Source organism: Ochotona curzoniae, unplaced genomic scaffold (genome assembly GCF_017591425.1).
Source record: "Ochotona curzoniae isolate NIBS_2020 unplaced genomic scaffold, NIBS_Ocur_1.0 contig_430, whole genome shotgun sequence".
Taxonomy (NCBI): domain Eukaryota; kingdom Metazoa; phylum Chordata; class Mammalia; order Lagomorpha; family Ochotonidae; genus Ochotona; species Ochotona curzoniae.
Window position 1 is genome coordinate 29,377,445 of NW_024466219.1, and position 128,650 is coordinate 29,506,094.

Consider the following 128,650-nt stretch of genomic DNA (forward strand, 5'->3'; position numbering starts at 1 on the left):
CACGCGGGTGCAGGTTCCCAAAGCTTTGGGCCGTCCTTGACTCCCTTCCCGGGCCACAGGCAGGGAGCTGGATGGAAAGAGGGACTGCCGGGATTAGAACCGGCACCCATATGGGATCCCGGGCGTGCAAGGCGAGGAGCTTAACCACTGCATCATGCCACCGGGCCCTCAATTGTATTTTTTTAATAACATACAAATCACTTTTATTTTATATAAAGATTTTTTTTTTTTATTGGAAAAGCAGATATACAGAGAGGAGGAAAGACAGGAAGATCTTCCATCCACTGGTTCACTGCCCCAAGTAGCCATAACGACCGGAGCTGAGCCAATCCGAAGCCAGGAGCTTCTTCCAGGTCTCCCACACAGGTGCAGGGTTCCAAGGCTTTGGGCCGTCATCGAGTGCTTTTCTAGGCCATAGGCAGGGAGCTGGATGGGAAGTGGGACTGCTGGGATATGAGCTGGTGCCCATATCGGCTCATAGACGTGCAAGGTGAGGACTTTAGCTATTAGGCTATGATGCTAGGCCCTTTAATTGTATTTTGGAACATTTGGAAATACCTTATTTAACAGGTATATTGAGACACAATTCACAACTTACCTGCTTCAAGTGTACATTTTGATGGTTTTTTTACTACCTTCACAGTTATGCAACTATAATTACCAGTTAATTTTAGAACATTTCATTGTCCCAGAAAAGATACCCTGTACCCATTAGTGAGTGGGGTCATGTCGCCTCCTGTCACCCTTGTTCTAGACAACCACTGACGAACTTCCTGTCTACAGAGGTTTGCCCATTCCTGACATCTGATGGGTGAAGTCCTATAATGTGTTTTTTTTTTTAAACTGGCTGCTTTTGCTTTAAGAGTCGCCCATGCTGTGGTGTGTATCAGTACCTCCTTCCTGTTGGTGGCCGCAGACACCACCATTTTATGTATTCATCAGTTGATAAGCACTTGGGAGTTTCCTGTTTTTATCTCTTGTGAGTAATGCTGCTGGGAGCATTCGGCTGCAAATACCGTGTTTTCACTTCCCTTGAGTGGACGCCTTGGAGTAGGACTGCAAGGGGGAGCTCCCGACTGTTTCCTGAAGCTGCTGCACCATTTCACATTTCCAACAGTGACGGATGAAGGCTCCAGTTTCTCAACATCTTATGGGTGTCATAGTTTTCTTCTGTGTAAGGCAGCGATCCATTTAGCGTTAATTTTTGTGTATGCTGTAAGGAGAGGACGCAGTTTCATTGCTTTGCATGTTGATAATCAGTCTCAGTGCCATTTTGCCTAATCTGGACATTTGATATGCATATAATTATATAATATGTTGACACTGGCTTCTTTGCCTTTAAGGTTCTTCCGTGTTGTGTGTTGTAGCGTATGTTAGCACCTCCCTCCTTTGAGCGGCTGGATACACTCAGTGTTCCTCCTTTGATTATGTTACCACCTGTGTAATACTGATTTTTACAGATTAGAACAACTTTGCCTAAGTTTGGTACAGAATTACTCGAAGCAGATTGACTTGTCTGAAGAGCTGTGAATATAAGTTTCATGATTTTCGTATACCTCCAAAATGTAACGATGCTGGACCTTCATTTAATTAAGCATGGAAATAACGTTTGAATTCAATACAATGTGGAATTCATAGATTTTGAAGTTGAGTTTTTCCTGCATAAATTCTCAAATTGCTTGACAGTTGTATTTCATGATTGTACTAGCAGAATAAACTCCTGCGTTAGATATTTAATAAAGTTTTAGGTAGCGGGAATTTAAATTTTAAAACTATTGAATTCTGATGTGCTTTTCTCAGTTGCTGATACTTGGTTGTTGTCTTGTCACAGCAAAGTATCCAGAGATAAAATCCTTGATGAAGCCGGATCACAACCTGATATGGATTGTAATCATGATGCTTCTCACCCAGCTGCTGTCGTTTTACTTAGTGAAGGACTTGGACTGGAAGTGGGTCATATTTTGGGCCTACGTCTTCGGCAGCTGTGTTAACCACTCAATGACTCTGGCTATTCACGAGATTTCCCACAATATCGCCTTTGGCAACTACAAAGCCTTGCGGAACCGCTGGTTTGGAATGCTTGCTAACCTGCCCATTGGAGTCCCGTACTCTGTCTCCTTTAAGAGGTACCACATGGACCATCATCGCTACCTGGGAGCCGACGGCATCGATGTGGACATCCCCACTGACTTTGAGGGCTGGTTCTTCTGTACCACTTTGAGGAAATTGTTCTGGGTTATTCTTCAGCCCCTCTTTTATGCTTTCCGGCCCCTCTTCATCAATCCCAAACCAATTTCATATCTGGAAATCATCAATACTGTCGTCCAGATCACTTTTGACATTCTGATTTACTACTTTTTGGGAATTAAGTCACTAGTGTACATGTTGGCAGCGTCCCTACTCGGCCTGGGTTTACACCCAATTTCTGGACATTTTATAGCTGAACATTACATGTTCTTAAAGGGATATGAAACTTACTCGTATTACGGGCCTCTGAATTTACTTACCTTCAACGTGGGTTATCATAACGAGCATCATGACTTCCCCAACATCCCTGGAAAAAATCTTCCACTGGTAAGTAAAGTTTTTGATACCTATTTTTAATCTCTGTTGGTAGGCAGTCAGCATCAGTCTTGACCTCATTTTGAAAGGAATCTAGTGTCTGTCGTCAGGCTGTGTGGCTCATCAATAACAAAGGTGGGGGGGAACTGATAGTCTTAAGCTGCAGCAACAGGTTAAGCTGGACTGCTTGCTCCAGTCCTGGCTGCTCCACTTCCGAGCCAGCTTCCTGCTAAAGTGCCTGGGAAAACAGCTGAACAGCCAAGTGCTGAAGCTGCTACCACCTGTGTGGGAGACCAGGATGAAGTCCCTGCTCCTGGTTTGGACCTGGCTTCAGCCCCGGATGTTGTGGATGTTTGAAGAGTAAGCCAGTAGATTCAAGTTGTGTGTCTTTCCTCTCCCTCTCTCACCTTCCCTTCCTTGTTGTTCTGCCTTTCAAGTAAATTAAAACTTTTAAAAAAAAGAAGCAAGAATTTACTGCTTTGACCAGCCTAATTTTACACACAGAGTTCATGCTCTTGGATTCGTAAGCTTAGTAGTTACACTTAAGGTTTAACAGTGGCTAAGTCATAAAGTAATTCAGGAGTGGAAAACTAAATTTCTCTTTGAAGTAAGCAACACAATCGCTTCTCGGCCTTTTGGCTAAGATCAAGTGAAGTAAGCAACAGCTCCTGTAACTTTCATCTCTGATAAACGGAATGGACTTGGCCAAAATTTGTAGCATTGGTTTATTATCAATTATAGATGCCCTATATAACTGATCTGCAGAGTAAGTGAACCTCAGTTTCTAGTACCACAAAAGTTCTCAAGGGGTGGTGTTGTGGTGTCACAATTTAAGCCACCGTCTGCAACTCTAGCATCTTTTTTTTTTTTAAAGATTTATTTTTATTACAAAGTCAGATATACAGAGAGGAGGAGAGACAGAGAGGAAGATCTTCCGTCCAATCATTCACTCCCCAAGTGAGTGCAACGGCTGATGCTGTGCTGATCCAAAGCCAGGATCCAGGAACTTCTTCTGGGTCTCCTACACGCAGGTGCGGGGTCCCAAAGCTTTTGGGCTGTCCTCAACTGCTTTCCCAGGCCACAAGCAGGGAGCTGGATGGGAAGTGGAGCTGCCGGGATCAGAACTGGCGCCCATATGGGATCCTGGCATGTTCAAGGTGAGGACTTTGGCTGCTAGGCCACCGCGCCAGGCCCTCTCTCAACCTTTCAAGTGAAGAAAAAAAATCCCTTCTTAAAAGGAATCTACAAAAACTTGATGTAGGGCTCGGTGCAGTGGCCTAATGGCTAAAGTCCTCATCTTGAAAACACTGGGATCCCATATGGGTGCCATTTCTAATCCTGGCAGCTCCACTTCCCATCCAGCTCCCTGCTTGTGGCCTGGGAAAGCAGTCGAGGACGGCCCCAAAGCCTTGGGACCTTATACCCACATGGGGGACCCAAAAGAAGCTCCTGACTCCTGGCTTCAGATTTGCTCAACTCCAGCCGTTGTACTCACTTAGTGAGTGGATCATCGGCAGAAGATCTTCCTCTCTGTCTATGCTCTTCTCTGTATATCTTACATTGCAGTAAAAAACTATGTATAGATTTCAAATAAGTGTGCACCAAAAGTAAGAGATTAATTTTTTAAGAAGGTATTTACTTGAGGGACACTTGTTCATGACAGCCAGAGCTGGGCCAGGTCAAAGCTGGGAACTGAAATTCAGGCTGGGTGTCCCAAGGTGGATGGCAGGAACCCAATAACTTGAGTCAACATTGCTCCTCCCAGTCTACATTAGCTGGAAACTGGAACTGAGGGCCACAGGTGGATAGCAAATGCACACACAGGGTGTGGGCATCTCAACCAGGGTCTTAGCCACAACTTAGGAATTCTGTGGGAGGTATGTGTGTACATTAGAAAGTGTATTGGATTCTTGCTAATTTGTGAAACAGGAAATGGGCATATGAGTTCATTCTATTATGTTTTTGACTTTGGCATATTTGACATTTTGCAGAGTAAAATATTTGGAGGAAAAGACATACAGCTGTCCAGAGACACTTGGAAAGCATTGTGTAATGCAGTGCAAGCACATAGCTGCTTGGCACCTCTTGTCTTTCTGCCCAGTCGCTGGCCTGAATAGAGTCTGCAGACTTTGCTTTTTCTGTAACAAGGGACATTCACTTTTATTTGCTCAAGGGTTTATGGTTTAAGGTGAAAGCCAGTCTCCATTTAAGAAATTTTCCTGGGCCCAGCACAATAGTGTAGTGGCTTGCCTTGCATCCCCCGGGATCCTATATGGTACCAGTTTGTATCCCAGCTGTTCCACTTCCCATCCAGCTCCCTGCTTGTGGCCTGGGAGGGCAGTCGAGGACAGCCCAAGGCTTTGGGACCCTGCACTCGCGTGGGAGACCTGGAAGAGGCTCCTGGCTTCAGGCTTTGGATTGGCTCAGGTCCGGCCATTGCAGTTGCTTGGAAAGTAAACCAGCGGGTAGAATCTGCCTTTCCAATAAAAAAGAAAAAATTCCCAACATAAATCATATAATTATATTTGTAATTTGCTTCAACAATTCCAGAACTAAAACACTCATTCAGTTTAGACTTAAGAGACCCATAGTATGTCAGTGACAATTCATGTCCCACTCTATTCCCTATCTTCTTGTACTGCAACTGAATTAATGTCTATCCCGATGTTTGATACAGTGGGATGCCCACACCCAGTTATCAGAGTGCTGGGGTTCAAGTCCCAGCTCAATTCCTGATTCCAACTCCCTGCTAATGCACATCCTGGGAGAGAGCAGGTGATGGGTCACGTCCTGGGGTCCCAGTCACCAAAGTGGGAAACCTTGGTTGAGTTCTGAGCTCTTGGCTCTGGCCTACCCTAGTTGCTGCTAACATGCATCTGGGAAATAAACTAGTGGATAGGGATTCTGTGTCTGTCTGCATTCCTAAATAAAAAGAAAATTTTTTTAAAGATTTATTTTTTATTGGAAAGGCAGATCTACAAAGAAAAGGAGAGACAAAGATCTTCCACCTGCTGGTTCACTCCCCAAGTAGCTGCAATGATCAGAGCTGCGCCCATCTGAGGCCAGGAGTGCCTTCCGGGTCTCTCCTATGGGTGCAGGGTCCCAAGGCTTTGGGCTGTTCTTTACTGCTTTCCCAGGCCACCAGCAGGGAGTCAAATGGAAGTGTAGCTGCCGAGATTAGAACCAGTGCCCCTATGGGATCCTGGAACGTTCAAGGTGAGGATTTGAGCTGCTAGGCCACCATGCCTGGCCCCCGCTCTCCACTTTCAATCCAGCTTCCTTGCAAAGCACTTGGGAAGGCCAGTGAGGAAGGACCCAATTGGGTCCTGCCACCCCCATAGGAGACTCAGAGGGAATCCTGGGCTCCTGGTTTGGCCTGGCCCAACCATGGGTCTTGTGGCCATTTGGGGAGTGAACTGTAGATGAAAGACCATTGTGGTTCTGTATCTCTGCATTTCAAATAAATAAATCTAAAAATAATACAGTACCAATGGTTTTTGTATAACCAGAGTTGTCCAGCCATTACTATTCAATTTTGGAACTTTTTTTAAAATACACATTATCGGTTTTAATATCTTTTAAATGAAAAGTTAAAACTTATGGGTCCAGGGCCCAGCAGTGTGGCCTAGTGGCTAAAATCCTCGCCTTGCGCGGTGGCGCAAGTGGTTAAGGTCCTCGCCTTGCACGCCCCGGGATCCCATATGGGCGCCGGTTCTAATCCCGGCAGCCCCACTTCCCTTCCAGCTCCCTGCCTGTGGCCTGGGAAAGCAGTCGAGTACGGCCCAAAGCCTTGGGACCCTCCACCTGTGTGGGATTCCCGGAAGAAGTTCCTGAATCCTGGCTTCAGATCGGCGCAGCACCGGCCGTTGCGCTCACTTGGGGAGTGAATGATCGGACGGAAGATATTCCTCTCTGTCTCTCCTCTCAGTATATCCGCCTTTCCAATAAAAAAATAAATAAATAAAGAGAGGATATACAGAGAGGAGAGACAATTGGAAAGGCAGATATACAGAGAGGAGAGACAGAGAGGAAGATCCTCCATCCGATGATTCACTCCCCAAGTGAGTGCAAGGGCCGATGCTATGCCGATCCGAAGCCAGGAGCCTCTTCCTAAAGCCTTGGGCCATCCTCAACTGCTTTCCCGTGCCACAGGCAGGGAGCTGGATGGGAAGAGGGGCTGCTGGGTAGAGAACCAGTGGCCATATGGCATCCCAGGCATGCAAGGCGAGGACCTCAACCACTGCGCTACCACGCTGGGTCCGAAAAATAGAAATTTACAACGCCATGAAGTTAAATAACATGTTACTAGATATGATAATCTCCATTATACAGCTACTATAACTATACATCCCCTTAAATGAAAAGCCACAAAACAAAATCAACATCAGGAAGATAAAAGAAATTAACACCATGAAGTTAAATAACATGCTACTAAGTGCCTAACGTGTAGCTGAACATGTGAAAATCCAGAACCTTCTTGCAGAAAATGATGCTACTGTATAATCTGAGTCAGTGAAGAATTTAATCAGAAGAAACTGTTTTGAAGAGATAGAATTAACAGAAAACAGCAAAATCCATGCGATATAGTTTCTGCTGATTTTTTAATCCAGTCCACTAATCTATGACGTTTGATTGAGTTTAAGCCATTTACATTCAGGGTTAATATGTATGGGTGGGTTTTTGGTTCTGTCATTTTAGGAATGGGTTGTTCATGGGTTTAGTCCTCTGTTGTCATTTCACATTTGCCTTTGGTTTTGGTAGGTGCTATTTCTCTTCTCTGTCAAGAGAACATCTTGAAGTATCATTTGTAGGGCAGGTTTGGAAGAGGCAAATTCTTTTAACTTTTCTTTACTATGGAAGAATTTTACTTTAAATATATTTGTAAAATCATTTTCTCTTTCTGCACCTTTTGGGACTCCCATAACTCTTATATTAAGCCTCTTAATAGTGTCTTTCAATTCTTGAGTACTTTCTTTTGGCCTGATCCAGCTCTGCTTCCAGCTTTTTGTTTGCTTCTCCCTGATGACAGAAAATATCTTCCAATTTTGAGATTTTTTTTCTTCTGCTTGCTTCATTCTATTTTGGAGACTCTCCACTATACTTTTAATTTGTTCTACTGTGTTTTTCATTTCTGATATATCAGCCTTGATTTGCTTTATTGCTGCTATTGCTTGTGTAAAACATTCCTTAAATTCTTTGAATTCTTGTATGTGCTTTTCATTGTTGATCAGAAGCTTTAAAGTGAGTTTTCTGAATTCTATGTCCCCCATATTCTCGATGTCTTCCTCAGTTAACTCTGAGGTTGGCATAGTGTTTTGCTCCTTTGCAGGGAAGTTTTCAGTAATATTCATTGTGCCTTTGTCTATTCTTTTGCTCTTGGTCATTGCACTTCTGGTTAGCAGAGTCTTCTTGGAGCAGGTTTCTAAGCTGTGTCACCACAAGTCTACAGTTTGATTTTACTTATTGCAGTTGGTACACAACTCTGCTTGCAGCCAATTGTGCCACTCCCTCCAGCGAGTTCCAGGTCTGGGTTCTTACGTTAGATTTCCACAAAGAACTCTGTAGCCCCAACTCCTGGCTCACCAATCTCCACCTCCTGTGATACCGTGCTGAGGCTGCACCGTTGTCTGTACAACCTTTCTCCCACTTCCAGTTGGAGCAGGTCCCAGGATTAGGGAGACACCAGGTGTCCTGTATAGCTAGGTTGTTGCTGGTGCTGCTCTTGCCAAAACCTGTTGGACATTAGGCTTTGGGTGTCGCACAGACCTATTTTGACCTGTATGATGCCACAGTCGGTATTATTTTCCTGCAGGACCTGTGCAGTCCACGGACCTCAGTGAGTTCTCAGGAGCTCAGCACATGCACAGTTCACTGTTGTCCTCTGCAGTCGTAAAGCTTTTGCCACAGTGTGCAAAATGGTTCCTGACGTGCCACTACTAGAGTTTTTGATCTGTTGGCCGTCAGGGCTGAGGGCTGCACAGACCTGTCTTGGGTGGAACCTGTAGAATGCCACATTGCTGCAGGTCACTGAGTCAGAAATGAGTTCAGTCCCAGCTCAGTGTGTGCTCAGTCCTTCCCCTTGCCTTTGCCTCCTTAGGCAAAATGGCGCACAATTCAGCACTAGGTAGCTGACTGGGCTATGAAATCCACGCTGTTCTCGCAAGCCCATCTGGGATCTGCTGCTCTGTCTCTGCCCCTGGTCAGATCAAACGGACCAGTAGGACGGACAGTTCTTTGTCTGGGTTCACCTCCCAAGCTCCCAGTCAAAGTCCCTTCCCACCTGGTTGCTGGTGGAGTTCAGATCGCTGTTTGCTGAATGCTGCTGGAGTATCAGTCACTGCAACACCACACTGCTGTGCCCGCTGCTTTCCTGTGTCAGTCTCCAGGTACCCCTCTGCTGTTGTTCTGTCCTTTCCTATTTCCTGGAATGTGTCTTCTCTGCTTCATCCTGATAAATGTTTCTCCGTCCGTTTAAACGTGTCCTATTCCACCATCATGATTCTCGTGATAATGTATTTTTAGTCTTGAAGGTCCAACTTAAAATTGGGTACTTACTCAGGATCTGAACTTTTATTTTTCTTGCTGTTTATTTTTTGCCATTTTTGTTTTTTGGCACTCACAAGAATTGTTTTTAAAGCACATTTCTGATCAGGCCAGAGCTGTTACTGTTACTCAGCACTAACTACTTTTGCTTTTTAGTAAAACCAACAGTAGTCATTTTTTTAAAATGCTTTCAAATTGAGATAGCAGTACTGTATGCTTGACAAATGCTTAAATTCTCTCTAATCACCATGCCGTAATAATTTACTAGTATTTGTAAGGTTTTTAGTGGAAGAGATCAGGTGATAGCTTTACATCCCACAATGGCATGTGTGCAGTATGTACTTTAATAAGGTCAAGATAATTGAATTTAGTCCGTCAGCGCTTGATGGGTATTAATGACCCTAAGGGTCAAGTGTATTCAACTTTTGAAATACAGCTGGTTTTTCTGGGCTTCTTTAATTGCTGGTGGGGGAGGTAGTGGTGGGAGTTGGTGGGTGGGTGGGTGGGTGGGTGTGTTTGTGTGTGTGTGTGTGTGTGTGTGTGTGTGTTTAGGTAGGTAGGTAGGGGTGATGAGTCTAGGTTTCCCTTCTCAGCAATGGGGGTGGTGGGTGAGTGATTGTGTCTCTGGGGGTTTTGGGGGGCAGTGTGTGGAGGTAGGTAGGGATGGTGGGACTGTTGTCTAGGTTTCCCTTTTCCACAAACATTGGTCCCAGTCACACTCTGCTTTTCCCTTCTAGGTGAGGAAAATAGCAGCTGAGTACTATGACAACCTGCCCCACTACAATTCTTGGATAAAAGTACTGTATGACTTTGTAATGGATGATACAATAAGTCCCTACTCAAGAATGAAGAGACACCCAGACGGGCAGGAGAAGTTGGACTGAGGGCAGCGCAGCCAGAGCGCTTCCTCCCGGAACCTCGGGGAGGCCCGACGAATGGCATTGCACACTGCCACGCCCGGCGTGCGGGCACAGTGCAGTGGCTGAGCAGCGTCCGCGATGTGCAGAAGCTAAGCTGGCCTTCCACAGTCAGCCTTTATCTCATGCCCTCAGCTTCGCTTCCAGGAAAGCTGGCCGTTGTGTGTTGTCACTGAGGATGTTTTCACTCATGTCTGTCATTTTGTAAGCATAAGCTTATTTCTAGTATATTATTTTACTTTATTAAAACAGCTAATAAATTGAGCTATTAATCACTGTATATTAGTATTTGTTGCATTTTTGCCATCTTTACACTGTATTATATGGTAACCTGGATACTGGTTGCCAGTATAATTTTAAATTTTAATTTAAAACTTCTTCCAAAATAAAAATTTCTGAAAGACCTGAGTAAGGAAATAGGGACTTGGTGCAGCAGTTAAGTCCCCAGTCCTTTGCTTCCTGTCTGCCCTGGGAGGTGGCATCCCTGCGCTCCCATGCGAGACCTTCCTTGAGTTCCAGGCTCTGGCTTTGGCCTGGCCCCATCCTAGTTATTGCCAGCTCATAGGGCAGTAAATCAACAGATAGAAGATTCCTTTTTATCTTGTTCTTTTTCTTTCACTTTCTCTTTCTCTTCCTCCACCTTTCCCCCTTTTTCTATCTCTTGTCTTTCAAATAAAATGAAAATAAACTCTTAACATGTCCATTTTTCTGGATAGGTTGACACACAAAGCAGTTCGACTAGGAACAGGCCTTGCGGCAGGTTAAGCCACTCGAGTGACCCCTACGTCCCATATGGGCGTGCTGGGGTAGAGTCCCGCCTGTGCTCCTGAGCCAGTTTTCAGCCAATAGGCCTGGGAGGCAGTAGGTGATGGCTCAGGTACTTGAGTTCTGGCCACCAGTGTGAGAGACCTGAGTGGAATTCTTGGCTGCTGGCTCTAGCCTGGCCCAGCTTCAGCCATTACAAACACGTAGGAAATCAACCAGTGGATAGAAGGTATGTGTCTCTCCACCTTTCCAACAACAACAAAAAAAAACATACATTTTAAATATTTCCAGCAGCGGTCTTACAGCTTTTCTTTGCCGTGGCAGCTGGTGGTAGATAGTTGCTCTCACATCATGGCTGTTACACCGGCAGTCCTGGTTACCTGAACTTTGCCACTCGGGTTAATTTAGTATAATGTAATGAGGCAGTTCCATAAAATAGAAAACAACACCCTGACCACTGAGGGGACTACTAGGGTTGACCTAGTGGCACAGTAGTAGACGAAACCACTGCCTCTGATGGTGGCATCACATGTAAGTGCCTGGTTCGGGCCTGGCTGCTGCACTTCAGACCCAGCTCTCCGGAAGACAGCAGAGGATGAGCCAAGTACTTGGGCCCCTGCCGCCTATGTGGTAGACCCAGATAGAGCTCCTGGCTCCTGCCTGACCCAGTTCTGGCCACTGTAGCCATTTGGAGAGTGAACCAGTAAATTAAGATCTCTGTCTTGAAACACTGTCTTTGAAATAAATAAAACTTAGGAAAAAAAAATAAAGGAAATCCAGCAAATGGGTGTTAAGAAGGCTGAAAACAGTCCTAAGAAGTCACACAGTAGGTCCCAGTGCAATAGCGTAATGGTTAAGGTCCTCGCCTTGGGGCCCGGTGGCTTGGCCTAGCAGCTCAAGTCCTCACCTTGAATGCCCGGGATCCCATATGGCGCCAGTTCTAATCCTGGCAGCTCTACTTCACATCCAGTTCCCTGCTGTGGCCTGGGAAAACAGTCAAGGACAGCCCAAAGCCTTGGGACCCTGCACCCACCTGGGAGACCCGAAAGAGTCTCCTGGCTTCGGATTGGCACAGCACCGGCCATTGTGGCCACATGGGGAGTGAATCATTGAACGGAAGATCTTCCTCTCTCTCCTCCTTCTCTCTGTATATCTGACTTTCCAAAAAAAAAAAAAAAAAGACATCACACAGTAGCTTCCAACCTGATCTAGTTTATCCCTCAGCACTCACAGCAGCCTTGTGTGACCCATGCCAACTCCCTGGCATCAGATGCCATTGTGCACCTGCAGAGTACTTGTCCCTGGCCCTAACCATACTGTTTTATAAACAGGTAGTGTTTGTTTTCCCCTGAGGTTGTAACTTCTAGAGTCATAACAAACCTGTTTCTCCATTAAGAACTAGCAAGGTCAGCAGTACTTGAGTATGTGTTTAATAAGTGGAGAGAATACTGGAATGTGAGAAGCCTTCATCTAAGAATCAAACAATAAAAGGTATATAACATCTTGTCAAGTATGCGATCTTAAAACTAGAATTAAACAGAGGCCTTACTGGCTACTTTGTACCTAGCTTGGTACCTAGGTGGAATTTTGATTTTGTTTAAGACTTACTTCAGGACCTGGTGTGGTAGCCTAGTGCCTGAAGTCCTCGCCTTGTATATACTGGTATCCATATGGGTGCCAGTTTGTGTCCCAGCTGGCCCACTTCCCACCCAGCTCCCTGCTTGTGTCCTGGGAGATCAGTCGAAAACAGCCCAAAGCTTTGAGACCATGCACCCATGTGGGAGACCTAGAAGAAGCTCTTGGCTCCTGGCTTTGGATCAGCTTAGCTCTAGGACTGTTGTGGCCATTTGAGGAGTGAGCCAGTAGATGGAAGATCTTTCTGTCTTCATCTCTCTGAAATCTGACTTTCCAAGACAGGAAAAATAATAATAATAATAATAAAAGATTTATTTAAAAGACTGAAGGAGGGCCTGGAAATGTCAGGAGGTACACATTAAATCAGAATTCGGTGACCCAGGACTTCACCCTCCACACAGGTGCAGGCTGTGGCCAGGACCGGCGCAGGGTAACTGGGACTACCAGTGCCTAGGCAGGCCAGATGGGCAGATTCTCCTTTCATCACTGTCAATGTGAGCAGGCAGGAACTCCAGCTCCACGCTCAGCCCGGGAAGCCAGCAAAGGCCACAGGCAGCCAGCCTGGACCTCACACTGGGTGGGGGCTGGGAATCTGATGGCTCAAAGACCGTGTTTCTTTCTCTAGCTGACTTAGAAGCTCTTTGTTTGTATGAGGAAATGTGCTGTTTCCTGCTAGGAAAGTCTTCCAGGAGCTTTAGTCATTTGGAATAAAGCTCAAGCAATCTGATGACGCAGGGCTGGGAAGGAGAGAAGAAAACAAAGCAGAACTGCCATCTTCAGAAAGCCAAGAGCACCAACAGGCCCCTGGCGCGCTGTCACTGGGATGGGACCGGAGGCACCTGGCACAGAGGCTCTTGGGGATGGGGTGGGAGGAGAGGGCGGGGGAGGCCTGAAGAGGCAAAACACCCTCCAGGGCTGCGGGGCACACAGGCAGGACAGCCAGGTCAGAGCATGCAGGTACAAAGCCAGTGCCACGGCAGGGAGAAAAGGAATGTCGGGCCTCACCTGGCGAAGGGCAGGAGGGCTCTCACCAGGTTGCAGCTGAATCAGCAGACAGCCCCTGAGGGTTTCAGGTGCTGACCATGCAGGTCAGAGGTGGAGTGCTATAAAACAGGCACCTGGGAGTTAGCACCCAAGACCAAAAGCAAGCAAAAAGTCTGTAACTGTGGCTGCTCAGGCGTGCTGGGACAGAACCCTGAGGGAACAAGAAGAGAAGCCAGGGAAACAAGCAGCCTTTACAGAATGCTCAGTGGATTGTCAGGGTGTGGTGTGCTGCTGTAGCAGTTAGAGGCAGCTGCCTGTGCTGGTCTGAGTTCCAGCCACTCCACTTACGATCCAGCTGCTTGCTAAGGCATCTGGGAAAGCAGCAGAAGATGGCCCAAGTGCTTGGACTCCTGCACTCACATGGGAAGTTGAGAAGCTCTGGACTCCTGGCTTTAGTCTGGCCTAACCCCGGCTGTTGTGTACATTTGGGGAGTGAACCAGTAGATGAAAAAATGTGTGTGCGTGTCCTCTCTGCAACTGTCTTTAAAATGATCTTTTTTTTTTTAAGTGGATCTCAGTTGCCAGGTCCAGGTCTCTGTATTTATAATCCTTGGGAAAGGAATAAATGGACGCATTGTGTTGAAGGCCTGATTGAGTTCTAAATCCTCAGACATTAGCCAAGTGGCGGATCACAGGAGCGCCTCTTTAAACCTCTTCCCCTTTTAGGTTATTAAACAAGTCTGCTCTAATAGGTCACCAGGAAGGGCCTGCAAAGACTCCCAGTCCCCGTCACTTATCCAGTTAATGATTGTAGGCTCACATGACTCATTCAGTGGCTGAGTGTGGAGCCAGCACATTGGCCCAACTTGCTAATCCTCCACCTCCAAGCACCGGGATCCCACTTGAGTGCTGGTTTTTTGTCCCGGCTGCTCCACCTCCCTGCTTGTGGCCTGGGAAAGCAATAGAGATATCCCAAAGCCTTGTGACCCTGCACCCATGTGGGAGACCCAGAAGAAGCTCCTGGCTCCTGGGTTTGGATTGGCACAGTTCTAGTTGTTGTAGCCATTTGGGGAGTGAATCAGTACATCTTCATCTCTCCTTCTCTCCGTAAATATGCCTTTCCAAGAAAAATAAATCTTTATTACCTGAATCTGGGGGTGGGGTTGTTTGTTTTTGTTTTGCAGTGTCTCATTGTCCTCCTACCCTGAGCAATCAACTGCTCTTAGCCATACCCACATGTGGAGCAGGCTGGTGGCAGGCAGAAAGGGGGTTCTTGGCATTCTAAGAGGACGCCTGCTGCAGCCGACTGACCCCAGGCGCAGGTGCACAAAGTGCTGGTCTCTGCTGCCTGGCTTCATTCTGACCACACAAGTGGAGCTCTACTTGTCTGCCTCTCAGAGTGGGATCCCATACGGCATCGCCCGAGAAGTCTGCCTCACTCCCACCTGCTCATAGGGACAGTGCCTCCAGAAAGGACCCTCTGACCTCCACACGTCCTCCCCATGGAGACAGCTAGTCCAGCCGGGAGCCTGCAGAAGCTGACTCACCTTGTCCTACTCTGAGGACACTTTCAAGATTACAGAACAACTTGAAATTCTTGGCATACTTCAATTTAAAAAAAGAAAGATTTTTTTTAAATTTGATTTCATTTTGAAGGGCAAAGTCCAGCCTGCTCTGCTTCTGACCCAGTTCCTATCTGCTAATGCCCGGGGGAAGAAGCAGACTGCCATCCTTTGGAGGAAAGTCAGATGGAATTCTGGGTTCCTGGCTTGGATCTGGCCCCACCTTGACTGCTGCAGGCATTTGGGGGAGTGAAGCAATGGATGGAAGATTCCTTCTTTTGCAATAAACAAATACTTTAAAAAAAGAGATTTATTTTTTTTTATTGCAAAGTCAGATATACAGAGAGCAGGAGAGACAGAGAGGAAGATCTTCCGTCCGATGATTCACTCCGCAAGTGACCACAACGGCCAGTGCTGTGCTCATCTGAAGCCAGAAGCCAGGAATTTCTTTCTGGGTCTCCCAAGCGAATGCAGGGCCCCAAGGCTTTGGGCTGTCCTCAACTGCCTTCCTAGGCCATAAGCAGGGAGCTGGATGGGAAGTGGAGCTGCCGGGATTAGAACTGGCGCCCATATGGGATTCCAGCACATTCAAGGCGAGGACTTTAGCCACTAGGTCACTGCGCTGGGCCCAAATACTTTTTTTCTAATAAGACGCTAAGTAAAAACAAAACAAAAAATTCACCAAAAACCAAGGATAAATGATCATTTCAACAAGATCTTGACAACTGTTTCTGTTTTCTTATACATACCAGCCTCTGCAATTAAAAAATTATTTAAAATAATTCAATAATCATATTGAAACAGTTACATATAGAAATCATCTATGCTTCATTCTCAAAATAGCCATAAACAGCTGGAGCTGGGTGGGTCTGAAGCCAGGAGCTGGGAATTTCTTCCAGGCCTCCCGCATGGGTACAGGGGCCCACAGCTTTGGGCCATATTCCACTGGTTTCCCAGTCCAATAGCAGGGAGCTGGATTATAAGTGGAGCAGCCAAGACTTGAACCGGCACCATATGAGATGCTGGCACCACAGGTGGAGGCTTAACCTACTAAGACATGGCACTGACCCCAGGCTTTGCCATTTTCTATGTAAACAGTATTTTCAGAGAATCTCATTTCTCTCCAGATTCCATAGGCTTTACTCAGCACCAGCCCCAAGCCCTTAGACAAGCCTTTGAACTGGCCTGAAGCAGTCTGGAGCACTTGCTTCCACCGATTCCACCTGGGAGGAGGGGGAGAGAGGTCCTGGGGAAAGAGCAGAAGGAAAATTCCAGAACATTTAAGTGATCTGGCTTTGAACTTGTTATGCCCAGATTTTGTGATCCCCAGAAATCATCAGGAGTCTGAAGTTGATCCAAGTGCACAAGAATGGTTTATTGAAGCTCAACACATCCGAGCCTGGGTTCTTGGTTGAGAGCAGGCAGCTGGCTGACCAACCGGTCAACCGGCTGGCCGGGACCAACACCCCTTACCCAGAGTGTGGCCCCGAACAGAACATTCATAAGGTTTTTATAGGGGCAGTCCACAATAGCTTGAAAAGGGGAAAATTCACAGTAGTCTGCAAGGGGAGGGGAAATAGCACACATTCCCTTCCTATCTCAGCTGGACAGCCCCTGCCTCCAGCAACTAAGGGAAGAGCCCACTTAATTACTTGGAGCCACCAGTGAAATAACCAGACTCAGGGGGGGTCTTGATTCAGAAGAATTGGGACCCATCAGTGCTAAAGGTCACATAGGTCATTTAACCTACAAGTTCATAGTTTCTTAGTAGCAATGAGCCATGAACAAATGGTTGGGATTTTGATACCGAGGTTCTTCAAACTCCTGGACTCAGAGTCCCCAATCTTCTGACAGCATTTGACATACCACATGCAGACCAACACCCTGAGCTGACCACGTGGGCACCGAATCCATGCATCTGTTTAATGCTTGTGTTATCTTTAAGGGTCAGAGCCAAGCTTGGTTATGTACCAGAAAAATATTCACCTGACAGTGAGTGTTGGAACAGCAGATGGGTCACATTAGATTGGGCATGACACCAACCAACATGCTGGAGAACCAGGACTGGGGATAGATTCTGTGGGGGATAGGTGGGCCCAACCCTATGGAATTACAAATCCCACTAAATAGCTTAAGAGTTGGGATGGTGATGGGCTGAGCTGGGCATGACCAGGGATCCTACTGACACTCACTGGTACTGGGGCTGGGAATAAACGTGGCAGGTCCAGGTTGCAGCAGTTGCATGAGCACCCTAAAACAGGGTGTGAGGTGGACTAGGCCACCTCCAGCAACATCCAGCAAGCCATACAAAGGCCAGGATGGATGAGGCAGGCCATTCCAGGTAAGGGCCTGGCACCCGCCAGCATGCATGGGATCTGGTCTGGGAGTAGACTGAGTGGGGGAACTTGGGAAACTCCCCTAATAGGTCATGGCTCCCACTGGTGAGCACATGGTCCAGGCCTGGGTGTTCGGTAGGCTGGGCATGGTAGCTCCACCTGTTGGCAAGTGTGTGAGTTGGTTTGGGAAGGAGGCAGGCTGGGCAGGGCCAAACAAGCCATACTCCACTGGCTAGTGCAAAAACCAGAATGGAGTGCAGGTCATACCAGGCTGGGCTGTCATGCCTACCGGTTTGCATGAGCCAGGGACGGGAGCAGCACGCTGAGCAGGGCCAGGTTGTAGCCACCAATAAGAGTTGGGACTTGGGGCCAGCCAGGCCAGGCTAGGCTGTAGCATTCCACAGCAAAGGCCAAGACAAGTGAGGGGCCATGCCAAGCTGCATCAGAGCAACCACTAGCACATGTAAGATCTGTGGCTAGAAATAGGCCTGGTGGGGGAGCTAAGGGGATACCCCAACTGGGTTGTGGTTCCCACTAGCAAGCACAGGGGCTGGAGTGGGGGCTGCGGTCTGGTCTGGACATTGCCACAGTGTCCCTTGGCACAGGTGTGGACTGGGTCTGGGGCATGCTGGACTGGGCTAGACTCCAGCACCCACTGGTGCTCATGAGAAACAAGGTGGGTATAGAACAGGCCAGGCCAGGTCTCTACCCCTGCAGAGCCATGCTTGAGCTGTGTCTGGGTGTGGACTAGGCTTGTCTGGGCTGTAGCACCCAGCAGTAAGATCCGGAATGGGTGAGGGCCAGTCAATAAAGGCCACTGATACTGCTAGGTCAGGAGGGGGACTAAGTAGGGCTGGCCCATGGACCCACCTGTGTGTGTGAGATCTGGCATTGGGAGAGGTTATGATGGAGGAGCCTAGGGAATTCCTCTGTCAGGACACATTCCCTGTAGGTGAACACAATATCCAAGAAAGGGAGCAGCCCAGACCAGGTCAGGTTATGGCACCCATGTACTTACCTTTGACTCAGGTCTGGGGCAAGCCAGGCAGGACCAGTTCACATCACCCACTGGTAAATCTGAGAGCCAGAATGGTGTGTGGGTCATGCCAGGTCAGGCCGCAATGCCAGCCAATTCATATGAGGGCCGGGACTGGGGGCTGCCTGGGCTAGTTAGGCTATAATACTCACCAACATGAGCTGGAATTGGGGGTGGGCCAGGGCAGGCCAGGCTACAGCACCCACTGGCAAATACTGAGATGAGATGGACCATGCCAGACTGAGCCGTAGCAGACAACCAACACAACGGAGACCCAGGGGAGATGGTGCCTTGGGGGACAAATTCTGTCAAGCTGAACTGCAGAACCACCTGGAGAATGCAAGATCCATGAGTGGGAGTGAGCCCATGAGGGAAATATTGGAATCTCTCTAATGGGATGCAAACTGTCACTGGTGAGCATGGAAACCAGGACTAGGGGTAGGTATGGCATGATAAAGTGGTACCTACCAGAACCAGTGTAGACTGGAAAATGAGGCTGGTTGAGTGATCACTGAAATGTATGAGAGCAGAATGAGATATGGGACAGACTAAACCAGTCTGCTGTACATGCTGGCAAACACAGAAATCGAAGCAGGGAACCAGCCTGGTGGGGGTTATTGTGGGTCACTCCAACTAGGCTACATTCCCACTGATTTCCATGAGGGCCAGATGTGCAGTGGGCATGATTGGGTTGGACTGCAACACCCATCAGTTCTGGAGACAGAACTGACCCAACAATTGCAACTACCAGTGCACACATAGGTAGATTTGCAACAGAATGGTCTAGACCCTATATTGACATGCACAACACACAAGAACTAAATCTGGGATCACCTCAGATGAGGTGTCTTTGGGAATCCACCCAAATGAACCGCCGGACTCAGAACTCCAACCATAAAGAGAATTATAGGTTCCATGGTCTGACCATGGAGTGCATATGCCAGAGCTGGGCTTCCTCAATGGCTTAGACGGAGCAGTGGACAGCATATCATGGAGGATATGACAGTGCACTGGAACCTGTAGAGGACACATGGCACCATAACAGAGGACAGAACAAATCGATCAACAATCCCAGCCAAGAGCTGGCAGTAAATACCTGGGCAAATGGAGACTCTTAAGGTGGACTATGTCGGCCAATGGAGTCTGGAGAGATTTCAACATGAGAAGAGTAGTAACATCGCCAGGAATTCAAAACTGTTAAATTATCAAAATCATTCAAGCAGGATCCTGGGAGCAGGCCCCACAGCAGGGATCCAGGGATGGTTGGGAGGCTGGGTGTGGCTTCTCCCCTTGTCTCTCTCCTCCCCTCAAATACCATAACAAAATAAGAGAATGCAAAAGCAATGGTCTCCCCCACTTTCCTTTAGCCCTTGACCCTTTGCACCCTAATCAAATATGTAAAAATCATCAAAAATTAAAAAGATAAATTAAAAAAAAGAAAATGAGGGCCCGGCGCAGTGGCGCAAGTGGTTAAGGTCCTCACCTTGCACGCCCGGGATCCCATATGGGCGCTGGTTCTAATCCCGGCAGCCCCGCTTCCCTTCCAGCTCCCAGCTTGTGGCCTGGGAAAGCAGTCAAGGACGGCCCAAAGCCTTGGGGCCCCTGCACCCGCGTGGGAGACCTGGAAGAGGCTCCTGGCTTCAGATCGGCATAGCATCGGCCGTTGTGCTCACTTGGGGAGTGAACCATCGGACGGAAGATCTTCCTCTCTGTCTCTCCTCTCTGTATATCCGCCTTTCCAATAAAAAATAATAAAAATAAATCTTTAAAAAAAAAAAGAAAATGAGGAATAAAAGGGAAATTTCTTATCTCTAAAAAGAGTACCCTTAAAACAAAACAAAACAACAGCTGTGGGGTTCAGTGGCAAATGGATCACTAATTTGACAGGATGGAGACTAACACTCAAGGTCACTGGCAAACAAGATGGCGGCCAAAGGTAGAGCCCTGGGCGTGAAGGGGCTGGGGTCAAGCTGTTTCAAAGAAAGACTGATTGGTCAGGGCCATTTGGCTCACCTGCTCCTGGCCTATCGGAGGTGGCTTCCGCAGTCCTGCTGAGGACAACTGGTTCCTAGTTTCTCTCCTCCTGGAATTCCTGGCCTGAGGCTGTTTGCTACTCTAAAAAAGAACTTGTACTTCCCAAAAATACTGGAGCTGCTTAGAAGGAACCCCTGTCACATCTGTTTGTCTCCTGCGTGCCGGGAGGCTGGATGGCGGGTCGCAGGCTCACACCCTCTGGCATCAGGGTACTAGAGGAATCTGTGGAGGAGACCCCGCAAACTACAGCAATAAGTCAAACTGCTTCTGAGAACTGAAGTGTTCATTTTGCCCCTCGCAGAAGCAGTGGACACTTCCTGTTAGGCTGAAAAGAGCAGGAGGACGAGTGAAGAGGATTATCCTGGCCTCATCTCCTCAGGAATGTCTAGGTTCCCCTCAGCACCACGCAAGCCTTGTCTCAGCCCACCACCAGGGGTACCCTCTGCTACAGGTCATTCTTACAAGCTGCTACCTTCTCCCATCCCCCATGGTCATCGGAGGCAGTCCCCTATGGCGGCAGCCCCTTCTCAGGGTGACCGTTGCCTCATGCAGAGGGCAGCGGGCTGGAAAGCCAGAGGCTGCCTGCTGCAGAATGCATTACATTCCAACAACTGGCCTCCAGTCTGAGAGGTTTTCCCAGGGAGTTGATTTATATCTCTGGGGGTGGGTGGTCTTCTCCCCTTTACTTTAGGGCACTCCACCAAACGCCCAGAGGCTCTCGTCTACAATTTGTCTTTGTTTTCAAAGGCAGAGAAACAGATTTGTTTCTCATTCACTGGCTCACTTCTCAAATAGCCACAACAACCAATTTTACTTCAGCTTTTTTTTTTTTAACATGGAAGAACATTTTTTTAAAGTTACTCATTTTTATTTGAAAAGCATATGTACAGGGCCTGGCGTGATAGTGTAGTGGTAAAGTCCTCACCTTGAATACACTGGGATCCCATATGGGCGCCTGTTCTAATCCCGGCAGTCCCACTTCCCATCCAGCTTCCTGCTTGTGGCCTGGGAAAGCAGTGGAGGATGACCCAAAGCCTTGGGACCCTGCACCCGAGTGGGAGAACTGGAGGAAGTTTCTGGCTCCTGGCTTCGGATTGGCACAGCACTGGCCATTGCAGCCACTTGGGGAGTGAACCATCGGATGGAAGATCTTCCTCTCTGTATATCTGACTTTGTAATAAAAATAAATAAATCTTTTTAAAAAATGAATACATCTCATCGCTTCGCTCCATATGGGATCCCAGTGTCCCAGTGTGTTCAAGGCAAGGACTTTAGCCGCTAGGCCACCGTGCTGGGCCCAACGTATTCATTTTTATTTGAAAGGCAGATTTACAGAGAAAAGGAGAGACAGAGAGGGAAATGTCTTCCATCTGCTGCTTCACTCCCCAAATAGCCCAATGGCCAGAGCTGAGCTGACATGAAGCCAGGAGCCAGGAGCTTCTTTCTTGTCTTCCAGATGGGTGCAGGGGTGCAAACGACTTGAGGCATCCTCCACTGTTTTCCCAGCCCATAAGCAGAGAGCTGGATAGGAAGTGGAACAGCTGGGAAATGAACCATTATCTATATGGAATGCTGGCACTTGAAGGGGGAGGCTTCCTATTGTACCACGGCACCTGCCCCTAACTTTAATTTTTTAAGTCTAGCTATTTTTACAATGCTTATTTATTGGGGTGGTGGCTGGTACAATAGCTTAGTGGCTAAAGTCCTTGCCTTGCATCCACTGGGATCGGCACCAGTTCGTATCTGCAGCTGCTACGCTTCCCCTCCAGCTCCCTGTAGCCTAGGAAAAGTGTAGAGGATGGCATAAAGCCTTGGGACCCTGCACCCACATGGGAAACTCAGAAGAAGCTCCTGACTTTGAATTGGCTCAGCTCTAGACATTGTGGCCACTTGGGAAGTTAACCAGTGGTTCAAAGATCCTTCTCTGTCTTTCCTTCTCTCTGTAAATCTGGCTTTCCAATAAAAATAAGTAAATCTTTTTAAAATGTTTACTTATTTTTTAAAAATTCATTTACTTGAAATGCACAGCAAGAGAGGGAAACAGAGAGAGACTGGGAGAAAGAGATCTTCCAGCCATCCACTGGTTCACTCCCCAGTGCTCCCAACAGCAGGGCTGGGCTAAGCCAAAGCCAGGAGTCCAGACCTCCACCTGGGTCTCCAACGTGGGTAGCAGAAGCCCAAGTCCTTCAGCTGTCACCTCCTAACCCACATGACACTCAGAGTGGATGAGCTGGGACCTGTAGTCCTACTTGCATCCCAAGGAGCAGCTCAACATCCTGGGCTCCGACTTGGGCCGGATGAGTGTACTACTTTTAGGAGGGATTTTTGATGGTACACATTTTCCTCAAATTGACAACACTCTTTCTAACCAGTTTAATGATAAAACAGAAAGACACTACGTTTCTAAACAGGAGATCCCAGACAGGGTGGGAGTGTGAGCTGGGGGTTGTGCTACCCTGCCACTCCCCGCACCACCTCCTCATTCATCTTGTCAGCAAAGTGCTATGCTTAATCCAACCTTCCCAGAGCTGGCTTTGGAATACCACCATTCCACCTGACTTAGTTTGGGTCATGCCATTGTCATCCTAAGACAAAACAGGCCTGGGACCCAGCTGGAAAACAAGAAAAAAAAAAGGCGGACATCACCCAGTCATTCACTCTTGCACCTCTTGGCCAAAGATAACTGGCACTTGTTTAGTGGGTGGTCCAGCCACCTGCACATGTGGAGCCTCTGGCATTTCAGAGCAGCTGCGGGGAAGACAAACAGGCCCTAGCCAGCACAGCCTGGGTGTCTGCACTGGCCAATTAGTTCCAGAACAGCTGTTCTCCACCAGTCTGCCTCCAGGGCAATGGGAAGGGCCGGGTGGTCCAATTGGAGAGCCTTGTCTTGGTCACTGAAAGGGTTTTCACTGCTGGTTGCTGTGCCCCTGGGAGCAGCAGGTGTTGGAGCTGCTCCTTGGAGACTGCAAGAGGATGGCTCAGAACTCATCCTGACCCAGCCCTGCATGCCTCTCCGACCACACACCTGCTACAGTGACTTCCTTTTGTATTTTATTTTTTTAAAGACTTATTTATGGGCCTGTGATGGCTGAATGGCTGAATCCTCACCTTGCAACCACCAGGATCCCATATGGGCACTGGTTCACGTCCCAGCTGCTCCACTTCTCATCCAGCTCCCATGCTTGTGGCTTGGAAAAGCAGTGAAGGATGGCCCAAGGCCTTGGAACCCTGCACCCACATGGGAAACCTGGAAGAAACTCCTGGCTCTTGGCTCCAGACTTCAGATCGCTCAGTTCCAGCCATTGTGGCTACTTGGGGAGTAAATCGGCAGACAGATCTTTCTCCTTTCTGTCTGTCGATCTGCCTTTTCAGTAAAAATAAATATATATATTTTAAGATTAATTTATTTGAAAGGCAAAGTTATGGGGGAAGGGTAGAGATAGAAAGAGGGAGACAGAGAGATCTTTCACCCATTGGTTAACTCCCCAAATGTCAGCAGACATACCCTCCTGTCTGATGAAGCTAGGAGAGACAGCAGCCAGGAACCCAGAACTCTGTCCAAGTCTCCCATGAGAGCAGAGGGACTCAAACATTTGGGTAATTCTCTGCCGCTTTCTCAGGCACGTTAGTAAGGAGCTGGGTGGGAAGTAGGGCAAGCAGGACTTGAACCAGTGCTCATATGGCATGCTGGCCCTCACAGGGAGGAGCAGAAGCCACTCAGACAGGATACTGGCCTCCTGAAGGTTAAGTCATCATTTGCATCCCATCTTAGAGCACTGGTTCTGCCTCTGGCTGCTCTGCTTCAGACCCAGATCCCTATTCATGTAACTGGGAAGGCCACATGAGAGACCCAGATGGAATTCCTGACTCCTGACTGACCTGCTGTTTGTTCCTGGCTGTTGTAGTCATGTGGAGTGCAGATTAATGAATGGAAGCTCTCTGTCTCTCTGTCAACTCTCACATTCACAAGCAAATGTTATTTCAAAAATTGTGTCAGACTGTACGTAACACCCATCGCATCACTGCTTCCATTGTTCAGAGGAGTTCTGACACCCTGTTGTGCAACTCATCTGCAGAACCAACTGAAACTCCATCCCCATCCAGCAGCCAGCCCCGCCCCCCACTCCCAGCAGCCTCTGGCCAACACCCGTCAGTTTCTGCAAATCTGCCTCGCTTATTGAGGCTCCCAATCAGCCGACCTCTTCCCTGTACACACATGCAAGCGATTCTAGAGTCGGCCCTGCGGTACATGACAGCTGCAAGGACAAGTATCAGTCACAGGGGTGGAGGAGGAGTCACACCCTCCGGGGCTTGGGTCTGGGTAATTTTTGACAGCCTGATTCACTCTCCCTGGCCAGCTGGAGAGACCGGTGAGGTAGCTGCTCCTGCCCCTGAATGAGTTCCCGTCCCAGAGCTGGGTTTGGGGGCAGTGCCTGCACCTGCCATACATGGTCTGCAGCAGCTGGGCTGGACAGAGGTGGGCACTGTGGAGCTCTGCAGACCACGCCTCCCAGAGGAGCCAACAGAAGCTATCCCTGGAAGCCCCAGGTTTGTGCCTTTGCCAGTGTCGCTCAGGGGGACACACATTGAGATGATTTGGTTCTTGAATGACTTCTCCTGAATGTCTGTCTGAACTAGGCCCGGAATGGCCAACATTCAACTTGAGTTTTCATAACAGAGAAGAGAAAGAAGCCTGGCAGCCCACGTGAGGACGGCGAGGCTGTCAGCATCTGCCCCATACAGTGCCTGCTAGCGCCCAGGGTCCGGCCCTGCTCGCCTCCCCAGGGCCATCCCTCCTCACTGCCTCCTCTATGCTCACTCCCACCCAAGGCCCAAGGCTGCTGCAAGCTGGATGGGAGGGGTGTGCTCTGTGGGCGCCACACTAGTTCCAGCACAGCTGCCATTCAGCTCTCTCCAACGACCTGTCTGCCTTTCACAGCTGCTGCCTGCTTTGGGGTTTCACCAAGAACTAGGATTGAGGTTACAAGTGGCTAGTTCGAAAGGAGGTCCTAGGCGTGAGGGGAAGTGAAAGGGAAGTGGCCAGAAAAGGCAGAAGATGGTTGTGAAGTAGCAAACCACCCTGCTGGGACTGCAGGATGCTGGCCTTTGGCCACAGAGGTCTACCTTATGGTAGTTCAAAAAATGCAAATTCAAACTGTGTTTCCTGGGCCTGCACTGAGCATTCCAAGGTCTCTTTGAAAGGCACCCTGAAGAGTTGGGAAGCTGAGGTGCTAACCCCCATGTCCCTTTCTGTTGGAGGCTGCTCCTGGGGAAACTTCTGCTCTACATTGGGGAAGGGACAGCCTAGGAAATTCTGTGCACAAGGAGCATGATCTGGGATGAGCACAGAGACCAGGTCGGGCGCTGCTGGATCTGTCCTGCCACCTTTCACTGAATCCAAGGGCCTAAGCTTCATGGTGCCTCACTAGGCTGGCTCTGATTCCTGCCCTGGGGGAACTATCCTTTGCTTGCCCTTGAAGAAAGTCAGACAGACAGACAGACAGACAGACACACACACACACACACACACACACACACACACACAAAATTTCCCTTAGCGCTGTGTCCAGGTCACCTGCTTGTAATCCCAGTCTTAGCTGCTCTGCTACCCATCCAGCTTCCTACCAATGAGCCTGGGAAAACAGCAGAGGATGGTCCAAAGTACTTTGGCCCCAGCCACTCATGTGGGAAACCTGGATGGAATTCCTAGCTCCTGACTTCAGTCTGGCCCAGGCCCCAACAAGTCGCAGTCATTTGGGGGAGTGAATCAGCAGTGTGAAAGATCTCACTCTCTCTCATGCTCTCTTGCTTTTTCAAAAACATAAATAAATCTTAAAAAACAAAACAAACAAAACCCCATACATTTTCCCAAGGCTGGAGAGTGGCAGAATAGGGCGAATCTTATCCACTCAAAGTCCCTTTCTTTAAGGAAACAAAGCACGATTATGAAAAGAGTAAAGGTTTGCCACTTAAATAATGCTCCAGGTATAGTCACAGGCAAAACAGGGTGACTCATGAAAGGAGAGAGGATTTAAGCCCTCTTAAGTACTGCTTTGGGTAAGTGCAAGAAAAGAGGTGGTTCAAAAAGCAGGGGGATAGAATGACAGTCTTAGGAAGAGGTACAGCAGTTCGTCAATGCATTTGGGGGTAATTATTTACTTTATTCTGTTGCTAAAGTAATTTGCAGCAACTCACAAAAAGCTGGCAAGCCGGTTCTAATCCTGGCAGCTCCACTTCCCATCCAGCTCTCTGCTTGTGGCCTGGGAAAGCAGGTCCCAAAGCCTTGGGACCCTGCACCCGCGCGCCTTACCTGGAAGAGGTTCCCGGTTCCTGACTTTGGATCGGCGCAGCTCTGGCTGTTGCAGCCACTTGGGGAGTGAATCATCAGATGGAAGATCTTCCTCTCTATCTCTCTTTCTCTCTGACTTTGTAATAAAAATAAATAAATATAAATCTTAAAGGAAAAAAAAGCTGGCAAGAGTGTACCAGCTGGCCATCACCTCACCTCTCAAGGGAAGCCTCTGAGGAGCTGGTTAAGTACTTAACCGGTACTTAAGAGGGCTTAAATCCTCTCTCGTTCTTGAGTCACCTGGTTTTGCCTGTGACTATACCTGGAGCATTATTTAAGAGGCAAACCTTTACTCTTTTCATAATTGTGCTTTGTTTCCTTAAAGAAAGGGACCTCGAGTGGATAAGATTCACCCTATTCTGCCACTCTCCAGCCTTGGGAAAATGTATGGGTTTTTCTTGTTTTGTTTTGATCCTAGTGCTTAGGATGCACACAGGCCACATTTCCCTGCTTGAATTTGATTCCCAGCTCTCATTCCTGATTCCAGCTTCCCATTAAGGGGTGTGTGTACACACACACACATACACACACACACACACACACAGACACACACATATATATATCCGGGGAGGCGAAGGTGCTGGCTCAAGTAACTGAGTTCTTGCCATACAAGTAGGAGACTTGGATTGTCCTCCCAACTGCTGGTGTCACCTGAACCCGGCTGCAGCCATCTACAGAGGGAATGAGCCAATGGGAGCTCTGTTGTGCTGTCTTTCAAAGAATAAAATGACAAACGTGTATATACACATGCATATAGACACATACAGACACACGTGCATGCATTCAATGCTTCTTGCTCACAGGGGAGGGACTTTGGCTCACCTGGCTGCGGTTGTTAGCCAACAATCCTTGTTGAACAAATTAACGAAATCTCTCACCCACAGCACCACCCTTCCAGTTTTTCACCTGTTATAGAAAGACTGTGCCCTGTTAATTTCCATACAGTGTCCTGATGCCAATGAAAAAGTCACTGCAGTTACCCGAAATGAACTTGGCTTGACTCTGAACTACCACGCAAAAGCATTCCAGGTTCTAGGTGCAAACAGTCACCTACCCTGCTCTTGACCTCCCCCAACAAACCACTGCCACATGCTAAGCAGAGAGAAGTGGGTATTGTTCCAGAAAATCCATGCTTTCCCTGGATGGTGCTTCAGCACACAGTGCTGCCTGCCTGGGCCAGTCTGCCTTGCCTCCTGACTTTAGCAGCCTCTGTCCAGCTCTTAACGCAGGTGCCAGCTCACCACATGGCTGGCTGGACTTGCCTGCAGAGGGAAAGGCGGTGAGTGTGGTGACAACAAGCTCTGTTTAATTTATCTATTTATTATTGTCTCACAAAGCACATTTTGCATTGAGAACAAAGCAGGAGTGGCGGCAAGTCTGGATTCTGCATATGCATGTGCAGGAGGAAGGAATTTACACACCCTGGGCTTTTGTCACAGAAAATTGTCTGGATAATTCAGGACAGAGTCACTTCTACTTCAGTCGATTATATCTGCATAAAGTGCCACCCCACCCAAAGAGCCATTCTCAAGTCTTTAAAAATGTATTATGAAACACTTGATCAATATAGGAGAGTATAAAATGTCCAGATAAGTTTTTATTTTAAGATTTATTGGAAAATCAGATTTAGAGAGAGACAAAGATCTTCCATCCGCTGGTTCACTCCCCAAGTGGCTGCAATACCTGGCCAGAGCTGATCTGATCCAAAGTCAGGAGCATCTGAGTTTTCCACACAGGTACACTATCCCAAGGCTTTGAGCCATCCTCTCCTGCTTTTTTCCAGCCATAAGCAGGAAGCTGGATGGGAAACAGAGCATCCAGAACAGGAACCGGAGCCCATATGAGATTCCAGCACAAACACAGACACAACTGGGGTGTTGGGGAGACCTGGACGGAGTTGATACCACCCAGATGGCCCAATCTCAGCAACCATGGGTTTTTGGAGTGACCCAAAGATTGAAGCTCTCTCTGCCTCTTTTAATTAAAATACAACACGAGGACCCGGCACAATAGCCTAGTGCCTAAAGTCCTTGCCTTGAATATGCCAGGATCCCATATGGGCACCAGTTCTAATCCCGGCAGCCCTGCTTCCCATCCAGCTCCCTGCTTGTGGCCTGGGAAAGCATTCGAGGACGGCCCAAAGCCTTGGGACCCTGCACCCATGTGGGAGACCTGGAGGAAGCTCCTGGCTTCTGGCTTCAGACTGGCAAAGCTCCAGCTGTTGCAGTCACTTGGGCAGTGAATCATCAAAGGGAAGATCTTCCTGTCTCTTCTCATCTTTGTATATCTGCCTTTCTAATAAAAATAAATAAATCTTTAAAAAAATAAAATTCAACATGAAGGGCCTTGTTGTGGTTCAATGAATTAAGCTGCCACCTACAACTGCATCCCACGTGGGACTGGTTCAAGAACTGGCTGCTCTGTTTTCAATTCAGCTCCCTGCTAACACTCTTGAGAAATTCGTGTTTGAGTACCTGCACTCACGTGGAAGACATGGATGATACTCCTGGCTTGGGCCTAACCCAGCCTTAGACTACAGCCATTTGGGGAGTGAACCAGTGGTTGGAAGCTTGGTCACTCTCTCTCCCTCCGACTCTGTCAAGCAAATAAATCTTTTAGAAAAGACATATGTATATATATATATATATATATATATATAATATTTATATAAAACCAATATGAATACATGAACCCTAAGTGCCTACTATGAGGTAAGAAATAGCAGACCTTCAGAAGGCCCAAGGACACCCATCCGATCTCCCTCCCCAGGGCAGTTATCACTCTGACCCTGTGTTAAGGACTTCTCTCTGTGAGTCACTGAGCAAGAGACCTAGCTTTGTCAGGAAAAAGCAGCACCACGCCTACGGCATGTAAACTCACCAGAGGTAACCTGAGCAGAGGGTTGGGACACAGCTTGCCTTCAGCTTCCCCCTACTCCCAGACACTCAATCCAGGGCCCAGGTTGGGGGGACAGGGACCCAAACACTTGAGCCATCACACCTGGTGCCACTCAGGGTACACAATGGTAGGAAGCTGGACCATGGAGCAGGGGCAGGAGTTGTACTCAGGCACTCCGGTGTGGGATCAAGGTGTCTCAGTGCCAAACATTTCCTCCCCTGTTCTGGGTTTTTTGCTCTAGGATTTATCACAGCTGCAGTGAGTTGAAACAGAGGTGCCTGAAGGAATGTCAGCATGCCCTGCTGTTCTGAGAAGCAGGGATGGTGGGCTAGGCATACTGGGCACTCCATGTGAGGGCACAAGGCTGATCTGGGTTCACTGGCCTGAAATGCATCCATCCCCTTGGTCGTAGCTGACCTTTTCCTCACTCTGTGATGCCTTCCCTTCACTTAATGTGACTTCCTCAGTTTGTGGAGCACATCCTTGACCATTTCCTGAGACAGGAAGTGGCTGCTGATGCCCCCTGGGAAGATGCTACTGGCTGGGATGGTCCTCGTCTCCTGACATGTAATAGCTGAGCTCAGGCATGAACACAGGGCGACTTCCCAAGACTCGTGTACACAAGGTTCTGCAACAACCAAAGCAGGAAACTACTTCACTTTTCCACAACTTCACCACTTCTGCAAGTGTGAAGGCTTCCAGCACCCCCTTCCACTCCCTCATAAACTACACATAAGGCTGTCGGGAACGACCCTCACTCCACAGTGCAGGGAACAGAACTTGCTCGTCCTAACTGTGCCCTGGGTCAGCTGCCCAGCCTGGTCCACCCTTGAGGTCCCCAAGCCTTCCTAGCCCAAGGCATCACTATCTGCCTGCACGTGGATATTTTCAGCTTCTTCTGATTTTAGCTTCATGTTAATTTTTTTTAAAAGATTTATTTTTATTATTTTTTCTTTGGAAAGGCGGATATACAGAGAGGAGAGACAGAGAGGAAGATCTTCCGTCCGATGGTTCACTCCCCAAGTGAGCGCAACGGGCCGATGCTATGCCGATCTGAAGCCAGGAGCCTCTTCCGGGTCTCCCACGCGGGTGCAGGTTCCCAAAGCCTTGGGCTGTCCTCGACTGCTTTCCCAGGCCACAGGCAGGGAGCTGGAAGGGAAGTGGGGCTGCCGGGATTAGAACCGGCGCCCATATGGGACCCCGGGCGTGCAAGGTGAGGACCTTTAACCACTTGCGCCACCACGCCAGGCCCTAGCTTCATGTTAATTTACCTATCATGACGTGTTCCTATACCAGCCCTCAAAACAAGTTTTAACAAATTTTAATCATAGAAACAGTATCCCACGTCTTCTCTGACCACAATGCAGTAAAACGAGAAGTCAACAAAAGAAGTTTGAGGGACTGGTGTCTGCCAATGTTAATTTTTATTCATAATAAGTTCTTACATGCAGCTAATATCCTGCAGCCAAGTTCTTTCGCCAAAATGCCAGACATGACGAGGTACCTAGGAGGTTCTTCAGTCCAACAAAGTAGGAACAGGAGGGGGGTGGAGAGTGGGAGAGTGAAGAAAAAGGGAAGTCTCCTGCTACTGAGAGGAGTTAGACTGGGTAGTAGGCAGTTAGGGTATTCTGGGTCCCCAAGTCATCATTTTTTCCTCAAATATTAAGGGTTATTTTCTCTGCCATGTTTTAGATTCACCAGAGCACAAGTGCCTATTGTAACATATCAGGAACATGCTTCCCCAAGAGACAAGGGTGACAGTAACACACCAATTCCCCTCCTGAAACTCAGCCTGCTTCTGTCTCTAGCCATTGCCAAGGGGGAGGGCTCCAGACTGGCTTCTTTATCATTAGAAAGAAACCAAAGAAGTTAGCTGGTGACATCTTTCTGGCCTTTTGTCCCAAGGCCAAATACCATGGAAACCAGGAATTCTCTCTTGTTTATGGAGAAACATCTTTGAGGGGAACCTTTAAAAGGTGCTTTCCCCACCATTAATGTCGATCTTTTTTTCCTCTTTTCCTCCTGCCACTATGGCAGGAGGTAAGTAAGGGTCCTTTCTATCTCAGAGCCCCCTTCTGTCACTTGGACGGGAGCCTCTTTTCTCGGCTTTTCTAATAAATCTTGCTTTAAAACTAAAGCACAAAAATTTTGTGTCCACACGAAAATTCTTTCCTGTGAGACAAGAATTGAGGTTGCTACCGTATTCAGGGTCAAAACCCTACACAGCATGGTGGCAGGATGGGGGGGTGGCCAGGGCAGGGGAAGAGGGAAGAGATGGAGAACAGGGAGAGCCAGGTGAGCTTGGAAGATGTGGGGGAAGTGGAGAGCGGTTGGGAGGGGCTTTAGGTGGGCCTCAAGGGATTGGGGACAAACATTATCAGAGCCACTGGTGATTGGTAACTGGGCAGGGATTAGGGGAGGGACTGTGAGAGACTGGGGGTGAGGGGATCACATCTCACTGGTGGACAGCCAGAGTCAAGAATGGCTGAGGCCTTCAGGGCTGATGTTTGAGTCACTCCTTACAGCCAGAGGGTAAGATGTGAATAGAGATGCCCGCATTCCATAGGTGAAGGTCCAGTACCAGTTCCACCTCTGATTCCAAATTCCTGATAATGCACACCCCGAAAGGCAGCAGGATGGCTGAAGTGCTTGGGTCGCTGACACCCGAGTTAGAGTTCTGGGCTCCTGGCTTTAACCTGGCAGTCCAGCTGTGCATTTTTGGAAGTGACCCAGCAGATGGAAGTTCTCTTTCTCTCATTCTCTGTTTCTCTGGCTTTTAAGTAAAATGGACTATTATATAAAATAAAAAATATTGTAGGTATACACACTGGCAGCACCTACTTACGAATCTCTGGCAGTAAGAAGGCTCATGGGTGTTAGGTTCAAGGGTGACTGAGAATTAGTGAGATTTTATTAGGGGAGATTGTCTGACGGACAATCCAGAACCACTTCCACGTGGTAGAGAATGGGTGACCACGTAGGAGGAATGGCTGCCCAGAGCGCACAACACTAGGCTTTTATCCAGCTTAGGCACAGGGGATGGCAGAGGGTAGCAGTTCCTTGGTTTGAGCATGCCCCATTGACCTGCATCAGCTGGGTATTCAAGGAGGTGGGCTGAGACAAGCCTGAGTGATTCCAGAAGGGCATTCCGGACATTCTTGAGATAAGACCAGATGATTCTGCCCCATCTAACACACAGCACCAACCACAAGGAATCAATCTTTAACAAATATTGCTTTGGTGTCTGGCCCTCTGATAAAGTTGGTGAAGCTATGGCTCAGGGCATCAGCATTCCACACGGTCGCTGGTGCAAATCCCAGCTGCTCTACTTCCAATCCAGCTCCCTACTAATGAACCTGAGAAAAGCAGTGGAAGAGGGCTCTAGTGCTTTGGGACACTGCCACCTAGGAGGGAGAACAGCATGAAGTTCTAGGTTCCTGGCTTAAGCCTGGCTCAGCCCTGGTTGTTGTAGTCATTTTGGGGATTAATCAGCAGATGGAAGATCTCTCTTTCTCTCTCCCTGTTACTCTAAGTTTCAATTAACTAAATAAATCCTTTAAAAGACTTTTCTTGGAACAGGGGCAGGCATTGGACTCAGTGGCTAAGACACTGTTTTGGAAGCCTGTTAGAGAGAGTAAGCGGAGAGGGAATAGGGAGGAGAGAGAAGAGAACAAAGGAGGCCTTACACTTTTCATATTTCTGGTTCAGGTTCTCTGTTCTGACCCAGCTCCCTGCTGATACACTGAGGGAGGGAGCACCTGATGCCTGAAGCTCAGGAATGAGGGTTTCTACCATCTGTGTAGGCACAGACCGAGTGCTATACCCCAAGTTGTGCCTGGCCCAGCTTTGGCTATTGCAGGCATATGGAAAAAGAACCAATGTACAAAAGATCTCTTTCGGTCCCCGAGTATCAAATAAGATGAAAATTAAAACAAAATTAAAAGTCTTGAAGCAAATGATAAAAAAAAACATGATAACATATTAAACCTTATGTGATACGGCAAAAACTGAAGAGGAAGGATTACAATAATGTACAAAAAAAACAAAAAGAAAAATAACAAATACATGACTTGTCTCAGTGACAGAGAAAGAAAAAATCAGAAGGGGAAAAAAAAAAACCAGAGGAAGAAAAAACCAGAGCTACAATTAGTAGATGGGAGGGTGTTCTGGATGCAGCAGAAAGCAAAGTGGATGTTGTCCCACCAGATGGGAAAGATAAAGAACTGAGCCAGCAGGAACCGAGCCACCCACTGGATGTGGCCTGTTCTTGAAATGCAACATGCTTTGGCAGGCATAGGGGAGGCCACCCACTGGATGTGGCCTGTTCTTGAAATGTAATGTGCTTTGGCAGACATTGGGGAGGCACTCAGCCTGAGCCCCAGGTCTCTGAGGCAGCAGCCCTGGAGCCAGATCCTGATTTGGGCCCAGTCCTGGTAACTCTAGGTATCTGCCACCTAGAGACAGGGCAGGGAAAGAGGAGAGAAAGGTGCCATAGGCGGATGGCTGTGACCACAGAGGCTGCACATCACCAGACGCCCGCATTCAGGCCATTGACGAATGGCGTGTAGAAGTGATGAGCTTTTGGAAAGGCAAATTGGTTTCAGTGTATGAGAGATTGGAACAGGAGATTAACTAAGAGGCTATAGTTATAGTTATGAAAGGTGATGAAAGTCCTAACTAGGTCAGTGTATGGGAACAAAGGAAACAGATTTCAGAAACATTTCTAAATCGGATGATTGATGACTAATCAGTTGAGAACTGAAGATGACATCGATTTCCAGGTGACATGGGGACTAAGGAAGAACAGGTGGCAGACAAGAGATGGAATGAAGCTCTCAAACTCCCCTGGAGTTCCTCCATCTTGAGGCTTCCTGTGGTTTTGGAAGCCAGATAGGTAGGAATGGGGAGGGCTAGGGCAGTGTGCCAGCCCACATTCTAGGCTCAACAGAGCCATTGTTGAAGAACAGTTAATCCATTTCATACTCATTAAGCACTTCCTTCGTGCCAGGCCCAGGGCTCAGTGCTAAGGAGAAAAGACAGGATCTTAAGCTCTTTAGCAGGAGATCCAATCAACTAGCCACGGTAATGAACTCCCATGCCTGTGCTCCTTTTGCAGAAGCAGGTTGAAGAGGAAAATCCCTGCCCCTGGTGGCAAGCTTCAGCGTCAGGAATGAGTATGATGATAGAGTCAGTGAGAACTGGAAAGTGAGAAATGCCATTAGGAATTAAGAATACATCCAGCTCCCAGTGGTTGGTGTGAGGGCCAAGTACGTGACGAGCAGAACGGACGGACTACAACACCCATTGATTCCAGTGGAAGTCGAGGTTCAAGACAGAACCAACCCAGCAATTGCAACCACCAGCTGAATGGGGACCAAAGAAGGTTTCCCCAAGAAGCCGCTGAACTTATCTGGACAATAAGATGCTGGACTCTATGCTTAGTATATGCTTGCAATGAAGGAACCTCAACTGCACTTGAACTGTGGTAATGCAAGAAGGTGGAGAAATCCACCATGGGGGGAGGGTTAAGAAAGGGGTGGGGGAAATCCAGTACCTATAAAACTGTGTCACATAATGCAATGTAATCAATAATAATAATAATAAAAGAATGCATCCAGGAAAAGATATTTAAACCCATTCACTTCCGAGGTTCAAACAGTGAGCACCAATAAATAAATCTTTAAAAAAAAAACTTAGAAAAAAAATAAAACAAATACATTTTAAAAATTACTCAAACTGGAGCAGGTACAATGGCTCAATCAGCTTATCGTCCGTCTGAAAGTGCTAGGATCCCATGTGGGTGCGAGTTTGTATACTGCTCCACTTCCCTTCCAGCTCCCTACTTGTGGTCTGGGAAGGCAGTGGAGGACGGCCCCAAAGCCTTGGGACCCTGTACCAACGTGGCAGGCCCAGAGGAGGAAGCTCCTGGCTCCTGGTTTTGGATCAGCTCAGCTCTGGCTGTTTCTTCCACTTGGGAAGTGAACCAGCACGAGTGAAGATCTTTCTGTTTCTCGTTCTCTCTTTAAATCTGACTTTGTAATAATAAATAAATCTAAAAAAGGGGAGGGAAGGGACCCAAATCTATCTTACTTACTTTTTTTTTTTTAAAGATTTATTTATTTATTTATTTTTTATTATTTTCTCATTGGAAAGGCAGATATACAGAGAGGAGAGACAGAGAGGAAGATCTTCCGTCCGATGATTCACTCCCCAAGTGAGCCACAACGGCCGATGCTATGCCGATCCGAAGCCAGGAGCCTCTTCCGGGTCTCCCACGCGGGTGCAGGGTCCCAAAGCTTTGGGCCGTCCTCTGCTGCTTTCCCGGGCCACAGGCAGGGAGCTGGAAAGGAAGCGGGGCTGCCGGGATTAGAACCGGCGCCCATATGGGATCCCGGGCGTGCAAGGTGAGGACCTTAACCACTTGCGCCACCGTGCCGGGCCCATATCTTACTTACTTTTGCAGCCTTTTAACATTTTAATTAAATGGGACAGAATAAATGTTTAGGAAAAGCTTGATAATCAGACCCACCTATACATAGTATAGATTTATTGTAACAACATGACTTATTAAATACGACACAGATTGACCCCTTCACAAAGTGTCAGGAATTGTCAGATACAGGCCAAAGGGCCAAAACTATGACAAAGTAAATATCAAGCAAGAGTAACATTTTGAAGAAATAATTCTCACACTTTAACTTGACCATGAACAAAACATTTACTGAATTTCAAAGTACATTCCCCAAATATATATATGCATATATATTACAAAGGGAAAAGGCACAGGCATTTGGAACAGTGGCCATTGACTCATGACCTGGACACCTGCATCCCATACTGCCTAGATTTACACCTGGTTCTGTTTCTGATTCCAGCTTCCTCCTAATGTATATTATGGGAAGCAATGGTGAGTGATGGCTCACCAATTTAGGTGCCGGTAACCACCATGGGAGAACTGACACAAGTTTCCGGTTTCTGCCTGAACTAGGCCTCCCTCTTATGAGATTTAGGGCAGACTTATCAGTTTGTTTCATTCTTTCAAACAAATGGAAATACATTTCCTTAAATTAAAAAAGAACGGGGGAGTGAGACAATGGACAGAAACCACCTTCATCGAATATTCAGGTAAATATCACATGTGCAAATTAAATTGCATGCCACCTGATAAAGGCAAAGAACATGGGCCAACCCTGATAAAGACCCCTAACTTGGCCTCAAGGAAAAACTCTTCAGTTCCAGTGGGACCTCATTCATTTGAAAATGAAATCCTGACCCGAGATGAAGTGTGTGTCAGTTGGCAGGCGGGCTTGGCAGATGTGGGCAGATGTCACCGGGTGAGGGACCGCTGCAGAGCATCATACATCATCCGATCCTGAGTGAGAGAGAAGGCATCCTTAAAATCGGTTTCAGTTTCTCTTTTGGCTAAGTAAAATGGTCAGATACATGAGAACAATGCTGTGTGCTAATGCTCACATCCTCCAAATTCACATACAGAAACCCCAACCCCCAACGTGATGCTGTTAGGAGGTGGTGGACGAGGGAATGAATTAGGTCATGAAGGTGGGACCTTCAGGAAAAGACTGGTGCTCCCACAGATGAGAATCTGTGCCACCAATGATCCTGCAAACTGGATCTCACCTACTACCAACGCTGCTGGTGACATTACTGTGGACTTGCCAACACCCAGGACTGAAAAATCAAGTGTTCATCACTTATGAGCCACCTGGTTTATACTATTTCTGCTGTAGCAGCTGACAAAGTCACCGAGAAAAGTCAACCACCTCAGTCTCAACACTCAACAGATAACTTAATGGATAAGTTTCCAAGGCTTAGTTTGGGTATAGTCTAATTCCAGTTAGATAAAAAACTATTTGTCAAACAGGGTAGGGCAGGTCAAATAACACTTGAACTAGACTGATTAAAAATTCTGAGGGTATAGAGAGACTCAGGTAGGTCATTCTCTGAATAAGTAGCTTTGGGAGAATCTATAATTAGCAGAACAATTGGTATAAAACGCGCACAAATAAAATATCTCCAAAACAGCCTCATAAAGGCAATTACTTTAAGTCAGAAGGTAACAGCAAACTTTCTTCCCCGAAGTAGAAGTGATATATAAATAAACAAGCCTGGGCATAGGCACTCGGCACACTGACTGAGTCACTGCTTGCAAAGTCCGCACTCCCAATCACAGGGCTTAGCTTTCAGTCTTGGCTCTGTGGAGAAAGTTTTCAATGTAGTTATTTTGCTAATGAGCAGCCTGGGAGGCCACTGATGGCTCAAGGACTCACCACTGCCAAACATGTGGGGAACCCAGACTAAGTTCCCAGCTCCTGGCTGCAGCGTGACTCAACCCTGGCTGTTGTGGGCAGCTGGAAATCTCTACATGTCTCTCTTTTAATTAAAATCAAAATTAAAATCAAAAGCCACACACACACACACACACACACACACTATGAATAGCAGTACTTATCCAAGCCTACTCTCACTGTGCTGGACCTTCAAGAGCCTTCTTACCTTTACTGATATAGATGACTTTACTTTCTTGAAAGCGTCTTCAAAGTGCTTCTGCCCCACCTTGAGTTTACCTGTGAAGCAAACACAAAACCGCACACAATCACAGCATGTATTCCAGTACTTACTTAAGACTCCAGTTTCCAGTTTAGAGATTTCTAAGGCTTTAGGACACCAGTGACTGAATTAACAATGCGATGTGCTCTATTCCTTTTCAGGAAAAGTCTTAACAAACATAACTATCACCAATTTTTTTTATTTTCACTGAAAGGCATATTTACAGAAAGAAGGACAGACAGAGAAAGAAAGATCCTCTGTATGTTGGTTCACTCCCCAAGCTGATCCAAAACTAGGAGACAAGAGCCTCCTCCAGGTCTTGCACAAACATGAACGGTCTCAATGTTCTGGGCTGTCCTCCACTGCCTTCCCAGGCCAGAAGCAGGGAGTGGGACTGCAAGTGGAGCAGCCGGGATAACAACTGGTGCCCATATGAGACCCTGGCAAATGCAAGACAAGGACTCAGCTACTAGGCTATGGCACCAGGCACCCAATCCCACTGACAAACAGGTAAACTTTGTAAATAAATAAACTTTTTATTTATTTTTATTACAAAGACAGATATACAGAGAGGAGGATAGAGAGAGAAGATGATCTTCCATCCGATGATTCACTCCCCAAGTGACTGCAATGGCCGGTGCTGCACTAAACAGAAGCCAGGATCCAGGAACCTCCTCCAGGTCTCCCACACGGGTGCAGGGTCCCAAGGCTTTGGGCTGTCCTCGACTGTTTTCCCAGGCCACAAGCAGGGAGCTGGATGGGAAGTGGAGCTGCTGGGATTAGAACTGGCGCCCATATGGAATTCCAGTGTGTTCAAGGCCAGGACTTTAGCCGCTAGGTCACGCCGCCAGGCCCTGTAGGCTCCTTTGTACTGCTCAATTTAACTCAGGGGTAGTGGTTTTGGTATTTTTTTAAAAACTAATAAAAAAGAACAAATTTTGTGCATTCCATAGGCACAGTTCTAAAAAGACGATTATAAAGGGTAATATTTAGGAAGAACCAAAATTGTCCTGGTTATTAACTTTAGCCTGGTCTAGCCACGGCCATTGTGGCTGTCTAAGCAGTGAACCAGTAGAGAAAAGACATCTTCATGGCTGTAATTCTGCCTTATAAAAAATAAAAGAAACATAATAAATAAATGAAAGAACTTTAAATAACTAAGCCCAGGAATTTCACAAGATATCTGTGTCACTAAACTTGAGCTAAGGAAATTGCTATAAGTTCTAAACTGGCTAATCCTACACCTCAAGCACCAGAATCCCATATGAGGACTGGTTCGTGTCCTGGCTGTTACACTTCCCAGCTCCTTGCTTGAAATCTGAGAAAACAGAAGAAGATGGTCCAAAGCCTGGGGACCATGCACCCACGTGGGAGACCTGGAAGCTGCTGGTTCCTCAGATCAGCTTAGCACTAACTGTTGTGGCCAGTTGAGGAGTGAACCAATGGATGGAAAATCTTTCTGTTTCTCAATGTCAATCTGATTTTCCAATAAAAACAAATAAATCTTTAAACAAACAAACATAGAGGAAGAAACAAAGAGAATGTGGCAACAATGATCTTACCCATTTTCCTGTAGCCCTTGACCCTTTGAGCCCTAATCAACTATGTAAAGACCATGAAAAAAGGGCTCTAGCAGCTAAAGTCCACGCCTCGTACATGCCGGGATCCCATATGGGCGCCGGCTCTAATGCTAGTGCCACCGCCTCCCATCCTACTCCCTGCTTCTGGCCTGGAAAAGTAGTCAAGGACGGCTCAAGGCCTTGGGACCCTGCATCCGCATGAGAGACCCAACAGAGGCTCCAGGTTTCTGGCTTCAGATTGGTGAAGCTCTGGCTGTTGCAGCTACTCAGGGAGTGAAGGTCTTCCTCTCTGTCTTTCCTCCTCTCTATATATCTGATTTTACAATAAAAATAAGTAAATCTTTTTTAACAAAAGATTTAAAAAAAAAAGTTAAGCTAAACATATATTGATGTAACAACAGAGACAAAAATTTACTTTAGAGATTTTTGGCAGCCAAAGAAATCCAAAAAAAGAAAAAAGGAAATCAATATAAATCAAAAAAGAAATCTTTTGGAATTCTAATGAATAAAAGAAGAGTAAAACAAGTTTGATCACAAGCACCCAAATAGTGAAACTAGACATTCAAATATAAATAGTACAAATTTATTTAGCTGGTATCAAACTGACACATCATAAAATACATGGATTTTGGGCCTGACGTGGTAGCCTGGTGGCTAAAGTCCTTGCCACGCACACACTGGCATCCCATATGGGGTGCGGCTCTAATGCTAGGGGCCCCACTTCCCATCCAGCTTCCTAATTATGGCCTGGGAAAGCAGTCGAGGATGACCCAAAGCCTTGGGACCCTGCACCCGCATGGGAGACCCAGAGAGGCTCCTGGCTTCGGATCAGCGCAGCTCTGGCCATTGTGGATACCTGGGGAGTAAACCTGCAGATGAAGGATCTTTCTCTCTGTGTCTCCTTCACTCTGTAAATCTGACTTTCCAATAATAAATAAATCTTAAAAAAAAAACGGGTTTTAGATTTTTGAAAGGGAACCTTGAAAATATGACATTACTCTGCTTTTCACTCTTGTGGGTGTTTTGTAAAGTCTCCAAATTAAGCTGCATTTTAACAGGTATAATATAGATAGTGCCTCAGGAAAAGCATGAGCTTTCCAGAACTGATAAACAGACCAAGCTCATAATAATAAAAAAAAAAAATGACTGGGCCCATTTGTTTTTATCTGATCTCTGTATATGATAAAAGGACATAATACACTTTACTGGAGGAGCAGAGACAACACTGTTATTATTATAATTCTCAGCACAAGAGGTTGCATAATTCTTCAGAAAAGTTTCTAAAGTTAACAGAAAAGTCAACTTTAATTATCACAGACAATTATTGCTGGAAGACAGTCACTGTCATTTGAACAGTCATTGTCAGGTGTGCACAATGATACCGCATCACAACTGAGACACTTCCGAGACAATCTTACCTTTCTCCTCGCCACTCTTCTGCCTTGCCATTTCCTGTCTCAGGGCGCACAGAGAAGCTTCCCGGACCAACGCAGAGAGATCTGCACCCCTTTAATGAAGAAGTTCTGATTTAAGTTCAGAAACAGTACAAGCCCTGGAAGAGGGCTGCCGGCAATTTTTCCTAAGCACGCACTGAAGCATTTGGAAAGAAAATAACTAAGAAAAAAATTTTTAGCTTTCATCAGAAATACTCCAGATCTTTAGAAGAAAAAGAATTACAGAGGAAGCAATGAAATGCAAAATAAACAGTCATAAGGGCTACACTAAAGTGCTGACTAGCATATTCATATGTTAAATAGTATATAAAATGAGCTTATATAAAAAGCCATTTATGTCTCCAAGTTCCAAAGGAGGAAAATACAGAGAAAGTCTTTGATGTGTGTAACTGCAGCTCCAGCCCAGCAGACATGGCCTAACAACGGCCACTTATTTAACCGGTCTAGGCAACAACGTGCGCAGTCAGCACACTTCTGAGTTGAACTGTAAAAACACTGGGGTTGACTAGGGTTTCAACACCTCACAGCTTTCCCAGGATTCTTCGGAGATTTGGCAAAAAGGTCTCAATTTCAGGACTAAAAACTTAATTTGTAGAAATGAAACTTACATAATGTTACACAAAATGAGACTCACAGAGCTGAAGTTATTGACTGTAACTGTGGACTCGGTGTAAGGGAAATGATAAAAGCACTCCGCCCTCAGTGCTACAACCGACACTGGCGCAGACACCATCAGCTAACGCAAACAAGCAACTGAGGGCTGAAGTCTCCCAAACTGTGATGGCAGAATTGAAATCCACATTTACCTCGGGACTTCAGCCACTTAACTGAATCCCCTTTATAATCTACACTCAATATACTTGGCACAGGATTAGTTTTGCCATAAAAACCACCTCTGTAACTTAAAATCCTCCCAAATTCAAGCTATTATTACCCGCTTAACTTTTCCTTCAATCTCCAAGTAGTAAAATCATTTAGCTAATAAAGACTGGGTTCATTTTGAATTAAAATACTAAGACATTCTCTTTGGGGCTAGTGTTATGGCTCAACTGGCTCATCCTCTGCCTGCAAACACCAGGAATCCACATGGGAGCCAGCTTATGTCCCAGCTGTTGCACTTCCCATCCAGCTCCCTACTTAATGCATAGCCTGGGAAAGCAGCAGACGATAGTCCAAATCCCTGGACGCACATGGGAGACCTGGAAGAAGCTCCTGGTTCCTGGGTTTGGATTTGCTCAGCTCTAAATGTTGCAGCAGTTTGGGGAGTGAACCATCAGATGCGAGATCTTTCTCTTTGATTCTCTTTCATATAAATCCAAATTTAGGAATAAATTTACGTCGTTGAGTACACGCTTCCAGGGACCTCAGATGAAGACAATGTGTTCACGCCTTAGAAGGCTTTAGAAAACACCACATTACTTGGTTTTTCCCCAAAGACGTAGAGTACCAAGTATCCTGTGGACAAAGGGTTTTGATTAAACTGAACAGGATGGTGTCTGTTAGTTAAACTCAAGTATAGATTTTCTTTTCTTTAAGATTTATTTATTTTTATTGAAAGGCAGATATACAGATAGGAGGAGAGACAGAGAGGGAGATCTTCCATCTGATGGTTCACTCTCCAAGAGGCTACAATGGCTGGAGCTGAGCCCATCCGAAGCCAGGAGCCAGAAACCTCCTCCAGGTCTCCCACGTGGGTGCAGGGTCCCAAGGCTTTGCGCTGTCTGTGACTGCTTTCCCAGGCCACAAGCAGGGAGCTGAATGGGAAGTGGAGCTGCCAGGATTAGAACCGGCACCCACATGGGTTCCCAGCGTGTTCAAGGTAAGGATATTAACCACTATTCTATCACGCCTGGCCCATGTCAGATTTTCTTACCTGGTCCCCAGATTGGGGCAGTTAACAAATTTATCCTAAAGGTATGTGAAGAAAGCATGCCACATTAGAACGACAGACATTTGCAAGCTGAAGGCAGAGTGACTGATTTCCTGATGTGTGGATGTGAATAGCTAGGCTGTGAAAATGAATTCTGAGAGTTGGAAAACAAAGCACCTGCAGATGAGCTTCTTTTCAGTGCTGGCACACCCGGGCAATTTGGGAGCCAGTCATGAAACAGCGAGTGTTCAAAGAACAAACCACCACTGAAGGACAGCCACAATGGCTCAGCTGGCCTGAGCACCCTGAGGAAATGACATGAAAATCCTTCAGAGCCACCAACTCGACAGTCCCTTCTCTCAGCAGGGAAGGACGAGGACAAGCCAGACATTAGGTGCTTTCCAGGTCACTTCATTTCACCCGTCTAGACATCTGGTCAGGAAACATTATTCTTCTCATTTTACAGATGAAGAAACTCAGCTCCAGAGAGCTGCCAGTTCCAGAGAAAAACACTTACGTGTAGCCATCACAACGTAGGTCACTGGCAATTGCTTCTAAATTTACATCTGCATCCAATGGCGGTCTGGTACCATTCTAAATAAAAAAGAAAAATGATTTTTCACTATAGCATTGGGAGGGGGGAGGAATTTGAAGATTTATTTTATTTGAAAGTCAGAGTTAAAGAGAAATAGAGATTCTATCTGCTGGCAAACTTCCCAAATGGCAGTTAACAGCTAGGCCAGACTGACTCAGGGAGCCAACAGCGTCATCAGGGTTTCCCACGTGAGTGCAGGAGATTAAGCACATGGGTCATCTTCCACTGCTTTTCCAGGCTGTTAGCGGGGAGATGAACAGGAAGGGCAGCCAGAATTTTGACTGGCATCCATGTGGGACGCCAAGCTTGCAGACAGTACCTTAACTCATGACCAACTTTGGCCCCTTGACTGAGAATTCATAGTTGATCGTATTGACTCCTAGTAAAGAATTATGCGTGACACAATATAATATAACTGCGAGAAGTAATACAACTGCGAGAAGTTGATTCCAAATTTGGAAAAGCTAAAGGAAAGCTATCTTATGCCACGGAATTTGAAGGATTTCTGTGAAATGGTAGCAAAAATAAAACACCACTACAAACAAAACAAAACAAAACAAAACAAAAAAACCCCACCAAATCAGTGTTTCCAAAGGGGAAGAAGTACATTTTCCCTTGGACCAGATTACATGTGATAGACATAGGTATGGCTCAGTTGGCTAGGAAGGGAGACAATAGCAAACCTGCCAGGCAGAACAAGCAGTCACCTGTCCACAAATAAAACTGCAAGTCCTCTGAGCGAAGTACATGTTCTTTTGATTTTAACCCTTCCCTGGTGTTCAAACCAAATTCCCAGGCTCATGAGGAGAGATGAGGAAATGATCAGAGCAGTCTGAAAAATTTCACACTTAGGGGCAGGAGTGGTTGCGTAGCAAACCAAAGCTCCACCTGCGGTACTGGCATCACACAAGGGTGTCGGATTGAGTTCTAGCTGCACCACTTCAGATCTGCTTGTGGCCTAGGAAAGCAGCAGAGGTTGACTCAAGTCCTTTGGGACCCTGCACCCACATGGGAGACCCGGAAGAAGCTTTTGGCTCCTATCTTCACAGCAGCTCAGCTCCGGCCATCACAGCCATTTGGAGAATAAACTAGTGAATGGATGATCTCTCTCTCTCCTCTCTTTCTTTCAAGGGAAAAAAAAAAAGTTTACCACATACACACATGTATGGACACAAACTATATTACATATAAATATAATACCTACCTTTAGCGATAGACCACAAGAGAAAAAGTTGCTGACTCATAATTCACATGTTGTATACATTCTTTATATTATATTATATTATATTATATTATATTATATTATATTATATTATATTATATTATATTATATTAATGAAAGAACTATTTTAGGAAGAAACATACACAGGCAAGCAAGCAACTGTATGCCGTAAGACAAAGGCAATCTTGGTGTGATTCAGAGTTCTAGCTCCTGATTCTTGCTTCTTGCTAAGTCAGATCCCGAAAATCAAATCACAGTATTCCTTGACCTAAACAGCTCCTGGCGATGGTGTGGCCCATGGGCATTTGGGCATGATGCCAGGAAATAAGAACACTCTGCCTCTGCTACCCTGCCCACACTCCCACATTAGCATTTACGGCCTTGCTCAAGTATTGCAGTAAGTGTCCATTTGCGAGCCCACATTATGGGATTCAGATGCAGATGTTCATTTAATACATTCAAGAACCTTACATGTCCCATTCAATCCACTATGATCTGAGAACTAAAACAAACTTCAGGCAAACAATCTTTGTACTTCTGTCCTCTAGCTATGCAACTAGAAGGTGAAACTGCAAGACAGCTAAGCATTTTTTTACTGTAAACGATTTTCAACTTGGTTAGGAAGGCAATTAGCCCTGTGGGAAGACAGCTATGAGTGATGAGTGGGAACTGGGGAGCAGTTCCTGTGGGTCTGACAATGAGCAAACACACACAACATATACTTCGTCATGTTAAAGGACACAGTTTAGGGAGGTGAATGTGAACGCTGCGGTGCAGCCAGGGTCACCGTCAGATTCATGTTCCCCATTCGAACTCCCCGGTCCCCTACTCCCATAGGGACCCTGGCAGCTACCACCCTGTACCTCCCAAATATGACTCACAATATCCTTGTTCCTGAACTTTAAGCTTTGCTCCCAACACCTCTCTGAGCTAAATATTTCACAGTAAGGCTACCTGTTCTATGTGCTTCGCATTTCAATGAAAAACAAAAATCTTGAACGTGAAAAACAAAAAATGGTGCCCAGAGTGATAGCCGATTGGCTAATTCCTTGCCTCATATGTGCCCTGGGTGCGATATGGGCGCCAATTTTGTGTCCTGGCTAATCCATTCCCATCCAGCTCCCTACTGCGGCAGTAAAGGATGACCCAAAGCCTTGAGGCTTTGCCCCCATGTGGGAGAACTACAGGAAATTCCTGGCTCCTGGATTCAGATCTGCTTAGCTCCGGAAGTGTGGTCATTTGGGGAATGAACCAGCATGGGGAGATCTTTCTGCATTTCCTTTTCTCTGTATACTCTTTTTTTTTTTAACTTTACTTCTTTTTATTATCAGTTTATGATACAGTTCCATAGATCATGAGATTTCCCTCACCCTCCCCAATTCCCTGTCCCCTCACTGAGATCCCCTATCATTACCATAGTGTAGTTTTTCATACACAATCATATATCCATCATTGCGGGCATGGACAATGACAGAGTCCAGCATCTTTATCTCCTTCTCTCTGTATATCTGCCTTTACAATAAAAATTAATAAATCTTTTTTTTTTAAAGAAGCCTATTTAATTGTCTTTATTTAAGAGCAGCATTCACAAGAGTAACTCATTTCCTTTACTTACTTTGGTGATGGTTTTTAAGATGGCAAGGCGATCTGCTGGGGGTGGCAAACCCACAAAGAGTGTTTTGTCTAGCCGGCCTGGACGCAGAAATGCGGGGTCAATGATATCTGGAGAAGAAACAGGGGAGGGAAAATACACAACTTACATAAATCAATCTCTTTAAAAAGAGCTTTTTTTTTTTAATTGGAAAGACACATTTATAGTAGAAATAGGGAGAGAATAATTTTCTACCCCCTGGTTCACTCCACCAAAAGAATGCTATAGCCATTGGCTGAGCTGATCCAAACCCAGGAGCTCCTTCTCATCTCACACATTGGTACAGGGTCCCAAGCATTTGGGCCATCCTCTCTGACGCTCGCAGACCATGGACAGGGAGCTGGATCAGAAATGGAACACGCCAGACTTGAAGTGCTGCCCATATGGGGATCCTGGTACTGCAGGTGCATGCTTAGCTTGTACCTCATTGCATTGGCCAGAAATTCTAGATTTTCTGTGTTCTTTGTAACTTATAAAAGTCAGACAAACTTATTCCATGATTTTAACAATATTCAACTTCTGTTGGAACTTCTCTTGGTATACTAAGGAATGATACTACAAAATGAAAAAACAAGTCATGTATTTATCCCATTGTATGGATATCCCATTTGTCTTCTCACCCATTGGTAATCATTTGGCTTGTTACCATTTTAGACTACTGTAAAAATAACTAAAATGAACATTCTGTTGTAGGTCTTTGTATAGGCTGAGTATTATACATCTGAACATGTGAATCACCACATGACCTATAAACTTTATTTCCAGGTATACACCCAAGAGAAAACATAAGTATACACAAAAATTGGAAAGGAATGATCATCAATACCTAAAAAGCTGTAACAGTCCAGATGCCAATCAACTAGCAGACAAAAATATATAAGGTTGCACATTCATACAACAGAACAGTACTCAGCAATAACAATGAATGGGACACTTTATCCCTAACACAAATAAGCCTTACAAACATGACACTAAGCAGAAGTAGTCAGGTATAATAAGGCATCACATAACTTATATACAATATCCAGAACTGACAAATTCACAAAGACAGAAATCAGATGAGGGTCTGAGGTGAGGGAAAGAAGGAAAGAGAAGGGAACAGACAGCTTCTCTCAGTTTTGAAAAATTCTAAACTTGTGTTTGGGATGGCAACACAACTCTACAGAATATTCAAAATTACTGGATTACATGACTATAATTGGTTCATTCTTTACAATTTTTTCCAATGATGAAAAAGGTAAAATTTATATTTGCAAACCCCTGCCATCACAAAAAAAAGAATTTAGCAGAAATATCCCATATCAGAATGCCAGATGGCGGCATAGCTGCTAATCCAGTTCACTGTTACTGTGCTGCACCAAGAAGCAGCTGCTGATCCATGTAACCTGGCTCCTGCCTTTACCCTGGCCCTGCTCTGGCCATCTGAAAAGCAAACTAGTGAAAGATCTTTCTCTGTCACTTTGCCATGCAAATAAATAAAACAAATCCTAATTTTTTTCTGGTACTTTTTTAAAAATGAATTTTTAAAAATGTAATCTTAAGACTAACAAGTTAAGAAGCAAAAATTATATTAAGACCAAAAGGTGTTTATGAAACAGCAGATTTATTTTAAAGATTCATTTTAAGTTTTCTTTATTGGAAAGGCAGATATAGAGAGAAGGAGAGACAGCGGGAAAGATCTTCCACAATGACCAGAGCTGAGCTGATCTGAAGCCAGGAGCCAGGAATTGCCTCTTCTTTCCTGGTCTCCTACGCCGGTGCAGGGTCCCAAGGCTCTAGGCCATCCTCTACTGTTTTCCCAGACCACAAACAGGGAGCTGGATGGGAAGTGGAGGAGCTGGAATTAGAACCCATGCCCATATGGGATCCTGGTGGATGCAAGGCAAGGAATTAGCCAGTAGGCTACCAAGTTGGGCCCCAGAAGCAGATTTTTATGATTCATTAAACAAATAATTAATGAGTTCTACTATGTACCATGGTATGTTTAAATCAGCAGACATGGCGGGGCCTAAGTTATTTTTAAAAGGGTGGTACTGTGCCAAAGGGCAAGATATACAGGTTTGAACATGGCACCAAGTCATTGTTCAATTGCCCCCAAGGAGCATTCAATCCTGATGTAAGAGCACAACGATCAGACCTGTGAGAGAACACTCTACTTAACTTGAAAGTGAAGGCAGATAAATATGTAACTTTGTTGAAATAAATATTGCCTGTCAGGCAGACACTCTCTCATCTGAAAAATAGTTATTAAGGGCTTAGAATGGACTAAGACTGAATTAGAAGTGATCTCTCAGATATAAAAATTTCAACCTAGTTTTTAGCCAAAAATCAGCATAGCACTGTTGCCTTGTTTCGTTTTTTCAGCTGAGCAGGGGACAGACTGCATTAGGTTACACTGGATACTGCACGGCTACAGGTATGAAACAGACACCTCGGAGTACAGGAGGAATTAACTAACGAGCTGGAGTGGCTATTGCGGCTCTGCAATCTCCGTAGGCAGAGTAGGAGTAACCGCTTCCCCCCCTCCCTTTCTTTTTTTGAACAATGAAACAATGAATTAAGTAGAAACAGTCAGTTCCCTGCCTGAGAACATCCTTACAGGAGTTGACATTTAACAAGGAAATGAGGCAGATGCAGTGTGCACAAAGACCTGCATCTCTTCCCACTGACCACAGGGAAGTGTTACCGTAGAACAGGGTGTGGACCAGGGCACACCGCATGTTAGAGTGCTGTTACAGCTCTGCAGAACAAGGTATAGTGGTAACAACAGAGAATCTTTCTCTTTCTAAAAACGAACAGCTCAAAAATTAGGAGAGAAATGACTAACATAGGGGCCCAGGATAATGAGTTAGTGTCCAAATCCTTGCCTTGCATGTACCAGGATAGCATACGGCACCAGTTTGTGTCCCAGCTGCTTCACTTCCTATCCAGAGCCTTGCTTGTGGCCTGAGAAAGCAGTCGAGGAGTGTCCAATGCTTTGGGACCATGATAAGCTCAGCTCCAGCTGTTGCAGCCACTCGAGCAATGGATCAGCAAATGGGAGGATCTTTCTCTGTAAATCTATCTTTCCAGTAAAAACAAATAAACCTATTAAATAAATTTTTTTTTTAAAAAGTCCAACCCAGATTTAAGAACTACTGACATGCAAAAACACACAATTAAAAAAAAAAGAACTTAAAAATCCACCTCCTACATGACCTTTCTGAGAAAAGCCACACAAAGAACCCTAGCTGGTAGGGGAACTTGGGGAACTTCCTTACTAGTCCACAGCTCCTGCTAGGGAGCACAAGAGCTGGGGCTGTGGGTGGGCCAGGCCAGGGGGTGGCCTCCACCCAGTTTGGCTGAGCTGCAACATCAGCCAAGGGGAGCAGACTGTGGGTGGGCCATGCCAGGCTGGGGCGAAGCATGAACCAGCAGCAGCAGCAAGACCAGGGGCTGGGAGGGGAACACTGGGGACTTCCCTGTTGAATGCAAGAAGTGGGGATGTGGGTAGACCAGGTTCGGCAAGGTTGCAACAGCCAATAGCATGGCTATGGGCTGGGTCTGGGAGTGTGCTGGACTGGGCTAGGATCCAGCACTCGCTGGCGTTTGTGAGAGCCAGAATGCCTATGGGAAAGGCCAGGCTAGGATGTGGCACCATCCAGGTCACATGACAGCCACAAGGCTACAGGGCAGTCAGCACAGGCCACAGTTCTTACAGCTGAATGCCAGGACTGGGGCCCACCAAGGAAGACAGGGCAGCAGCACCCGATGGCAAATGTGGGGAAACCAGGCTGGCAGTCAGCCTGCTAGAGACCTCCTCTACCTGGAATTCCCAGTTTTGCTGGCAAAGGGTTGCAGCCTGTTCCTGGTCTGTGGATGCCCTAAGGGGAACTCTGTCAACCAGTAGGCCTTGGAAAGATTTTCTCAAGTCTCTAACAATGAAACCGATATCTCAGTTATCAACAAAACCATTCAAGTAACACTCTCAAAATACTCTTCCCCACACTGGGCTGTCTAAGGCATCATCAAAGGGCCATACCACATCAGTGGGTGCTAATGTAGTTTGACAGCAGGAAGCAGCCCTCTCCCCTCCTCTGCTTCACACTCCAGGAACAACACCACAAAGACTGAAACGTGTCCTACTCACCTTCCTGGACCTTCTCCACCCTAATCAGAGGCCACATGTGCATACATTGCTCTGAAGCACGAAAGCAATATTTAAAATAAAATTATCAAAAATATAAGCATAAATAACATGGAATTTAAAAATTACAAAAAATGGGCCCAGCACCATGGCCTAGTAGCTAAAGTCCTCGCCTTGAACATGCTGGGATCTCATACGGACACTGGTTCTAATCCCGGCAGCTCCACTTCCCATCCAGCTCCCTGCTTGTGGCCTGGGAAAGCAGTCGAGGACGGCCCAAAGCCTTGGGACCCTGTGTCTGTGTGGGAGACCCAGAAAGAAGTTCCTGGCTCCTGGCTTCAGATTGGCACAGTACTGGCTATTACGGTCACTTGGGGAGTGAATCACTGGAAGGAAGATCATCTTCTCTGTATATCTGACTTTACACTAAAAATAAATAAATAAATCTTAAAAAGAAAATACAAAACATGAATTCTAGTAAAATGAGGGAGTGAGTCAATGGAGGTTAGGTAGAAAAACAGAAGACAAACAAATCAAAATAGGAAACCACCAGTCCCAGCTGAAGTTGGATGGAAAGTTCCCCAGCGCACATGGCCAAATGGCAGACACGTCACGGCAATAACTATTGACAGTTACTAAACATACGTGAGGAAGAACAAAGCAAACAAAGTAAGAAAGATGATAGTTACGGAACCTAGGAATAAAAAGAAAATACAAGAAATGAAACTCAACCAGTACCATGTTTGGCTCTGCTGAACAAAACAGCTACAGCCAGCGTAATGTAACCTCACAGCAATGATTTAACCAAGTCTTACAGAATGTCATGTGGTAGTGAGGCAGGGAGAAGGCTGAGTGTGACATCACCAAAGAAGTTACCCGACAGTCCCTAAAATCAGTAAAGCAGCATGATAAACCCATTCTGTGGAGAAAACTACAAGGAAAAAACAGCTCAGGGAGCTTAAACCTGTTCCCTCTGGGCAGAGGAGCAAGTAGGAGAGAATCTTCCTTTTATTACAAGTATTCATGTTGTTATTTCTCATAAAGTGATTTTTTCCCGTTTCTTTATCATTTTATTTGAATGGCAGAGAGCTGAGTGGATATAGAGATCTTCCACTTGCAAGTTCACTGTTAAAATGACCCAACAGGCACCTGGCACAAAAAGGACGTTCTGCTACTTGCTGATGACAACTTCACGTATCTGGTGCAAAGTAATTAGAAACGTACATCAGAGTTTTACTGCAAGATTAGATGACTTAACCTGGGAAGCGCTTACTGTATGGGCTGCAATCCAAGTATTCCTAGGATAATTATGATTATTTGCAATCTGACAAACTGAGATTCAAATCGTGGTGTCACCATGTACCATCTGTGCATCCCGAGGGCAAATGAATTAACTACACCTACCCTAGGCTTTTATATACCAAACGGTACATAGGCACAAAGTGGCACAGGTTCACTGATATGTGACCTTCCTGGGATGGCAAGAGCGAGCAACACCACCACTTTGAATAACCCATATGCAAAACACCAAACAGTGATACACTGCATGCTGCGGCAGAGAAGCCAGGCCTGGGCGAGGTGCAGACTCAAGTACCACGCGCTGGGGAGAACTCTCTCGCTACCTGATCCGATCAACTCTCCTGTTCAGCTCCTCTCCACGAGCCAGTCAGCAAAACTTCTTCACTCATGCTTTTCCATGGACTCAAACATTAAGTCCCCAGTGAACCCTGTTAGGGTTGTACGCTGGCCTATCCATGCGTCACAGAATCTAGGAGTGGGGACAGTTATTCCTAACACTGCTCTGGTTTCCTGACCACATCCATAATTCAGGAAAAGGCCGATTTGTCAGGGGCTGGCAAAAAGCTAAAAACAATAAAGTAATCATCTTTAAGGGGCAGAGAAATTCACTCTGTAATACCCAAAACCATCAGGGCTGGGCTGAGAGCTGAAGACAATCCAGGTCTCCCACTTGTTGGCATGGAGCAATCCTCAAGCCTGGCAGCTGGAGCTGGGAACTGAACCCAGGCAGCCCAAAGAGAGATATGGGCACCTTGACCACTAGGCTAAATGTCCGCTCTGGTTGGCCAACATTAAGTTTAGAAATGTTTCATATATATATAGGTTCAGATGTTTCCGTTAGCTGTTTCTATAGATCCTTAAAGTTAACACAGCTGCTTATATATCCGTTCAAATGAACAGCAGCCAAAATAATTCTAAAAAGCTAAGTGGGATTTTGGCTTCCACGACAAGACAGAATATAGGTACTTCTTCCTTTTATTTACTAAGAACAGTTAAAGCTTCTGAATATTATATAGAAAATAAACCAAAATCCTTGAAGGTGAAGAGAAGGTAACAAGCTTGTTAGGGGACCTAAGACTCAAGCATGTAATACAGGGGTCCAAGAAATACAAGGAACATGTCACACAGGAAATGAATCAAATGAAAGTTGATGTATCAGAAATTAAGAATACAGTGGAACAAATTAAAACTACAGTGGAGAGTCTCCAAAATAGAATGAAAGAAGCTGAAGAAAAAAATCTCAGAATTGGAAGATATGTCCTGTCACCAGGGGGAAACAAACAATAAGCCGGAAACAGAGCTGGGTCAAACTGAAAAAAGGATTCAAGAACTGAAAGACACTATTAAAAGGACAAATATAAGAGTTATGGGAGTCCCAAAAGGTGCAGAGAGAGAAACTAGGATTAAAGGTGTAGTCAATGAAATAATAAGGAAAAGCTTCCGCAGGCCTGAAAAAGTCAGGGCTGGGTATGTGTAGAGAAGTGAGAACCCAAGCAAGCAAGCAAGCTGGCCTACCCATGTGGATTGCAGGAATACAACTTAGAACCAACACTGCTGCCTCCTGGGGTCTACACTGGGAATTAGAGCCATGCATTTGGGGAAATGTACACATCCTACCTGCTGGATTAAATGCCCACACTCTACAACAGAGGAAGAGTTCTGTTCAATTAGGGATGTAGAAGATAAGAGCTACATCAGGAGTGGAACAAAGAGATCTGTGTAGTGATAGTTCTGCATCTTGATTACAGGTGCGAAAATTACCAAGAAATGGACAATTTTAGAAATGTCTGTTTCTTATTTCTGCTATGGTACCACAGCTAAGCAAAATGAAACAATGAGGACAAATTGGTGTATGGGACACTGGTACCCTATTTTTTTTTTTAAAGATTTATTTATTTTATTGGAAAGGCAGATATACAGAGAGAAGGGACAGAGAGGAAGATATAATGGAACTGTCACATAAAAAAAAATACAACCATAAAAGATCTAGAAAATCTGTTTTCAAATTTATATAACCATCACTGCAATGAGAATATTAATAGGAAAAATTCAGTGGCAGCAGTATTGAAGGAAAGGCATATTGTACATAGGAAGGACAAAATACAGGTACCATGTTGTTTATTTACCTGCCATTCACAACAAAGCCAAACTGCCAAAGGCTTTACATTCAGGTCCTAGCTTTACATGTGAAATTGAGAACTTAATGCCTCAAACAAAGATGCAAGATACCACCAGGCCCCAGTGTCTTGGCCACACATCCTTAGCTTAACTCTGAGAGTGGTACAGCTCACCCTACAACACTCTGATCATCAAAACTCATGAAGTTATTTGCTTCTTCAATATGTAAACTGCTGAGGGTTCATTTAGGAAAATCCTAGGTCATGGAAGGAGGTGCCAGCCCCAGCGCTGAAAGCTCTGCAGCTCACCTGACCATCATAAACATGCCTCGAAGCAGTATGGCACTGCCAGCCAACCAGAACTTGGACACGAGTTAAACAAGGACCAGACCAGATAGCTACTATGACTCCAATCAGCTCCTTATCATCTGGCCAGAGGCCAATGTACAGTAGTTCCTATCCTTTGTTCCTTTCATTCTTGTCTCTCCCATCCAAGAGGCCTCCTTCTACACCAAAAACACTCATTCAGGAGGGTCGAAATTCTTGACTCTCTGGAGTGCTATCCTCTTTACCTTTAAACCTTGTCCTTGTCATCTTCATTCGGAATTGAACTTTTAGGGAACACAACTAAAAACAATGAAGAAAGAATGCAGGGGAGAAGAGAGAGATCAGGATAAAAAAATCCCACAGAGAAAGGAAATGCATAGGAATATCCTGAAGGGAAGGCTTAAGGAAAATCTGGTGACGCTCAAGGACACAAAGGACACGGTTTCTAATCTCCTGAATTAAACTAAAATACAACACCGCTTACATTAAATAAACATGAGGGCTAGTGTTGTGGCACTGCATAACCACCGCTTGCAACACTGGGATCCCACAGCAGAGCACCAGCTGGATACAGCCTCCTGGAGCCATACTGGGAAGCCAGGCCAAATGTCTGCACCCCTGCCAGCCCTTTGGGAGATTAGGATGGAGTTCCTGGCCCCTGGCTTCACTTTGGCACAGACATGGCTGTTGAGACTAGTTCTGGAGCAAAAAAGAAAATGGAGATCTCCTCTCATCTCTGTGTTGATAAATAAACATACATATGAAATAAACACACATATGAAATAAACCTACATATATATGAAAATGAAATAAACATATGAAAATAAACATACATTTATACATATGAAAATGAAAACATACATATGAAAAATGGATTGTTATTAAAGACAGACAGGTTATTGCAGAAGACCGAAGATCTTGAAATCTAAAAACAGGTCGACACTTGCTTAGGAAAGCTAACATGTGATTCTGGCCAAACCAGAAGGAATTTTAAGATTTTGTCTAGGATGACTTGATTTTCTTACCTGATGACTGTTGCCAACACTATCATCAAAACACCTCATAACTGTAATAACTACTAAATAACTACTTGCTGTTAGCAACCACTGTGATGAAAGAATTAAAAGCCATCATTTAACCTTTACCACAATCTTGTTCTCTTTTATAAGGTTTATTTGTATTTTAAAGCTTTTTTACAGAGAGGAGACACAAAGACAAAGACAGAGGTGTTCCATCCACCGCTCACTCCCCAAATGGCTACAATGGCTGGAGCTGAGCTGATCCGAAGGTGGGTGCCAGGATCATCGTCCTGTCCTCCCACATGGGTGCAGGGGCCCAAGATGTTGAACCATCCTCTACTGCTTTCCAGGACCTAAGTACGGTCGTAGGTTACAAGTGGAACGGCCAAGACATGAAAGCTAACCATAAGGGATCCCAGGCTTGCAGGCAAACAATCTGCCTCCTTTGTCACCAGGACCAGGGGGCTGGGCCGGGGGTGGAGGTAAGAAGCTTTACCATAACTTTGCCAATTAGGTATTGTTATCCTCAGACAGCAAGCAAGGAATGATACATGCCACACTGTGATATACAGAGGGATATAAATTGGGTATTTGCCCCTAATTGAAAGCACAGAGCTGCAAACCAACCTCCCCCACCCCCCTACCCCCGTCAATTCCAGGAATGAAAGGAATGTCCTTGCTATTCGCCAAGGTCACCACGGGGCTGCAGATAGCTGTAGACTGGGAACTAATCACTAGAAAGATGAACGGTGTTTTCAATACTTAGAATTTTAATCTTGCTGGCTTTGCCTTCTCTAGAGGACACTAAGTTCAAATACATGGACTTAAACACTGAGACAACAATAAAAATTCTGAAAATCAAAACTCAACACAGCTTCTCAGCTGGTGAGCACACTGGTGACCCATTAGGGTGGCATACTCTGCTACTACAGGGAGAGCATGTGAGCTCGATGCTCACAGCCAGAGCCTAGCTAAGTATATGCTTTGCAATAAAACTAATTGCAAGCACGTTCCTGAGGTTATTCTAGCTAATGAGGGGGCCAAATGAACCTCCTGATTTATAGCAGGCTTGCCATGAGTGAAGCTGTTCTGGGACTACAACTGGGGCAGGCATCTGATGGCGGAAGGGGATCCTGTAGAGGACAGGCCCGCTGACACCAGTAGTGGCAGAACTGAAACACAGAACATCTGGCTGGTACTGCGTTAGTTAAGGATGAATTAGAATAGCGGCTATAAGCAGGAGTCACACTGAATTCTGCCATACTCTAAAGACAGTATTTTCTTCTTGCCAGTGGGAAACTATAAACCTTTATTTTTTTAAGATTTATTTTTACTGGGCCAGATGCGCAGTGGTTAAGGTCCTCACCTTGCACGCCTGGGATCTCATATGGGCGCTGGTTCTAATCCCAGCAGCCCCACTTCCCATCCAGCTCCCTGCCTGTGGCCCGGGAAAGCAGTCGAGGATGGCCCAAAGCTTTGGGACCCTGCACCCACGTGGGAGACCCGGAAGAGGCTCCTGGCTTCGGATTGGCTCAGCTCCAGCCATTGCGCTCACTTGGAGTGAATCATCGGATGGAAGATCTTCCTCTCTGTCTCTCCTCTCTGTATATCTGCCTTTCCAATAAAAATAAAATAAATCTTTAAAAAAAAAAAGATTTTTTTTACTCTTATTGTTGCAGAATCAGTTATACAGAGAGGAGAGGCAGAGAGGAAGATCTTCCATCTGATGATTCACTCCCCAAGTGACTGCAATAGCCAGTACTGCGCTGATCTAGAGCCAGGAGCCAGGAAGTTCCTCTTGGTCTCCCAAACAGGTGCAGAGTCCCAAGGCTTTGGGCTGTCCTTGACTGCTCTCCCAGGGCACAAGCAGGGAGCTGGATGGGAAGCAGGGCTGCCAGGATTAGAACAAGCACCCATATGGGATCCTGGCGTGTTCAAGGCAAGGACTTTAGCCACAAGGCTACTGTGCTGGTTCCAGGAAACTATAAATCTTAACAACTGTCAATTTTTCATGATAAAACTCAACAAGGTTTCAACTTCCATAGTAACATACACGACATTATAAATTACATCAGTCAGACAACAGACTGGACCCATTTAAGCAATGAAATTTCCATCACCTGCATGCAGAAACACTTGTAAAACATTCACCAGCCGAGTCAGCAGGGACAGAGGGGCTTAGGAGGAGGATAAAGCACAGAAAAATATAAAAACAAGGATCTGAGCCAATTGCCATGACTATTTTTCTAAATCACTCACATAATGCTTTGGCTTGAAAGCCATGCTGAACAAGGTAAAAAGGGAATGGTAGGGCCTGGTGCAAGAGCCTAGTGGCTAAATCCTCGCCCTGCATACAGTGAGATCCCAAAAGAGCACCAGATCTATCCCAGCTACTCTACCTCCCTACAGTTGCTTGCTCATGGGATGGGAGAGCAGTGGGGATGACACAAAGCCTTGGGACCCAGCAGCCACAAGGGAGACCTAGAAAAAAGCTCCTGGTTCCTGGTTTTGGACCGGCTCACCTCTGGCCATTGTGGTCACTGGGGGAGTGAACCCGAAGATGGAAGACCTTTGCTTCTCCTTCTCTGTGTAAATACAATCTGACTTTCCAAGGGCAGAGAAAAAAAAAGTTAAGTTTGAGATTTTTCTTTCAACATAAAACAAGATCCTAAGCACCGATACAGAAAAACAACGTTATGGGAGTCAGGCAATACGATCTTATCATGTGCCCAAGGCTGCAGGTTTTGAGACCCAGGTGGTTACCCTGACCCTCCTTACCCGGCCGGTTGGTGGCTGCCATGATAAACACTTGCTGGCGTGCCTCCACACCATCCATCTCCGTAAGCAGCTGATTCACCACCCGATCACTCGCGCCCGTCTACAGGAAAACCAGCAGCATTTCAGACTATTGGAACCAGTTGAGCAGTACCCTCACATTGATGCTCCACATCGGGGACCATGGGATGACATCAGGTGGCTATTCCAAAGCTCTGGGTATGGATGCAGTAATGATGCTGGGTGAGGCTTCTCCCCTTCTCTTTCATCTTCCCCCAGATACAGGAAGAAGAAAAAGGTAATTGGAAACAATGGTGTCATCCACTAGCCCCGAGTCCTCTACCCTTCCTACACTAATCAGTGGTCTACATGGGCATGCATCCTTAACAGTGTCAACATCACCAAAAATTAAAATTAATAATTATATCAAAAACATGTTTTGAACTGAAAAATACATAGAAGGGGCAAGCATGTTGGTTCAACTGGCTAATTTTTCACTTCTAAGCCCAGGGCACTGACTCATGTCCTGGCTACTCTACTTCCCATCCAGCTCCCTGACTGTGGCCAGGTAAAGCAGTAGAGGCTGGCCCAAACCCTTAGGACCCAGCACACATGTGGGAGATCCAGAAAGAGCTCCTTGTGTCTGGCTTTAGATTGGTTCATTTCTGGTAAATGGAGCTATTTGGGGAGTGACCCAATAGACAGAGATCTTTCTTTCTTTGAATTACTTCCTCTGTAAACTGCCTTTCTAAAAAGAATAATATTTAAATTATAATTTTAGAAAATAAAATGGAAGAGGTATTGAAAGTTGGGAAAAAATACTGTCATGCCATAATTGCAAAAAGAATAAATTTCCACCACCCATAAAAAAGGTGTAATGCATAGCCTGCCAGCATCCTGTAGCAGGGTGCTGATTCGAGGCATGGCTTCTGTTTCTGAAGCAGCTCCATCCTGTTGCATCTGGCAAGGCAGCAGATTCTGTTCCAGGGCTCAGACACCTGCTCTTCATGTGGGAGTTCCTGGTTCCCGGCTGTGCTCTGGCCAGTCCTGGTTGTGACAGCCAGGGGAGTGAATCAGCTGTACGTGCAGATATGGAACTGGCAAATTTTGGGATGGATAGTATAGTATATTTCAAAACCCATATGGGTACTTTCCAAGCTAAAAGCGGAAAGCTGGATCAGAAGGGGAACAACTGAGACAGGAACTGATGCTGACATGGGATGCTCTAACATGGTGCTATTCTACTTTCACTATATTAAAAACGTCTAAGAGAGCAGAATTCATGTCTGTTTTTCCTCATTCAAATTAAATCTCAATCACTGATAACACTATCTTTATTAGCAGTGCAAATTGGGCAGCAATATACATAGAGGCAACAATCTAACAAATTATCTGAGGGCATCCATGGCTATCACATAAAAAAACAGAATTGCTGTAAGAGTACAATGTGTTTATAAGTCAGCCTTAGTTTTTCAACATTTTGGATATTTTTAGTGAAATCATATAATTTTTGGAAGTTTCACACTTACAGATAATAACTACTCAAAAAAAAAAAAGCATCCTGAAGAGTTTCTGGTTTCAGAAATGTACACACGCCTGCTGTGATCTCATAAGAATGTACTAATTAGTCAGTGCTATCTCCATCAAAATGTAATTATATGTTCTGCAGATTATGCTTCACTATGCTTCACATTCTTACATAATGCTCTTCCAATGTCAACTGCCTCTGGCACCCTCTATTCCAGGAACCTGACAACTGTGACTACAGGTGGCTCATGCATGTGGTATTAAATGAAAATCAATTTTATATCTCCTAGAGAAAGAAATGGGTCTTAAATAACCTAAGCCCTATTTTGAGTGGATGATGTCTGATTATATATTTTGTCTTGCATGAGAAAACCATTTACCTCAAAGTATAAAATAAACTTTGAGTTTATAAGGCAAAGCTATTCAAAATTAATATCACATCCATTTACAACTACTCATCTGTGTGAATGAAGACTTACCTATATGTTTGGCAACCAAAATAACACACAGAACAGGGAAGAAACGAGTAAAACACTCTGATATAAAACACAACCGCTATCGCTGTAATTTCTTTTTGTTTTAAAGATTTATTTTCCTGATGCTGCAGGCTAGCGGCTGATGTCTTTGCCTTGCATGCACTGGGATACCCTAGGGGAACAGGTTCATATCCAAACTGTTCCACTTCCCTTCCAGTTCCCTGCTTGGGGCCTGGGAAAGCAGTAAAACATAGCCCAATGCCTTGGGAACCTGCACCTGCATGGAAGACCTGGAAGAGGCTCCTGGCTCCTGGCTTCAGAATGCCTCAGTTGCAGCCTTTGCGGCAATGTGGGGAGTGAATCAGTGGGCAGAAGATCTTTCTCTTTGCAAATCTGACTTTTCAATAAAAAATAAAAATAAATCTTATTTTTTATTGGAAAGCCAGATTAGATTTACAGACAGAAGGAAAGACAGAGAAAAAGATCTTACATTAAGTGGTTCACTTCCTCAATGGCTGCAACACCCAGAGTTCAGACAATCTGAAGGCAGGAGCCTCTTCTGGGTCTTAGGAGAAGGGTCCAAAAGACTTTGACCATCTCTACAGCTTTCCCAGGCCACAAGCAGGGAGCTAGGTGGGAAACAATGCAAAGTGGTGTGCATATGGCATCCCAGCACATGAAGGAGATCAGTCAACTGAGCCATTGTGCTGGGCCCTATGCTCTAATTTCAAATGACAACGTTTGCTCAAACAGCACCAATATTCCCACTGTATAACATCACATAAAAGACAGTGCTTACAGACTCGGTAAAACACCACGTGTCTGACATACATACATACCTCTCGGCCTGATCTCCGAGCACACAGAGCATCCACTTCATCAAAGAATATCACACAGGGACATGAGCTCTTGGCTCGCTGGAAAACCCCTCGCACAGCATGCTCACTCTCACCTACATACTAAACATACACAGAAAGGCAAATACATAGAGTTCATCTTTGGATTTGGACAAAATGACAGTATAACAAAATATAAATGACATTTAAATATCAGAGTCCAAAAAAAAAAATCAAACTATATCCAACCACTGATATTAAACCATATTTGACCAACAAAATAGTAGACTGCATTTTAAAAGCCAGGTAGTTTATTTATTCTTACACTTTATAATTTGATCTTAGTAGACCACATCCATTTGCAAGACTTGAAGGCATCACTCAGATAACAGTTCTGCAATGTCTCCCGAGCTGCAGCCTCAGGTGTCTGCCGTCTCCGGTACATCTCCAATGGCCTTATTAACCAACACATCCTGGAGGGGCAGGCATTTATTTCACCTAGCAATACTGGAGTACTCAGTGTTGCTCAGCTCTGGCTCTCACTTCCCACTAACACAGACCTGGGAGGTAGGGGACATGGCTCCGGCAGCTGGGTCTTTGCCACCCATGAGAGAAACCTGGATTGAGGTCCTAACCTGCTTTATTTCAGCTGAGGCTGTTGAGGCCATCTGGAGAGTGAACCAGTAGATGCAAGTGTTCTTATTTCCTCTCCTTACTTCTCCACTTCTCAAACAAATTACTACTAATTTTTAAATTTATATTTGACAAAAGGTCCTGGAACAAACTATTTTTCTAACCCCAAGATGTCCATTTCCTCATTGGATGATCTGATTTCCAATCAGTCTAGACCTGTCCACAGATTTCTTCCAGTATCTTCTACCCACTCAAAACAAAAAATAGACCACAAGATAAAATATTCATCTGCCTGGAAATGGTAAAGACTGTAAAAGTCTAACATGAACAGAACTAAGGAAGCTGTAGAAGTCTGCTGCAACCACTACTTCTTTTAATGGGGCACAATTAACTTCAGATTCTGTTTTTTATTTTTTTTAGATTTATTTATTTTTGTTACAAAGTCAGATATACAGAGAGAAAGAGAGATAGAAAGGAAGATCTTCCTTCCAATGATTCACTCCCCAGGTGGCTGCAACGGCTGGTGCTGCACCAATCCAAAGCCGGGAACCAGAAACTTCTTCCAGGCATCCCACACAGGTGTAGGGTCCCAAGGCTTTGGGCCGTCCTCGACTGCTTAAACAGGGCACAGGAAGGGAGCTGGATGGGAGTCAGGGCTGCCAGCAACACAAACCGGTGCCCATATGGGATCCCAGTGCGTGCAAGGCTGTTAGGCTACCGAGCCAGGCACTGTAGATAGCATTTTTACTTTTCAGATGCAACAAAAAGCAAAATCAACTCAAGTTTGCGGTCCGTTTCTAATACTGGCAGCTCCACTTCTCATCCAGCTTCTTACTTGTGGCCTGGGAAAGCAATAGAGGACGGCCAAAAGCCTTGGGACTCTATCCGTGTGGGAGACCCGGCAGAAGCTCCTGGTTCCTGGCTTCAGATCAGCTCGGCTTACATGGGGAGTGACCAGTGGATGGAGATATTTCTCTGTAAATCTGACTTTCCAATTAAAAAAACTAAAAATTGCAGCTTGAAATATAAACTGCTTTTTTAAAAAAAGAAATACAAACTGTTCAAAAGCACTGTGGTGACTTGTTTTGTCACATGCATTGTTATTACTACTCAATCCATTTGATACACACAGCAGGAGAGGAGAGCAGAGCAGAACAGCCAGTCACCTCGGAGTCTGAGCTCAGTTCTACTAAGGTACTTGCTGGCTGCCAAACAATGTCTCATCTGGGAGTCAGAGGAATCAGTAATTCAGTCAACAGGATTACAGGAGGACAATATATGTAAATTGTCTAACAACAGAGGGTCCGGTGTGGTAGCCTAGGGCTAAAGTCCTCACCTCACAAACACTGGGGTCCTATAGGGCCACTGGTTCTAATCCCCATAGCCCCACTTCCCATCCAGCTCCCTGCTTGTGGCCTGGGAAATCAGTCAAGGACAGCCTAATGCCTTGGGACCCTGCACCCATGTGGGAGACCTGGAAGAGGCTCCAGACTCCTGGCTTCGGACTGGCTCAGCTGCAGCTGATTTGGCTGCTTGGGAAGTGAATCATCGGATGGAAGATTTTACTCTGTTTTTCCTGCTCTCTGTATATCTGACTTTTCAATAAAAAATAAATAAATCTTAAAAAAAAAAAAAAACAATCCCTAATAGATACATGGCAGATATTAAACAAATTACCATGTTACTAAAAGGGCGGGTGCTCGGCTTTCTGCTGATGATGTCCTGTGGGAGCCTGCATTTCATACCAGAGTGCCTGTCTTACCCTGGTTATTCTGTCTGAGCCAGCTTCCTGTTGCTGCAGACCTTGGGAAGCAATCGGTGATGGCTCCAGTCCCGGGAGCCTGGCACCACGTGGGAGACTTGGACTGAGCTCACATCTTCTGCTTGTCACCTGTCTACAAGCCAGGCTATTCAGGGCCAGGCTATTCAGGGCGTGAACTAATAAATAACATATATGCTTAATGCCTTTCAAAATAATTTTTAAAAATTCTGAAAATGTCCACAACTACAGAAGTTCTTTCTATTTTGCAGATGTTAAAAAAAAATAAGTTAATCAAGAAAGCACATGCAAATATATATATATTCCCTAAATGACACAGCAGAGCAAAGCTTAAGTTCATTAGCAGACAATGGCTTCAGCAAAATATCACAAGCATTCAACAAGTATTGAGAGAGCTGAGACGGTTTCAGGTGTAATTGGAATGGCTATTACTTTATCAATCTATGATAAGGACTAACCCCATGACTTACCATATTTAGTAACTCAGGGCCCTTGACAGATATAAAGTTTAGTCCAGATTCATTTGCCACAGCCTAACAAGAGGAAACAAAAATATATAAATTAGGCAAATCATACAACGAAATAGTAAGTAAGAGCCCATGAAGATGCATAGACGTGGCTTTTACCCTACTTTGTCATTTTTATAATCCCCAACACTTTTTAAATGTCTATTTATTTTAATCTACCTGAAGGGGTGAAAGAGACCTGCTGGCTTTCTCCCTGAATGGCTCCAACGAACAGGGCTGGTCCAAGGGAAAGCAAGAAACCTTGTACCCGCTCTGCCTCTCCCAATGGGAGACAGGAATCCAAGCATGGAGCCATCCTCCATTGTCTGGTGGGATGCATTATCAGGAAGCTAAAGCATTGGTGGATTAACATGAAAAAAAAATTTACACTGATGTTAATTTGGTATCACCATGCCAACCTGACCCTTTATTTATAGAAAAGAGACAAATGGCAAAAGACATCAAAAGAAAATCAATAAAGGGAAGCTTAACCCAGCAATTCACAACACTTGCCCACAAGCTACGAGGTATCTCTCTCACTCGCTCTCTTTAGGAAAAAAAATGAAACAAAACCAAAAAACACAGATACCATTTTGGAAGTACAGACCATTTCAGAGCACCGGGGTTCAGATCTCAGCTCCAACTACCATTTGAGTTTGCAGCTGCTAACGCACACCCGGAAAGCAGCAGGTGATGCTCCAGCACCTGAGCCCCTAACAGCCACGTGGAGATTCGGATCGAGTTACAAGCTGGGGGAATCTCCTGGCACAAGTCTTTATGCAATAAAGCAGCTGACCGAAGATGCCTCGCTCAGAAGACTGAAGCTCTGCCTGTCTTCCTTTCAAATACATAAACATGGGGGCTGACATGGTGGATCAACAGGGTAATCCTCTACCCCCACAGTACTAGCATCCTATATGGACAAGAAGCGGTGTCCCGGCTACTCCCCAAAGACCTTCTTGCTTCTGGACTGGGAAAGTAGTAGCAGACAGCCCAAAGCCGTGGTACTTTGTGCCCATGTGAAAGAGTCAGAAATGGTTCCTGCCTTCCAGCTTCGGATAAACTTAGCTCTGGCACTGAACTCCTTTGGGGTGTGAACTAGCAGATGGAAGACCTATTCTCTGTCTCCTCTCTCTGTAAAAATCTGCCTTTCCAATACATTAGAACAAACTATTTTTAAAAAGTTGTACAAAGGAGGCTATATTATTGCTTTTTAAAAATTAATTGAGTTATAATTGATTTGAATATTTTTCAATGTTCTTTGTAATAAAATACACACATACAAAGCAACACCAAACATAAACACTATGCAAAATGTTCCTACCCAAACCAAGTTTCAGGGTTTTATACTGATTTTGTAACAGAAATTAAATGAAATATTTATCTCAGTATAACACCCAAATTAATTTTTCTTATCCTACCTCAGTCAAACACAAAATACACACAGCTGAATGTAAACACACCTTCGCCAGAAGAGTTTTCCCACAGCCAGGAGGGCCAACAAGAAGGACTCCAGCTGGGCTCACCAATCCAAGAGCTTTGAACAGGTCTGGTTCCCGAATTGGTGTCTGGAAAACACAATGGGAACAACATATGGGTTGGTTGTGTTCATTCTACACTGGATGTCCAAATGATCTCAAGACACTTGTTCTCAACCATATGTGAGGCCCGCAGATACGAATGGCACCTGTGTCCCAATGGGTCCACTTCCCATCCTGCTTCACTCGTGGGCTGGGAAAGCAGTCGAGGACAGCCCAAAGAGTTGGGACCCTGCAAACACATGGGAGACCAGGAAGAAGCTCCTGGCTCCTGACTGGCTCAGCTCTGGCAATTGTGGCCAACTGAGGAGTAAACCAATGGATGCAGGCTCTTTCTCTTTGCATCTCCTCCTCTCCGTATAACTGCCTTTCCAATATAAAAATAAAAACTGGGACTGGTGGCGTGGCCTAGTGGCTAAAGTCCTCGCCATGAATGCGCCGTGATCCCATATGAGCACTGGTTCTAATCCCGGCAGCTCCACTTCCCATCCAGCTCCATGCTTGTGGCCTGGGAAAGCAGTCGAGGATGGCCCAAAGCCTTGGGAACCTGCACCCGTGTGGGACACCCGGGGGAAGTTCCTGGCTCCTGGCTTCGGATCAGCACAGCACTGGCCGTGGCGCTTACTTGGAGAGTGAGTGAATCATTGGACAGAAGATAATCCTCTCTGTCTCTCCTCTTCTCTGTATATCTGACTTTTCAATAAATAAATAAATCTTTTAAAAAATAAATAAATAAAAAATAAAAAAAGTTAAAGTGAATAAGTCTTCAAAAATAAAAAAAAGTCAAGCAATAAGATTTGGCACTAAACAGATCTAGAAGGATTGAAAACCATTCCTGGATTCTTTTCTGGTTCTTAAGAGTGATGATTGGCTTGACACACAGTTGTGGGACAAGAGACTCCCTCTAAACTTTGTTATGGTGTTGGTACATTACCCATAAGAAGTGGGGAAAAAAAGCCAACCACACACACAAACAAAAAATTCTTCGGGTTTAGTACCAAGAAAGAACATATTCTTTAGAAAATAAATCTAAACACACAGTCTTGCATACAAGTACGCTCCTGTAATTCCTTCCAGGACTTAAGACATCTTATGCCAGTGACACTTAGGAGCTGAAGAACGTACCACTATTGCCATGGTAAGCTCTTCTCTGATATCTTCCAGGGCACCAACATCTTCCCATGTCACACTGGGAACAGTGACAAAGCCTTCTCTTTTGGCAGAAGGTTGCACTGCTGACAGAGCAACAATGAAATCATTCAGTTCAATACACAGTCCGTGCATCTGCTCCTCGGAGAGAGGACTGTGGTCTCTTAGCAATTCCAACAGCCTTTGTAACTCATCCTTAAAGAGAACAATTCAGGGAAGAAGATGAAAAAATTATACAGTTTGTTAAAGTGGCATTTCTATGTCTGTAAGAATTATTATGGGGTGGGAATCTGAAGTAAGACCAGCTAATTTTACTCTGAAAGAATCAATAAATTGGACAAGTTACACCAACTACAATCTAAACAGGTAGGATGTTATTTATATTAAACTATAATAAGATAGAGCAGTTGGAAAATATTTTTGAGAAAATTTAATGTCCTTCATTTCGTATATATATCCATGAAGCAAACGTATTTTGATGAAATTACAAAAAAGTGACTCCACTAGTGACCTTTTATTATATGTCTTAATTATATGGCTTAACAACTCAGCTCAAACCAGGCAACTCATTGTTACATCGATGCTCAAAGGTAGGTTTTTTTTGTTTGTTTGTTTAACAAAGAACATGAAAACAGATGTATTAAAAATACATAAATTGGAGCAATTTAATTTTTAAAATTCTAGATTATTTTTTAATAGAAATAATTTGAAAACAGCTTTCAGGGATCAAGACCCTGCGCTTTAAAGGAGAGGCTGAGTAGCCCTGGGCAGATCCTGATCCCTTCTGCTTAGTGACTGATCGATTATACAGCGGGAAAACAATGGTATCTACCTCAGGGGTTATAGGGACCAAATTATAGAACATAAACACGTCGCTCATAAAACACTACAAATTAGCTCTCCAGGGCTCCTGGTAGTTAGGGACAAGGAGCTGGTTCCATCAGGAAGTCTTCCTGTGTGCTCACCCAAAGCTACACAGGAAGTAAACTTAAACGGCAGCACTGTAAAGGCATTGGCAAACTTCTCCAAGGACTAAATGCCACCTGTGTTGACACTAGCCGGAACGTGAGATAAACACAGAGCACACGGAAAGCGCAGGCTCAAGGGCCGTGGCAGGAACTACCTGCAATGCAGAGGAGGGCTCAGCTTCCCGAGGCTCCTGGCCTGCTCCAGACGGCAACCCTTGGGCTAACAGATGCTTCTGCTCTTCCTGCTGCAGGTTCACGAGGATCCTGTTGACTGCGCACATGGCGGCCTCCCGGCAGAGTGCCATCAGATCAGCACCAACAAAGCCTGGTGTCAGGTGTGCTAAGTGACAAAAGTTGAATGATTCAGGAAGTCTGAGTTTCCTACACAAAGTTTGAAGTATCCTATGGAAATAACAAGGGTAGATCCTCAGATTCCAAACATAAAAAGGACAAACAAGTCAGCAAATACACTAATTTGAAACCTTTCACATCTGTTACTGGTATCACAATGGAAACGAGAGCTTTCATTCACACCTCAAATGCTAAATCACTATTACATATCCCAAATTACTCCAAGATTATGATCAAGCTATTTACTCTGTTAGGAGCTACATTAATTACTGTGAGAGTCAAAGGCAGACTTTTCTTCTAAAACTTTCTGTATTGTACATGAAAGTCAGACTTTACACCGGCTTAATCCTCAAATGGGCATAATGGAAGCTGGGAGAAAGGGGCTATTTGCAGTTCTCGCACATGGCCACTGGGGCCCAAGGCTTGTGCCATCCTCCACTGCTTTGCTAGGTGATTAGCAGGGAGCTTAATCAGAAGTTGAACAGCTGGGACTCGAACCAGCATCCACATGGGTTGCAGGTGCTACAGAGCAGGTCAGGAGATGACTGCAGCAGCCGTCTGGAGAGTCCCCAAGTGACTGGAAGATTGGTACCTCTCTCTCTCTCTCTTTTTTTTTTTTTCAGATTTTTTATTGGAAAGTGGATATACAGAAAGGAGGAGAGACAGAGAGGAAGATCTTCCGTCCGATGATTCACTCCCCAAGTGAGTGCAACGGCTGGAGCTGAGACAATCTGAAGCCGGGAGACTCCTCTGAGTCTCCCACACGGGTGCAGGGTCCCAAAGTCTTGAGCCGTCCTCGACTGCAATCCCAGGCCACAGGCAGGGAGCTGGATGGGAAGCAGGGCTGCTGGGATTAGAACCAGTGACCACTTGGGATCCCAGTGCATATAAGGCGAGAACTTTAACCACTTTACTATTATGCTGGGCCCGGGACCTCTATTTTTGTCTCCAAGTTGTCCTTTCAAATAAATAAATCTTAAACACACTAGAAACATATTTTTAAGCTAGAATTCTACACCACTGCCAGACAGTGCTTCCCAAGAAGGAGTCAGTTACTGAGTTCTAGTTTTGGCTACTGATGGGCATTTTCAGCCTTCAATGGGCATCTAAACCCAGTTCCAGAGAAGGCTGATCTTGTAGCAAATATGGCTGTGATTTGGTTAACTGTCATGGCTTGTGCAGTCTTAGCCATATTCAAGTGTAGTGCATAGATGTAACTCCTCTAGGGAGTACACGGCAAAGCTCTTCCACAGCTCTAGGCACTGTGTATAAGTTGCTCCACCAAATATCAACCAGAAACAAAGTTCATGAGACCAGACAAATCAGTGTTGACACATAAGCCCATCACTAAAACTGAAAACAGGGCCTGCTGCGGTAGTTTAGCGGCTAAAGTCATTGCCTTGCACATACCCAGGATCCCATATGAGCACCAGTTCTAATCCCGGCAGCCCTGCTTCCCATTCAGCTCCCTGCTTGTGGCCTGGGAAAGCAGTCAAGGACGGCCCAAAGCCTTGAGACCCTGCACATAAGGAAGACCTGGCAGATGATTTGGGCCCCTGGTTCGGATCGGCACAACACTGGCCACTGTAGCCACTTGGGAGTGAATCCTCTCTTTCTCTCCTATCTGTATATCTGACTTTGCAATAAAATTAAATAAATCTTTAAAAAAATGAAAAAATTTTAAATACTTTCAGTGATACCAAAAAAAAAGGAAAAAAAGAAAAGAAAAGGACTGTATTGCGTTTCTTACACCTTGTTTTCATGGCACTCAGGACAGTTGACAGAACTGGATGCAAACCCCATTTTATAACAACATACCTCACTCTGGATGCTTCATCCGGTATGCCCAGGCATATTTCTCGGTCAAACCTGCCTGCACGCCTCAAAGCAGGGTCTAATGCGTCAGGGCGATTTGTCGCTCCGATGACCAGGACCTGAGCTGTGGCAGGCATGTTATTCAGATCTAAAAGAGCGAAACACTGTGGTAAGTCACCTGACAGCAAGGATGTGATGTCTGCTGGAATCACTCAGTAGTTGGTGGTTTCTTGTTTGGACACACTGTATTTACAAGTGTAACATTTAGGGGCACGTGTTGTGGTGCACAGGATAAGAAAGGATAAGATGCCATTCGGGACACCAGGAGACCTGGTTACTCTATTTGTTGTAACTCAGATCCTTGCTGATGTACCTGGGAAAGAAGTAAAACAGTCCAAGTGTATGGAACCCTACCACACGTATGTGAGACCAGAAACGGGGTCCTTGCCTTCTGATGAGCCTGGCCACGTGAGGCTATCACGTATGTGAGACCAGAAACGGGGCCCTTGCCTTCTGGTGAGCCTGGCCACGTGAGGCTATGAAGCCCAAGTTAGGAGTGAACAACTTTCTGGGAGATCACTTTCCCTATCCCCTGTGTGTGTGTGTGTGTGTATTTTTTAAAGGGATTTCTGGGATAAGAAAAGAGGAAAATGGACAACACTCATGTCAGGCCCAACAGGATGGCTTGATTGGCTAACCCTCACGCTCGCAAGTGCCAGCCCCTAACTGAACACCAGTACGCTGCCCTGGCTGCTCCGGTTCCCACTCAGCTCCAGGCTAACGTGCCTGGGAAAGCAGTAGAGCACTCCTCAAAGCCTTGCTTGGGCTGCTGCACCTGAGTGAGAGACCCAGGAGAAACTGCCCCTGGCTTCAGATCAGCTCAGCTCTGGCCATTGCAGTCACTTGAGAAATGATTTAGCAGAAAGAAAATCTGTCTCTCTGTAAATCTGTCTTTCTAATAAAATAAATCTTTTAAAGAAAGAAAAATGATTATATCATTGACAGCTGCAGGCAACGTGAGTGTTTGGGAAGTGAACCAGTGGTTGGAAGACCTTGCTGTCTCTCCCTTCTCTCTGTAAATCTGCTTTTCTGATAAAAATAAACAAATAATTCAGAAAAAAAGAAAAACAAAAGACACTTAGATTCCATTTATGTGTGCCTGGGTATGTGACTCCTAGCTCCAGTTTCACACTCCAGTAGTGAAGACCCTGCCAGCGGCAGGCAGATCGGGAAGACCTGGGCTGAGTTCTGTTCCCTGGCTCCCGTTGGGTTGTTACAGGCTTCTGAGGAGCAAAGCAATGCACGGGAGTTGTCTTTATCTAACGGGCTCGCTTATGCTTGAAGAAATATAAACATAAAATCAATCAGTTCCCGGTTCCTGGCTTTGCCCTGGCCCAGCCCTGGCTGTTGCAGGCATTTAGGGAGTAGATCAATACATGAAGATTTCTTTTTTACTCATTCACTATAACTTTCAGACAAATTGAAATTAAAAAAATTCTTCAGAAAAGCAATGCCAAATGAGATAAAATACATTTAAATGGCACTATTTCCCAAACATACAATTCAAGTACAAATAGCAAGTTAAAAAACAATGGATATGAAGTAATCCCAGCAGTGTCAAAAGTCAGAAAATATTAATGTGTATATGTATGTAAATGCATTTAAAATAACTATCTTAATACATACTCTAAAATTTAAAAAAAGATGAGATGATTTCTATTAGAGATTCAATGATGAAAGTTTTATATCGAAATGTATTGTTCCATTTTTAAAGTCCACCTATCATTTCAAAATGAACTTGTTACTTGAAACTGACCATCCATGCAGGTTAGGAGCTGGGCGACAATTCTCCGTTCCATATCTTTCGAGGCAACTTCTCTTTTGGGAGTAATAGCATCAATTTCATCGACGAAAAGAATACATGGTGCATTTGACTAGGAAAAAAAATTTACAAAAAGATTGTAAGACATGCCTTTTAATGAAGTGTAGTAAAATGTATACATTATGTCTTAATCTCTAAACTAAAAGATCATTCAAAAGAATAGCCCTGCAGAAGGCAGTTCATAGTATAACCCGAAATTTCTGACTCAGGCAGAGAACACATTTATAATCTCTTCAATCCATGCTGTGTGATAAACACCCTAAGATTCTTCTGTGAATCAGAAATATCTGTTATAAACTCATAAAAATATTAAGTTAGAAAACCCAAGCTTGGGTTGCTGCAGTGGCCTAGTAGCTAAAGTCCTCGCCTTGAATGCACCCGGGATCCCGTATGGGTGCTGGTTCTGATCCCGGCAGCTCCACTTCCCATCTAGCTCCCTGCCTGTGGCCTGGGAAATCAGGCAAGAACGGCCTATGGCCTTGGGAACCCTGCACCTGTGTGGAAGACCTGGAAGAAGTTCCTGGCTCCTGATCAGTTCAGTTGCAGCCAGATGAGGAGTGAATCAGCAAATGGATCTTCCTCTCTGTCTGTCCTCCTCTCTGCATATCTGATTTTCGAATAAAAATAAAATTTAAACATTTCTCAACATTTTTCATGCACTGCCCACTTCTTTTTACCAATAAGAATTTGCCCAATAACCTCTTGCTATTTAATATAAGTTTTTCTGGGACAAATATTAGGCTTAGTAATCATGATGTTAAATGGCAAGCCCAAGTTTTAGATCCGACTATCTGGCCTCGGGCCTGACTCCACGCCCAACTCCAGCTACCTGTGGATGGATGCTCTCGGAGGCATTATGTACCTGGGTTACTGCCACCTGTCTGGAGCATTCAGATTTAGGTCTCGCCCCTACCTTCATCTGGTCAGTCCCATCTGTTTTTTAATCACTGAGTGAACCGGTGGCTGCTAAGATCTCTGTGTCTATCTGCCTTGTCAATCAAACCTGCTCTTGCAGAAACGGCAGCCACGTATTAAAGCATGTATTCCAATACAAACTGTGTCCATCTTCAGTGGCAATTTAACTGCTAAACTAAACACTTAACACTAAATAAGTTTAGTTTAGTACCTCATGCATGAATATTTCAAAATATGCATTTTCCATGAATTTTTGTGTGATTTTTCTACAATTTCTCACCTGTATTAAAGGTATTCTAAGAATCACTGGATTAAATACTCCCATCATCCCATGGATTTGAATATTACTGTTGCAATTTACTAGCAACGGAAGTGAGGATTAGCATATGTAAGTAATGTCCAAAGCCACATGCTTTCAGCATTTCAACCTATATTTCCATTGAAAAGTGCATACACTTAAGCACTATTCTATGCTAAACATAAAATTTTATTTATAAAATGCTTTATATTTTCATCTGCTTGAAATTTGGTTTCCTATGTAATCATGCCTCCAGGATGTACTAGAAGGAAGCTGCACGGGAAACGCATTAGCCAGGACTCCGGCCAGCACTCTGACGGGGATGTAGGTGTCCCTAACTGTACCCAGGCATGCTGCACCCCATCAGTCAGGAAAGATAAAATCTTCTGTGTTAAACATCCAGATTTTTTAAAAAGATTTATTTTATTTTATTGAAAGGCAGAGTGACAGAAATCAGGAGAAATCTTCCACCCACTATTTTACTCCCCACATAGTCTCATGTGCTGAGCCAGGCTGAGCCAGGCTGAGCCAGGAGTCTCCTCTGGGTCTCTCCTGTGGGTGCAGGGTCCTAAGAATTTAGTACATTCACTGCTGCGTTCCCAGGCCTTAACCAGGGAGCTAGATCAGAAGTGGAGCAGGCAGGACACAAACTGGTCCCCATACGTGATGCCTGCACTGAAAGTGGAACCTTACCCTCTATGTCACAGCACTGGGCCCAAATATGCAACTCTTCACAGCATAAATTATAAATTCAGGCCAGATAATTTGCCTAACACTTAAAATTCCAAATCCTATTTGAGTGTCTGGATTTGAATCACAGCTCCAACTGCCAATCCCAGCACCTTGCTTATGCAAACCCTGGGAGGCAAAGGTGCTAGTTCAAGTAACAGACTTCTTGACAATCTTGTGTGGGAAATACATGGAGATTCTATACGGCAGTTTGGCCCTGTGAGGAGTTAACCAGTACAAAGTAACTCTTTTTTGCTCAAATGTACCAAAAAAATTTTTTAAATTGTATCTACGACAGCAACTAGCCAATTACGTTCAATTAGTTATCCTCTGCCTATTACTACTGCCAACGCATACAGGCACTGGTTCTAGTTCCAGCTGCTCCACTTCTGATCCAGCTCCCTGTTTATTGCCTAGAAAAGCAAAGGAAGATGGTCCAAAGCCTTGGGAGCCTGAAACCAGGTAGGAGAGCTGAAGGATGTTCCTAGCTCCTGGCTCCTGCTTTGGGTCAGCCCAGCTCCAGCCACAGTGGCCACCTGGATAATACACCAGCAGATGGAAGACCTCTCCATAAATCTGCCTTTGCAATAAAAAACAAGTAAGTCTTTTTAAATGATAATTAGAAAATAATTTTAAAAAATAGAAAAGATAAGTAGAATAAAATCTAATTTGTACATTTTGGTAGTGAAATTTTCTTTGCACAACTATTATTAAAATATTTCATCTAATTATTGTATATTTCACCTTTATAATGTAATAAGCCTAAATATCAACAATTTTCATATTCCTTCAGGTTTTTTGGTCAAAAGCTAAGTTAAGGAAAGTAAAAGTAAGTGAAAATATCACAAGGATAATGTGTTCTCACTGAACAACTATGTCCTGGAACTAACAATCCAGAACTTGCCATCATGTTTGACTTCAGATGAACGAGATGACTGGTCCAACCTGTCTGTATCATTAAACCTACCTACATTCTTGGGCCTCATGGGGAGCCAATTACCGTGTCTATGAAGAGTGGTCAGTGACTGGGGTGGCACCTGTAAGAGAGACTCGTACCACACGACATATACCAGTCCCTGTTGACTCACCACAGCGTGGGAGAACAGCTCCCGCAGCTTCTCCTCCGACTCTCCGGACACTCCAGACACAATCTCTGGGGCTGCCACTTTGAGAATGGGCAGGTTCAGTTCCTAAGCACAAACAGAAGAGAATGTGCACACGCCCAAAGTTAACCTACATACTTTGTACTGATCTAGTCTTCTCAAAATTAAATCTATAGAATCAGTAATTTTCTGAGAAATTTAAGATTTTTGTTGGTCCAGCAAAAACGTAAAAAAAATTTAGTATCTTCTGTCTTTTTTAAAAGGTGGGACCGCTAGATTACCTCTACTGAGCAGTCTTGAGTCTCATGAGGTAGGTTCCCCCTCCTCAGGGCTGGGCCAAACAATGTTGTTACTTATCTGATGCTCAGAAAGTTTTCCCACACCCTGCTAGTATTTCTCTACTCTTTAACCAAGACTAGGAAATGACTTAAACTCCTTTCAAAAAAAAGAACTATTGCTGTTGCATCAATACAAGCAGCCCCAAGCAGCCCCAAACCTGGCTAACCTCTGCTCTTGAAGCCATCTTCCAACCAAACTTCATTAATAATACAGACCTTGACCTTAACATGCTATTGAAAATAAAGCATCTCTTCTCTGATTTATTACAATTGGCACTGTGTATTTATTTGTTTTTTTACTTGACTGTTTAATGTCGCTCTTTCCCTCATATTAAAAGTAGTACTGTGCTACTTACCAGTATATTCCAGTGTCAGGCATGCAGCCATCACACAATATACCTTTACTCAACAAGAATGACACTAAGTGACCCTAGCATGGTAGCCTAGCAGCTAAAGTCCTTGTCATGAATGCACCAGGATCCCATACGGGCGCCGGTTCTAATCCCAGCAGCCCTGCTTCCCATCCAGCTCCCTGCTTGTGACCTGGAAAAGCAGTCAAGGATGACCCAAAGCCTTGGGACTCTACACCCATGTGGGAGACCTGGAGGAGGTTCCTGGCTGCTGGCTTCAGATGGGCTCAGCTCCAGCCGCTGAGGCCGCTTGGGGAGTGATTCATCAGATGGAAGATCTTCCTCTGTCTCTCCTCCTCTCTGTATATCTGAATTTACAATAAAATAAATAAATCTTAAAAAAAAAAATGACGCTACCAAGTGAAGTGTCCCTTTACAGATTTCTTTCCTGCAGCATTAATCTGTTACTCACTGGTATATTAGTCTTTTCTAACTGAAACTACTCAGATGGCCTTCATTTACAACACAACACAATATTTGAAAAACATGACAGGCCTAAAATAAGACTGCGAGGTTTTTTTCCCCCCAATTATCATTATCGCAAAATGTTTTAGGGGCCTGGAGTAGTGCCAATTGGCTAAAGTCCTTGCCTTGCATGTGCCAGGATTCCAGGGTGTGCTGGTTTGAATCCTGGCTGTTCTACTTCCCACCCAGCTCTCTGTTGCGACCTGAGAAAGCAGTAGACGATGGCTGAAAGCCTTGGGACCCTGCACCTGCGTGGGAGGCCTGGATGCAGCTCCTGGTACCTGGTTTTGGATCAGCTCAGCTTTCTGTCTCTGTCTCTCCTCTTTCTGTAAATCTGACTTTCTAATACAAATAAATAAATTTTGAAAATAAAAATAAGGGTATTTTAACATAAAACCTAAAAGTATGACAATAGTAATCTTAAATAAACTTAGCACCATGAATAATATTATCCTCAATTTTCATATTTATTATTTTAAGAACCTTTGGTTTTAACAGAAAGAGAACTACCAAAAGGACTGTTATAAAAACAGTTGTTTACAACAGTGTCATTCACTTCTGCCTGATCTAGCTAATAACATCAGCAACAATCATATATATTAAACAAGAAACCCCACAAATAGCAGCATGAAAGAGAAAAATACTCTGTTGCTGAGATGATGTCAGGTCTGGCCTAAGCAAAAACAAATAGCAATGACAACAACAGCGCAGGCTAACAGCTGTCGGCAAGCCTCACCCCTGCAATGGCATGTGCGAGTAATGTCTTCCCGCAGCCAGGCGGCCCATGAAGCAGAACTCCACGAGGGGGCACGACGCCCAGATGTTGGTACAGCTCCGGGTGACGCATGTGGATGACTAGCTTGCAGACTTCCTAGTAGGAAAGATGGACATGAGATGTCATTCACACCTTATGACAGAACTCTAACAGAAAGTACTATTCTTCTGAGCACCAAAACACAGCAGAATATTTTTGAGACTTGGATCTGAATTTGAATCCAGCCTTTGATACCCAGACTTCACCAATAACTTCAATAAAATTCCATTTTCATTATATCTACCCTATGGACACAATGAAAAGGCATTACACAGTAACTGGAATATCATAGACACTAAAAACGATAGTCATTCTTAACAACAGTATATAAGAACTATTACTAATAAAGCAGGGCTTTTATCGATATCGGAAGTAAAGTGGGTAGCTGTTAACTTTATCTCTCAGGCCTAGTGCAGTAGCCTAGTGGCTGAAGTCCTGTCCTTGCACGCACCAGGATCCCATACGGGCACCAGTTCATATCCTGGCTGAGCCACTTCCCATCCAGCTCCCTGCTTAAGGCCTGGGAAACCAGTCAAGAACGGCTCAAGGCCTTAGGACCCTGCACCCGCATGGCAGACCCAGAAGAAGCTCCTGGCTCCTAGCTACTGATCAGCTCAACAATGGCTGTTGCAGCCATTTGGAGAGTGAACCAGCAGACAGAAGATCTTTTTCTCTGCCTCTTCTTCTCTCTGGCAAATATGAATAAATCTTTAGAGAAGGGGAAAAGCAAACGTGCAGCTACAGCTCAGCCTGGCCCTCCTCACCTGCCTAGCCTCCTTTTCCACACTCAGTTCATATAACAAAGAGGCAGGCATTGTATGAATAGCTGATTGAGTAATAATCATATTTGAGGTAAAATTTTGAATTTGAACAAACTTTCAATGTTGCATCATTGCCTCCAACATCTTCAAACTTCACCGGAGAGTTTTGCAATTCTGGTGTCCACGAATTGGCTGGTGAATAAAAAGAGGTAAAAATGAAAGATTGTTAAAAATAATAATAACATTGATTCAGCAGAAGCTCCTAATATATTTTCTGAGCCTTAAGTAAAGTTCACTAGACACAGAAAAGTTTTCCAGCACACACTTCTGCAGAAGTCTTTCAAACAAAACAGCGTTAAAACAGACTCATTCTCTCAAAACAAACCCAGCCTCCACCCACCGCACCTTTTTTTTGCAGAACATCTTCTATTTTTCTGTCTACTTCCTGAAGATTTTTTTTCTTCTTTTTGGTTCCTTTGTTTTTTATCCTGTCCTTCCTTTTCTTCTGTCTCTCCAAAAGAGAAGAATCCTTGGTATCCTGGAAGGAAAATAAATCTAGATATGCTACACTTAAAATCATAATGCTAACACTTTGTTACATGAGCATGATGAACACAAATCCATCCCAACCCTAACACTTTCACTTCTGTTCACCATTCTCAATGTCATTCCTCAAATACACTGTCTGCTGGTGATGCCTTTTCTTCAAACTTAAAGCTCAGTATCATTCCTAACATTTGGACCTCATGATGTGATGGCTCACTGGATAAATTCTCGCCTTACATGCGCTGGGATTCCAAATGGACACTGGTTTTTGTCCCAGCTGCTCCACCTTCCCATTCAGCTCCCTGCTTGGGGCCTGGGAAAGCAGTAGAGCACGGCCAAAAACCTTGGGATTCTACTTGCACGTGGGAGACCTAGAAGAAGCTTTGGATCGGCTCAAATCCCTCAGTTGTGGCCACTTGGGAATGAACCAGCGTATGGAAGATCTTTCCCACTGCCTCTTCTTCTCTACATAACGCTAACTTTCCAATAAAAAAAATCATTTTTAAAAAATCCCTTTTAAACTTTCAAATTCTTCCAGTTACATTTAGTCTCTTCCTCAAATTCCTAGAACACTGTCCTTGTTCCTGTAACATAGGCCACCATAGGCTGCCTTGCATGTGATTTTTGTTCTGAGGCTGTCAATTTTTTTTTTTTTATTGAACAGGCAGAGTTACAGAGTGAAGGAGAGAAGAGAAAGGTCTTCCATCTGCTGGTTCACTCCCCAAATAGCACAATGGCCAGATCTGAGTTCATCCAAAGCCAGGAGCTTCTCCCAGGTCTCCCACGTGGGTGCAAGGTCCCAAGGCTTCCACAAGCAGGGAGCTAGAAGAGATATGGAACCCAGGACACGAACTGGTGTCTATATTGGATCCTGAGCATGTAAAAGGCAACGACTTTGGCCACTAGGCTACCACACCAGGCCTGAGGCTTTACATTTAGACCACTAATGATCATCTTTTAATTTCTCAGTAAGTCGTAACAGTTGACATCATGTGGAGCTGCTGTTTATCTGAAATTTCATCGTTCATTAAGTAAATATGACCACAGCCATAAAGATTAATTTACCGCACGAGCGAAGATCTAGCCAGTGGCAATCAATGATAATGATCTCAACAGATGATGACTCTAGCACAAAGAACCATTGATACATAAAGGCTAAAGGTTCTGCCATAACAAAGGCTTTGCTACTCAGAGATGAATTAGGCCAGTCTCAGAGAAATAGAATTAATTTCATTTAATGTTATATATATATATATATATGTATATATATACACATGTATATACATTTTTTTAAATTGAAACACGGATATATAGAGAGGAGAGACAGAGAAGAAGATTTTCCATCTGATGATTCACTCCCCAAGTGACCACAACGGCTAGAGCTGAACCAATCCAAAGCCAGGAGCCAGGAACCTCCTCCAGGTCTCCCACAGGTGCAGGCATTGGGCTGTCCTCCACTGCTTTCCCAGGCCACAAGCAGGGAACTGGATGGGAAGCAGAGCCACCGGGATTAGAAAGAGCAACCATATAGGATCCTGGGAATGCAAGGCGAGGACTTTAACCACCACACTATCACACCGGGCCCTTTTTTATATTTTTTAATAATCAAAATTTGAATAAAAAATGCTAATTCAGAGCCTGGCCTAGTGACTAAAGTCCTCACCTTGAAAGCGCAGGTTGTAATGCCAGCAGCTCCACTTCCCATCCAGCTCCCTGCCTGTGCCCTGGGAAAGCAGTCAAGGACAGCCCAATGCTTTGGGACCCTGCACCCACGTGGGAGACCTGGAGGAAGTTCCTGGTTCCTGGCTTCGGATCGGCACATCACCAGCATTGCACTCACTTGGGGAGTGAAACATTGAACAGAAGATCTTCCTCTCTATCTCTCCAGCTCTCTGTATATGTGACTTAGTAATAAAAATAAATAAATATTTTTTAAAAAAGTGAATTCATTCTACAGTTTACACTATTTATCTCAGTATATCTAAAAGATTATCAACATACAGCAACTAAACAAAAATTACTGAGATGTTTATATTCTGTTTTTTCACGAGTCTTCAAAGCCCAATGCATACATTATGTTTTAAGGCACGTGTCAATTTGGAAGTCATTTTCTTTACAACATACTGAAATTGGTTAGAACTTACGGCTGACAAAGTATGTTTCTACATACTTAGCAATTTTCCAAATCCTGAAATATTAGATTTGAAATTTTTATTTATGAAAAAAAATAGCCTCTTGGTTGCCCTAGTAACGTTTCAAATGCTTGGTAGCCATATGCTGCCAGCATGCGTTACACTGGACCCTGAATTCTCAACCACTGTGTCCTGCGAGGGATGGCAAACTTGCTTTCACCCGATGATGCCTCTGATCTAATGGCTAGGATTCTGCTGTGTGCGCACGTGCCTCATCAGAAGGCCTGGGCTAGACCCTTGGCTCCAGCTGCTGGTTTCAGCTTTGTGCTGCTACTAACTCTGGAAAGCAGCAAACACATACACACATGCACTTGCGTAAGCTGCCAGAGCGCTTCTTCTGTCTAGTAAGTTTTTCTTAGGAAATTCCATAGACATCACTCATTCAAGTAACAGACTAGCTAAGCATTATACACATTTTAGTTAGGATCACGTGTTCATAAAACCCAAAGTCCTGGTTCACCTAGAATGTGCATGATAGCAGGAGAAAACAGAGAATAACCTTAAAAAAATAGTCCGAGTAAATAACTATACGTTAAGCTCTTAAAAAATACTGAGATGGTCTCCCCCAGAAGCCATTGAACTTATCTGGACAATAAGATACTGGACTCTATGCTTGCAATGAAAGAATCTCAACTGAACTTGAACTGTGGCAATGCAGCAAGGGAGGAGGGTTTGGGGAGGGGTGGGGGAATTCCAGTGCCTATGGAACTGTATCACATAATGCAATGTAACTTAAAAAAAAAAAGTTAAAACCAAGCATTGTTTTTTAATAAACGATTATCTGAGTATTATATATATATATTTTTAAAAAAAAAAAACATAGAATATCCAATTATCTGATCTTTGAGAAAAGGGATGTGAGAAAGTTTTGGAGTGAGCCACAGAAAACCGAAAATGATGGTGGCAGACTGCATGTCTCACAAATAGCAGCCCTCGGCTTCACAGCCTATTCAAGAAAAAGGTGGCAACGCACTCCAACTACACAGGGCTACTAACGGTGCCCTGCATGTCAGATGCTTACCTGTATCTCAGATAAGGGCTTATTATGAATATTTTTCTTATTTGAAACATCCAAGAAAAAACGCTCTTTCTTTCCTCCTTGGATTTTGCCAATAAACCATCTTCCCTCAGACTCTCGGGCTGGGATCTTCAAAGGAATGGAGTCTCCTTTGGAAGTGATGCGTGGTGTTGAGGCAGTTCTTTCTCTCTGCTCCATTTCAGGAACGTTTGAACCCGAACCAGGATTTCCTTTCCGATACAAAGAGAGCAGGGAACTGTTCATGTGATTTGCTGACTGGGAGAAACACGATTGGAACACGATTGAGTAGGCAGTCACAACAGTTCCATCACTTCCAACTGTATCCTGTGTATGTCCTGCTGCCCACAACTTCTGCACACAATCGTTCACAATCACCAGACGCTCACAATGAAATGATTCACATCCACATGTGTACTATTCAAAAAGATGGCACCTGTCATAACCACGCTGAGTCAACTTTCAATTCATGACTAAATAAAACTGAATGAGCATGGCATGAAAATGATCTGTTCAGAAAAGCACTATCATCGCATCAATTTAAATCCAAACCAAGAGGCTGGCATGGTGGTACAGGGGGTAGAGCCACGCCTGCATCCCCCATGGCTCAGCCAGCTCCTTGATAATGGCCTCAAAACCAGTGTTTGACTCCTACCACCCGTATGTGAGACCCAGAAGCTCCTGGCTCCTGCTTGGCACAACGGTAGCCACTGTGGCCACTTGAGGATTGAATCAGCAGAAGGAGCGCTCCATTTCTCTCCCATGTGGGAGATCAAGTTTTTGGATCCCAGTTTTAGCTTGACTTATTCTCTGCTTTTTTTTTTTTTAACATTTTCATTTCATTTGAAAGAATATCTGTGTGGGGTATCTTCCATCCACTGACTTACTTGCAACATTGATTCAATGGATGGTCCTCAAACACACGGAAGTGAGAAACTCAGAACTCTGTTGGAGTCCCCATGTGAATGGCACGCATCCAGGCACTTCGTTGTTGGTTTGCATTTTTTTTTTTAAGATTTACTTATTTTTATTGGAAAGGCAGATATACAGAGAGGAGGAGAGACAGAGAAGAAGACCTTCCATATGATGGTTATTAACTCCCCATGTGGCCACAACGGCTGGAGCTGAGCCAATCCAAAGCCAGGAGCTTCTTCTGGGTCTCTCACTTGGGTGTGCAGGGTCCCAAAGCTTTTGGCCATCCTCGACTACTTTCCCAGGCCACAGGCAGGGAGCTGGATGGGAAGCAGGGCTGCTGGGACTAGAACCAGAGCCCATATGGGATCCCGGCGCATTCAAGGCGAGGACTTGAACCACTACGCTATTGCACTGGACCCTAGCCTCTGCTTCTGAGGCCCTCTAAGGCCTCTGTCTTCATTTATAATAAACTTTTTGAAATTCTGCTTGGTTGTTCCATAATACATATTTCCAATTAAGCTTTGCACGATGCCTCCTATATCCTTTTCTACATGAAGGCCCCTTAGCACCCCTATCTGCTCTGACTCTGGCTTTCTCTAGTTCCTGTTATTCCTGTATAATCGACACCAACACAAACACTAAAAGGACAATAAATCCATCATCAATATTGCATGCAGGAAGTACTTATTAATTAACATGCCCTATGTCTATTATTCTATTTCTTACTGACATTTTCCTAAGTGAATCGTAACATTTTAAAATGAGTAAGCAAAATCTGATCTCTTACCTGCGGGTCTGCATAATCCTCCATATCTGAATCATCATCAGAATAGCTTTCGGTATACCTCAGCAAAGACAGACAGGGGAAAATGTTGGAAAAAATGTAAATACAACAGAGTGCATTTTTGTCCCAAATACATTTCTATCCATCCATGCACAGTCATACCCAGCCAATGTTTTAAAGATTTCATACTTTATATTGCTAGGGATCAGCTTTATTTTCTATACATGGACACAATAAACAATGTATATCTTACAGTTATTTGAAGATTAAGTGAAAAATAAATTCTGAGAACATGGTAATGCTTATTAAGTCATAACTACTTTCTTTTGTCCTAGCAATAAATGAAAGTGAAATATAAGTTTCCATTAGACTTAATAATTTCATTTTGAAATATTTTTATATTCAAGTAGAGGCACTTTTTTTTTAAGATCTGTTTATTTTTATTAGAAAGTTAGAATTACAAAGAGAGGAGAGATGGAGGGGAAGGTCTGAGCTAACCATCTCTTGGTTTACTCTCTAAATGTCTGCAACAGCCAAAGATGAGCCTAAAGTTTTCACCTTGCATGCCCCATGTCCCAGAACCAATATGGGCACTGGTTCTTTTTTTTTTTTTTTTTAAAGTCAGGGTTTTTTTTTTTTTTAAAAGATTTATTTTTATTATTTTTTCATTGGAAAGGCGGATATACAGAGAGGAGAGACAGAGAGGAAGATCTTCCGTCCGATGATTCACTCCCCAAGTGAGCGTAACGGCCAATGCTATGCCGATCCGAAGCCGGGAACCAGGAAATTCCTCCAGGTCTCCCACACAGGTGCAGGGTCCCAAAGCTTGACTGCTTTCCCAGGCCACAGGCAGGGAGCTGGAGGGGAAGCGGGGCTGCCGGGATTAGAACCGGCGCCCATATGGGATCCCGGGCGTGCAAGGCGAGGACCTTTAACCACTTGCGCCACCGTGCCAGGCCCCACTGGTTCTTTTTTTTTAATTGTTACTTTATTTTGATAATCTTTACATAGTTGATTAGGGCACAAAGGGTCAAGGGCTACAGGAAAGTGGGTAAGACCATTTTTCTCCTTATACTAATAACATTATGGACCCTGCACAATACCTTTTGGCTAGAGTCCTGGCCTTGCACGCACTGGGACCCCATATGCCTCTGGTTCTAATCCCGGCAGCCCCACTTCCCATCCAGCCCCCTGCTTGTGGCCTGGGAAAGCAGTCGAGGACGGCCCAATGCTTTGGAACCCTGCTCCCGTGTGGGAGACCTGGAGGAGGTTCCTGGATCCTGGCTTTGGATCAGCAGTTTCAGCCAATGTGGCCTCTTGGGGAGTGAATCATGGGAAGGGAGATCTTCCTCTCTGTCTCTCCTCCTCTCTGTATATCTGCCTTTCCAATAAATAACCTTTAAAAAAAATATTAACAGAAACTTGATTAATTATAGAACAAAAAATTTATGTCTATCTGCAACAATATGGCATGGCTACAAAACTCATCAGTAAAAACCACTGGCTGGGCCCAACGCGGTGGCCTAGCAGCTAAAGTGGCCCAGTGGCGTGGCCTAGTGGCTAAAGTCCTTGCCTTGCGTGCCCCGGGATCCCATATGGGCACCAGTTCTAAACCTGGCAGCCCCACTTCCCATCCAGCGCCCTGCTTGTGGCCTGGGAAGGCAGTTGAGGATGGCATAAAGCCTTGGGACCCTGCACCCACATGGGAGACCTGGAGGAAGCTCCTGGCTTCTGGCTTCAGATGGGCACAGCTCCAGCCGTTGCGCTCACTTGGGGAGTGAATCATCAGACTGAAGATCTTCCTCTCTGTCTCTCCTCCTCTCTGTATATCTGACTTTGTAATTAAAAAAAAAAGAAGAACCACCACTGGTGTACACAAATCTCAAAATCATTATAGTAAATATAAGGAATGCAGATTTTAAAAGCACATTGCATAAGATTCCATATATATAGAACTAGAAAATGCAATACAACAAACAGCAACAGAGAACAAACCAATGAGGTGAATGAAGAAATGCAGGCCTAGCACTTCTTGGGTCTCTTCCCAATGAGAAGAGGTCCTTATTGGGAATAGACCCCATAAGGAGCTTGAGGAACTCCTTTGTCAGGGTGTAGTCCCTGCAGGTGAGCGCAACAACCAAGGCTGGGGGCCCAGCGCTGTGGCCTAGCACCTGAAGTCCTCGATTTGAATTCGCCAGTATCACATATGGGCGTGGGACCTAATCCTGGCAGCCCCACTTCTCATCCAGCTCCCGGCTTTTTTTTTTTTTTTTCCTGGCCAGGGAAAGCAGCAGAGGAGAGCCCAAAGCCTTGGGACCCTGTATGCGAGACCTGGAGGAAGTTCCTGCATGCTTGCTTCGGATCGGTGCAGCACTGGTCATTGCGGTCACTTGGGGAGTAAATCATCAGACAGAGGATCTTCCTGTCTCTCCTCCTCTCTGTACATCTGACTTTGTAATAAAAATAAATTAATCTTAAAAACAAAGAACCAAAGTTGGGAGCAGCCCAGAACAGAGCAGGTTACAGTACCCGCCAGCCCATGTTTAGCTCAGGTCTAGGAGCAGGCCAGGCTGCGTGAATTGATAACACCCACCGGCAGATCTGAGAACCATAATGGCATGCAGAACAGGCTAGGTCTGGCCACATCACCTGCCAGTTCACATCAGGGCCAGGACTTAGGGCTGAATGTGCCAGGCTGGGCAGCAGCAAGAGCTGGAATAAGGGCAGGCCAGGCTGGGACAGGCTACAGCACCCACCACCAAATGTCAAGGTGAGATGGACCACGCCAGACTGGGCCTATACATCCATCAGCACATGAGATATGCAGGGAGGCGTGCGAGCATGGGTGGGAGAATAGTGGGAACTCCCCTGCTGGGCCACTGCTGCTAAGTGTGAGAACCGGGATTGGGGGCAGACCAGGCGGGCTGACCAACTGTATTGACTGGTACAGAGATGAGCCAGAATAAGGGCAGGAGAGTTGGGTTTTGCCACAGGATCACTTGGCCCGCGCTGGGATTGGTGAGTAAGTCCTGTCGAGCCAGACTGTAAAACTACCTGGAGCATGCAGGCTCCGGAACAGGGAGTAGGTCAATTGTGGGGGCTACGGGCACCTCTCTGGTGGGTTATAACTTCCACTTGTGAGCAACAGTTCCAGAACTGGGGGCTGACACGGCTGAAAAGGCGATGGAACCAACTGGCACGAGTATGGGCTGAAGGGTGGAGTTGGTTGGGTTGAGTTAGGCTACAATGCCCAATGATGTGCATGGGATTTTGGATGTAATTTGGATGGACCATAACAGTCCACTGCACATGATGGCAGGCACAGGAAACAGAGAGCTAGGAGGCCAATCCACTGGAGATTACTGGGGGTCATTCTGAATCGACTTCAGCTCCTCCTACTGTAGATGAAGGCTGAGTGTCTGATGGGCAGGACTGGGCTGGACCACAGCACTGACTGGTTCGCAGAGAAAGGCAGGCAGGACAAACTGATCAACTACCCCAGGGAAACTTGACAGGGAGAATGGAGACTCTGAGCTGGATGGACTATGTCGGCCAATTGACCTTGGAAGGATTTCCTCATCCTTTGAGCAGTGATAGCAACAGCACCACTGATCTACGGAAAGCACTGAGCAGAACCCTCGGAACACGCTCCTCAGCCGGGACCCTGGACCACATCAGGAACTGGGGAGGCTGGGTGTGCTCTCCCGTGGTACCCTCCCCTCCCCAAATGCAGGACGAAAAAGAAAACGTGTAAACAACGCCCACTTTCCCCTGATCCTTGACCCTTCTCACTCTGCTCAACTATGTAAACACCATCAAAAATAAAGCTGAAAAAAGAAACAAACAAAAGAAATGAGGGCCCAAGCACAGGAAACCACTGGATTCCTGGAAATGCTGAGCATCTTGTCCATGGTGACAGTTGGCACACATTTTACAAATATACAGTTTTTCATAACCACATTAACAAAAATTTCGGTATTGCTCCTTCCTTGTAATTATATTTATTCAGTTATGTTTAGCTACTTGAAAAAGCGGCAGAGAGCTCTTCCACACACTGGTTCACTCCCCGAAAGGCTACAACACCAGGCCTGAGCCAAGAGTGAGGAACAGGAACTCTATCAGTTCTCCCACAGGATGGCGGGGAGCACCACCTGCTGCCTCCCAAGGGCATTACCAGGAAGCTGGAGAGGAAACAGCCAGAACTGAAAAAAAACACTTAGATACGCAATGTGGGCATCCCAAGCAACAGCTCAACTCACAGCACTGTTATTCCCATTTCATCATTATTCTTTAAAATAAAACAATATTAATTTGTATCTTTTCACATACTTGATGTTACGTTAAAACAGAAAAATAAAAATGACACAATTCTGTTGGTAATGTAAACATATAAATAATTACAATGCCAGTCAGCATACAACAAGGATTCAAATAGGCATATATGGTTTAGAATCTAAGAAAACACTAAACTGCGGGTCTAAGAGGATCTAACAAAGGCAATTAGCATTTCATCTGGCTGTTCAAAGCACAGGGGGAGATTATAAAAGGAAATGAATACTAGCTGCAAACACCCATGAAAGGAAGGTTCTGATCTCTGGCACGCAGGAAGCATTGAATATGGCAAATGAAAGCTGTGAAAAAAAACAAGACCAAAACTATTAACACGGGCCTTGCTGACAAGGAGAGCCAGAAACAGTGCTACAGGCAGGAATGTAGCCCACCGGCTAAAGTCCTCGCCTTGTACACACCAGGATCCCATATGGGCAACGGTTCTAATCCCAGCTGCCCGGCTTTGCATCCAGTGCCGTTTGTGGCCTGGGAAAGCAGCAGATGACAGCCCAAAGCCATGGGACCCTGCACCCGGATGGGAAACCAGAACAGGCTCCGGGATCCTGGCTTTGGATGGGCACAGCTCCAGCCGTTGCGCTCACTTGGGGAGTGAATCATCGGATGCAAGATCTTCCTCTCCTGCTCTCTGTACATCTGACTTTCCAATAAAAATTTTAAAGGAAAAAAAAAATTTAGGGCCCCAGATGCAAAAACAAGAAAAATTTGCAAACAATGGCCTTGTCCACTTTCCTTTATTCCTCAACCCTTCCCACTCTAAATCAGAGGGCACAGAGGCATGCATTGTTCTCAGCTATTTCAATATCATAAAAAAAATTTTTTAAGATTTATTTATTTTTATTACAAAGTCAGATATACAGAGAGGAGAGACAAAGAGGAAGATCTTCCATCTGATGATTCACTCCAGGATGATACACTCCAGGAATGTAGCCCAGTGGCTAAATCCTCTCTTTGTATGCACTTGGGATTCCACCAGGGTATGGGTTCGCTTCTCGACTACTCCAAATCACTTCCACCTCCCTGTAAGTGGCCTGGGAAAGCAGCCAAGAATGGCGCAAAACCCTGCGATCCTGCACCTGCCTAAGAGACCCAAAAGAGGCTCCTGGCTTCAGATCAGTTCAGCTCTGTTGCACCCACTTGGAGAGTGAACCAGCAGATAGAAGGTCCTTTTCTCTGTAAATCTAACTTTCCAATAAAAAAAAAATCATTAAAAAATAAAATGTGATTAAGCAGTGAATTGTAGTGCGAAAACCGCTGTTTATAACACTTACTCATTATCCTCCTCTTCCCGTCTTGCTCTTTTTGCTCTGTGCTCATCTTCTGATTCTGTCACATCTTTAAATTTCATCTCATTGCCAATTATATTAAAAGCTGAAAGCAAAAAGAAAAATGCCATGAACTAAAACAATCCACACTATAACTTTACAGAAAAATAAACTTTGGAAATTGAAGACTCACCTTTTTCCACCTGAATCCTAAAAGCATTTCTTTTTCTTCGCCCATAGTCTATACTGAAAAGAGTAATAAAAATAGTTTTCTATTAAGTTCACTCTGAACATCATGAACACTGGCATTATGGTTATTATAGTCACACAGGAAAAACAAGTCTATTTCCTTAAATATTTATTTTTATTAGAAAGTCATATATACAAAGAGGAGAGACAGAGAGGAAACACTTTCATCCGCTGATTTACTCCCCAAGTGGCCACAGTGGCCGGAGCTGTGTTGATCCGAAGCCAGGAGCCAGGAACCTCTTCCAGGTCTCCAATATAGATGCAGATCCCAAGGTGTTGGACTGTCCTCGACTGCTTTCCCAGGCCACAGGCAGAAAGCAGGATTGGAAGTGGGGCAGTGCCGCTGGGATTAGAAACTGAGCCCATAACGGATCCTGGCTCGTGCTAGGCAAAAGCCTATTCTCAAATAAAATATCTGAGTTCAAACCACTATGTTTTCTCTAGATTTTTCTCATTTGCTCAAGCCTATCAGAATTTTTGCTGGCAGAATCAACAAAAAACAAATTACAAACATGAATTTCTCTATGAAAACAGGCGTCTAGAAGTCAACATTCTAGCACGGTTTATAGACACTGCATGAAATGCCGGAATCCCACGAGTGCTGCTTCGAGATCCAGCTGATCCACTTCCTTCAATCTTACTGCTAATGTGCCAAAGAAAGCAGAAGATGGGCCCTGCCCTCGAGCGGAAGACCTGGATGGAACTCCTGGCTCTTGGCTTCAGTCTGGCCCAGCTCTGGTCCTGGTCCTGTCCCAAATCAAGTTCCTACGGTATACACAGGATGGTAAGTGCACACCCTGAGCAAGAGCAGCGGACGCCTTGAGCAGTGGAATCCCTGCTGCAACATGGGAGAGCAGACTGAGTACCAGGCTCAGCACCAGCCTGCCTCACTCAGCCCTACCTGCTGCAGGCCATTTGGGGATTGAAACAAGAAGCTAAAGCTCTCAGTGTTTCTCTACCCTTTTAATACATAAAATAAGAAAACTGCTACAAAGCAACAATTGATAGAAATACGAATACTGAGGGCCTGGCATGGTAGCCTAGCAGCTAAAGTTCTCAATGTGCACTCACCCCCTGGGACTCTGCACCCATGTGGGAGACCCGGAAGAAGCTCCAGGCTCCTGACTTCGGATTGGCACAGCTCTGGCCGTTGCAGACACCTGGTGAGTGGATCAATGGACAGAAGATTTTCCTCTCTGACTCTCCTCCTTTCAGTATATATCTGACTTTCCAACAAAAATAAATAAAGCTTTAAAGAACAAAACAAGTAATTCGAACATTGGAAGGTGACTGCTGAGGGCTCAGGAAAGGGACAGCTGCTTGTCTTAATAGATCCACATCTACAAAAGGCTCCCAGTAAGGGCTCAGATAAAAGCAAGAGACACATTAATGCCTACTGGACCACAGGTGGCAGAGGACTTGGCCAAAACATCCTTCAGTTTCACGAAAAAAGACCTCGCAAGTGAAGAATCTGGACATTAGCTGAGGAAGACTTCCCAGCAAAATGTATCAGAGTGGGGCCTGGTTTCTCCTTGACACTTTGAGTAAAACAGGACAGGATGAAGTTCAAGGAAGAGATGATACACAAAGAGGAAACAGAACTTGAAAACCTGCAAAATTCTCAGCTTGTCCAAAATGCAAAATTAAGAGAGCATGTTCTGGAGATAATATCAAAAGTGGGGCTAGACCACAACCTGCCAAAGAGATCACAAATGACACAGATCTAATCATCTAAGCAGAAGGCAGGCAACAAATGGGTAGTAACAAGAAACTGCCAGATAGAACCCTGGTACAACAGCCTAGTGGCTGAAGTCCTCCCCTTGCAAGGGCCAGGATCTCGAATAAGGGCACTGGTTCGTATCCTGGCTGCCCCACTTCCCATCCAGCTCCCTGCTTGTGGCCTGGGAAAGCAGTTGAGGAGGGTCCAACACCTTTGGGACCCTGTACCTGCATGGGAGACCCAAAGAGCTCCTGGCCACTAGCTTTGGATCAGTTCAGCTCTGGCTGCTGTGGTCACTTGGGGAGTGAATCATCAGATGGAAGATCTTCCTCTCTGTCTCTCCTCCTCTCTCTATACATATCTGACTTTGCAATTAAAATAAAATAAATATTTAAGGGGGAAAAAAAAAACATAATGATTCTCAAGTCCTCAATCTCTACTGGCGTTTTTTCTGCTAGGTTATGAATGTGTATGTCCCTGGGATGCCATGTTCTTCCCAAATCCTCCCTCTTGGAACAGGAACGTATATCCACACCTCCTCCACTACTGTATTTGGGAGGTACACAGCCTGGTACCTGGTTGCACAGGGTCACAGCAGTACAGGAAACCTGCCACAGCTTCACATCTTGGGTCTCACGCACACGTGAGATGAGATGAGATCTGAGGCTCACAGTTGCTGCTCAAATGAGTTAGCACTTTTGGGCAGAATAGAATGAATGCGACTGCATGTTAGGAGGACATGGGTTAGCCAGAGGACAGAGATGCAATAGATTGAACTACACCTCCTTCAATTCAGGTGAAGCATCTATCCACTGCACAGGTGGGCACAGGGACCTGGTCCACGCATCCGTCTGTGCGGTGGGTGCCAGGTCCATAATCCCCAGGGACAGAGGTTCTATGGGGCCTTGGTCAGGCAACCTGAAGAAACAATGGCACTGGGGGAAGCTCACTGGCCACCCAGGGGCATGCTTGTGGAAATCTGACATGTGGGCTTGCAGGGGTTTGGCAATGGCACAGGTGGAGGCACTCGTGGGCCTGGAGTCTCACATCTAGATTGGTGGTCTGACCATGGAGCTCATGTGTCAGAGCTGAGCCTCCTTAGAGGAAAAGACACAGCAGTGGAAAGCTGACCCAGAAGATACGGCAGCCCACTGGTACCTGCAGAGGACATCTGGTACCATTACAGGGGAAGAAGGACAGAACAAATTGGTCAACTACCCAGCCAAACAATGAGAGCAAACATCTGGGCAAATGGAGACTGTACTTCAAACGTGACAATCAATGGACACTGAAAGGGGTTCCTCACCTTTGGATTGGTGAGATATACAGCATCTCAAAACTAGTAAAAAAAAAAACTTAGGAAGAATCCTCAGGGTCCCTGGGTTGATACCAGGTGGCTATTCCATCACTTGGTACTGTGGCAGTCAGGAGACTGGGTATTGCTTCTCACCTCCAACTCCTCAGAATCTAACTTGCATAGCAGCTGGAATGACTTTGTAGGGTGGGCTCTAAGCCAGTATGACCGGTGTGCTTACAGGAAGAAATTAAGCTACTATACGCACGCAGAAACATCACGCAAAGACAAAGAAGAAAGCCATCTTCAGGCCAAGAAAGAAATGTTCTAAGAAACTGACGCTGCTGGGGCCTAGTCACATAAATGAAGGGAAAGTGTTTTCTGGTGCAATCTACTCCTGTTAATCAAAATTAGATCTTTGGGCTGAGCACGGAAGTCTAGTGACTAAACTACGCGTCTTATATGCTCCAGAATTCCATATGAGCACCACTTAGTATCGCAGCTGCTCCACTTCCCCTCAAGCTCCCTGCTTGTAGCCTGGAAAAGCAGTAGAGGAGGCCCAAAGCCTTGGGACCCTGTACCCTTGTGGGAGACCTGAAAGAAGCTCCTGGCTCCAGGCTTCATACTGGCTCAACTCCAATCACTACAGCTACTTGGGGAGTGAACCAAAGAACGAAAATCTTTCTGTCTGTCTCTCCTTTCCCTAAGTCTGACTCTCCAATAAAAATAAATAAATCTTGGGCCTGGCAGCACGGCCTAGTGGCTAAAGTCCTCGCCTTGAAAGCGCCAGGATCCCACATGGGCACCAGTTCCAATCCCGGCAACTCCACTTCCCATCCAGCTCCCTGCTTGTGGCCTGGGAAAGCAGTTGAGGACGGCCCAAAGCCTTGGGACCCTGCACCCGTATGGGAGACCTGGAAGAAGTTCCTGGATCCTGGCTTCAGATTGGCTCAGCTCCAGCAGTTGCGGTCACTTGGGGAGTGAATCATGGGAAGGGAGATCTTCCTCTCTGTCTCTCCTCCTCTCTGTATATCTGACTTTCCAATAAATAAATAAATCTTAAAAAAAAAAAAAAGAGTAGATCTTTAGCTTTTCTCTTTCTTTCAAGAACTTTCAAAAGTAGAGTTACTGAGAGAGGAGGAGAGAGAGTTAAATCTTCTATCTGCTGGTTCACCCCCAAGATGGCCACTTTGACTACAGCTGAGCCAACTTGGAGCCAAGAAGCCTGAATTCCATCAGGGTCTTCCATAGGGGTGCAAGGGCCCAAGTCCTCAGTCATCTGCTGCTACCTTCAAGGCTGCATTGACAGGGACCTGGGTCAGAAGTGAAGCAGGGCTCCTATACGGAATGCCTGCACTGTACGTCGTTGCCTAGTCTACTATACCATAACTTCAGCCCCAATGCATGAATGGAAATCATGTAATAGCATGCTTATTTCCTGATCAGACGGTGAGGTACTTAAAAATAAAGTACACATTCTTCCTGGTAAAAAGGACAGTTCATTATATAGAAAAGGTGCTTGTAAAATATATTTCAATTGAGTCCCAAGCTTATGGACTGGTGAACTTAAGGCAGCAGCTACTGATAACAACGGAACTCTTAAGCAGGATGGGAATTTTAAAACTGGTAGGGGAGTTGTCAGAATTTTGACAACGGAGTATACTACCACTAAGGCTCACATCCCAAATGAGCGCAAGAGTGCTGGCTGCTCTGCTTCTGATCCAGATCCCAGGGCCTGAGAGGGCAGCATCACAGAGACCCAGCCTGAACTCAGGCTCCTAGTTTTGGCCTGGCCCAGCTCCAGCCACTGTAACAATTTAGGGAGTGGGCCAGAAGACGGAAGAGCTCTCTGTATCACCCATGCATCATATATAAATGTCTGTCTTCAAATAAATAAGAAAAATCATTTTGAGAAAATTTTATTTTACTTTATTTGAAAGGCATATTTAGAGAGAGAGAATCTTCCATCTACTGGCTCAAATCCCAAATGTCACAATGGCCAGGAAGCCAGGAACTTCTCCCGGCTCTCCCATGTGGGTGCAGGGACAGAAGCAGATGGGCCATCTTCTACTTCTTTCCCAGCAGCATTGGCAGGGAGCTAAATCCGAAGTGGTGCAGCTACAGTTGGAAAAGGAGACCATGTGGGATGCCAGCACTCAAGGCAGCACCTTCACTGGCTACACCACAGCACAGGCCACAAGAAAAATCTACAAACTAACTGTAGGAAAAACAAAAGCGGAAATTTTGAAAGCACCGTTCTTTACCTGTACATTCGTTGCAGGTCAGACGCTAACTCTTCGGTGTCCACATATTTGCCACATCTGTTACTGGTGAGGTACTAAAACAGGAAATGGGACAAATATATTCAGTATCTCAGCGGCTTTAATCAACAATAAAAGACGCAAAACCATTCAAGCATATTCTGCTTTAATAAAGTACAATAAAGTAAATTCTTTATTAATAAAGCATAGCAGAAACATAAATAAAAACACCAAAAAACTCAGGTCTGTAATCAGAGAATGTAGTAAACACTATTAATTATCTCTCTTTTTTTAAAGATTTACTTATTTATTGGAAAGGCAGATATACAGAGAGGAGGAGAGACAGAGAGGAAGATCTTCCTCTGATGATTCACTCCCCAAGTGGCCGCAATGGCCAAAGCTGAGGCACAGGGACAAAGTGGCATGGCTTAGGTTCCATTTCCCCTCACCTGGGCTCCAGGACACTGCCAGTCACTACCATTAAACGTACTTTGAAGTCTTATTTTTTTGAAAGGCAGAATGAGGGCCTGTTGCAATAGCTCAATGGCTAAAGCCTAATCTTGGATGCACCAGGATCCCATAAGGGCACCGGTTTGTATCCCAGCTGCTCCACTTCCCATCCAGCTCCCTGCCCGTGGCCTGGGAAAGCCACAGTAGAGGAGGCCAGAGCTTTGGGGCCCTGCACTTGCACGGGAGACTTGGAGGAAGCTCCTGGCTTTAGACTGGCCATTGTGGCTATTTGGGGATTGAACCAGTGCATGGAAGATCTTTCTGATGCTCCTTCTCTCTGTAAATCTGCCTTTCAATCAAAAATAAATAAATCTGGGCCCAGCGGCGTGGCCTAGCAGCTAAAATCCTCGCCTTAAATGCACTGGTTAAATGGGTGCTGGTTCTAATCCCAGCAGCTCCACTTTCCTTCCAGCCCCCTGCTAGTGGCCTGGGAAAGTAGTCGAAGACGGCTCAAAGCTTTGGGACCCTGCATTCCTGTAGAAGACCAGGAAGAAGTTCCTGGTTCCCAGCTTTGGATCAGCACAGCATCGGCTGTTATGGCTCACTTGGGGAATGAATCATCGGATGGGAGATCTTCCCCTCTGTCTCTCCTCTTTGTATATCTGACTTTGTAATAAAAAATAAATTAATTAAAAAAAAAAGATATTTACTTTTTTGTTTGAAAGAGTGCCTGGCACAATAGTCTAGTCGCCAAATCCTCACCTTGCACACACCAGGATCCCATATAGGCACTGTTTTGTGTCCTGGCTGCTCCATTTCCCCTCTAGCTCTCTGCTTGTGGCCTGGGAAAGCAGTCGAGGATGGCTCAAAGCCTTGGGACTCTGCACCCGCATGGAAGGACCAGAAGCAGCTCCTGGTTCCTAGCTTTGGTCAGCTCAGCTATGGGCACTGCAGTCACTTGGGCAGTGAACCAGCGGATGGGAGATCTTTCTCTCTGTATCTCCTTCCCTCTGTATATCTGCCTTTCCAATTTAAAAAAAAAAAAATGGAAAGATAAAAGGCCTGGCACAGTAGCCTAGTGGCTGAAGTCCTCAACTTGCAGGCACCAAGATCCCATACGGGCACCGCTCGTGTCCCAGCTGCCCCACTTCCCATCTAGCTGCCCTCCTGTGGCCTGGGAAAGCAATTGAAGGTGACCCAAAGCTCCGGCCGTTGGAGCCACTTGGGGAATGAATTAGCAGATGAAGATTTCCTTTCTGTCTCTTCCTCTCTGTATATCTAACTTTCCAAGAAGTAAATCTTTAAAAAAAAAAATCAGTGAATTAAACAAAAGAAAAAAGAAAAAGAAAGAAAGAGTTACAGGGAGGGAGAGACAGAGAGAGGAGAGGTCCTCGTTTCACTCCTTAAATAAGGCCACCACCAACCAGCGTGGGCCAGGCCAAAGCAGAAGCGAGGAGATTCCTCTGGTCTCCCAGGTGGGTGGCATGGGCCTAAGTACAGGGCCCACCTTTCCATGCTTTCCCCAGGCCATGAGCCAGGAAATAAAGCCAGGTCCCAAGTGGCTTTACCCACTACCCACTAAGCCACAACACTGGCCCCGAGAGGAGTGTTTCTAAAGTAGAGCCAGCAAGGTGGTTGGTGGAGTGGACACAGGAAGTGAGAAAAAGGAAGTAGCATGATTAAGGTATCATGCCTTACCAATTGGCTGAATAGTGACCACACACAGGACATTAAGGAAGGCCAAGTCTGGAGGGAAACGAGTGAAAAAGCTTCGCTCAGGAAGTGTTAAACTGGAGACAGCTCCGACACACAAGACACAGTGTCAACTCGGCAGCTGCATACATCAACCCTGAATTCACAACGTCTGGTCTGGAGGTACAAACTGAAGAGTCACATATGTGTCCACGCATGTGCGTGCCTGAAATCACCTAAGAAGCAGGAATGGAGAGTGAGTGAGAGGCCAATGGAAGGAGGACTCGGGGCACTTCCAATTTAGAGGTTAGTGGAAAAAGGCTTACCCAGGACGAGAAAGTGGGGAAGTGGCAGGTGAGGCACAAGAGAAAATACTGTAAAAATCTCTCCTTCCTTGTAAGGCTGATTGACGGCTCCAAGGTCAAGGCCATGCATGGCTCGTCAGTGAGTGAAGCCCCTAGCCCGGGGCACCCTTGTGGCCCAGCGGGTGAGGACCCCATGGAGGACACCAGCAGCGCACCTCCGGAGTACCAGTTCAGGTCCAGCTTCCCGCTTCAGCACCCTGAAGCGCAACAGGGGATGGCTCAGCAGCTTTCCCCTAGGACGCAGAAGGCATCCTAGCAGGGCGTCCCTAACTCCTTCCTTCAACCTCTCCTCTCCACTGCTGGGGATGTGGCCACCGCACTAGCAGATGGAAGATCTCTCGCCGTCTCCGCCAAGCGGTTGAAAAGAAACATCACTTTTTAAAAAAACTAACACAATAAACAACTCTTTCCCTACTTCCGGGCTTCCTAATCTGACTCAAACTCCTTAAGAGTGGGAAATTAAGGGTTTATCATCACTCCCTCAAGCCCCCAGGTCTCGCACCGGGACGTCCTATCTGGCACGTCGGAAGGCTAGGGCTCCAAAGCGGACTCCCACTCAAAGCCTTACTACGGCGTTTAGGAGCCGGGACCCGGGCCGGCGTCCCAGGGTGCGCCCCGGGCATCCCCGAGAGCACGCCAGCCCAGACGGGGCTGAGAGAGCCGGGCCCGAGCCACCCCAGGAGCCCCGACGGAGGCCTGGCCGGGCAGGCACGGCAGCGGCCCGCCCGCGGAGCCAGCACGCCCGCCGCCAGGCCGAGCCGCGCGCGGTACACACCTGCATGATGCGGTGCTTCAGCTTGTTATCCACGAAGTGGACAGTCCTGGGCTTCATAGCGTCGGTCTCCCGGGGCCGCGATCCGCACAAGCTGCTCCGCGTGAACGGGACGGGGGCCTTCTCAGGGCTGCCCGCCGCGAGCGCCTGACGCAGCTGGATCCGGAAGGAGCTCCGCCCCGCAGAGCCCGCGTCGCGATCCTCAGGGAAAAAAACTTATATAAAGCGGGAGAAACAAAGCTAGTTGGGAGAAAAGCCAAAAACGCCAGGGAGTTTTTAATGGGACGTTTTTGCTTTTTTACCGGCTGGTCCAACAGCCTTTAGAGAGCGAGGACCATCTCTTTTTGAACAGGAGCAACTTTATTAGTTCTCAGCTTGGGCAGACAGAAGCCCCACTAAACCTCACACCACTTGGGTTTCTCTTTGTTGCATTCCGGCCGTGCCAGCCTATTCCGATGCAAAGTTAGGCTTAGTGGAGAATGTTAGCTGAAGCATAGAAGGATTGTAGCCATGATTTAAAGGAGAAAAACGCACCACTGGGGTGGTTGGTGTTTCCAGCTAGACTACCTTACAGGATCAGTGCTGCTTGCTGATGGAGGCTGGGGTCAGAGGAAAATGAAGATGTGGTCTACCCATCTGATTAGTGGCTTGTCACTTGTAGAGTTCACCCGATTATACTCTACTATCCCTGGGTACCTTGCAACCAGTGGCAGACTCCTGAACAAATGTTACTACGTGTGTCCCAAAGGGAAACTGGGGTAATTCTTCACTTGGAAGGCAACCATTGTATGTTTGACTTCTCCTTACTTGTGAGTTTTTCAAAAATTGTTTCATGCCTCTCCTTTGGCTTGATAACAACACTATGTGCATCTTGTCTGGTTGCTTCCAACCCTGGCACCCAGAAACAGAATACTGGTCCCCCAAGCCCCACCTTAACTGCTGTGCCCACTGCCTGGCCTGTGAAGTACTTTTTAAAAAAAACATTTATTGTGTCCCGGCCTTGCCTGGAACACGCCAGGATCCCATATGGGCGTCAGTTCTAATCCGGGCATCCCTGCTTCCCATCCAGCTCCCTGCTTGTGGCCTGGGAAAGCAGCCAAGGACAGCCCAAAGCCTTGGGACCCTGCACCCACTTGGAGACCTGGAAGAAGCTCCTGGCTTCGGTTCAGCACCAACCATTGTGGTCATTTGGGAAGTGAATCATTAGATGGAAGATCTTCCTCTCTATCTCTCCTCCTGTCTATATGTATCTGACTTTGCAATAAAAATAAATCTTAAATATATATATATATAGGGCCCAGAGCGGTGGCACAGTGGTTAAAGTCCTCGCCTTGCACGCCCGGGATCCCATATGGGCGCCGGTTCTAATCCCAGCAGCCCCGCTTCCCATCCAGCTCCCTGCCTATGGCCTGGGAAAGCAGTCAAGGACGGCCCAAAGCTTTGGGACCCTGCACCCATGGGAGACCCAGAAGAGGCTCCTGGCTTCAGATTGGCTCAGCTCCAGCCATTGCGGCCTCCTGGGGAGTGAATCATTGGATGGAAGATCTTCCTCTCTGTATATCTGCCTTTCCAATAAAAATAAAATAAATCTTAAAAAAGAAACAAACAAACAAAATATATATATATATTTGTTGGAAAAGTAGAGTGTGACAGGCAGAGAAAGAGAGCTCTTCCATCCTGTGGCTCACTCCTCAGAAGCGTACCAACAGCTGGGACTGGACCAGGCCAAAGCCAGGAACCACAGACTTCTTAAGGATCTCCTACACAGCTGCAGGGTCCCAAGACTGGACTGCTTTCCCAGGCCACAAGCAGGGAGCTGGATGGGAAGCGAGGCCGCCAGAATTAGAACTGGTGTTGCAGGGTGCAAGCAAGATCATATCAGACATGTCTAAGGTTTTATTAAGGAGTCTTTATTAACCAAGCTTGGTGATAATAGAGCATATGGCAATCCACCAATCATAATCTAACCAAACACAATCCAAAGAGGAATAAATGGTCATTATCCTTAAGTCCATCCGTTAAGCTGAAGACCTATGTCCCAGCTTCCCCAACAAAGTAAATTATCCTCACAGACATGCAACGAATAACCTGGACACATTTACAAAGCTGCAGACATTCACCTTTCCCTGGCTTCTCTGCCCGCATTCTATCACTGCTAGGCCTCACCTCTCCTGGAACTTCTGATAGTACACAGACCAGAAACAGCATTACTACATCTATTGTCCCATCTAAGCACTGCACAGGGACCATGCTCAGGGGGATTATCTGTCCTGGGTCAGCCAAGGGTCGAGGTGCCAGAGCAATGGAAGTGCCTGATCAGAAGGAGACATAGAATTCCCAGCCCCCTGCCCACCCCTGCTTCATGGGCCTTTTAAAAGGGCTTATGAGGGGAGTGGTTACACGACAATGCAATACCATCCCCTCTCAGTTGATAGGTGAGTCACAGGAGGGCAGGAGTGAATACCTAAGTGTTGTGGGCTAAGGAGTTGATTAGTGCTCCTTGCGATGGACAGGAACTGGGCTTGTAGCTAAAAACATCTAGACTAATTGGATTTATCTTCATCCAATATCCTGGCTAAATTGGGATGTGGGGGGAGTGGTTGAGGATGCAATTGACGTTACATTGCTGTTAGGACCCACCTTCAGGACAGAGGGTAGGGGAACACAGCCAAATTTCATTTGCCCACTTCAATGGGTGCTGGCTATCACTGGCAGCATCCCATAACATTGACACCCAAAGAGGATCCTGGCGTGTGCAAGGCAAGGACTTTATTTCTTTGTTTATTTATTAAGATTTATTTATTTTTATTGGAAAGGCAGATATACAGAGAGAAGAGACAGAGAGGAAAATCTTGCATCCGATGATTCACTCCCCAAATGACCACAACGGCTGGAGCTGGGCCAATTCGAAACCGGGAGCCTCTTCCGGGTCTCTTACAGGGGTGCAGGGTCCCAAAGCTTTAGCCCAAGGACTATAGCCGCTAGGCTACTGTGCCAGGCCCAGTTTATTTATTTCTTTGAAATCCAAGGGTTACAGTCAGGCGCAATAGCATAATGGTTAAGGTCCTCACCTTGAACGCGCCTGGATCCCATATGGGCGCTGGTTCTAATCCCAACTGCTCCACTTCCCATCCAGCTCCCTATCAAAAAAAAAAGAAGAAAAAGAAATCCAAGGGTTACAGAGAGAGAGAGAAACCAGAATGAGAGAAAAAAGATCTTCCATTTTCTGGTTTACTTCCCATAGCCTCAGCACTGGGCCAGGCACAAGCTAGGAGCCAGGGGCTTCATCAGCATTTCCTCCTACCTTGTGGTGGGGGCTCAAACATTTAAGCCATATCTGATTTTCTCAGGCCCTTAACAGGGAGCTGGGTTGGAAGTAGAGCAACACAAAGCCTGATGAATTGCCCAGGGCACTTAGCAGTAGGACGAAAATAGTTTAAAAAGCATTATCAATTCCAGTCCCCTGATGGACTTTTATCCATGTGTCTAGTTATTCCAGCTGTTATTCTGCTGCTCCTTGACTCATTGAATCTAGGCAGCCACTTCCAGTCACAGATGGAGCCAGGGGCCACAGCTCCCTTGGCAGTCTCTCCCTTGGAGCCCTCACTCCTGACTGCTAAACAGGAAGTTATTTCAGGAAATCTTGCTTTGTTCACTCTCTTTGTCCTGGTGGAAATTCTTCAACTTGTTAATGATGCCGCCCACCAAAATGAACCTAGTCATGAGCCAGTTTCCTGATCTTATCCTCTGGCTGTTGCAGAAATTTGGGGAATGAAACAGCAGAGAAGAGATCCTGCTGTCCCAGCTGGGGAGTAAATCAGCAGATGGAATAACTTCATTGCTTGTTTATTTTGCATTTGAAATAAATAAACTTACAGAGGAAGTTCTTACTTTTAATGAAACAGCTTTGTTGCCATAAATTGCAAACTCTTCATTTGTAGTTCTTCTGCCTTGCATTTGATTTTTAATGTCACAAAGTTAAATCTTCACCCATTGTGTGTCCCACAACATAAAATAATACTTCTTTTAAATGCATGGTTCTCTTCAGTTATGAGAAAAAAAAAAAGGTGTAGAGTGGGAAAAAAGTTATGGGGAGTTCCATGATTCTATTCAGTTACAGGGAAAAATTCAGCGAAAAAAGTAGTAGAAGCACAACTACTCATTAGAATAACACTGGTTTTATACTTCTCCATGCATTTACCTGTATTGAGATTTTGATTCTTTATGCCATCTTGAGTGGCAAAGTAACCAGAGTGTCCTTCTTTTCACCCTGAGGCAGAGAGCTGCTCAGATGAACTCCTGTAGCCTTTGTTTACCCAACAATAGCTTCCTCTCCTCCTTCATCACTTTATTTATTTATTTTTATTACAAAGTCAGATATACAGAGAGGTGGAGAGACAGAGAGGAAGACTTTCTGTCCGATGATTCACTCCCCAAGTGAGCACCGAAGTCAGGAATCTGGAACCTCTTCCGGGTCTCCCACACGGATGCAGGGTCCCAAAGCCTTGGGCTTGGGCCGTCCTCGACTGCTTTCCCAGGCCACAAGCAGGGAGCTGGATGGGAAGTGGAGCTGCCAGGATTAGAACAGGCGCCCATATGAGATCCTGGCGTGTTCAAGGCGAGGACTTAACCACTAGGCCACACCGCCAGGCCCCCTTCTTTACTTTTGATGGACAATTTTGCAGGTGCAAGACTCTTGGCTGACAGCACCACATCCCTAAGATAGAAAATTTATTAAATACACTTGTTAACCACGTACATAGATAGCTGAGACACTTCTGTGGTAATTAATGGCACAACCCTACTTGCTGGTAGTGGCACTTGTCGACTCTGTCTTTCAGCCAAAGCTTTCCCAGGCTTTGTATCTTACTAGCAGATAGCACTTGGTCCCATTGAGCTTAATGATTAGAGTGATACGTCCCTTGACTTGCTCAAGACAGTCCAGACTTTTACCCTTCTACTCATCATAGTTATTTTTAGTACTTTTGTATGGAGGTAAATCCGGACCAACAAAAGGTGTTCAGAGTTTGCTCAAAAAAGGGACATTAGCCACCACCACCTGGGTTTTAGCAGAGGCCCCAAGGTAAGCAGAAAAGTGGGAAAGTTTTGTACTGAAAAAAGGGAAGGCTTCAGGGCATGCTGTAACTAAAGTGTATCAGTTAGAGAAGGTTGAGGTGGATTAACTAGACGTGGGGAATCTTACTTGTTTGCTTCCTTAGCACTGCTTTGGCTTTGGTCCCAATGTTTAGAACATTAAAGAAATTAGTGAGGCTGTCACCTATTACGGGACCCCTGGCCACTTGGGGCCAACAGCCACCAGAGTTCTTTTTGGTCTCCTGGCCTGCTGGGGATAGTGGTCTTGTTTCCTACCGGTCTGGCTTGTACACAGTATCTTGCCTTCTGGGCTGGATGCTCCACACTGTGTCAGCTTGTGTTTTTATATATAACCTGATCCTTGTTCCTTTGTATATTCAGCATCTCACAGTTCTCTCTCTATAATGTTCTATAATGATGTGGGGAAAAGGTTAGGGTATGGATGTCAGATTCTTTAATGGGATTTAAAAGGTGGAATGCTTGTTTGCTGAAAGCTGAAGACTGTTATTTTAAGTTGTTTATTTTGAAAGGTAGGATTACAGAGAGAAGGAAAGAAAGAGAGAGAGAGGGAGATCTTCCATCAGCTGGCATATACACCCACATATATACATAGCACATACATACAACTAACCCTGGCTCCTGGCTCTTGATAGGCTCAGCTCCAGCCGTTGTGGCCACTTGAGAGTGAACCAATGGATGGAAGATCTTTTTCTCTGTCTCTTCTTTTCTCTGTAAATCTGACTTTCCAATAAAAACAAATCCTTTTAAAAGATTTATATTCACAGCTGAGCCTATCTTTATGGTTGGGGTTCTGAGATCAGCAGTTCAGTTGGAAGAGTGCCCAAAGAAACTTTGTCTGAGATGTTCCCACCTGATTGCTGTATGTGCTTGCCAGTACGGGTTCCTGCACAGTCCGTCGCCCCAATCAGCTTATGCATATGCTGGTGGTTGCAATTGCTGGGTCAGTTCTGTTTCCAGCCCTATCTTCCACACAAACCAATGGGTGTTACAGTCCAGCCCAATCCTGCCCACTTCATACTTGGCTTTCACGTAAACCAGTGGGAGCTGCAGCCTAGTTGGGGTGACTCCCCATAACCCCCCACCAGGCCTGCCCCTTACCCTGGTTCCCATGCTTACCAGTATGTACACAGAGTTGTTCAGTCTGTCCCACATCCCATTTAGCTCTAACATATGTCAATGGGCATTGAAGCCTATTGCAACCCAACATGCCCTATTACCCAGCCCACACACATACTGGTGGGCACCAGTTCTAATCCAGGCAGCTCCACTTCCCATCCAGCTCCCTGCTTGTGGCCTGGGAGGGCAGTCGAGGACGGCCCAAAGCCTTTGGACCCTGCATCCGTGTGGGAGACCTGGAGGAAGTTCCTGGCTCCTGGCTCCTGGCTTCGGATTGGCGCAGCATCGGCTGTTGCAGTCACATTGGGAGTGAATCATCAGATGGAAGATCTTCCTCTCTGTCTCTCCTGTTCTCTGTATATCTGCCTTTGCAATAAAAATGAATAAATATTTAAAAAAAATTGAGATAACTTATATTGTCCGTTCCTTTTCTGGATGGATGTGAGAGGAGTTTTCTGCTTTTAATACAATCTAGGCTGGTGAGTTTTAATAACATCGTTCTGATAGTATAGGCTCTTTATTTGACATCCAGTTATGAGGTACCAGACATTTATGACTGAAGGTTCTGGCGGTATAAGGACATATCATAGTCTGAGGCATGACTGACTAAGCATGTAAGGAAGATAGTTAATGCAATGAGTATGCTGACAGAGGTATGGGCAAAGTACAATGGGAGCATAGTGATAGCTGCTTTATAAATTACTGTTAATGGTACCTCTAGTTTTAACCTATGAACCCTTTATGAGTTTATGAAACCATGCTGTGTCAGGCAAATCCAGTTGATTTTGCCTTCATATGAATTCCTCTATCCATCTTCCTCTCCCCTAAGTTGTCTTCTTACTAAAACACATATCCCCTTTCATATAGTGACTGCACCAAACAGCCAGAATGATATCGCTCTTTACTTATTAGCTTTTTAAAAATATGTTTATTTGAGAGGCAGTTAAGGAGAGGCGAGGGTAGAGAGAATTGTAACCTCTGATTCATTTCCTTTTCCTGTAACAGCTAAGCTAGAGTAAAGCCAGAAGCCAGGAACTCTAAATCCAGATGTCCCCTCCGGGTGACAGGGACCCAAGCCTGAACATCTAATTCTCCCCTGAATGTACAGTAGGAGGAAGCTGGGACTGAGAGCAGAGCTGGGACTAAAACTCAGGCATTTCGACAACGGATGTGGGTGTCCCAAATGGCATCTTGACTATCAGATCAAACTCTTGTTGCAGAATTTTTTTTTTAAGGATTTATTTTATTTATTTGAAAAACAGAGTTACAAAGAGAGAAGGGGGCTGCATCTATCTTCTGTCTACTAGCTTACACCCCAAAATGGCTACAGCAGCCAGGGCTGGGCCACGCCAAAGGTTTCTTCCAGATCTCTGCTGCGGGTTTAGGGACTAAAGGACTCAGACCATCCTCTGCTTCTGTCCCAGATGCATTAGCCTGGAGCTGGATTGGACTGGAGAAGTTGGGACTTGAACCAGTACTCCTATGGGATGCCTGCATTACAGGTGATGGCTTTACTAAGCAGCAGGCTGGTGCTCCGAACGGAACTTTTAAAACGAAAATATCCCTAAGGTACTTTCTGCCTAAACTATTTCCATGGTTTCCCATTACGTCAGAATAAAGGAGAAACTCTTTCTCAGGGATTTATAGAGGATCTGATGTTTCCCCCTGCTTCTTCATCATCATCTTCTTCTTCTTCTTCTTTTTTTTTTTTAAAGATTTAATTATATTTATTGCAAAGTCAGATATACAGAGAGCAGGAGAGACAGAGAGGAAGATCTTCCATCTGATGATTCACTCCCCAAGTGACTGCAACAGCCGGTGCTGCGCCGATCCGAAGCCGGGAGCCAGGAACCTCCTCCAGGTCTCCCATGCAGGTGCAGGGTCCAAAGGCATTGGGCCGTCCTGGACTGCCTTCCCAGGCCACAAGCAGGGAGCTGGATGGGAAGTGGAGCTGCCGGGATTAGAACAGCCGCCCATATGGGATACTGGCACGTTTAGGACGTGGTCTTGTGCCACTAGGCCACACCGCCGGGCCTTTTTTTTTTTTTTTTTAATCTGCTAGTCCAGAGGGAGATAAGAACACAGCTGCAAATGAGGATAAGCAATGTTGGGAGAGATTGTCAGAGAGGAGATGGCAAGTCTCAACAAATGCTCGGAGCATTACAGACAGACACAGTGAGATGACAACCCAAGTCAGGGACTGTAGTCAGTTGAGAGCAGACACCCGCGAAGATTCCACACAGGCCAGAAAGACTCCGGGGCTTCCAGCGGTTAAAAGTAAACCTGCCGGTCTATTTGTAGGTCAGTATTTGTGGACCGGGGCGTGCCCACCCTCTGTGGAAACTCTGCAGGAAAACTTCATCTCCCAGCCTGCACCAAATCCTCCGCTGTGCAACTTTCAAAAAATATGGACTACATTTCCCAGCACGCCGCGCTGGAGCGTCCGGCAGAGCCCGCCCAGCGAGCAGCTGCCAGGGCCTGCGAGAACCTGGCGGCGCCCGAGAGGCGTCTTGACGGAAGGAGCGGCGGCTGCGGAGGAGGAAGAGCATGGAGGCGGTGGTGTTCGTCTTCTCCCTGCTTGATTGCTGCGCGCTCATCTTCCTCTCAGTCTACTTCGTATCCTTTCCGGCGGCGGGCGGAGGCTTTCCTGGGGCGGTGGTCCGCGGGTCAAGGATGAGGGTGGTGCAGGGTGGGCACAGGACAGGCTTGCCGGCTGCGGACTCGGGGTTTCTTTGGGCGCTGGCCTGGCTGGGGCGCAGAGCGGGCCTCCCGGACAGGGCGTGCAGCCCCGCTTGCCCCATCTGCCCGGGCCCCAGCTCCGTCACCCGCCCTTCGTGGCTGCCGGCCGGCCCTCGCCGGAGCTCCGAGCTGGGCTGTCTCCTGGAGCGCCCCGGGCCTGGCCAGCGCGCCCATCGCTCTGGAACCCCGACGCCCCAGCCGGTTCTGCTCCAAGTGAGGGGCGACTCCGGGCTGCCTTTGTGGCCGCAGCCCTCTCTCGGAAGCCCGGGTTCCAGCCTCGCACTGGGACAAGCGGAGGCTTTCCTACCGTTTGTCTTTGGCGGGCATCACCCCTGCTGCCCGCCCCTTTGTTCTCCTGCTCCCCAGGCCGTCTAGAAGGGGACTGGAACCTGATCCCTAGAGGCGTCTTGGGGCCAAAAAGCACAGAAGGGAAGGGCTTTCCTTCCCCAGTCCCGACTCCCTTCTTGGTCACAGGTGTTAGGAAACAGGTATTTTTAAAAATTATGCGAAAAACAGTGATTGGGTTGTCAGATTTGTAAATTGAGTAACTGCACGTGATTTAGTTACTAGTGGTTCTCCACTTGCTGCGCCAGTCCCTGGGAAAACTTTTGCATTGTATGCAGCCGTTCGTGTGTGGTGTAGACTTGCTTTCCCAGGCCCTCCCATGGCCCGGGAACCTGGCGCATTCATGCCCAGTGTTGTACTGCGCAATCCAGCTTCAACTAGTTCCTGTAAGATAGGAAAAGTATCCGAAGAACTCGTTTGATTTTCCCTCCTTAGAAACCACATGTCTGTCTTTTCTGAAATTGAGATAGAAGCTGTATCCATAAATGGGGTACAGTATGGGATGTTTTAATACCTGTGTCTGTTAGGTAATAATGTGCAAATCTGGATAATGTGTTGGTTGCCTTGAGCATTTCTGTGTGGTGAAAAGATTCAATAGGTATTCTTTTTGGTTTTAAAAATGTTTATTTGGAAAGCGGAGAGAAATTTTCCATCCTTTGGTTCACTCCCTAGTGGCTGCAACAGCTAGAGCTGGGCAGGTCTGAAGCCAGGAGCTTCTTTGGGGTGTTCTTTGTGGGTGCAGGGACCCAAATCATCGGGCCATCCTCCAGGGCTTTCCTAAGCCATTTCTTGGGAGCAGCCAGGACTGGAACCGACATGTGGGTTGCCTGCACTGTAGGTGGATGATTAACATGCCATGCCCTCCGCCCCAATACTTTGCTTTGTTTGGCAGAGCATGCTGGCTTTAGGTAATATGGTCATCTTGTGGCTCCATTCTTTATTGTAGACAGGAAGCCTGTTGTAGTGGAAAGTTGCAATATTTGGGATTCAGACTCTGTATAGCTGGCTAGCTATTTGGTGTGCATGTTCCTTCACTTTCTTTCTTTTTCTTTTTTTTTTTTTAATTTTATTTATTTTTTATTTATTTATTTTTTTTATTGGAAAGGCAGATATACAGAGAGGAGAGACAGAGAGGAAAATCTTCCGTCCGATGATTCGCTCCCCAAGTGAGCGCAACGGCCGATGCTATGCCGATCCAAAGCCAGGAGCCTCTTCCGGGTCTCCCACGCGGGTGCAGGGTCCCAAAGCTTTGGGCCGTCCTCAACTGCTTTCCCGGGCCACAGGCAGGGAGCTGGAAGGGAAGGGGGGCTGCCGGGATTAGAACCGGCGCCCATATGGGATCCCGGGCGTGCCAGGCGAGGACCTTAACCACTTGCGCCACTGCTCCGGGCCCGTTCCTTCACTTTCTAAAGAGCCTCAATTTTCTTTTTTTAAAAAGATTTATTTTTATTGCAAAGTCAGATATATAGAGAGAGGAGGAGAGACAGAGAGGAAGATCTTCCTTCCCATGATTCACTCCCCAAGTGACCGCAATGGCCGGTGCTGTGCTGATCTGAAGCCAGGAGCCAGGAGCCTCTTCTGGATCTCCCCTGTGGGTGCAGGGTCCCAAGGCATTGGGCCATCCTCAACTGCTTTCCCAGGCCACAAGCAGGGCGCTGGATGGGAAATGGAGCAGCCAGGACTAGAACCGGCATCCATATGGGATCCTGGTGCATTCAAGGCGAGGACTTTAGTTACTAGACCACCGCACTGAGCCAAAATTTATTAAATTTCTTATATGTCTTGTTTTCTATTTTGTTACAGACCTTATTCCTTGTTTCAGAAATTCAGACAAAACGAACATAAAAAATTATCTTTTGAAAATATTTTATTAAAGGAACATAAATGGGAAAATTATTTTGTATAATGAGTAAACCTTAAATAAATAAATAACCAGTTCTTTTGTTGTTTATAATGATGACATGGTTGATCAGGGAAGGAAGGATCAAAGTTTAGGGGAAAATTGGGTGACATTGTTTCCAAATTTGCTATTTCTTCTTGTTGTTCCTGGAGGAAGGGGAGAGAAAAAGCGGGAAGCCACACATGACTTTCCAAACGTCTCAGTACCCAGGGATAAGGAACCGCCACCTCGTATCAACCCAATAACCAGTGTTTTAAAGTCAAATTTAAGTCTGCACTACCACAGATTGCATTCTGAAATTTATGTACTTATTTGTTATAAAAGAAATATATTAATTCCTTATCTTGATCATCAGATAATTACATTGTCTGACTTAGAATGTGATTACATTAATGCTAGATCATGCTGCTCGAAATTAAACAAGGTAAGACGTGTCTGCTTATTTCTGGCTTTTTAAATTTACTTATATTGGAAAGGATTATTCATCTATTTGAAAGAGAGAGCGAGAGAGCAAGAGCGAGTGCACAGTCGTCCCGGTTGGTGTGGGCCACAGCCTGGACCAGGAGTTTCTCTGAGGTCTCCCACACGTATGCAGCCTTCTGCACCACTGTGCCAATCCCTAGTCAGAGCTAATACTGCAAGAATGGTCTGAATTGCAAAACTTATCTAGTTACAGGCAAGCCAGTTGGCACTGATTTGTTTTTTGAGATAAGCAGTGGCTTTCTAGATAAAAGGCTATATAAACGTGTAATATGTAAGTGTACTTGGCTTAACCTAGTAAGAGTGTGTTTGTGTCTTTTTTTTTAAAAAGATTTATTTATTTGTATTGAAAGGCAGATTTACAGAGAGAAGACACAGAAATATCTTCCACTGGTTCATGCCCCAAGTGGCCGCAAAGGCCAGAGCTGAGCTGATCCACAGTTGGGGACCAGCAACTTCTGAGTTTTCCCACATGGGTACAGTGCCCCAAGGTCTTGGGCCATTCTCTGCTGCTTTCCCAGGCCACAAGCAGGGAGTTGGATGGGAAGTGGAGCAGCTGGGATACGAACTGACACATATATGGGATCCTGACATGTGCAAGGCATGGATTTTAGCCACTGAGCCATTGCGTTGGGCCCACTGTCCATGTGTCTTAATCATTAAGTTCCTGTGGTCCACAAGGAAAATAAACTTTGCTTGGAAAAGTATAACTGGAAAATTAAATTTTATAGTGTATTTTTCCTCCTCTTTAGGAGAATAACAGACATCTTAAATGGATTATGTTTCTTTAAAAATATGTTTATTTATGTGAAATCTGGCGTTAAAGAAAGTGACATCTTTCATCTGGTTCATTCTTGAAATGGCTGTAATGACGGGCTGGGCCAGGCTGAAACGAGGAGACAGGGTTTCCTTCTGGGTCGCCCATGTGGCACTTGAACCATCTTTAGTTGCTTTCCCAGGTGATTTTAGCAGCAACTTGGATCAAAAATAGAGCAGCTGCTATTCAAATCAGCGCTCATTTGGGAGAGCGGTGCTATAGGAGGTGGCATAGCAGGGCACACAATGCAAATTGTGATTTTATTTCTTTTCATATATCTTGCTTAATATTTTGATAGTTTGTGGGTGTTCTTTATGTAAATGTAAATTTGCATATGGAGAATAAGCTGTTTTACTATGAAAATTATCCCTTGAGTCTATACAGATTATTTTTATTTTATTTTACTTTATTTTTGAGAGGCAGAGACATAGAGATACTGAGATATAAATCAATTGTGATCCTGTCTGCTGCCCTTTTCTTATGGATTGATTTAAAGTAACTGGTTAATATCAGGTTGCTTTAGCTTACCTTATTTTAAATAAAGATTTATTTCAGGCCCAGTGCAATGACTCAGTGGCTAAGTCCTTAAGTCCTTACCTTACATACACCGGGATCTCATATAGGTGTCAATTCATGTCCTGGCTATTCCACTTCCCTTCCAGTCCCCTACCTGTGGCCTGGAAAAACAGGAGAGGACAGCCCAAAATGTCTTAATCTGCACCTGTGGCTGCAAAGCCAGGAGCCTAGACCTTCATCTGGTGTTCTCATGTGAGTGGCCCCACAGCTGGGATGTCTGCTGTTGCTTTCCCGGTCATATCCGCAGACAGCTGGATCAGAAGCAGAGAAGCTAGGAGTCAAACTCGCACTGTGGTCACAGGAGGCGACTTACCATGCTGTATAACAATGCTGGTCTCAACATTATGATTTTTCCCCCTGAGTGCAATATGATTTTTTTAGGATTCTAGAGAGTAGAAAATATTCAAGATTGCTATTTTGGCGTTGATGCTGGCATTGTGACCCAGTGGATTAAGCCACTGCCTGCAGTGTGGCATCCCATATCGGCACCGGTTAAGTCCTAAATTACTCCGGTTTGGATCATGCTCCCTGCTAATGCCTGTGTGAAAGCAGTGGGGGATGGCTGAAGTTCTTGGGATCCTGTACCCATGAGGAAGACCGGGAGAAAGCTCCTGGCTCCTAACTTTGGCCTGGCATGGCTCTGGCTATTGAAGTCATTTGGGAAATAAAGCAGCAGATGGAAAGATGGAATATTTCTCTTTGCCCTCCCTCTCTTCACCCCTCTCAACCCCACAGTGTAACTGTCATTTGAATAAATAAAATTCTTTTTTTTTAAAAGATGTATTCATTTTTAGTGGAAAGTCAGATTTACAGAGAGAAAGAGAGACGGAAAGATCTTCCATCGCTGGTTCAATCCCCAAGTGGCTGCAATGGTTGGAGCTAAGCTCCGATCTGAAGCCAGGAGCCAGAAACTTCCTCCTGGTCTCCCACGCAGGTGCAGGGTCCCAAGGCTTTCAGCCATCCTCTACTGCTTTCCCAGGTCACAGCAGGGAGCTAGATAGGAAATAGAGCAGCCAGGATACAAACCAGCGCCCCTGTGGGATACTGGTACATGCAAGTCAAGGACTTTAGCCACTAGGCTATTGTGTTGGTCCCCTAAAATTCTAAATATATATATATATTGGACCCGGTGTAATGGTTCAGTGGCTACATTCAAGGCCTTGAGACCCTGTGTGGGAGACACAGAGGAGACCCAGGTTTCGGTTCAGCTCAGTGTTTTCAAAAGATTGGCATTTTAACTTGAAAGGCAGTGTGTCACCCCAATTTAGAGCAAGAGGCTTTAGCATAGACATTGGAATAGAAATTAAATGATAGTTCATTTCCCCGCCTAGTGTTGTCTCTCGTACGACTGTGTAGGGAATGAATCTAAGGCTTTGCTTAAGAGCAAATGTAATTGAAATTTAAGGACTTCACTTTTAAGCTTTGTCCTGATGTATTCATGGAGTAAGCAGTGACTGCAGTGTGCAAACCTGGGACATCTGAGTCTAAAAATAACATAGAAGCAGTAGCTTGTAAGTTCTCTGCACATTGAGCTTCAGATATCACATATAATCCTGGAGTACATAGCAGCGAAATGTGATGGCATACTCTTCCCTTGCAGTGGGTAATTCCAGAATTGATTGGCCACACCATTGTTGCTGTATTAATGTTGATTTCATTGCACTGGTTCATCTTCCTTCTCAATCTACCTGTTGCCACTTGGAATATATATCGGTGAGTATTTTTTTTTCCTGTTTTGGTCAGGGTACTTTAACAAATATTAGAAACCAGTTTTTTTTCTTTCTTTCTTTCTTTTTTTTTTTTTAAAGATTTATTTATTTTATTGGCAAGGCAGATGTACGGAGAGGAAGAGAGACAGAGAGAAAGATCTTCCATCCGATGAGTCACTCCCCAAGTGGCCGTAACATCCAAAGCTGATCCAAAGCCAGGAGCCAGAAACTTCTTTTTTTTTTTTTTTTTTAAAGATTTATTTTTATTATTTTTTCATTGGAAAGGCGGATGTACAGAGAGGAGAGACAGAGAGGAAGATCTTCCGTCCGATGATTCACTCCCCAAGTGAGCGCAACGGGCCGATACTATGCCGATCCGAAGCCAGGAGCCTCTTCCGGGTCTCCCACGCGGGTGCAGGTTCCCAAAGCCTTGGGCTGTCCTCGACTGCTCTCCCGGGCCACAAGCAGGGAGCTGGAAGGGAAGCGGGGCTGCCGGGATTAGAACCGGCGCCCATATGGGATCCCGGGCGTGCAAGGCGAGGACCTTTAACCACTTGCGCCACCGCGCCGGGCCCGAGCCAGAAACTTCTTTCTGGGTCTCCACATGGGTGCAGTGTCCCAAGGCTTTGGGCCGTCCTCGGCTGCTTTCCCAGGCCACAGGCAGGGAGCTGGATGGGAAGTGGAGCAGCTAGGATTAGAACTGATACCCATATGGGAACCCGGCCTGTTCAAGGCGAGGACGTTAACCATTATGATATCGTGCTAGGACCCAGATTTTTTTCTTATAGGTTGCCTAATTACTTGGAAGCCTTAGGGAGAGACAGAGCAAATGAGAGAGATTTTCTGTCTGCTTGTTCACTCCTGAAGTAGCTGCATGGCCGGGGTTGGAGCCAGGAGCTTCTTGGTACTTAAAGGCTGTGGAGAAGGCCCTATGGCCCGAGTCCAAAGATCCTTTTTCCTGAATTGTCATGTGTATTTGTTGCCCTGAAGACTGCAGTGACAGATTATCTATTGGTCTCAAGCTTACCTGCTATTTCAAAGGCTCCTAAGCAAAGGATCACACACCCACCCCAGCAGGTTCAGTTGCTTGGTGCAGTGGTGAAGTCCTTCATTGGGAACCCCGCCATCCCATATTGTCGAGACTGGTGTCAGCCTCACTTCTGACTCAGCTTCTGTTCATAGAGCCTGGGAGCCTGACGATGACTCACACACCCGTGTTCTTGCCACCTGTGTGGGCGACCTCGCTCAAGCTCCACCTCACACTGGCCAACCCTGGCTGTGGTGGGCATTTGAAGAGACAGCCAGTGGATGGAAGCTTTATCTCTGTCTGTCTCTCTGCTTTTCAAATTAAATAGAAAGAAAAGAAAAAAGGAAAAAACAAAAACCCCCAATCTATTGATCCTTTGCTTTTTTCAGACTATTGTACTTCCTGTTGTTGGGGCTACAGACGTATGTGAAATGGACTCTCATCCACAGGACAGGAGGCAAAACTTTGAATAACAGAATATGGTAGTTAAATCGCAGTTGTCTCAGGCATAGTTCCCAGATGAGGTTTCTAGATGGGTTGGGAAGCCAGTGGGATTATTGGGACAATTTCAAGGAGTCTGAGTAGAGTCCTGTATGATGACTAAGGTTGGATCCGAAGGTACTGAGAATTTCTGGTATCGCAAGGATAAGGAGGGGAAGAGAAGAGGAGATGTGTACAAAGCCTGGGATATTTAAAGGCTAGTTAGACTGAAACAATGTAGTTGAGGGACTGATAATAGATAAAGCTTGGAATGTAGATTGAGGTAGCTCACAGAAAAACTTAAATGCTGGCTCAGGAACTTTTATATGTAAATGTCAGTATTGGTGATTTAAAATGTAGCCATTTAAAGTGTACATACAATCAGCGTATTTTGGTATATTTGTAGAATTTATATAATCAGCACCATGACCTATTTTAGTATATTTCAGTACTCCCCATGACTGTTAGCAGTCATTCCTTTTCTCTGTGTCCCTGGGGCAGCAGCAGCGGGCACCTGGCAAGCTGTTTTCTGCGTCTGTAAAGTGACTTGTTGTAGGGCAGTTATTTGGCCTGGCAGTTGAAGTTGATGGGTGCAATGCCTGCTGTCCTGGTGCCTAGCTTTGTATACTGGCTCTGCTGCCTATTCCAGCTTTCCTGCTAATGTGCCCCCTAGGAGGCAGCAGGAGATGGCTCAAGTTGTTCCGCTCATGTGGAAGGCCTGAATCAAGTTCCTATGCTCCACCTTCAACTTGGCCTAGACCTGGTCATCGCAGGCATTTTGGGGGTTAACTAGCAGATGAAAGACTTCTTTCTATCTGTTCTTGTTACTCAGGTAAATTAAAAACAGCCACACTGGGGCTGGTGCAATGGCTCATCTGGCTAATCTTCTACCTTTAAATGCCAGCATCCCATATGGGTACTGTTTCTAATTCCATCTGTTCCACTTCCAATCCTGCTCCCTGCTTGTAGCCTTGGAATTCAGTGGAGGGTGGCCGAAGTCCTTGGGACCCTGCATCATATGAGAGACCCGGAAGAAGCTCGTGGCTCCTGATTTTGCGTAGGCTCAGCTCTAGCCATTGTGAACGCTTGGGGAGTGAACCAGTGGGTGGGAGATCTTTCTTTGTCTCTTCTTCTGGTCATCTGTTTTTCCAATAAAAGTAAAAGCAAAATAAAAAAAAAAACAATGAAAAACCAACCATACTGTGCATTATCACCAACCTTGTCTGAGGGCTAGTTTCTCTATATCCTTGCCAGAGGTTGCTATAGTATATATATTTTTAAGATTTATTTATTTTCATTGCAAAGTCAGATATACATCCATCCACTGATTCACTCCCCAAGTTACCACAACAGCCAGAGTTGAGCTCCATCTGAAGCCAGGAGCTTCTTTTGGGTCTTCCACGTGGGTGCAGGGTCCCAAGTAGCTCCTGGCCTGGGAATGACTCAGCACTACCTGTTGTGGCCACTTGGGGAGTGAATCATCAGACAGCAGATCTTTCTGTCTCTCCTCCTCTCTGTATATCTGACTTAGCAATAAAAATAAAGAAATCTTTAATTTTAATTGTAGCTTTGCTATTGGGAGTGAAGTGATAGCTGATTGAGGTTTTTTTTATAAAGATTTTATTTTATTTTTATTGGAAAGCCGTATATACAGAGAGGAGAGACAGAGAGAAAGATCTTTTGTCCAATCATTCGCTCCCCAAGTGAGCACAACGGCCGATGCAATGCCGATCCGAAGCCAGGAGCCAGGAATTTCCTCTAGGTCTCCCACACGGGTGCAGGGTCCCAAAGCTTTGGGCCGTCCTTGACTGCTTTCCTGGGTCACAGGCAGGGAGCTGGATGGGAAGCAGGGCTGCCGGGATCATGAACCGGCGCCCATACGGGCATGCAAGGTGAGGACCTTAACCACTGTGCCATTGCGCCGGGCCCTGATTGAGGTTTCAATTTACATTCCTTAATGACTAGTGAAGAGTCCTGGGACAACTCTGTGAAAGTGGGAATGGAAAAGACAGCTGTGTAAGTGGTGGGAAGGAAGAATGGGTGAGTTTTATGGATTGGCCAGGAATGATGTGCAAAAGAAAGAAGATGAGACCCTTGATTCCTCAGGAGATATGTAGCTGTTTTAGTGAAAATACTGGGAATTGGGGGAGAGTCTGTTCTGAGAGACAGATCTTCCTTCCCTTGGTTCACTCCTCAAATAGCTGCAAAAGCCAGTGCTGGCCCAGGCTAAATCCATGGACCGAGAGCTTTGTCAGGGTCTCCCACGGGGGCAGCAGGGACCCCAGCAGTTAACACCATCTTCCGCTGCTCTTCCCATACTGAGTGGGAGCTGGATAGGAAGTGAGGCAGCCTGGCATGAGCTGGTATGCATGTGGGATGCATGTTTTGCAGGTGAGGCTGTACCCCTTGAGGTAGAATTTAAGGTTTGTAGAACTTAAGCCTTTAAAGAAACTGTATATGTGGCAAGGATGATAAATCCAGTATTACATCGGAGGCTTGGCCATGCCAACAGGAAGAGGTCATTAGTAGTGACAGGTTGCATCTTGTGTCACACAAATGTCACAGTGTGGTTGTTGAAGGCCAAAGGCTGCTTTCCCAGGCACATCAGCAGGGAAGTGGATCAGGAGTGATGCAGCAGAGTCTTAAAGCGGTCCCAGATGGGAGGCAGGCATCTTGGGTGGATGCTTAAAGTGTATGTCATTAAAAGTTTACTTTTTTTTATTTAAAAAATTTTTTTAAAGATTTATTTATTTTTATTGCAAAGTCAGATATATAGAGAGGAGGAGAGACAGAGAGAAAGATCTTTCATCCGATGATTCACTCCCCAAGTGAGCACATCATACAATGCTGTGCCGATCTGAAGCTGGGAGCCAGGAGCTCTTCTGGGTCTCTCACATAGGTGCAGGGTCCCAAGGCTTTGGGCCGTCGTTGACTGCTTCCCCAGGCCACAAGCAGGGAGCTGGATGGGAAGTGGAGCTGCCAGAATTAGGACAGGCACCCATATGGGATTCCAGTGGATGCAAGGCAAGGACTTTAGCCACTAGGCCACTGCACTGGGCCCACAATTTATAATTTCTATAAAATTGGTTTGTGGAACCAGCACTGTGCTGTAACAAGTATCTCATAGGGGCACCAGTTCAAGTCACAGCTGTTGCACTTCGATGAGCTCATTGGTAATGTGCCTGGGAGGCAGAAGATGGCCCATGTCCTTGGACCTCTGAGCCCAGTTGGGAGAACTGGAAGAAGCTCCTGGTTCCTGGATAAGACCAGTTCTGGTCATTTTGGCCAAGTTGGAGAGTAACCCTGTGAATAGGATTCTTTTTCTCTGTAACTCTGTTTCAATGAAATAAATAAATGTATTTTTAAAAAGTATTCACTGTGAAAATTAGAGAATAAGATTTCTTTTAGATGGTTTGCGTTTGGAGCCTCCTCTAACCTGTGCCTTATGAAAGAGCAGTAGACATGATTCATTTGGTGTTGCTTTGTTTTCCAGGAGATGGGGTTAAAAGAACTCAATGTAGAAAATAATATTTTCTAGGATGTTACTATATTCGTTTCAGAGGGCAGAAAATTACACTGAAAATTAGAGGTGGTGGTATTTCTTTAGGGAAATGATGGTTAGAGGGATTATTGCATTGTTCTGTCCACAGATGGTCTGAATTCAAGGCCGCTGTGATCAGGTCATTGTTAGAGGTCCATTTTTATCGGTTACTTGCTTTTGATCATTTCTGTTGCTTTTATCTTCCTTCTGATTTGTGTTTCCTTGAATTCCTCAGTTTCATTATGGTTCCAAGTGGTAACATGGGAGTGTTTGATCCGACAGAAATACACAATCGAGGGCAGCTGAAGTCTCACATGAAAGAAGCCATGATCAAGCTTGGCTTCCACTTGCTCTGTTTCTTTATGTATCTTTACAGGTAAGTGTCATCTTATTTTTTTTTTTTATTTGAGAGAAAGAATGGAAATAGATGAATTTCTGGCCTTCTGGATACCAGGTCTGCTTTTGATGAGTGAGGCATTGATCTTTTGGAACTATGGGGGATTGCAAGAATGTTTTTGTGGCTTTATAAAATGTTTTCATTCATGTTATTGGGTCGGCATTCCTTAGTGCTGTTGCAAACTGGAGCTTATTCCTCTGGTTGTAGTGTTAGCATGTCCATCACAGACTCGTAAACTTGATCAAGGAAAGACTAGAGCAGAAAATTCATATGTGTCTGACTTGACTAAGACTTTAAGAGGGTAGAAATTAAGCTTAACTTGTATCAAAGTTTTTTTTTTATTTATCCATTTTTATTAAGAAGGCAAATTAGATTTACAGAAAGGGGGAAAGACTGAGAAAGAGCTTCCATCTGTTGGTTAACGCCCCAATTGGCCAAAGTAGATAAATGAAGCCTAAAAAGTGTGTGCGGGGGTGTGCAGTGCAGTGGCCTAGTGGCTAAAGTCCTTGCCTTGCATCCACTGGAATCCCATATGGGTGCTGGTTCTGATCCCGGCAGCTCCACTTCCCATCCAGCTCCCTGCTTGTGGCCTGGGAAAGCAGTTGAGGACGGCCCAAAGCCTTGGGACCCTGCACCCGTGTGGGAGACCCAGAAGACGTTCCTGGTTTTGGTTTTGCTCACGTCAGGCCGTTATGACCACTTGGGGAGTGACTCATTGGATGGAAGATCTTCCTCTCTGTCTCTCCTCCTCTCTATATATCTGACTTTGCAATAAAAATAAAATTAAAAAAAAGGAAAGAAGAAAATGGGATATTAGTAAAACATCCCTTGTAGAATTGTAATATTGCCTATCTTAATGCTTGTAAAGAATTTAGGTTTATATAAAGTGCCCAAATATTAGCTTCTGCCATTAATCTGTGCTGTGCACAAACACATTTAGTATCTCTACATTTGGACAACTAAGCATTTGTGCCATTGGTAATATAATGGCATTTCTCTGCATAGCTATCATTTGATAGCAGCAGAGCGAGTCAGATCACAGCAGTTCAAAGGGTAGTTTTGTTACTGTTGTGTGTTGTCTGTGGCAGTTTTTATGGTTCTTATTAGGTGACTGCTGTGTGTCAGGTACTGGATAAGGCACTGGCAGTGATACATGGGGCAGCCCAGATTCCTCACGGTGTGTGCAGCTTGCATATTGCACTATAACAGTGTTCACCTTGAGCACGAGAGCAGGGCAGCCTAGACGGCTGTAGTCTCACCAGCCCTCCCAGTGCAGTGGTAGAGACCCACACATGAGCTAGAGCAGGCAGGGTGGACACTGAGCAACTGTCCTGAAGTGAAAGGCCCGCTTTCCAAATAAGCTACCCTAGGATCCCAGTGTGACACCTCGGTGGGAGGGGTGGAAGCAGTTTGATCCAGGAAAAGGGAATTCATCATAGCAGCAAGTCCTGAGTTCTAACCGGATAATTAAAGGTTGCTTTCTGTTTGTTTTTCTGGGTATAGCTAATTTTTTAAAAAAAGATTTATTTTTAGTACAAAGTCAGATATACAGAGAGGAGGAGAGACAGAGAGGAAGATCTTCCATCCGATGATTCACTCCCCAAGTGACCACAACGGCCAGTGTTGTGTTGATCCTAAGCCGGGAACCAGGAACCTCTTCCAGGTCTTCCACGCGGGTGCAGGGTCCCAAAGCTTTGGGCTGTCCTCGATTGCTTTCCCAGGCCACAAGCAGGGAGCTGGAGCTGCTGGGATTAGAACCGGTGCCCATATGGGATCCTGGTTGCGTTCACGGCGAGGACATTAGCCACTAGACCATGCCGCCGGGCCCCTGGTACAGCTGATGTTTAAACTATTGTCCAGCATTAGCTCTAGGTTGTTCTCCTCCACTCTGACCCTAGTTATTTCCCTCTCTCTTTTTTATTTTAGGAAAGAGAAAAGAAATTGAGCCTTGAGATACTTTCTTTATTTTTAAATGTAAAACACTGTCTTTTTTTTTTTAACCAATGCATGTTTTTTGGTGAACCTTGGACAGACGTATTCTGTAGGATCATTACCAAGGAAATATTAGTAACATTCATTTCTTCTCTCCGCAGTATGATTTTAGCTTTGATAAATGACTGAAGCTGGAGAGGCTGTGGTTGAAGTCAACAATGCACAGTCGAGGAGCCAGAGACTGCTCACATCATCCTGAGAACCGTGACCATAGCAGTATATATTTTCGTCTTTGAACAAAAACTATTTTTGCTGTATTTTTACCATATAAAGTATTTAAAAAGTATGAATTGAGTTTTTGTAAATTTCTGGTTCTCAACTTCAGCCTGAACCGTAACAGAAAGGTGACTTTCATTATTTGTATGTTGAAGATGGTTAAATGTGTGTTACCAGGACTGCAGTCCCAGTCTTGCATGCCAAAGAAATAAAGGCCACACCCCCCAGGGAAAACTTACTGGTGAGCAAAGCTGACTTTCAAGACCACTGAAACGTGGGCGTACAAAACAGCACAGGTAATCTGGACAATGGAATCAAGTTAATTACAGATTTTTCCTACATTGTGGCAGCTTCATATTGCTTAAAGATCTTTGGTACTGTAAGCTAAGTGTTGTCACAAGAATGGTAAAACAATGTGACGTTTCAAAATATATATTTTTGCAGAATTTGTGAAACCTTATAAGCCATTTGCCCAGGTAGAGTGTAATTCCTGTCTATAGACAGGAAAAATAAATTTTAAAAGCAAGATTTTGTCAAGAGCTTTATTTGAACCACTGCGTCCGTAATCACCCAGACCCGTTCGGCTGTGTATTTGATTGCTCCAACTGTGTTTGACCTCTCTGATGTATACTGCAGTGGGTTTCGAGAGTTGATTTCACAGATGCTGAGATTAGAAGCAGTAATATCAGTCACTTACTGTCAGTGAAATTGAGCATGCTACTTTATCCTGTGCAGAATCCGGGGTCTTGGTATAAGCGCTTTATTGGAAATATCAGTATCCATCAGAACTCAGTTCCTGGGAGTTAGCAGTATTTGCAACTGGGTGCACTTGAGTTCTGCTCGCCAAACCTTGCAGTGTAAAGTGAACCTAGCAGTTTATCCACAGTCCTAGTGGCTATTTTAACGTTATTGTCTTGAGCACTGGCATTTAGGCAAAACATGACTGTGTTTTATGGCAGAGACCAATGTGGATTATTCATTTTAAGTGTGTCAGCATTGGGTGGGTAAGCAAGGTGTGTGGTTTAAAGGGCTTGCACGTCCTTTGGGCCCTGGATTAGGTCTGGTTCTGGCAGAAGCAAGGAGACTGCCAGGCTCAATTCCCTGAATAGACAGCCTACATTTTGAGAATGGACATAGTACAGGGGTCACCCATGGAAGGAAGAGTGAAGGCGCAGGCAGAGTCAGTTTGGTTTTGTTGGCTTCCTTGAGGGTCATGAAAACTGCCCCTTGTGGCAGTCTTGTATTTGCCATGCCAGGGGCTAAGAAGCTGTAGCACAGATGCTGTTTTACTTGTGTATCTTCTTAACTTTTCTGAGGTCCTTCTGTTGGAGACGCAGCCTGCTCACTCTGCCTGCCGGGCCTTTCTGAGTATTCTGCTCAGGCCAGAAAAGCAGTGGAGCTCCGGGAGAACTTCAGACCTTCGAGATGAGACAGGTCCTTCAAAGAAACGGAAGACATCTTGACCAAAATGTTATGTCTTTTTTGTTCAAGTTTTCTTACTAGAAACCCATGTAATTGCAAGAGTCTTTGTCATTTTATATTTTGTCAGGCTTATGTTGCTGAGGCTGAACAAATCTGAAGAGTACCTGGTTTATAAAAAAGGACAGGACCTCTGTACTTCTGAAGCACCAATTCTGGGTAAAAATACAAAGCCTCCCTTGTCCTGCTGTCTCTCAAAGGCAGGACAGGGCAGGGGGTTCACTTGGGTGTTTGTGTTTTTGTTGTTCATTTGTTTTTTAATTTTAGGGGCCCTTGTATACAAGGAGGAGAAAGCACTGATGTTTAAAAAGCTGTGGTGCCCAAGGCTAATTTTATATACTTTATTTTAAATTAACTGAAGCGATATTAGAGACGTTTTCATCTTAGAGATAGCTGAGGTCTAGAGCGATTGCCTGAGGTTTAAGAACTGTGAGATTTTCTGGTTCCTAATGTTGAGTTCAGTGTCCTGTCCCTTGCCACTCTTCTTCCCCTGACCTTCTATGAAGGCGGTACCCAGGGCCCAGTCAGTACAGACCACCATGATGGCAACTGTGTGCATGTTTTTTTTTTTTTTTTTTTTACTGGATATACAGAGAAGAAGAAAGACAGAGAGGAAGATCTTTCATCCGATGATTCACTTCCCAAGTGAGCGCAACGGCCGATGCTATACCAATCCAAAGCCAGGATCCAGGAACCTCTTCCGGGTCTCCCACATGAGTGCAGGGTCCCAAAGCATTGGGCTGTCCTCAACTGCTTTCCTAGGCCACAAGCAGGGAGCTGGATGGGAAGTGGAGCTGCCGGGATTAGAACTGGCACCCATATGAGATCCTGGGGCGCGTTCAAGGTGAGAACCTTAGCCACTAGGCCACGCCGCCAGGCCCATGTGTGCATGTTTTTAATCTGAGTCAAGTCCTTTTCCCTTGCTGTGTTCCTTCCGCTCAGTGCTAGGAGGTGCCCTTAGCTGATCACTGGGGAGAGGCCGCTCACTTGATCAATTATGAGTTCCTAGCAGGTCCCTGTCACTTGCCTTATCAGGGTGCATACACAGGTTGCCCAATCTGCCTCATCGGGCCTAGTCTAACCTTGAAGTTGAGAGCTAAGAAAAACTTCCTGTAGTACTTTATTTTCTGTGGTACTTACCACTTTCTAACTGATATTGTAGTTATTTGTCTAGTTCATCTTCTAGATTGTACGTCCCTGGGGGACAGAGTGCCACGTGTTTGTATTTGTGTTTTCCTTCTCCTGGCACCTAACACAGTGCCTTGCACACAGAAATAATAAATGATTGTTAACCAACTAAATCTGATTGTGTTGTTCTATTGCTCTTTCAGCCAGAAGTCTGATATCCTTTAAGTCAGAGGAGTAAGAAGCAATGGAGCAACATAATCAAACTCAGCATCCTTGTTACCAGGGCAGATACTATGAGATTCTAAAAGTATGCCAGCTAGGAGAGGTAACTATGTTTGGTCCATTTTACACTGTGAAGTCAGCAGAAGCATTATTTTAGAAGTAATTCTGGTTGAAACATATATACTAAGTGCAATTAGTTGTCCTAAAAATGTAAACTTCAAGATTTCTTTTATTGGAAAGGTAGATTTACAGAGGGAAGGAGAGACAGAAAAATCTTCTGTCTGCTGATTCACTCTCCAAGTGGCCACAATGACCAGAGCTGAGCCAGTGCAAAGCCGGGAGCCCAGCACATGCAAGGCAAGGATCTAGCTAGGCTATCACACCAGGTTTGAGACAGATTTTCTACTTGCTTGTTCACTCCCCAGATGGCCCACAATGGCAATAACTGGGTTGATCTGAAGCCAGGAGCCTGGAACTTCTTCCAGCTCTCCCCACATGGGTGCAAGGACCCAAGGATTTAGGCCATCTTTCACTGCTTCCAACAGCAAGGGCTTGAATTGGCACCCATATGGGATGCTGGCATGCAAGGCAAAGGCTTAACTTACTACATCCTATCACTGTCCCCCAAATTGAAACTTTTAAAAAGAATTGTATTTATTGCCCACTCTACCCTAACCATAAATCTTTCCCACCCTAATGAACTTGGTAAACATCATCTAAAATAATTTTAAAATAAAGCATGTATTTGTTTCAAAGTTAGAGATACCAAAAGAAAGGTAGTGGCAGAGGTAAGGACATCCCGGATGGCTATAGCTGCCAGGGCCGGGTCTGGCTGAAGCCAGGAGCCGGGAGCTGCAGCGGGCTCACGTGTGGGTGGCATGTGGAGGGGCACTTGCATCATCTGCTACTGCTTTCCCAGAGAACTGGATTGGAAATGGAGCATTCAGGATACAAACCAGGACTCCTACAGTATTGCAAGCAGTGGCTCAATGCATTACATCACGATGCCAGCCACATTTTAATAATGAAAAATAGCAGCAGGATAAAGATGTTTGAGATTCTTTGCCAGTCCAAATCTCTGTCACCTGGGTTTAAGCTAGCCGTAATTTTGCTATGTGGTACAATAGTTCGAAATATTGTTGGTGTTGTGAAACCTGAGTTAACAAAACTGTTGAGGGAAATACTATACCAGCTTGCTCAAGGTTTATGAGTGAAGCCAGCAGATTTGAGCCATGCTCTTTTTTTTGAAAAAACAAATATCCTAAAAGTTGAGACAGTTTTTGCTTTAAATAAAATCCAGTGGCAAGCCATTGAAAGCCTTAAGGTTATCATTTCTTAATTGCAGTCAGTTATAATCCTAGTGTGGACAGGCCCAAGGGATTGTTCATGCAAGTAACTTGTTGCTGTGTTCAGGTCATTGGCTCAAGGGCGTTCTGCAGCAAGGGTTGCCTTTCACTCACTTCCCTTTGAATGGGTGGGTGGGCAGATTGTTAACCAACTAACCAGGTAGCTGGACGCTGAGGCTTGATTCTGACTTCCTCTGTTGTATCTGGTTTGCTACATTTGTTGTGGAGCAAACAGTTTCATTTTTACCAGTTTCCATGAAACATTAGAACCTAGTTGAATTGTGAGCTTAGCCAATACTCAGTATACTGTTTTGTAATAGAGTACCTTGTGGACCATATATTCAAAGGCATCCCTCAGCCACCGCATTTCTGGTTAGTCCCTAAGAACCCTGGGCTTGATCAAATCTCCATTTTGTTTTTGACCCAGTAAACCTCACCTCATCCTGTATTTGCTATTTCAAAACATGCAATCTTGGGGACAAGTGGCTGGCAACTAGAAGGAGCTCGAATCATTTCTTTGTTCATTTTCATAACTCAGTTAACTTGAATGTATATTCTCTCAGGGAGGGGAGGATGTAACATGGAATGAAGTTGGCTGAGAAGTGGCTTTTGTGCCTGACATCTCATGACTTGTTTGTATCCTGTTTTGCAACCTGGAAGCAAATTGGGTGACAGTTGAACTTGATGACTCCATTAAAAGCCACACTCTTGGCTGCCACTATAACCCATCAAGGTCTATGGGATGAAGCTAATTCTTTGCAGTATCTATCCAAATTTATTTTTTTTAGCTTCTTTAACTATTTATTGTCTTTTTACATAGTTGATTAGGGTGTGAAGGAACAAGGGTTAGAAGAAACTGGGTGAGACAATGTTTCCACATTCTCTTTTTTCCTTCCCTTTTCTGGGGGAGGGGTGAGATAAAAGGGAGAAATCATACCCAGGGCCCCAACAATCCCAGGGTCTCCAATGTGGGGTATGCTCTGAGGGTCCTGCTCAAGTGTTTTCTTTTTTTTTTTTTAAAGATTTATTTTTATTATTTTTTCATTGGAAAGGCGGATATACAGAGAGGAGAGACAGAGAGGAAGATCTTCCGTCCGATGATTCACTCCCCAAGTGAGCTCAACGGGCCGATACTATGCCGATCCGAAGCCAGGAGCCTCTTCCGGGTCTCCCACGCGGGTGCAGGTTCCCAAAGCTTTTTGGGCCGTCCTCGACTGCTTTCCCAGGCCACAGGCAGGGAGCTGGAAGGGAAGCGGGGCTGCCGGGATTAGAACCGGCGCCCATATGGGATCCCGGGCGTGCAAGGCGAGGACCTTTAACCACTTGCGCCACCGCGCCGGGCCCAAGTGTTTTCTTTTTAAGATTTATTTTTATTCTTTTTTATTGGAAAGGCGGATATACAGAGAGGAGAGACAGAAAGGAAGATCTTCCATCTGATGATTCACTCCCCAAGTGAGTACAACGGCTGATGCTATGCCGATCCAAAGCCAGGAGCCTCTTCCGGGTCTCCCATGCGGGTGCAGGGTCCCAAAGCTTTGGGCTGTCCTTGACTCCCTTCCCGGGCCACAGGCAGGGAGCTGGATGGGAAGCGGGGCTGCTGGGACTAGAACCGGCGCCCATATGGGATCCCGGGCGTGCAAGGCGAGGACCTTTAACCACTGTGCCACCGCGCTGGGCCCGCTCAAGTGTTTTTGATAGTTCAACAGTTCTGAATTGCTGTTGGTCTCACCATTCCAATTATGATGAAATCTTTCCAGAATCCACTGGCTGACATAGTCTACCTTAGAGTCTCTGTTTGCCCAGATTTTCACTGCTAACACGTGGCTGGGGTAGATGATTGATTTGTTCTTTCCTCCATCCTCTGTTATGGTATCAGGTGTCCTCTGCAGGTTCCAGTGTATGGCCATATCCTCCATGTGCACCTGGTTTTGCTGTCCACTGCTCTAAGCCAATGAGGAGGTCCAGCTCTGACACAGGCACGCCATGGTCAGATCATGGAAACTGCAATTATCTCCATGGTTGGAGTTCTGAGTCCAGCAGTTCAATTGGAAGGATCCCTAAGGAAACTTTGTCTGAGGTGATCCCAGACCTGATTCTTGTGTGTGCTTGCTAGTACAGGTTCCTGCACAGTCCGTTGCCCCAATCAGCTTATGTATATGCTGGTGGTTGCAATTGCTGGGTCAGTTCTGTTTCCAGCCCTATCTTCCACACAAACCGATGGGTGTTACAGTCCAGCCCAATCCTGCCCACTTCATACTTGGCCTTCACGTAGACCAGTGGGAGCTGCAGCCTAGTTGGGGTGACTCCCCATAACCTCCCACCAGGCCTGCCCCCTACCCTGGTTCCCATGCATGCCAGTATGTACAGCAGACTTTTTCAGTCTGTCCCACATCCCATTTAGCTCTAACATATGTCAATGGGCATTGAAGCGTAGTTCAACCTAACCAGCCCCACTATGCTGTCCACACTGGTGCCAGTGGGTACCACTCTCTCTATAGCCATGCCTGCCCAGTCCTGGTTCTCATCACCAGTAGGAGTGGCAACTCAAGAGGGACATGCCCATCATTTTCCTAATGGGCCAATTCCCACTCCTGAATCTTTCACTGTCCAGGTGATTTTGCAGTGTGACTTGACAGGCTTTGCCCCCTGTGCCAGCACCTGCCAGTTGATGCTGAGGCAAAGCCCAATCTACCCACACCCACTATGGCATATGCATACAGCAGTAGCAAGTCAGCCCAGCCTGGTTTTTCCCGATCCAGTTCACATGCAGGCCGATAGATATTGTAGCCATGCCTGGCCTGGTCTGCCCCAATCACATTTTTTGTTTGAAAAAGTTACAAGGCCTGGTGCTATAGTCTGGTGGCTAAGTCCTCACCTTACATCCACTGGGATCTTACATGTGCACCAGTTCACGTCCTGGTTGCCCCACTTCCCTTCCAGCTCCCTGCTTGTGGCCTGGGAAAGCAGCTGAGGACGGCCCAAAGCCTTGGGACCCTGCACCCGCGTGGGAGACCCGGAAGAAGCTCCTGCCGTTTGGATTGACTCATGTTCAGTTGTTATGGCCATTTGGGGAGTTAACCACTGGATTGAAGATCCATCTCGTTGTAAATCTTTCTGATAAAAACAAAGTAAAAAAAAAAAAGGGAGGGGTACTTTGAGTGCCAGTTGCTCCTTGGGTAGACAACTTAAAAATAACCCAAGTTACTCTGGTTCCCATCAATCACATGGTAGCCTGGGATGGTTTCTGCCTTCTGGCCTACACCTGGCTTGGTAGCCTTCTGAGTGAACCAGTGGATAGAAAATCTATTGCTCTGCCTTTTAAATAAATCAGTCTTAAGATGTTATTAAACAATGTAACCAGCTATGAATATTACTTTTGCTTAACTGGAAGAGAATTTGTTTTAGAAAAACATCCATGAGGGCCCAGCGGCGTGGCCTAGCAGCTAAAGTCCTAACCTTGAATGCGCCAGGATCCCATATGGGTGTCGGTTCTAATCCCAGCAGCTCCACTTCCCATCCAGCTCCCTGCTTGTGGCCTGGGAAGCCGTTGAGGAAGGCCCAAAGCTTTGGGACCCTGCACCCGTGAGGGAGACCTGGAAGAAGCTCCTGGCTTTGGACTGGCATAGCACTGGCCATTGTGGCCGCTTGGGGAGTGAATCATCGGACAAAAGGTCTTTCTCTCCTCCTCTCTGTATATCTGACTTTTCAATCAAAGTAAATCTTAAAAAAAAAAATCCATGGGTATTTCACTTTAATACAAATTACCAGTCTCCCCCCTCAATCCCCCCCCAGCTGTTTTAAAAAATGTACAAGAGATTAATAAAATTTCTAATGCACCTTAAACATTCCAGGGGTCTGCATCACGCAGTTGGTTAAACCTCCATATGCAACGCTGGCATCCCACAGACTTCCATTTCCTGGTTCACTTCTCAAACGACTACAGCAGCTGGAACTGGGCTGGTCCAAGCTAGGAGACAGAAACTTCTCCCAGGTCTCCCATGTTGGTGCAGGGTCCCAAGAGGCCATTTACTCTGCTTTCCCAGGCAGGGAGCTGGGTCTCAAAAATTACACCAGGCAGCATCTTAATGCACCATGCTGTAGCATGGGCACAGCTTTAATGTTATCTTTTTGAAAAACCTATGTTCCAACTGTTGGTTCACTTCTCCGAATGCTACATCAGGTGGGGCTGGGGCTAGACAGGAGCCAGGAGTCCAGAACTGCATCTGGGTTTCCTACAGGAATGCCCGAGCCTCCACCTGCTGCTTCTCAATGTGCTACAGGAAGACGAACTGCAGCAGGGACTCCATGCCAGGTAATCAGATACGGGATCCAGGCAGCTACACTGCTGTGTTGTGTGCTATATCAAATACATGGTTCTCCCGAAGGAAATCTTTAGGAAATTGTATGTCTATTTGTTATATATTTCAATTTCAAACCAGAATTACATTTTTCCTGCCATACAGATTTGGTTTTTAGAATCATCAAATTTTCTGTGAGCATTCCCTTCTTACAGCTCTGTGACATCAACAGGACAAAGCTGTATACAAAAATAAAGCATTTTTCTTTGATATTTTTCATGCAAAATGGGGTTAATATGAACAAAAGTAATTGCCATTTTT

At 45.5% G+C, this 128,650-nt stretch overlaps 3 protein-coding genes and 1 non-coding gene across 8 annotated transcripts in view; 3 read left to right on the top strand and 1 right to left on the bottom strand.

Moving 5' to 3' along the window:
• The window catches only part of DEGS1 (delta 4-desaturase, sphingolipid 1), a 12,672-nt gene extending 2,370 nt beyond the window's left edge, over positions 1-10,302 (top strand). The window contains exons 1-3 of one of the 2 annotated variants that reach the window (XM_040985750.1): positions 1,012-1,174; positions 1,832-2,574; positions 9,843-10,302. In XM_040985750.1, coding sequence (XP_040841684.1) covers positions 1,858-2,574; positions 9,843-9,989 — 864 coding nt within the window. In that variant the 5' untranslated portion in view covers positions 1,012-1,174; positions 1,832-1,857 and the 3' untranslated portion in view covers positions 9,990-10,302. Of the gene's footprint in view, positions 1-1,011; positions 1,175-1,831; positions 2,575-9,842 lie in introns of those variants that run through there. The other variant, XM_040985749.1, reaches the window with a different exon arrangement.
• A 26,012-nt stretch (positions 10,303-36,314) lies between these two features.
• On the bottom strand, positions 36,315-97,532 carry NVL (nuclear VCP like). 3 transcript variants are annotated; one of them, XM_040985751.1, is made up of 23 exons: positions 97,410-97,532; positions 94,131-94,204; positions 88,797-88,849; positions 88,610-88,709; positions 82,995-83,052; positions 81,278-81,550; positions 77,924-78,056; positions 77,634-77,710; positions 76,680-76,814; positions 74,716-74,817; positions 71,620-71,737; positions 69,807-69,951; positions 67,793-68,039; positions 66,646-66,864; positions 65,446-65,550; positions 63,947-64,009; positions 61,067-61,186; positions 58,228-58,327; positions 46,526-46,632; positions 43,611-43,687; positions 41,188-41,276; positions 38,136-38,206; positions 36,315-36,993 (listed from the first exon to the last, which is right to left on the bottom strand). In XM_040985751.1, the coding sequence occupies exons 1-23, from the start codon at positions 97,464-97,466 to the stop codon at positions 36,949-36,951; spliced, it is 2,568 nt and encodes an 855-aa protein (XP_040841685.1). In that variant the 5' UTR covers positions 97,467-97,532; the 3' UTR covers positions 36,315-36,948. The 3 variants fall into 3 exon arrangements, with proteins under 3 accessions (XP_040841685.1, XP_040841687.1, XP_040841686.1); XM_040985753.1 differs by lacking the exon at positions 81,278-81,550; XM_040985752.1 differs by lacking the exon at positions 61,067-61,186.
• LOC121160143 lies at positions 66,360-66,464 on the top strand. Its single transcript, XR_005884503.1, has one exon. It is a non-coding gene; the product is annotated as a small nucleolar RNA U13 (small nucleolar RNA).
• Positions 97,533-106,101: 8,569 nt separating the features above from the next.
• On the top strand, positions 106,102-121,678 carry CNIH4 (cornichon family AMPA receptor auxiliary protein 4). Of its 2 annotated transcripts, XM_040985754.1 has the most exons (5): positions 106,102-106,253; positions 108,977-109,045; positions 112,095-112,207; positions 117,487-117,627; positions 119,742-121,678. In XM_040985754.1, exons 1-5 carry the CDS (start codon positions 106,185-106,187, stop codon positions 119,767-119,769), a joined length of 420 nt encoding a protein of 139 aa, XP_040841688.1. In that variant the 5' UTR covers positions 106,102-106,184; the 3' UTR covers positions 119,770-121,678. The 2 variants fall into 2 exon arrangements, with proteins under 2 accessions (XP_040841688.1, XP_040841690.1); XM_040985756.1 differs by lacking the exon at positions 117,487-117,627.
• The last annotated feature ends 6,972 nt before the right edge of the window (positions 121,679-128,650 follow it).

Coding starts and splice junctions, on each gene's coding strand:
- CNIH4 (XM_040985754.1), top strand. CDS start 106,185: ATGGAGGCGGTGGTGTTCGTCTTCTCCCTGCTTGATTGCTGCGCGCTC. Junction 112,208..117,486: donor GCCACTTGGAATATATATCG/GTGAGTATTTTT, acceptor TGAATTCCTCAG/TTTCATTATGGTTCCAAGTG. Junction 117,628..119,741: donor TTCTTTATGTATCTTTACAG/GTAAGTGTCATC, acceptor TTCTCTCCGCAG/TATGATTTTAGCTTTGATAA.
- NVL (XM_040985751.1), bottom strand. CDS start 97,466: ATGAAGCCCAGGACTGTCCACTTCGTGGATAACAAGCTGAAGCACCGC. Junction 88,850..94,130: donor GACCTGCAACGAATGTACAG/GTAAAGAACGGT, acceptor TACTCTTTTCAG/TATAGACTATGGGCGAAGAA. Junction 58,328..61,066: donor CTCGGAGATCAGGCCGAGAG/GTATGTATGTAT, acceptor GTTTTCCTGTAG/ACGGGCGCGAGTGATCGGGT.